The following is a 144,179-nucleotide window of genomic DNA, read 5'->3' as shown; positions in this document are numbered from 1 at the left end:
TCCTCTTCAGAGCCACCCTCAGGCCAATCTTGAGAATCCAACAAGTCACCTCAACCTGACCCAGGTGCTTAATGGTCTTAAAATGCTCCACTTTAAACCAGCCTGCATTAGTAAAAGAATGGGAAGGGGAAGAAGATTGGGAAAGCTAGAAAGAATGGGAGGGTGGCCATCCCAAGAGTCCTACCCAAATAGAGTATCTGAGCCTTTGTTACAAATCTAGAAGAGATCCTCCTTAACAAGTTGGGCTCCCTTCTTAGTTGTATCCCAAATACAAGAGGCTTTACCCACCAAAGGAAGACGTGGCACCTCATAGAAATCTACACCAGAAAAGTACTTATGGGAAAGAATCTTGGCCCAATCTTGATCTTGATTGTTACACCATCACTAGTATAATTTGGTAGCCAAGGCCATGGCAACAAGAGCCATTGAGTAGAGCCCTAGGCCACCCACATGTTTTAGCCTACACGCATTCTCCCACTTGACCAGGCTCCACTTCAAGGATAAAAGATTACCAGACCAAAGGAATTGTCGAGATAAAGCATCAAAGTCCCTCAAAAAATTAGAAGGGGAAACCTGAACACAACACCTATAAATAGGTAGAGATTGCACCACAATCTTTAATAGAACCACTCTCCCAAGAACAAAGGGACCCCAAGGTACATTAGAGGAATGGAGGCAATTTGGAACCTAAGAATTCTAGCAATCCTATTTTGAATAAGCTGAGTGTTAAAGAAATAAATAGAAGACTTATCATCATTAATTCTCTGACTTGATGCTTTCAAATAGGTATCCAAAGATTTCTTAATATTCACTACCTTGTTGATTCTAGCCATACCCATCAATTTGGTTTCATCCACAAACTGAACATGAGAATACAAAAAAAAGTCATTTTTCTAGCTCCAACCTTGGATAAGACCCTACTACACTTGAGCTTTTAGAAATCTGCCAAGACTCTCCTCCATGATAATGAACAAGGAGATATGGGGTCTCCTTGCTGAAGTCCCCAAGAGGCAGCAAACAAATTTGAAGGTTCCCCGTTAATAAGAACTGAGAAGGAGGACGAGATCACACAGATAAGAACCCAATCGACCCACTCCTCAATAAACCCAAAAGTCAAAAGGATTTTCTGTAAGAACTCCCAACTCACCCAATCATAAGCTTTTGCCATGTCCAATTTGATGAACATAGCTTTCTCCTTAGAAGTAGCCATACAGTGGACTACCTCTACTGCTATCACAACTCCACCCAAGATTTGTCTTCCATCAACAAAGCCACCCTCTTCAGTAAAGATCAAAGAACAAGGGAGTGGCTTGAGCCTCTCAACAATCAATTTGGTGATGATCTTGTACACAACATTATGTAATGCTATAGGCCTAAATTGATCCAGTCGATTAGCCCCTTCCTTCTTAGGAATGAGAGCCAAAAAGGTAGAGTTCAAAGACTTCAACATCTATTTATTCCTATATGATTCCTGGACCACATCTATTTATTCCTATATGATTGCTAGACCATGTTATATTAACCATATTCAAATATACCATTATTTTTAACTCATGCTCAGGTTGAAACTATGTCAACATCCTATTGATTTTGCACTGTTTGATACCATGTGTGAAGGATTTATTTTGCATCAAGGAAAACTATAGTTCAACAATACTATCATATATTTGATGTCCATTTAGATCTCCTATCATTGAAGTTGAATTTATTGATGTTGGTGAAGACATAAACCATGATCTATTTGGTTGATGATTCTTTGAATGAGGAAGAGATTGTCAAAATGTTAGGGAATGCCAGGTCCTTTCTGATTAATGATAGAATTCAATTTTTTTATAATAATATTGTTTCCAATTCCAAAATAAAATTCTCAAGTTAGATGTAATTATAGATTTGTATGTGTGAAATTGTGTGTTAGTAAATTGGTTAATTAAGGAGGTGGAATCGAAGGGAATCTAAATTTTAAAGACTAAACTAAAACCTTGGAAAAGACATTCAATAGACTATGGACTAAGTTTGGAAACTTTAACACATTAACATATTATTTCTACATTAAGGATAGTAGTTCTTATAGTTCCTTGATGAACATAGAAAGAACATAGGAAATGGATAAACATGTAAAATCAATGGTCAGTACATAGGTGTACTGATCTGAAAGAAAAATTGGTCAACCTAAATATGTAGATAGTAGAACCCTTGTATGCAAGATAAGAAAGATCTTGATTCAATCCATATACTTTATTTTGAATGTGATGGTAAAATTCTTTATGTATAAACCTTTTGCATATATTAACCCATGTTTGAGAGAGCTAAAACTTAAGAAATTTATGATATCTTATTTTCTTACTTTATCTATACATTAGTTAGAATTGTTACATAAAATTAGTTTTTCTTCACAACCTCTTCTAGAAGCATAATTATTTTCAACCATTTTGAAGAAAGATCATCTATAGACATGTGTACAATCTTAAACTATACTTAGATTTTTCTTTTATAAATGTTATCCTTAATAAATTTTTCTAGGTTTAATGCTATGTCAAGTATGAACGTTGTGACTGATTACCATAATTGTTATTCTTTTTTGTTTTTGAAAAATTGGAGATTACACACTCTGAGTTGAATGATATTACCACTAAATACAAATAGGTGAACTAGAATTGGTTTTCTAGATAATTGATGTAGTCCTGAGTGTTGATTGTTTCACTACCTTGTGGAAATGTGTAATGTGGCATATGGGAGGGTGCAGATGTTACATTTTGTCTCTCTTTTCAAATGTTGAGAAATTTAGTGTTTGGCCAAGCCATTTCTATATTGCATTTAAGTTGTTGTTCTAACATGTAGCATATGTGTGTGACTATATTCAACTTATCTTTCATGAGTAGATATGATATTATTAAAAGATATGTACATGTGGTTAGATGCGTTACAATTTTTCTTATGCTACATATGAGTAGATGTGTAGTGTTCTTTTCTTTTCCCTACCAAATTTTATGATGAGGCTAATAGGCACACGGTTGTATGTAGTATGTTTCATGGTTTCACTGTATCCATCCTATCCATCTTGTTCTAAGAAGCTAGGCTTCTTGTGCCAGGGTCAAAGCATTCTTCATGTCCTGAAGAATCCCAAGGGAATAAACACTTTGTGTTTGGTGAGGTAAAAGTTTCAATGGATAAAATAGTTTTAATGGATAATGAGGGAAGAAAGAAAACTATGACAAAGCAGCAATAAAGAGTTAATCGCATGATTGTGACTTTTAGTTTTGATGGATAAAAACAATTTTCAATGAGTATGTGTGAGTTGGATGAAAAAGAGTATGAGGTGGAAGTACAAAATATGAAAAAGTGAACATTTTTCCAGCTTTTTGAGGAATGTTATATTTTGAAATGTGCACTCTACTTCCAACTACCAAATATATGGAATGCAAACTTTAGTGGCACTAGTGAGAAACAACAAGATGGACATTCTTGAAGCACAGTTACAAGGAGCCTATGAGTAGTATACAAAACTAGGAGGCATTATGAGGAAGAAATGAAAAACACTTATGCCCTAGAGAAGAAAACCCTTAAACTAGACATTGAATTAGTAGCATTGAATAATACTATCAAATTTGCTACATAGTTTAAACACCAGGGCATCTAGACATACGACCAAGCATCTAAGATAGAAGGTACATTAGGTCAGGCCATGAAAGTTGATGAAGAAAATTTGGAATCAAGAAAGGAAATTAAAATTAGAACCATTAAGAACTTGATGGGCCACAAAATAAATACACTAAAACTTGTCTCTTAGAGTGTGTCACTGCTCTAAGGTAATTTCTCTATATTCTCCTATTTTTAGCACATGGGGCTGTTATACCCAGTTTTTTGATAGTCTTGTACTTGTGCTAGAACAAAAAAAAGACTTTCCCAACGCAATGATTACTGATGTTAGAAAAATGATCAATAAGGTAAAAGATCTTAATGGTTTCTTTGTTGGAAAATTGTAATTGATTCAAAATAAAATGAAAGCGATTGCCACAGGAACACCAAGTTTTGTGCCCACAATTTTAGAAAATGATGGAGGAGTTAAGGACTAGATAAAATGGTCAACCTATTTCGATAGTATTCTAAATCATCCTAGATTCCTAGCATATTGCAATGATGAGGAAATTATAGTAGTAGTTTATGATTTGATTTACACACTCTATAAGTTAGAAGTAGATATGTCAAAGATAACTATAGAGGTTAAGACAATAATAGATGCCAAATGGAAAAAATGCCTTAACAAATTAAATGTAGTTAGGGATGCCACTTGGCCTAATATAGACATAGATATACCCATCTGGGAGGTCATAATAGCCATAGAGGCCCTACCATCTGGGGAGAGTGATTTAGAAGTGTAACATGTTGTTAAAGATAGAAAATGTGAAATGAAAAAGAAAAGCCAAAGAAAGTGACAGGCAATTGGAATACAAATAGAAAAGTGTTGAAGATGTCTAAAGAAATTACCGTCTACCAAGTTTGTAACTACATCCCAAATTTTGATCAAAGTACAAAGAATTTTTGTAATGTAACAATATAAAATATCTTTGTATTTGTTTTTGAAAGAATTTTTGACATGTGTCCTTCCATCTTAAGCTTGTTGGAGTCCTTCCTATAAAAGGATTTCCAAGATGTGGAGTGAGGATCCAAAGCCTATATAATTTTAGTGTTTATGTTATTTTGTAGTCAGTCCAGTTAGTCTTTATGTAAATTGTGAGATGTATTCAACTATTCCATCTAGGAATACAAATGAATCTTGAATGACAGTTTTGTCATAGCTTGAGTTATTCTTGAGTTTATACTAGTAATGTATTGTTTTCAAAGAAGATTAATACAAATAAAGGTTATGCAATATTTGTGTCTCTGAATCTTGTCTCCATTTTCATACATCTATAATGTTTTGATTGAATGAACAAGGTTCTTTCATTTTAATGCAACTTGGATAGATTGTATATCTTTTCATTGATTTCTTTTAATTCAAGGAGTTGAGTAAATTCTTTCATGAATTGATAGGGTTTCTAGATGTATGGGAGGGATATCATAAGAATGAAATTTTGGTTTAAGTACTAATATAGTCAATTGCTAGGCAATTAATTAGTTCAAGTATTGTTGGTTATATTCTGTATAGAAATGGATGATGCATTGATCATTAGTTTAGATGCAAATTGATAAGTCCACGTGATTTCAAAAAGCACATCAAAATAAAATAAATATTTACTTTTCTACAGTGAAGAATTAAATTGCTGGTCATTACTTATTTGTAATAGTTTCCTTTTGAGTTATAATTAGCTATTATAATCAAGGAGTCATTACAAATCCCTGAAGAGTTTATGACATTTTTTTTTCTATTTCAGATAGATCTAAAGAAAAGAGAGTGAATGAATGAATTGTAATGAAGAATATCAAAATAATCACTCATTTCCATCCCTAAGGTGCACCTGCCTTGGTCCCGCAGAGCCTAAATTGTAGCGTGTCTCAAATGATTCTATTGAAGTTGGTCCAGATCTGAAGAAAATCCTACTGAAATATGGGATCTAGCTAGTCCTTAGGCTTGGTTTTGTCTTCTGCATCCTAGTATTAGTTCCTTTACAACTTGGTAGTTTTAAAACACCAACAAAAAGAATGAATTGATGTTCTCAAGCCATGGTATGTGATCAAGTCTATACAAGGCTTTGTTCAATTTTTACACATGGGTATCCTTACTATGTTTTATAATACCTTCTAATTATGTTTTTGTATACTTTCCCTTTTCATTCACCATTAAGGAATGTTGTGTTGACATCCAATTGATATATTTTCCATACCATTTTTGTTGTAATTCATATCATAACACATATAGAAGTATACCTAGGTCCAAGAGAGAATGTTTCTTCGTAGTCTATCCAAGGCTCTATTTAATTTTTATTGAGGGGTATCCTTACTATGTGCTATAATACATTCTAGTTATTTTGTTGTATACTTTTTCTTTTCACTTACCATTAAGGAATATTGTCTTGACATCCATTTGATAGATTTTCCATACCATTTTTGTTGTAATTGAGATAATAACACATATAGAAGTATACCCAGGCCCAAGAGAGATTTTTTCCTCATAGTATTTTTTATTTATATGAGAGTGTAGACACCTAAAAAAACCTTTAGAAAATAAAGTATTTTTATTTTCTAAAAAAATCCTGATGACATCATCATTTATTAATTAATTAATTATTTAATTAATTAATTTATTTTTATGCCATTAAATCCCTTTATCTTAATTAAAAATATTTAATTAAGAAATCCCTCCCAAAAATGTTTAAATCTTATTTAAACATTATTTCCTTATTTATTAATTATTTAATTAATAAATTGACCAAAAATCCCAAAATAAATAATTTATTTATTTTTTTCCCAAAAGTTGGTCAATTTCCTTAAGACCAATAACCTCTTCCAAAATCTTCTAATCCTTCTTTAATTTCGATTAAAGGCTAATCTCATCATTTCCTACCCCTAATCCTAATTCAAAATATTTAATCAAGATTAAATATTAATCCTCATGTTTATTAAAAATATTTTAATAAATATCTCCTCAACCCAAACCCTTGAAATAAATAAAACTTTATTTATTTCATAAAATCTTATCCTAGGAAGTTCTAGACTCTTCTAGAAAGTCTTCATCCTCATCCAAAGCCTAGACTCTTCTAGAAGATGTCTTTAACCCTAATCCTAATCCCCTCCTAACCTTGTCACATTCCCTAAACATGAGTTAAGACTTGCTAACTCAAGCCAAAGTTAACAAATATCTCCTCCTTCACCCACCCTCATTAATTGCAATCCACTTGCCATCCACTTGCCTAGTCCTAAGCCATCTCTAACCCTTCCTCTAATCATTTTTACAACCCTAAGCAAGCTTAAAACCTCCCTAAACCCTCAAATTCGAATTTCATGATATCTCTCACGAATATCTTCAACCAAAAAACTTTATAAAGCCCACAAAGTCATAAATGTTCTTACAAAGCACTTATGAAGGGTCTTTATGAAGATTTTATCCCTTGAGCCTCCTTTGTTGACTCATCCTTCTCCTTTCCTCCATCCTCTCACTATGTGACATGTGTCACTCTTTGATTGGTTGTAAGGAAGCACAATCCATGTGCTCTCCTCTCATGCAATCTAAGCCCTCCATGAGCTTTTTTCCATCCTTGCATCTTAGCCCTCAATCCCTCAAGCCTCTTGCCTATAAATTGGATCCTTCCCCTTTGCAAAATAACACAATCCATGAAGTAAAGTCATAATGCCATTTTGAGAAGCCATTTTACATCAAAACCATACACTCACACCCAAATTCCAACTCCATTTGAAGCCCTTTTTGAAGCATAAAGCTTGAGCATACATCCTATCTATTTAGACAAAGCTACTCAACAAGAGAGCTTCTCATTGAGAGAGCCCATTAATGGCTCATATTCTCAATTGAGAACTCATCTTAGTCTATCTTGAAGTTTATGAATTTTGTTTAGTTTGTAGAAGCTTTATTTAAATTTGGTTTCTATTAGCATACTAACATTGCTCATATACATTTTGGCACGCCCAGTGGGACCCCGCATGGGTCATCTTCATTAGCTCTTTTAGTCAAGTTTTGTATGTCATTTGCTGATTTTGGCTAATTTTACTTGTTTTTGTGATTGTTAGGATTGTATAAATTGATTTTTTAGGTCCACATGAGCATGAAGAAGACAAAGGAACTCATAATCTATCTCATAGTGTTTGCAGATTTTTCAAGCTTATAGGTTGACAAAGCACTTGGAATTCTTCTTCCTCTTCTTGTCTATATTCTTCTTATTCCATCTACTTCTTCTTCTTCTTTTTGTGGGAGATCTTGGCCATTTTTTTTTAAGGAAAAAAAATCATACACACTTCTTTTTAGTGCTTAAAATGAACCCCCAAATCATACTTAAATCCATTAAAAAATTAAAAATTTGCAAAAAAGAAAAAATCTTTTAACAAGTGAAACTAAACCAATCCAATCATTTGCATCCTTGCAACATCAAGGTTTTAGATGCATTCATGAAAAGTTAGGAACACTTCATTTTTGGGAATTTAAAAAGAACTTCAAGTTTCCATTTCAAAAGGTTCAAAATCAATACTAAGTGCACACTAAAATCTAAATCAAACTCAAAGCATCAATCAAGGATAAAATGAACCTCATTTGCAAATATTTTAAAGTTCTTTTAAAAATCTCATGAAAACTAAGAGTCCTAAATGGTTGCCAAAAATTGTCCCAAAGCTTTGTTATTTGTTCCAAATAAATGTCTTGTTGCAAAATCTTGAATTTTTCTTAGGTTTTTCATGCATCAAAACAATCTAGGAATATCATTTTTGGGCTTAAAATATGCAAACTAGAACACAAAATTTTGAATGAAAACCAAAGTCCAAAGAGTCATTTTCACTTTTGAGTCCAAAACAATCTTGAATGATGTAAGGTTAAAACAAAGCACTTCAAAGTTCTTAAAACAACACACAAAATCTCAATCTTGAATGCTCAAAGGAAAAAACTTGAATGTTTAATCACTTGTCTTTGAATGCATGTTGCTAAACACACTCTTGAATGCCATGGATTAAAATCAAATTTTCCTTGAATGCATGATTAAAACAAAAAATCCAATCTTGAATGCCAAGGATCAATTAACCATTGTAATATCAAACACTTCATTTGGAGCTTCTAAAATTGAACAAAACAAATCTCTTTTCCACATGCAATTTAGGTAAAGTTTGATTTTTGGACATTTAAGAGACTTTGTTAAGTTAAATACAAATTTGCAAAAATAAATTTGATTATTTCCTTGGACTCACCTCTTTTCTAATCACCCATCAATTGAACCATTGGTTGCAATCTCAGCGCCATTTATGGGGATGGGTCTACTTGAAAAAGGTGTTAAATGTTCCACAATCTAACTCACTCACTTGGTCTTTGAACGTTTTCTTTAACTTTATCAAAAAATTTAAATGACCAAAACTCTAGATTAAATCAATCACACTTCAAGTTTGGGCACTAAAATTGAACAACTATTGACGTGGAGGGCCTCCGGGCACGCGCTTGACAAATCGGGTCTCACACATCTTTGCTTTGGGCTTAAAACAAAATCACAACAACTCTTGAATGCTTTAAAGGAAATTAATTGATACTTGACATGGAGGGCCTCCGGGCACACGAGTTTAATTTTTTTTTGACCCTAACTCTTCTTCTTGTATTCATTTTTCGCTCGATTTTGCTTTGTTGGTGCATTTCAAAGTTGGAATTGAACATTGTCTATTAAACATGAGTGCTTGCAAAGTCTAGATCAGCACACATAAGAGTCAGTCGGTAAAAAGAACAAGCGTGTTTTTTAGCCCAAGGTCATCCAAGTCTTCTCTCCCCTTGTCTTCTTTCGAGGCCATCTTGGGTGCATAAAATTAGGATCCAAAACCTTGTTTCTTTTTAGGAGGCCTGCTTGAGGATTTTATCACCCCTTGGATGACCTCAACTCCAGCGTTTCGGTAGAGTATAAGAACCCGAAGGTGAATCAAAAGACACCTCTCTTGGAATCAAGATTTCATCACTCGGGCTAAGCCTCAAGGAACTTTATACCCTTGAGAAGTGAAAGAGGAGAAGTGGGTTACCACTCCTCTCGGCTGTCTGACATCTTTTTGGTTTCATCTACAGATTTGGGCCTCATGTACCTTGTGTATATTGAGGACTCCCTAGCTAAACCAAATTTCATCCTTGTAGAAAGCTTCCTAAGATGTTGGTGTGTTTGACGTGCTTGCTCAAAACTTTTGTCTGCTTGTTTGTTCATAGCTTTTGAATGAATGTTTTCCAATTTTGGTCGAAATCCTAGAAAAGCAGAAATCTCCCAGCTCAAGGCATACTTAGCATAGTCACTGCCTTATTAGAAAATCATCCAAGCTCCCCCGCTGCAACCGAATCTATCTAGTTATTTGCCTTAGAACAATCCAAAATCCAAAGTCCATCCAAATCATCCCCCCAGCCAGCTAGCAACCCAATCCAAAATCACACCCAAGCCTTTAGAGAGTTGTTGTCACTTTGCTAGATTTTGCTATCCAATCAATCCTACCAATCAACCAATCTCACCAAGGTTATCCCTCTGACAAAGAATTGTCTAGGGTAATCCAACTTTGTCACTTGTATCCCTCATCACCTTGAGCTAAAGGTTGGAATCCACAAGTAGTCAATCTCGTGTCATGCCCATAGGATCACTAGTCTATCCTTAAGTTGACACAATCACCACCAATCTTGCACATAGGAAAGCAAAACTCTCACTTTTTGATAGCATACCCTTGAAGTCTTCCACCCATAGGAAAGCCAAAAATCTCTAGCCAATCCTCCTTAGGTCTGTCATGCAACTTTGACTCTCCCTAGGAAATCTTTCATCAGCCAATCCAAAATCTGTGCTTAACCCAAATCCAACCACGAGCTTCCGTGTTCATCCATACGCAAGACCCCATCCCCATCAAACTCATCATCAAAGCATGAAGTACCAATCCTATCATGATGTGTTTGGTCGCATTGTCCTTGCTCCCACCACCTCCTATTCCAATGATGATGAAAATCTTGTTGACTGTGACGGATCTATTGAAAGCCTTAGAAACATTCCCCCAAGCATCCCCCAAAATCCAAGAGTTATTCCAAACTATCTAGTCATGCCATCTGATATTCCAGCTTCCCCTCCATCACCCCATCAACCAAGCTTCCAATCTTCCACCTCCATCACACTAGCTATTCCTGTCAATCCACCTCCACCTTCGACACACGAGTTTCCAAGGAATCTCCTAGAGGAAATACAAGAAAAGTTTCCTCCAACAGTCGATAAGCCATGCCATCTAATCCAACCATGTGAAGTAGTTAGTGATGAAGCTTCTCCATCTATAATATCACCTCCATCTCCCATAGCTATCAGCCCCATACCATCCATCAAATTGCTTAAAATCCTTCCACTTCCCGCAACCATCAAAATCCCACCACCTGTCAAATCCCTCCAAATCCTATCCACATTGCCTCCAAGCATTTCCCAAATCTCTCATAATGACCCTTATGCATCCATCTTCTACTCACCCATCTCCACTACTGAATCTCCCATTTATCCATTCGCTGCCTTTGAAGAATCCATCCCTTCACCTCCTATCGCACCATCCACTCCAAACCAATCCTATCAAGATCCTGCCCAAAAGCATGTTGACATCCCCCAAAGCATAAATCAAGATATCATTGTACCATGTCTTCCATCCATAATGCAGTCACAATCTCCTCCATCTCCAAAACCTCGAGCCATATCTCCTCCACTACAAGATATCTTGTCATCCCACCAGCTACATCAAGATCCTATCCTTCCATCTCCCCCGCTCCATGCTTCCATCTTACCACCTATCCAAGCTATTCCACCATCTATAATCTACCCTCTTGGTTCACTTACATTCATCCATGGTGGCCCTCTCTCAGCAGAAGAATTAAGAACAGTATCTCCCCATTGCAATACACCTAATAAATCACTTCTACCATTTTTTGCAAGCAAAAAGTTTCCTCAGCTTGTTCAAATGCTCAATCGATGGCATTATCAAGGTCAAGGTTTAGGACCACAAGAGCAAGGAATCAGAGAGCCTATTATTGCACAAAAAAATCTAGGATTTCATGATCCTGGATATGTATCCAAAGGCTCACCATCTAAAGGTGTTGGTACACCACACCCCCAAACCAAGCCTATCTCCAAGCCCACCATGCCAGCCTCCCATCACTCCTTCATGAAATCTTATGTCATCCCCCCTCCACCATCTTTGCAACCCAAAACAACCTACCATATTCCCCCTTCATCCGCTAAATCCATTTTGGGTCCCTATGTCCCAAAATCTACCATCCTCCATCCTCCTATCAGCCATCATAAAAATCCTATTCCATCCATTTCTATGCAAGATCAACAAAGGCACATATTAGGGCACATCATCCATCATCATCCCCCTACATGCTCTTTCATATCCTCTCCATCTCACAAAGCTTCTCCTAACCATCTTCCCAAAGCTTACCACAACAATGTGAATGCCAACTTCAAAATGCATAAAGCTAAAAATCCACATCCTAGGCAATCATATGTCTATTCTAAAAGACATACTCCAAAAAGGCAAAATCCAATCAAAGAATGCAAAACAATGCAAAAGCCTATGAAAAGAAAATCCAAAACCATGTGGATCCCCAAGAAAAAAGTTGAAACCCAATGCATAATGGCATCCACCATTGCTAATCCCCCATCTAGTGACTCATGTCCCCCATCTCCTAACTCCATCTTGGGTGCCTATATCCCCAAGCACGCTTTCAAAAATCCTCCATCATGCCCGCATCTACCATCTATCCCCTATATGCTCTTTTCACACCTGTTCCAACATGTGCCAATGTTGCTCTTGCAAGCATCCCCATCTCATGCTCCTTTCAAGCATTTTCATCCCTCCATCTCCTACCATCAATCCCTTCTAATCCGATCTATTGCATAAATCACACATCTGGTGTACCAACAACTAGCAACAAAATTGAACATTCCAACAGCCAGTGAAAAATCCCAAAAAAGCCAAAATAGCTGAAGAAAGCCAAAATCATTCCAGCTAAGTCCAAAGTCAAAAAGTCAAAAAAGAAAAGAAAAATAAAGCATCCACTGGTGAAAACTTGGCAACTCAAGCGCCTTGGACAAGTACCATGATGAAAACTTGGCAAGCAAGCGTCATGCGTAATCCTGCCATCCCCAGCTTAGCCTATCACCCTCATGCTTTTGGTCATCTCTTGACATCCAACTCCATCTTCCAATATATCCACCTATCCTCCATCCTCCAGCTTCCATCTCACACCATCCACTAATCTTATGCAGCTTCAACCAATCATCTCAGCTATCATCCATCTCCCTAGCCCCTTCAGCTTTTTCCATCCTAGCTTCAATCCTATCACATCCATCATAAGACCTCCTTCCGCATGTTATCCTCTGATTGGGGGCACTATATTCCTTGGAGATCTTGTCTTGTCCATCCTCCCTTGTCATTGGTATCTAGTTCTAGGCTATCCTCATGCAAACCCAATGTCATCTCTTTATATCCATCATAATCCTAGCTATCTACCATCCTATCCAGCCATCTCATCCTGCTCCTCTAGCTATCCTTGGTCACAAAATCTCTCATCATCATTGGATGCATCCTGCCAAATCCATATCTTTCGCTGTCACCCCACCCTTAGCTTTTGCATCTTGCACAACATCGAACCATCCTGCTATCCTATCATCCTGAGCTTTTGCCTACTTGTAACTATCTTGGTCCATTAGCTTGTACCATATCTTGATTAGCTCACTTGTAAATATCTTGGTTTGTCAGCTTGTACATCCTCTTTAGCTTAGTACCATTGCATCCATCCAACGTTCGTGTTAGTTCATCCTTGATCAGCATCTTGCACCCATCGCACATCTTGGTTAGCTATTCCAATGCATCCTTTAGCTAGATTTCCTATCACCAAAGTGTTATCTTTCTTAGTTCAGCTTGCCAGACACATCACTTATCCAAATCCACCAGCTTAGGTTCTCTCCGATAGGTCCTTGCAGGATATAGCTTTCCTCATGTTTGATCTTGGTCCGTTAGTACCTCGTCCTACCCATCTCGTTGGCAAACGGTTCTCTTTTGGATTTTCGCTTTCTTTTGATTTGGACTCTTCCCTATTGGGTCTTGAAATATCTTTTCCAAGAAATCTCCTTGTTCCCTCCTCAAGGTTGCCATGATCTTCCATATCATGGTATACTGTGAATGGGGCAATCAGAGCGTAAGGTCTTGATCATGTCTTTTGCTTGTTTTCTTTTTTGCTTGTGGGTTACCCAGTGTCATTTCCACACTACTTCCTCTGGGATTCATGTGTGATACTGGGGCAATCCTTGCATGTTTGTTTTGAGTCAGTTTGTCAGTCCTTTGGACAGTTGGTGAAAAGGCCTTGATGTTCTTGGTAACCTTGGCAATTAACCAACAATCCTATAGCAAATCTAGTGGTCAACTACATGGTGGTACTTCTCTTTGAAGTATCCCCCTAGCTCAAAAAGCTTCAATGGTTTTCCTTCATCTCCATTATCCCCCATCCATATCCAGCATCCGTCTCTCCTACCCCAACTTATGCATCAATATCTCTTTGAATCACTCCTCGCCTTTAGCTTTAGGGATCCACAATCCTAGTCTTAGGGATCCACCGATCCAAATCAATCCACCAAGCCTCATCTTTCGAGATCCACAATCCTAGTCCTAGGGATCTCCGAAACCCATCTTCCACCAATCTGACTCTTTGAAATCCTGTTGAATCATCTTTTTTAATCCCCTCATCCATCTCCCCATCCTGGATTCCTTTTATAGTGCTCCGCTCCTTCATCCTCTGCAATCCCTGAGATCTTAAGCTTGCTTCCTCTTGTGCCTCTGATTCTCCCTTTATCATTCTCCCGTAGTGAGAGTTTGAGCTAACCAAACCTCTTCTCTTAAGAAAACCTGAGTCTTCTTGCTCATCTCGGATTCTTGTACTTTTCAAGAATTCATCGAGCCTCGCTTTCTCTCCCCACCGCCTTCTTGACGGGGCATCTCACAGTCCATTCTCTCCTCTTCTACTCTAGTCTTGGGCATCTTATTTTCTTATCTTTGATGTCATGCCACTTGCAGCATCACATCAAAGAGAGGCAAAATGTAGACACCTTAAAAAACCTTTAGAAAATAAAGTATTTTTATTTTCTAAAAAATTCCTAATGACATCATCATTTATTAATTAATTAATTATTTAATTTATTTATTTATTTTTATGCCATTAAATCCCTTTATCTTAATTAAAAATATTTAATTAAGAAATCCCTCCCAAAAATGTTTAAATCTTATTTAAACATTATTTCCTTATTTATTAATTATTTAATTAATAAATTGACCAAAAATCCCAAAATAAATAATTTATTTATTTTTTTCCCAAAAGTTGGCCAATTTCCTTAAGACCAATTACCTCTTCCAAAATTTTCTAATCCTTCTTTAATTTCGATTAAAGGCTAATCTCATCATTTCCTACCCCTAATCCCAATTCAAAATATTTAATCAAGATTAAATATTAATCCTCATGTTTATTAAAAATATTTTAATAAATATCTCCTCAACCCAAACCCTTAAAATAAATAAAACTTTATTTATTTCATAAAATCTTATCCTAGGAAGTTCTAGACTCTTCTAGAAAGTCTTCATCCTCATCCAAAGCCTAGACTCTTCTAGAAGATGTCTTTAACCCTAATCCTAATCCCCTCCTAACCTTGTCACATTCCCTAAACATGGGGTAAGACTTGCTAACTCAAGCCAAAGTTAACAAATATCTCCTCCTTCACCCACCCTCACTAATTGCAATCCACTTGCCATCCACTTGCCTAGTCCTAAGCCATCTCTAACCCTTCCTCTAATCATTTTTACAACCCTAAGCAAGCTTAAAACCTCCCTAAACCCTCAAATTCGAATTTCATGGTATCTCTCACAAATATCTTCAACCACAAAACTTTATAAAGCCCACAAAGTCATAAATGTTCTTACAAAGCACTTATGAAGGGTCTTTATGAAGATTTTATCCCTTGAGCCTCCTTTGTTGACTCATCCTTCCCCTTTCCTCCATCCTCTCACCATGTGACATGTGTCACTCCTTGATTGGTTGTAAGGAAGCACAATCCATGTGCTCTCCTCTCATGCAATCTAAGCCCTCCATGAGCTTTTTCCCATCCTTGCATCTTAGCCCTCAATCCCTCAAGCCTCTTGCCTATAAATTGGATCCTTCCCCTTTGCAAAATAACACAATCCATGAAGTAAAGTCATAATGCCATTTTGAGAAGCCATTTTACATCAAAACCATACACTCACACCCAAATTCCAACTCCATTTGAAGCCCTTTTTGAAGCATAAAGCTTGAGCATACATCCTATCTATTTATACAAAGCTACTCAACAAGAGAGCTTCTCATTGAGAGAGCCCATTAATGGCTCATATTCTCAATTGAGAGCTCGTCTTAGTCTATCTTGAAGTTTATGAATTTTGTTTAGTTTGTAGAAGCTTTATTTAAATTTGGTTTCTATTAGCATACTAACATTGCTCATATACAGAGAGAACCCCTTTGCCAAAATCCCTTCTCTATATTTATTGATGTTACCATCTATAACATGGTTGATCATATAGATTTAGCGTGATCCAACCATTACCCTATATTTTCCCTTAGGTACTACCTCCTAGACATCATTTTTAATTTTTGAGTTATATTCCTCGATAAACATATTTCATTACACCTGATCCTAAGAGGCATCTTGATAGATTAAATACATGCTAACTACCAACTAATTAAATATTTTGCCACATGTTCATTAATCTTGGTTGGTTATTTTCTATCTATCACTCCTCCCAGGAGTTCCCTCAAACTCTTAGGTATCCCTATGTGTGTCTTGAGTCTCATAGTTTCTACTATCAATTACAAAGGAGGATATATAAATCTACTTATTCTCCTTAGGAATCTCTTACTATACTCATTTCTCTGCATTTTTTGAATTCTCACCTCCCAAGCTTGTTCTTGTACTACTAATTGTACTAGTGTTTTTTTTTCTGATAATTTGATTGAACTAACCTTAAAGATTATATTAGCTTCTCACTATGATAATCTATTAATATATCTTTAGAACTATAAATTTGACTAAAATCCTCCTAATCCATGGAATAAAAAACCAATATGCCTTTGAGGTTTAAATGTACCCTATAAAGTACCCCCTCTTTGGAGTCTTTCTAACTTGTTAAATGTATCTCGTGGAATATAACAATAATAAAAACTCTTAAATATCCTAAAGTGGCTAAAATTTTGACTCTTACATATGAAAACCTTATCTAGTGTCAAATTCTCTAGTACCTTATGTAAAACCCTATTCTATATGTCTAACACCATACTATACAAATTTTCCAATAAGTAATGTGGCATGTCCTTGTCATGTGTCATAGTCCTTACCAGTTCTAATAGAGAATGGGTCTTCTACTCTCTCTTCATGTCTTCTATAATATAGTACTTTTGGAAGTCTTTTCCTTTGTATTTTCCTCCATCATTCTCTTGAAGAACCTTTATCTTCCTTCTTGATGCAATCTCCACAAGATCTTTGAACTCTCTAAATTGACTAAAAAATGCATCCTTGATCCCTAAGAAGTATATCAATTTCTTCTTTGAGAAATCATCAATAAAATCAACAAAATAATTACATCCTCAAAGAAATGTTGTATGCATTGGTCCACATATATCTGAGTGTGCTAGGTCAAGAACACCCTTGGATCTGGTGTCATTCCTTGGAAAAGTAGTTTTCATAAACTTCTCTAAAACAAATTTTTTAATCCCTTACATTAATCATCATTTATTGTGCTCAACTCTAGAATACTTATCACTTTCTTGCAAATAAATTTAAATGCTAACTCCTATGTCATAGCTCTACATAGACACTAGGATTGAAACTTCTCATGAGTGCCTTAGGAGTATCAAACTTTGGTCTATAAAGATAACCACTCCTAACTCTAATAAATATAGGTGAGTTCTAATTCTTACCCTTATTTAAAACATGTAGTCCCTATAAAGAGTACATCATAAAATTTATCCAAATGAAAAACAAGGAAATATATTTCATACCTAAACTTGGACATGCAACATATCATGAAGAGGAATCATCTTTCCATTCTGCAACTAAAAAATAATAGTCCCTTTCCCAACTAGGTTGAATTTGGAAGGTTCTACATAGACATTTGGATTTGAGTTTCCTCCTCTTTATAACTAGAAAAGTAATCTCTAACTCATATCATTTAAAATGAAATCCTACTAACTATATACCAAAAACTCTATGTGATTGAGCTAATCATGCTAGCTATGAGTGTAAAATGTTCCTCTATTCTACTAGAGAGCTCATTTTTAACATTATCAGATTTCCACAATCCATTTGTAAATAATTGGTCTTCTGGATTTGATTGTGTGCACTTTTTTTACCATCAACATTTTAGATCATACTACATCATCCATCATCAGGATGAGAAAGTGCAGGAGTAGAGACATTGCAATATCTCTACTCCTGCACTTTCTCATCCTGATGATGGATCATGTAGTATGATCTGAAACATTGATGGTAAAAAAAGCGCACACAATCAAATCCAGAAGACCAATTATTTAGCTCATTTTTAGTTTTTGGAGCTTCTACTTGCTTCATTTCCTTCTTTTGTAGGTAGTCATTGACATATTGGCCAAAAGTCATGACAACCATAACAATTGATCTTGGAAGTATCCTTCTTATTCTTCTCACTTAAAGCATTTAATCCTTTGCTTCTACCCCTTCTTTGGTTTCAGTTTTCTAGATAGGGTAATGCTTTCCTATTCCACCTCACTTTTGTGATTCCTATTACTAGCTCTATTAAAAAAAAATAGTCTAAATTCTTCCTAAGTTAAATCACTCGATAGTCAATTCCAACTTGCTAAGGTTTCACATTCACTAAAATCTTGAAAAAAATCATCCCATTGCTTAATATATCTATCTAGGGTTATCCTTACTAGTTCACTATTAATTTTATTATGTTCAACAACCTTTGGGTCACTCTTGAAAAGTCTAAGATTAGTGAGATAATTTGTCACATGTTCTCCCTTGTTCATCCATGTACTCTTCAAATTTTCTCTGACAATCATTTTCTAGTTAGTGATAGAATTCAAGTGCAAACTTAGAATGTTGTACCACATCTTGTTTGTTGTATCTAGCTCATTGATATGTGGAACTATATGGTCCTTCACATCATCAAAGATTATCCTCCTTGCCTTCACATTATCTTTATTGTATCCTATTTGTTGTGTTGGGTCTATAGGTACAACTATAACACATGTCACATACTATTTGGTACCATTGTCCTTCATTAATATGTTTTTAGCTTTCCAAATACAAAAACAAGAGGCTTCCTCCTATATTTCAAGATCTCTTAAACTTGGAATTGACATACCAAAGGATAAAAGAAAATAATAATGATAAAGTGGCTAAAGTAGGTGTTATAAAGGCTTGATCTTATTTCCTTTTTCTATGATAAATCATTTCACCCCTCAACTTAGCTTCAATAATAGGTGAAAATTCTTTTGTGGTTATCCGTTGTCAATATCCTAGGTTGCATAGATTAGTTGACTTCTCAAAAGAAAATATTCAATAATAAAATAGTTACATATTTACAAATTATACAATGCGAAAGATTATGCAACATAATAAGATAATAAGCACAGTATTTTCCAACAAGTTGTCCCTTAAAAGACCCCAAACATATGACTAGTACTGCAAATGTGGATTGTATTAAAATTTTGAAAATAAAGAGATGTATAATTGGTTGCCTCTTACTAGTGTTTTCCAAATGGCCACTGGTGGCATTTTGTATTACTCACATTGGAAAACCAACAACCAAGAATAAGATAATAATACCCTAACCAACTAATAAATTGTTGTCACCCATTCTCATAATTTTAAAAACAAAATGTTTATTAAATAATAATAAACACTAAAAAAGAGAAAGGATCGATATTTTAAATTTTTAATATTTTAAAATATTATAAATATATTAAACTGAATCGTTATTTTAATTATCTCAAAAGGTGAATAAAAGGAAAGCCAATATGATATTTTTATTATTATAAATCATATGATATTTTGTTTTGATTAAGTAAAAATAGGTTTGAAAGGACCTAAAACCTTTTATAAAATAGCTAACAATAAGAGCAAAGAAGCCCATCATTAGCACCAAAAAACAAAATTAACTAAGACCATAAGCGTTAATACAAACAATAGGAAAAGACAACAATAAGACCGTTATAGGGTCTTTAGTACATCATAAGGCTAAGGATATTCATGTTAATCATAGAGGCCTTTAGATAAACCATTTCTTTGGCTTATATGGCCTCTATCTTCTTAGAGTTAGCCCTTGTATGTTTTCTAGGGTCGTGGTCCTCTTACAAGTCCTTTAAGCCTTGGACTCTCCCCTTTCCAGTTTGTCTAGTTGATTGTTAATTCTATCCACCATAGTCTTCAAGATGGAACAACTCTGATCAGCAAGTTTCTTAACTACTTTCTCAATGTTGACCACTATGTTATCCTTCATCTTCTATTCTATAGCTCTATTATTGGCTTCCAAGGGTGGAATTCTCTTCATAAGATTCTTAACCTCTTCCGCATTACCAATCACCTCAAAAAGTCTATAAAGATGTTGACCGAGAGTTCTCTTTCCTTTGGTGGTCCTTCTTAACTAATCAAACTATTTCCTAATGTGCTACATCTGCTCTTGCATTCTACTAATATCCCTTTTCATTAGACCCAGATAACCAATCATTCCCTTCCAATACCCTTGTTTCTCATAGGCCTTGTTATGAACTAGGTAATCCTTATCCCTTTCCATATTGTCTCTTTCCAGTATCCTCCTCCTTAATACCTTTGTCATTAGCCTTCCCTTGAGAAAGCACATTCTTACCTTTGCACTCAATCCTCTTGATCAGTGGTTCATCATTAGAGGGAATGTTTAAATAAATCTTCTTCCCCTTGTTTCTGGTATCAATGCCATAATTACCTATGGTTTTTTTTCCTTGTACCCTCCTTCGGCTTCTCTTTAGATTTTGTGTCCATCTTAGAATCCACCTCCTTAGTCTTCTTTTTCTTTGCAGACTAGCTTTTTCCTCTTCTTAACCTCCATCTCATCCCATATGACATTTTGTTGCTCCAAATTTAGTAGATCTATATTATAATAGAAAAAAATTATGAAAAAAAATAATTTGAATTCTTAATAATGAGAATAATATACAAATTATTATTTATATTTTAACAAAAAAAGTTAAAATATAAAAATTATTTGATTCTTGTAATAAATTAAATCATTAGCAACATATTGTTGATTGTTTTCTTTTCATTAAATCAGTCTAAACCATTACACATCAGATCATCTTCCTCTCTGATGTAGGGGCATCTAACAAGTGGAAATATTTCGAAGTTTCTAGTTTATGCATGGTTGAATTATATTGTAACATGGCTTCTAATCCATTTTAATAGTTTGGTTTTCTTAGTAGCTTAAGAGTCATAGATTTAATAAATAAAGTATTTGTATAATCCTGACCTCCATGATTCCTTATTAGTCTAGTTAGTATGTTATTAGATTACAAAATAGTTTGGATTCAGGGTTATAGATTAGTTACGACAATTAGTTTTGGGAAGTTATCGAGTCTCGGCAATTCTTTATCTCTGCAATAGAGAACCCAAGAATGGAAGAGGGGGAGTAGTAGGGTAGAGTAGGAGAATGGAATGGCCGAATGGTTTATTGTAACAAAGAATGAACCAAGATCAGGAATTCATTGTTGGTTCAAATTCTAAAATAGTTTGTTTTCAAGAGCCGTTACTTTTTTTTGATATCAAATTTGATATTGGTTAGTGGATGAATTTCTTGGCATGAATAGAATTGACTATAAAATAAATCATGTTCAATTACTTGAGATCCAATAGATGATCTCATATTTTAATATTATTTTGTGCTTATTCACCCTTTTGTTGTGCACTCTGCATCAGATTGGTATCAGAGCATAGCAAAAGGTTTGGGAAGAAGATCTAGGATTTGGAAGGTTGAAGGTCCCTTGTTGATTCTTGGAGTAGAACTATCCTCCGAGAGTGTTCTAAGGTGGTGGCTGGATATCTAATGAACCCTAGATTGGTTTGACAAGATGGTTTTGATGAGGAGTGAAAGAGAAATGATTAAGGCATGGAAGGAATACTTGTATGGCGATAAAAAGAAGAGAGAAGAAAGAGAAAGAAAGAAGAAGGAAGAAGAAGAAAGAAGGAAAGAAATAGAATGGATGAGGCAAGAGGAGTTGAGAAGCCTAAGAAGGGTTTTGGAAGAACATGAAGAAAAAAGTTACAAGAATCTTAGAGAAGAGTTAGATAAGAGTATTGCAAAGTGGGAGAGGATAGCATTGCTTTTGGAGCAAGTAGTAGATGAAGATGAAGTTGTTGATGAAGACAAGGATAGCAAATGAATACTGGTGTAGAGAGTGAGAGTGAACAACAGGAGGTTGTTGTTGAACCTTGTGAGGAAAAGGTTCTTGCAGATGAGGGAGAGCTTGTGATAGGTATGGTTGAAGAAATAATTTTCCTGGATGATGGAGACGTGGACAACAATGATCAAGAAGGAATGGACACAGTCCAAGGGTTACAGACTAAGGAGAGGACTGTTGGCATAGAGGATGTTGTATTTGTTGATCGTTGTGAAGCTCTAGAGCTATGTAAATGAGAAGAAGATCAGATTATGGATCAAGTTGATATGATGAGTTGGTATTTTTATAGAAGTGATGTGACAATGTCTAATATATTTGTTACAAGATTCAAAGGAGGTATTCACCATGACGATTGGAATCAGCATGCTATGGCAGGCAACATCAATTTAGTTTTTCTTATGGTGACAACATTTCTTTCATATAATTGGAGGACTCGGAAGAGTATCGCATCAATTCAATGGGACTTGAATTTTTCTGTCCTCGGGAGGGGCATCTGGCAAGTGGAAATATTTCAAAGTTTCTAGTTTATGCATGGTTGAATAATTTTGTAACATGGCTTCTAAGCCATTTTAATAGTTTGGTTTTCTTTGTAGCTTAAGAGTCATAGATTTAATAAATCAAGTATTTGTATAATCGTGAATTCCATGATTCCTTATTAGTCTAGTAACTATGTTATTAGATTACAAAACAGTTTGGAGTCAGAGTTATAGATTAGTTACAAGAATTAGTTTTGGGAAGTTATCGGGTCTTGGCAATTCTTTATCTCTACAATAGACATCCCGAGAATGGAAGAGGGGGAGTAGTAGGGTAGAGTTGGGGAGTAGTAGGGTAGAGTAGGAGAATGGAATGGCGGAATGGTTTATTGTAACAAAGAATGAACCAAGACCAAGAATTCATTATTGGTTTGAATTTTAAAATAGTTTGTTTTCAAGAGCTGTTACTTTGTTTTGATATCAAATTTGATATTGGTCAGTGGATGAATTTCTTGACATGAATAGAATTGACTGTAAAATGAATCATGTTCGATTACTTGAGAACCGATAGATGATCCCATATTTTAATATTATTTTGTGCTTATTCACCCTTCTGCTATGCACTCCGCATCACTCTCATAAATAAAACAACAACTTTTCTACAAGGTATGGCCTTGAACTATCATTACAAGAAGCTAGAGCAAAAGACCAAACCTACTATATAAGTTATGAGAATCTCATAACAAAAATTAGAAAAAGGATAAATGGGTTAAAACAAATACTAACCATCCTTGTAAGAGTGCTCTGTGTGACCAACAGAATATACACTTCATATTTATACTGTACTTATGGTTGACAGAATATACACTTCATCTTTATACTGTACTAATGGTTAATCATTCAGTTTGTGATTTAGCGTTTTCTGCCTCAAATTTCATGAAGGAAAAGGGACCATCCAGTCAATTTGTTCATATAATTAAAAAAATTGTTTGTCATACAAATCTGTTTGGTTCATTGCAATGATGGAATTAGAAATCAGACTGAATTTTAATAGCACCAATTGTCAAACTGTTGGCGTATGCTTACACATTTTGCTAACATATCTACCAGAGCAGCTCCGACTACAACATCTAACTTTGATTTCTATTCCAAAGCTCCCAACATTAATTAAAACAACTGCCAATAGGATAGATCACTTTGGAACATTTTAACCGGGCATGCTCGCCAAGGGCAGACCATTACCATAAAATGGATGAAATTCTCATATGATGTGAAAATTTTCGGTAACAGTTTGAAGAAATTTGCAGATTCTCTGTAGCTTCGCCACAATGCTAATTGCTTCCTAATTCATGTTCTGTTGCACCGTATGTTGAAATGGTAATTGGGTTGGAAGCGTAGGACACGGGTTGGATTTTTTTCACGAGAAATTTCAGAATAAACTTGTTGATTAATATCTAGAAGCTCATATTGCTCACTTTGGTATGACCGGGCTTATGTCACGCTGAACTCTTAAAAAGGCTTTGGCTTTACTACTTGGTATACAGCACCAGATATGGTTATTGCTTTCATAAATTCTAACGAGGTTTTACTGAATTATATAATACTATAAAAATAGGCACGTCCTTCGTCAAAGACTGGTGTGTCATAGAATCAATTTTAATCAAATTTATGAGATGGAGAGGTGATCTAGCTGAGCAAGTCTTACAATTTTTAGTTAAAGGTAGAGTTTAGAAATGTAATCAGGCGAAAGATTAGAAAATTAGAAAATGATATTGCATGTACAATTAGGTTAAAGAGTTTTTTAGGTGATGAGTTTTGATGGTTTGTATGTTTGTTTCATATGATAAAGATCGAAAATAAAAGATGTGTTTAAGATCATAAAGATCATAAACCAAGAAGAAAGAGAATATGAGTAGCAACCTGAATATTGATAGAAAAAGAGTACTCAGTGTAAGAATTTGATCTCTTTTGCTTATGTTTTTGGATTAGTAACTTCTTAGTATATGTCTTGTAGCCAATATAATATAACTTCCCTTTATATAATATATAATAAATCTTGAACTACACTAGATGACATTAATTTTTAGAGACTATATTATTAACCATTATTATATATAAGAGTCAATTGTGAAAGATTTTTGGATTGAAGTATAGTGATTACTTCTTTTACATTCTAAATGTCTTTTGCATTTTAAGACAAAAAAGTAATGAGTATATTATTGCAGTCAAAGGAAGAAAGAGAAGAGAAACCTTTCACACATTAGAAAGAAATGTGGCAATGCACGAGAGAAAAACTAATTTGGAGCATCCAAAAGAAAAATGATCTAAATGAAGAATCATTTTGAACATTAGGGATAAAAGTGTAGAGAAAAATAATTGTACTAGAAATGTCCTTGAAGAACAAAATATACTCTTTATGTAGTTAAAATGAAGTAATTAATTTGCTATCATGTGCTAGTGGTGAATATTTGCAAAGATAAAGTATCCTAGCTCTTCCCTTATGTTTCTAACATATAATTTTAAAAGTTTACCATTATAAAACCTAAAATATAGTATTTTAGGCCTCTTCACAATTACTCCCTCAATGATCCATTCATCTTCTTTTCGAGGACACCAAATGAAAATTGTCAAAATTTAATCTTTTAGAATAGGTAAATTAGTTTTTTATCTTGGTAAGTTTAGCATATGCCATGATTTGAAAAAATTTACATCATGTATATGAAATAAATCATTCCTTCAACATATTGCTGGATCCTATTGATTTGGAAAGGAGAAAACAAGTCCCTATTGTTGTCCAAATGAGACCAAAATTTCCTCTAGATTCCTATTCTTAAGACCCTCTATCAAGTGATTTAATGCTTTATCAACTGGTTCAGAAGCTTCACCTCTACTAATAGAGGCAACATCAATTATTTCTCATCATCTTATGAATAACCTTCATCACAATTGTCTTTGTTGTTCCTTGCAAGTATATGGGCTCCCCAAGATAAACCGCATGAAGGGTCTTTTATAATCTGGACCACATTGGAGAAAAACACCCAATATACACTTGCATCATGTACATGACAACATGCCCATAAATCATCACCAATTATTTTGAGTACAACTTTTTGTGCAAGTTCTTCCTTGAGGAAAAACAAACGACCAATCTACTCCTCTTTCTCTTCATCTAAGCATTTGCATGTAACACCTTCTGTGTTTTCACTTAAATCCATTTTTTGAATCAAATCCATCTTTGGATTATGTGCACCATAATGACCTGCATAATAAATAAATAGATAGACTATCTAAAATGTGTTAAAAATTAAGTTCCGACAATTTTCTATGATATATATTTAAAGATAAATACATTGAAAATGATTAAAATTGAAAAGATATAATATGAAAAGATAAAATATAGTACTAAAAAGTAAGTGAGAGCTCAACTTCATAGTTTTGAGGTACATGATTTGTGTAATATAATTTGGTGGTTTATGTGCAAGCTTGGAAGTTTAGTATATGGGATATGGAGCAAATTGATTTGCATAGTGGCATGAAATGTAATTATAGAAATTTTTAATGTGTATTACAAATATTTTTTATGAAATAGCTGATTGGTTGAATAATTTTAGAGGATACAGTAAATGTATGATAATAAAAATTGTAGATGTTTTACAATAATAATAAAATTGATAATTTTTAATGCATTTATTCAATATTCAATCTAAAAAATTCTTGATATGAAAGACATTATATTGGCTCTTCAAAATATGATTTTTAACATGTGCAAATTGAATATTTTTACATGTTAACAAATATAATTACTAATCCATTTAATATCACATATGTAAATTTGAATAATTAGAATATATTATAATCTAATTTATGTCAATACAATTATTAAAAGTCACTTGAACTAAAGTAAAATCAACTATAATCCTTAGGGCTGAGATAGTAGCAAAAATAAAATTATACTCAATGACTAATTATAAAATTTTGAACAAAGGGACAAAATTAAATATTTAGTTTTTATCATAAGGCAGAAATATAATATTCCTTACATTTAATATATCACACATCCTAATTCTAATCCTAGTACAAATCTTAAGAAAATATCCAACTCTAATATAAATAGGCTAATTATTTATATTATTTTATTATTATTTTCTATATTACAGTTTGCTTTATTTTATTTTATTGTATTAAATTATCTTATGTTTATAATTGATAAACTTTATTAAATCATTATGATTGATATTAATCTGATGAAGAATGGATTTGAACAAAAAGGCAGGGCAAATCATTATGGAAGTGTGTAAAAAAATAATAATAATATGGAAAACGTAGTAGGTTGTTTCGTCTTTTACTAGGGATTAGTATAAGGATTTACTTGGGACTAGCTCAGAGATTTGAACGCATGGAGTTTTGTATTTATATACACGCCATCACTGGAAGCCCGATTTCTCATCGAAATGAGAAATGTGACTGACTCATGGAAAACAGGAATTTTGACGCGGCCAGGCACGCTGAGGGATGTACCTGCGTTGGATGGAGGGAATCCCAATAAATTATATTAATAACCCTGTTCTTCCTGTCGCTCAGCCCATTTGAATCCAGGTTTCATCTTTTCAAATTGTGATTATATTTTTCTTTCCCCAATTTGTCAGAAAAGAAACTTCTTCCTGTGGCCCTAAAACTATTTCATGAAATGCCTCTGCGCAACACTGATTCAGGGAATGTAATAATTGCAGGGCTTGCACATAATGTGCTCTATGAGAAGGCCTTGAAGCGTTTCTGCCAAACCCAGAAACATTCACCACAATACCTCCTCTGTGTGCAAATATAGCATCTGTTGAACAGGATACATGTATTCACCAAGCGATAATCCGAAGTAAATTTTCGACTGATGTCATGGTCATGAATGCGGTTATAGACATGTATGCAAAGTGTGGAAATCTTTTTGACGGACTTCATCGTAGAAATCTGGTCTCACGGAGGATATGCCATGCATGGCTGTGGCAAGGAGGCCATTGATCCTTTTAAACAGTTGAAACTCTTTGGGGTGCACCCAAATCATGTTACCTTCCTTAATGAATCTGTGGCAAAGCATCGTTTTGGGTTTTACCCTAAATGCACAGAACCTTACGTGCTGCTCTCAAATACTTATGCTGTAGCTGGCAGATAGTATGAAATTGGAAAAATGAGCAGGTCGTAAAGTGCCGGATGGATTGTTCATTGCGTTTTTCGGACGAGGGGAGAAAATAGTTTCAAAATAGAGGTTTGACAATAGAGAAATATAGACCTGAAGATTTTTCATACAGCAGAGGATTTGAAAATAATATTAAAAATCCCAGAAAGCCACAACTCTGCGTACAGTCTTCTAGCATTTGTTATGGAATGAACCTACGCAGTTTAATAAATTCAACGAGCGGTTAACTGCTATTCATTTTCAGAATTCAATAGATTCACAAATATTTCGTGTTTAAATATTTTAGCTCGATAATACAATGTACTCAGTGATCGAGAAACAATAAGCTAACAAAATGTACTTCAGTTCTTGAGAAACAATAAGTGAAATAATATATGAGCATTTCTGCTGGGATCAAGTCCTAAAATAAAGGCTAAAGCTTTACCTACACAGTTAAATATCTTCATGCAGAAAGAATGAATTCGTGGGTATCATATAGCACAATGAAAAAACATCCATGCATGGATTGATTAACTGCTATACATCTTCATTTTGACATAGAATTCAACAGATTCACATATACTGAAATAAAATACTAAAACTAAATCAATACTCAAATGAATAGAAACACTAAATAAAATAAGAGACAGTGAGGGCTACACCTTTTACTCAAGGTTCTGCAATAAAATACTAAAACTAAGCCAATACCCAAGCGAATAGAACAGAAACACTAAATAAAATAAGAGACAGTGAGGGCCACACCTTTTACTCAAGGTTCTGGAATAAAATACTAAAACTAAGCCAATACCCAAGCGAACGGAAACACTAAAAAAAAGAAAGATGGTGAGGGCCACCCCTTTTACTCAAGGTTCCCTACAGAGAGCCGATAACGCTTTTACACTTTGCCACTGCTGTCTTCTATTTTGCTGCAGTGTTTTGATGTAGAGTAAAAGTCAGTTTAAGGAATTGAGAGTCAAAGTGAGTTGGTAGATTGAGTTTAAAGTCATCTAGTCATCAAGGTTTAGTTTTAGGTCTTTCTATTGATTACGGATTTTCTTTCTTGCATTAAAGAATTAAGGTAGGTTAATGGAATGGACTAAGTTTAAAGCCTATATGGTGTTTAGGGAGAAGAGTTAATGTCAATTTATGGATTGAAAAATGAAATTACTTAAGAAATTGATTGAGTTTGACACCTTTATAATGTTTTAATTTTTTAACTGAGTTTGACATGTTTATGATGTTTTAGTTTTTTATGCACATGTTTAAATTTTCAATAATAATATTGGTCGATCTATTTTTTCATAGAAACTAATTTTACATTTCTTCTTGACACCTTACAATATCAACACTATGGTTTTTTTGATGAATAGTCCTTTTCAATTAATAAAATTTACTAAGATTAAAATTCACAAAAAAGGGCCGAGGGATACAGGATCACCCCGCGAATGAGTTCAATCGACCGAAGCCGGAGCAAACAACATGGCCACAGCCAGCAACTATAAACTATTCATCAAAAAATAACATTTAGAATAACCTCATGCTGCCAAGGCAGTACCAACAGAGGGAGGAGGATCATCTTTATCATCAGTGGGATTATGAGGCGGACTAGGAACAGTCCAGCCGTCAGCAACATCTGTAGGATCTGGGGTAGTTGCAGTCTTCGTATCCTTCTTGTCTGGCCGCGGAGGAGAAATTGCCAAGGCCAGCCGGAGAAACTTGCCAGAGTGCACCCTTCCACGGGGAGGAGCCAGAGACAAGCCAGAAGCCCGCCCAGGGGGGGGAGCCAGGGACCAGCCAGAACCACCACGTGGTGGGGAAGCGGAGCAGCTCCTCCAACCGCCATGACCACCACTGGGAGAGCGATGGTAGGGACCCTGGGAGCGCAGCGTGTGCAAATGGCGGCCAGTGGATTGGCGTCTAGAACGACGACCGTGAGATGAGGAGGCATCAGCCGAGGCATCCAGAGGCACTCTGGCAATGGTACAAGGCGCATTGCCCTAGTGGTTTAACAATTCTTGTAAGTGGGCAACCTCCAAGGTAACTTTATTAGCTTGCACCTGTATCTGCATAATGACATTGTTACAAATGCATGCCTTAGTGTACATTGCAATGTTAACATCCAAAAAACTATGAGTGAATAGAACTGCATTCCTATCTTTCCATAGAGAAAAAAAAATTTCCATCTTGAAGGTATGCCAAATCTGGGAAAACTTTCGAGGAAATCTAGGGGAATCACCCAGTAGGATCATGTGCCATGAAAAAGGTTTGGCCTGAAAGGCTTGAAAAAATCATGGATGCATTGCCAATAATTCTGAGCACGTTTGTAAAACCAAAAAATATGCAAAAAGGACTCAGGTTGGCCACAGAAGGGGCATCTGGGATCAAGAACCCTAATGTGCTTGAGCCAAGGCCCCAGGGGAAGACCTTGGAAAGCAAGGCACCAAGCAAAGTGAGCAATCTTAGGTTCTGTAATGGCACTCCAAATGGTGTTGAACCGTTGTCTCCATTGAGAAAGCGAAGAATGCAAATGACACCGCTGATTGAGCATGTCCACTTGTTGGCATTATGATACATTTTTGTCATTAGTTACAACACTTATTGGATTCTGAATGCTTACCGAGCTCTCACCGGACATTCCTTTGTAAGCCAAGCTTTACCTAGTTCTCAATGTTTACCGAGTGATCGAGGTGAACAAAGAAGTCAGTGTTTACCGAGTGATCGAGGTGAACAAAGCAGCCAGTGTTTACCGAGTGTTCGAGGTAAAGAAAGGAATCATTTTTGACCGAGTGAAGATGTACTTAGTATTGACCGAGAACTTCGTGATAACCGAGCTCCTGAGGTTATCAAGGAAATTAATTTTACTGAGCTTAGACGGTTATCAAGGAAACTAATTATCACCGAGTCACAAGGTTCTATCGAGTGTTTCCTTTGATCACCGAGCTACAGTTCAGATAGAAGTGTTCACCGAGTGACATCTCTTCTACCGAGTCTCCAGTGGTTACCAAGTTCAGAACTACTCGAAGTGTTTAGTATGGACCGTGCCTTCACTTCTACGGAGTGCATGACGATGCCGAGTAACGCAGTGGACGCCGAGTATCAGAAGGACACCGAGTCAGTTCAGTGAACCCGAGTTTTTACCTTGGGCTGACTTTGTATAGAGATTTGCACTTTTTGTTTTGGCCGACCTTGCATGTATTGTTTATTTGGATGGTATATATATGCAATGTATTGTATCATTCAAATGTAATGGTAATGAATGAAAATGTGAAAGTGTGAAATAAATACATGTGTGCGAAAGTATGTGTGCTGAGTTGTGAAGGTATTCAGCAAGGTCAAGTTTTGGAGCAGAAAAGTTTTATCTATCACATCAAGGTGAATCAGAGCATAGCGGATCTTATCAGCAATGAGTTGTAATCAGATCCACTATTTCATTCTAACAGGTGAATCAGTTTTTTTAAATCCTTTAACAAGGTAGACTTAACAGTCTTTTGTAAATCTCCTAACAGAGTGCATACTTTATTGTATGTTTTTAAATCCTCTAACAAGGTGGATCTAGCAATCCTTTGTGCTCCTAACAGGGCAGATCACCAGAAGTGGTCATTGTAAGCCTTAACCGGCCAACTTCATACTGCAGTAACAAAGCTTTGTGGGTTTCATCCCCACCCCAGTTTTACTTTCTATTTGGAAGGTTTCTGGGTCACCAAATCTGTTTGTTCAAGTGTTGCAAATGATTTTGTTTCATGCTTACAGTAGGTTACTTGGATGAATGGTGAATATATCAGTATGCAGTTTTATTGTTTGAAATTTTAAAAGTTACTGATTCACCCCTCCCCTCTCAGTAACTTGTCATATCTTGAATATTTCCAACACCACTATCGGAAGGTGGGGTGAATGTCATCTGTATCCCATATTGGGCTTATAATTGGTAAATGGAGAGGCAGGAAACCACTTCCAATCATACCACCAAGGTCGAATAGAATGGCTTATAATCGAACACTATGGTTTTCAAAATTAGAATGGTATATAAATATATTGAAATTCTGAGGATGTTAATTTTTGTCATCCTATATTTGAATAGAAGATAATTTTAATGATCTTTTTAGCATACCTTTCTTTTAACCAAAATTTTCATCAATTTATTTATAAGAAAAATGTTATTGAATATTGCACATGAACAATTATAAGAAAATTCTACTTTTGTTTCATGAATGATCTCATGACCATTCTGGAAATTTTAAAATTGATTGGGGATATTTAATTCCTATTTGATCATCTATTAGTAATGTAGAATACAATTCTACTAAGTAATTAAAACAATTTCTTATATTAACTCTTTTCTAATAAAAATGAAGAATATTATTTGGCAAGATAAAATTTACTTACATAGTATACAATCACTAATATTTTATGTTTATTTAATAGTTATTTGTTTTCTCTATTCTTTTAAGTTTATATTCAATTTTCTTTTTAATCTTTGAATTTAAGTTTCATACTACTTTTGAAATTGTTACCAACTGATATTTAGTGATTCTTTTAATTTATTTTTATAATAAGTTTTACTTGGCTAGGTTGAGTACATACTACAATATTTTAAACAATGATGAAATATATTTTTTATACATTCATTGGATTGGCATTGAAGAAGATGAAAAAGATCTAGAAAACTCCATCTACATACCATTGTCATTTATTTTAATAGATACTATCAGTCCATACTAAAATATTCAAAATTTGAACTTGGAAGGCCCTATAATATGTGTTCCCTTAAATTTAGAGTGTCTCATCTAGACTGAACCAAAAACTAATAAAAATAGAATATCCACAAAACTCCTTTGAAAATCTTTTGATTTAAACAATTTTGAAAATTGTCTCATTCATGAAAATGTATCTGTCATCTCGATTTGTCACATTATATCCCAAATGTACAAGAAAAGGCCACTTCAAAAATATACGTCAAGATAATTTTGCAAAGTCTCAGTTGAATACCAAGCATAGAAATTATAGACACTGAACCTTGCACTCCAAACGTGCAACAAGAAGGCTGAATGGTAATGTAGAATATAAATAATTTCATGTCTTATTATTTGAAAAGATACCTTTAAATAATAAATATAAAAATATCTCTTGAGTTTAGCTTGGGAACTGCAAGATCTTTTGCAGATCTATAAGATTCCTCTCATCCCGGTTGAGGACTCCTTGGTGTGGAAACTCACACCGTTAGGGAGTTTACTATTAAGTTTTCTTAACTTGGCGGGTTGGTAGGGGAAGGGACACATACTGATTGGCAAAAATCTTGGTACCTTTGGATACTACCTAAAATAACCTTCTTTTGGTTGTCGGCTTTGCATGGGTCAATCCTCACTATTGACAACCTCCAATGCCAACTTGCCAACTGTTGCATTTTATGCCATGAAGATGCTAAATGCACCTACTTATCTGCTGTCCCTTTTCCATGGACATTTGGAGGGAGGTTATTGCTTTATGGGGAGTTAGTTGGTGTATGGATAATGAGTTGAGGCAATTTGCCCAATGGAAGGGCCTGACTACCCACCCTTATCTCAAAAAGCATTGGTCAATTCTCCCACCTTATGTCCTATTGAAAATATGGAAGAAGAGAAATAGTAAGATTTTAGGGAGAAAGCCACAACTAGCTTGGGGGTGGCCCAACAAGTTATCAGGCTACTAAAGGAATGCAATGGAATTTGGTGATGGAAACCCCCTCATCCCCCAAGTGAAATTGATAGGAACTAGGCTTTGGCTTAGGATGTGGGACTGATGATGGTATAATTTGACAATTACAAAATCCAAGTGAGAAAGGAGATGGTTTGGCACCCTCTACCCCCTAAGTCCTAGGTAAAGTTAAATTTCAATGGGTCAGCCATGATGGGTAGCACTACTATGTGGGTATCCTTCAGAATAACATGGAAAATTTGGTGGCTACTTATTTAGGTAACTACGGTGAAGGTTTGAATAATAAAGTTGAGGTGATTATGCTTCTCTAGACTTTAAGAATGGTGAGAACTTGGGGAGTCACTAAGCTGATTATAGAGGGGGATTCTATTCTAATCATCAAAACCATTAAGGGAGAGGGAAAATGTAATTGGTCAATTAAAATTATTATCAATGAAGTACAAAGGATGATGGGAGATTATCAAGATATCCATGTGGAACATATATGCCAGGAAGGAAATAGCATGGCGAATGACCTTGCCAATTTAGGACATGGTGTCATGCGGTTAGTGGAATGGGATGACACCAGTTTATTACCAACTCAAATGGTGATGCAAAGGGAGCATACCTTCAATAATGACACCTGAAATATCAAATTAGGTGGAAGGTCTCTTTGTCTACATGTCGCCATAGGAATGTGGCACTCAGGAAAGGGGTTTTTTGGCATGTTTGGATGCTGATTAACATTTATGTTCTAACTACCATAAACATTGATGACTATAGTAAAAGGATGTAGAGGGGGATTCGACAAGATTTAAAGGTCAATTTCATAATTATCATAAAGGTAGGTTGGTTAATTCCCATAATTGGTAATACTAGCGACGACCATTTGTGGATGGAAATGATTTGCCCACATGTGTTATTTTAGGAATTTTTGGATTTTTGGAAAACATTACGGATTCATGATGACTATGCAATGCCTTTTCACTTTCCCCATTGTGGCTTGGAATTTTATATTTTGGAACTCCAAAACCTAGTGCAAGGCTATGTTGTCAGAAGAGTTGGTTGTGGACCTGAGTGACAATATGGGCACTAGTGACCATATTGAATGAGTGGATGTGGAGAAGTGTATCAACAAAAATCGGCTAGTGATGGTCTACTTGTAGGAGGGGGTTATTTACCTTATATGGAGGGCATGGTTAAACACAACAAGGTCATCAATGCAGTTCTATCAAACTTGGAAGGATAGAAAAGTTATAGTTAATGGCACAAGTTTTGAGGTTTGTGAAGAAAATATTGTGAGAGCTGGGGATTTTCCATTGGATGGTAATAAAATGCTGAGGTGAGCTAAGGTCAATGAGGGGCAGAATTTGTAGAGATTCTTCAAATCCAAGGAGGAACCAACAAGATTGTGTGCTGGGTTAGCACAAGCTACTCTCCCTAGGCCTTGGGATACCATTTGCTATGTGATTATCAAATACAATACCTTGGAGGACCACTACTAGGTACTAGATATTATTATCATTTTCCTATCCTGAATCATTTCAAAAAATTTGACCTTATCTCCTTTTTGTTTCTGGTACTACATTTGTTAGACGATGAATCTTTAAGGTTAGAAGGAAACACGAGGAGGGGAAACCCTTCTACCTTATCCACCAAGGCCTAATGAATAAAATTTTCATCCAACACTTGGCTCAGAATGCCCCTCTCCTTCTCAACCCCCTAGCCTCTATCATCCCTTAGACCTCCCTCAATTCAAGCCCTGGCTCTTCTCTTGAGAGGCCCAAAGAAGTTCATGCCACTAAGGTCAAAATTAACCATGAGGTTAAAGTTAGCATTATTGAATCAAACTCAAATTTCCAGAAGGGAAAACAATGTTCTAGGAGAACCAACAAGCATCTCTAGATGGAGAAATTTAAGACCTCCCAAAGTGTGAATCTAGCTCTGGCTCCTCCGATAACTAGGAGAAACCTGCTAGAAAGAAAAGACACCACTAGGATATCAAACCTAGCCCTAGCTCTATCAGCCCTTCCCATGTCTTTGAAACCGTAGAAGCTACTTGAATCATAGTGAGGGGAAGACATCACTTCTCCTAGGAAGGCTAACCCTAAGGTTACTGGGAAGAAAAGAAAACATAGTCACACTAAGATGTAGTTGGAGAGGCTTGAGATGGCTATGAGGGACTTGGAAGATAACTATAACACTATATGCCATAGATTTGAAACCCTAGTGGAATTCTCTACTAATGTGATGCACTTTGCAACCACAACCCTCTACTTCCTATAGGCTAACAAAGAGGAACACAAGATGGGAAAGACTATTGAGACAACCTGATCCATTTATAGGTTCTTGGCCTCGACAAACTAGTGAAAGTGGAGGAGGAAGATGTGCTAGGGGAAGCTTCTAAGGAAAAGAGGAATGGTAACTAGGAGAAGGAGGAGAGCATCTAGCCTAGGTTCTATTATGTTTTTTTTTTTTTTTTTTATGATTATGGCTCTAAACTTTACACCTCACGAGATTTTTTGGACTATATCAATTAAGTGGACCAATAGAAATGATATTTTTAAATGTTGTTGGTTTATTATTCAGTTTCTTATGCATAGTAGTTTAAGGACTATGGTTAATGACAATTCGGATCTTAAAGTTTTATGGCTTTTGATGTTTAAAGTTTGTATAGGATAGAGTTCTAGGAGGTAAGCTATGGCTTTTCCTTAGCCTAGTTTGTACTTCAGGGTTAGCACCCTATCTTTTTGGCTGCTATCAACTAGTTCAAAAAATAAATATAAAAATATCATGTTAAATAAATGGTTGCACATTCAACAAACATGATGAAAACATAAAAATCCTCATGTTATTTAAAAGGTTCTCCTAGATTAAGGTAGTTCAACAAAAGAAGTTATTTGATTTAACTAAACATGGAGAAATTAATTTTAACAATAGAAATCCCTACACTCCTCTGGTAGAGGGAATGCATTTTATAAAGCCGTCTATTACATGCCCTAAGAAACAATCTAATATGAATTTGATAGCCCATTATAACAAATTCTAAAAATTGAAAAATTCATCAAATCCTTATTTTAATATATAAATATTGAATAAAGATGAATCTATGAGAATATGGGTCGAAGTATTGTTGAATGGAAGAAGATAAATTTAACCACATCATAGAGAAATGAGAAAATGTGTGTTATCTCTATTTTATCTAATCTATCATTTCCTATAGGAACCAAAATATTTCGTTAAGGTAGGGACCACCCCTCCTTTTGTCTCTCCAACTAGATGACAACCCCTTTGTCTAATGTAACTTTGGTGGTTTATGTACAAGCTTGGAAGTTTCATATATGGGGTATGAGACAAATTCATTTGCATAGTAGCATGAAATGTAATTATAGATATTTTTAATGTGTAGTATAAATATTTTTTTATGAAATAGTTGATTAGATGAATAATTTTAGAGGATAATGTAAACTTATGATAATAAAAATTGTAGATGTTTTACAATAATAATAAAATTGATAATTTTTAATGCATTTATTCAATATTTAATGTCAAAAAATTCTTGGTAGGAAAGAGATTATATTGGCTCTTCAAAATAGGATTTTTAACATGTGCAAATTTAATATTTTAACATGTTAACAAATATAATTACTAATCCATTTAATATCACTTAGGTAATTTTGAATAATTAGAATATATTATAATCTAATTTACGTAAATACAATTATTAAAAGTCACTTGAAATAAAGCAAAACCAACTATAATCCTTGGGGCCCACATAATAGCAACAACAAAATTATACTCAATGACTAAGTATTAAATTTTGAACAAAGAGAGAAAATTAAATATTTAGTTTTTAGCATGAAGGAGAAATATAAGATTGCTTACATTTTAATCCTAATATATCACACATCATAATTCTAATCTTATACAAATCTTAGGAAAATATCCAACTCTAATATAAATACATTGTGTGATTTTTGAGTCAAACTTATTGACCCATGGTTCATGAGTAGTGATTCAACATGAATCCACCTCTCATGAGAATAAATGGAACACTTAGCACTCATTGGATCTAGGTGATGCTCACAAGGGTGAAGCATCGGGACTTCCCGATAGGTCACCCATCTCAATACTACTCCAGCCTGAGCGCGCTTAACTACAGAGTTTTGCTCCATGGTTAAACCCAAAGCTCACAACCCCATTTGCAAAAATTTCACCAAGTGTTGTGCCTTATGAACCATTCATTAGAAAGCCCCTTAAGCTCATTAATTGATAAGTAGGAGATAATTTCCACAGCAAGTCAAATTGTGATATTGCTATCAGGATTTAACTGTGTGATTTTTGAGTCAAACTCATTGACCCATGTTTCATGAGTAGTGATTCAACATGAATCCATCTCTCATGAGAATAAATGGAGCACTTAGCACTCATTGGATCTAGGTGATGCTCACAGAAGTGAAGCATCGAGACTTCCTGGGAGGTTACGCAACCCAGTACTACTCCAACTTGAGCGCGCTTAACTATGGAATCTTGCTCCATGGTTAAACCCAAAGCTTGCAACCCCATTTGTAAAACCTTCACCAAGTGTTGTGCCTTATGAACCATTCATTAGAAATCCCCTTAGGCTCATCAATTGATAAGTAGGAGATAATTTCCATAGCAAGTGAAATTGTGATATTGCTATCAGGATTTAAATGTGTGATTTTTGAGTCAAACTCATTGACCCATGTTTCATGAGTAGTGATTCAACATGAATCCATCTCTCATAAGAATAAATGGAACACTTAGCACTCATTGGATCTAGGTGATGTTCATAGGGGTGAAGCATCGGGACTTCTCAGGAGGTCACCCATCCCATTACTACTCCAGCCTGAGCGCGCTTAACTATGGAGCTTTGCTCCATGATTAAACCCAAAGCTTGCAACCCCATTTGCAAAACCTTCACCAAGTATTCTGCCTTATGAACCATTCATTAGAAAGCCACTTAAGCTCATTTGCAAGACTAATTACTTATATTATTCTATTATTATTTTCTATATTACAGTTTTCTTTATTTTATTTTATTCTATTAAATTATCTTATGTTTAAAATTGATAAATTTTATTAAATCATTATGATTAATATTAATCTGATGAAGAATGGATTTGAACAAAAAGGAAGGGTAAATCATTATGGCAAAAGTGTAAAATAATAATAATAATATGGAAAATGTAGTAGGTTGTTTTGTCTTTTACTTGGGATTAGTTGAAGGATTTACTTGGGACTTGCTCAGAGATTTGAACGGATGGATTTTTGTATTTATATACACGCCATCATTGGAAGCTCGTTTTCTCATCGAAATGAGAAATGTCACTCATGGAAATCAGGAATTTTGACGCGGCCAGGCACGCTGAGGGATGTATCTGCGTTGGATGGAGGGAATCCCAATAAATTATATTAATAACCTTGTTCTTCCTGTCGCTCAGCCCATTTGAATCCATCTTTCATCTTTGCGAATCGTGATTATATTTAAATAAAGAATGAATTCGTGGGTATCATATAGCACAATGAAAAAACATCCATGCATGGATTGAGTAACTGGTATACATTTTCATTTTTAGATAGAATTAAACAGATTCACACATACTGAAATAAAACACTAAAATTAAGCGAATACTCAAGTGAACAGAAACACTAAATAAAATAAGAGACAGTGAGGGCTACACCTTTTACTCAGGGTTCCCAACAGAGAGTCAATAACACTTTTACACTTTCTCACTGCTGTCTTCTATTTTACTAGCTGTAGTGTTTTGATGTAGAGTAAATGTCATTTAAGGAATTGAGAGTCAAAGTGAGTTGGTAGATTCAGTTTTGTAGAGTAAATGTCATTTAAGAAATTGACAGTCAAAATGAGTTGGTAGATTGAGTTTAAAGTCATTTAGTAATTAGGGTTTAGTTTTAGGTCTCTCTATTGATTAAAGATTTTCTTTCTTGCATTAAAGAATTAAGGTTGGTTAATGGAATGTATCGAGTTTAAAGTCTATATGTTGTTTAGGGTTTCTTAATTTGAGAAGAGTTAATGTCAATTTATGGATTGAAAAATGAAATTATCCTTGGTTCTTAACCAAAAAGACTACTGAAAAAGCTGACCTCCACAAAAATAAATAAATAAATGAAATTACTTAGGAAATTGATTGAGTTTGACATCTTTATGATGTTTCAATTTTTATGCACAGGTTTAAATTTTCAATAATAATAATATTTGTTTATCTATTTTTCATAGAAACTAATTTTACATGTCTTCTTGAGACTTTCCAATATCCACACTATCATTTTTCAAAATATTCCCAGATTGCTTACTGAGATGTTTCGAAATCTCACACATTTTTAAAAAAATTTGCAAGTTCAAATCACTATGAAAGTTGACTCACAAATGAGATGAAGAATGATTACTTCTGGAAGTTGCATATCGATAACATTCAGACCTTTAATCACACCATAAATCTTCTCAGCAAGGAAATTAAAAGGAATAATCATGGTACTACCAGAGAAATGATATATATGCTTAAACAGATTTAGGATTAGAAAACCATTGTCTAAATGGAAGGTCCTATGGGCTAGATAGCTTGGGTTGATACCTTTGAAGATGTGCTCAACTAGTGCTATTCTTTCATAGTCTATTTTTAATAGCTGGTTCTGTTCTCTAGACTATTATCTGATGTGAGGCTAGGCCTCTTGTAAATCTATTTTGATACTCTGTGACTCTTTTTGTAATTTTTGAAATCCTTATACTTATTATAATGGTATATAAATATATTAAAATTTCAAGGATGTTAATTTTTTTGTTCTATATTTGAATAGAAGACAATTTTAATGATATTTTTAACATACCTTTCTTGTAACCAAAATTTTCATCATTTTATTTATAAGAAAAATGTTATTGAATATTGCACATTAACAATTATAAGAAAATTCGACTTTTGTTTCATGGATGATCTCATGACCATTCTAGAAAATTTCAAATTGATTGGGGGTAGTCAATTCCTATTTGGTCATCTATTGGTAATGTAGAATACAATTCTACTAAGTAATTAAAACAATCTCCTATATTAACTATTTTCTAATAAAAATTCATGAAGAATATTATTTAGTAAGATAAAATTTATTTACATAGTATACTATCACTAATATTTTGTGTTTATTTAATAGTTATTTGTTTTTTCTATTCTTTTAAGTTTATATTCAATTAAATTTTTTTAGTCTTTGAATTTAATTTTCATACTACTTTTGAAATTGTTATCAACCAATCTTTAGTGACTCTTTTAATTTAATTTTATAATAAGTTTTACATGGCTAGATTGAGTACATACTACAATATTTTAAACAATGATGGAATATCTTTTTTATACATTCATTGGATTAACATCAAAGAAGATGAAAAAGATCTAGAAAACTCCTTTTACATACCCTTGTCATATATTTTAATAAATAATATCAGTCCATACTAAAATATTTAAAATTTACACTGGAAGGCTCTGAAAAATCTATTTTCTTAAATTTAGAGTGTCTCATCTAGACTAAATGAAAAACCAATAAAAATAGAATATCCACAACACCCCTTTGGAAATATTTTGATTTAACCAATTTTGAAAATTCTCTCATTCATGAAAATGTATCTCCCATCTCAATTTTTATGGCTCTATAAAAGTAGTCACATTAGATCCCAAATGTATCTCTCATCTAAATTTATGTGGCTCTATAAAAGTAGTCACATTAGATCCCAAATGTATCTCCCATCTCAATTTCTATGGCTCTATAAAAGCAGTCACATTAGATCCCAAATGTAGGAGAAAATGCCACTTGAAAAATATACGTCAAAGTAATTTTGCAATCTCTCATTTGAAGAGAAAGCATATAAATTATAGAGACTAAACCTGGCACTCCTAATATGCAACAAGAAGGCTGAATGATAATGTAGAAGAGAAAAAAAAAAGTCTTATTATTTGAAAAGATACCTCTAGATAATAAATATAAAAATATCATATTAAAAAAATGGTTGTGCATTCAACAAACATGATAAAAACATAAAAATCCCCATGGTGTTTAAAAGGCTCTCTTAGATTAGGTTAGTCCAAAAAAAGAAGTTATTTGATTTAACTAAATATGGAGAAAACAATTTTAACAATAGAAATCCTTACCCTCCTCTGGTAGAGGGAAAGCATTTTATAAAGCCATCTATTACATGCCCTAAGAAACAATCTAATATGAATTTGAAAGCCCATTATAAAAAATTCTAAAAATTGGAAAAGCCATCAAATCCTTATTTTAATACATAAATACTAAATAAAAATGAATCTATGAGGATGTGGATTGAAGTAGTGTTGAAGGGAAAAAGAGAAATTTAACCCCATCATAGAGAAATGAGAAAATGTGTGTTATCTCTATTTTATCTAACCTAGCATTTCCTATATGAACCAAAAATATTTCATTAGGGTAGGAACCACCCTTCTATTGGAATTACAATAGGAAAGATAAACTTCTGAGAGGGGGGTGGGAGGGTGAATCAGTAGTTTAAACTTGGACCCATAAAACTTTCACCACACATCCATCTCATGCATTCAATGAGTAAACTAAAATAATATGTAAAGTGTGTACATCTAAATCATGTAAAATATAAGCATTCACTCACATATAACACTAGATATGATTACCTATAAAACCTCCAATGAGAAGGTAAAACTAGGGTGGGAATGACAACCACAAATTTTCACTACTGCAGTAATAAAGTGTATTTAATGAAGGTTACAATGTTTTGACCATGAAACATGATCTACATTGTGAAAGGCTAAAGGCTTACAAAGATTATTAGGTCTTACACTATTAGACGATTTCAACACCTTGTTAGAAGTGTGCTTGCTTAAAGAAATTTAACTTACAATTAAGTAAGCACCCTATTAAAGGATTTCACATAGGGTGTTAGGATTGCTTTGTTAAGATATTTTGATTGAAATCACCTATTACAATGTCTCAACATTGATCTTGCAATTAGCACTTGATTTCCTAATAACAGATTACCTCTACACTAATGTATTCTCAATCCTCCTTGATCAAATGTCTCCTTGTTGTATTCTTTTCTATTCTTCTATTCTACTCTAACTAATTCGATAATGTAGTCTCAAATCATTACTCCTTAGCCACCATGAATGTTCTATTCTTACATGAAAACTTCTCTATGTTATCCTTCATACACCTTACACACACAAATTAGAGAGTTTAGGGTTTGTCCTCCTTAAGATGACTTTTGTGACTTAGGGCTAGGTATGAATCTATGATTGAGATTCATCCATTTTGTAGCTTAAACCTTCCTATTTCTTGATTAGCTACATGTAACTGCATAGGGAATCTAACTTGAGATTCATCCTTATCTCCAAGATATCATAATTCAATCTTAAGTTGACTCAAAAATGGTTTACATAGTTATTCATTCCATTACAAACAAATATGTCAAAACTGTGTCACTCGACATTTGAAGTCTCTGATGCTTAGCATATACTATTCTCTATGATGTGACTTAGCATCTGTATTACTCGACATGCCCTGCTTGCGTGGCTCTTGTGTCACTCAGCATACACTGTCTGCTTGGCACTTGAGTGACTCGACATATGAGTGACTTGACACTCACTATGGACTCAATATGCTATATAATATACATATTGTGCTCACTATGTACTACTTGTTTGACATGAACTAAGTAAATAACTTAAGTGTGTTGACACTCACTTGTCAAAACCAATCTAAGATCAACAATCTCACCCTTTGACATGAGTGTTAAAAACACTTGACTATACATTACTATCCTTAATCTCATGAGAATAACTTATTTCTAGCTAGGCTTATATACAAAGCTTCAAAATTTCAAAAAATTTCAATAACTTGGATACCTCAAAATCTGATAACTCCCTCTAAGTTGATATGTCTGTTCTATATCCAAAATTCTATACTCCTGCTAAGTGAATATCCTTAGCTTATTTTTTCTTTATTCTATCCTTTTTTTACCTTCTCCCATTTTTCTTATCTCCCCCTTTGCTTATTCTCCCCATTTCTCACTGTCCTTATATATCCCCAAAAATTTGTATTCTCTTATTCTCCCCCAAAATATATATCTCCTCATTCTTTTGATGCTTATGTCAATGGGCTATATACTTATTGTGTGTTTGTCCAAAAACAATTTATGGACATCTAGGAGCTACATCCTAGTTCTCACATGTTGCATCCAAAGACTTCATTTAGATGGCCAGCTTAGCAACAAGGTGGACTAGACCATCGAGTGTAGATAGATTTTGGTCTTTCTTCATTAAGGCTTCAGCATAGCGTAGTTCCTTGTGCAAAATTTCCATATGAGGAGTCAAAGCGGTCTAGATGCTAATCAATTTGGCCCTTATATTGGCCTCATCTACTGACAATGTAGCTAATTGACTCTAGGCTTGAAGTGATGCCCTGAAGTGCTTCTCAGTTTGAGCTGGTGTCATTGGCAGTTTTGCACCTAATGAACTTATATGACTTTCCAAACTCAGAATGTGACTTTTAGTCTCTTGGGTGAAGAGTGTTAGCTTACACAATTTAGTGTGCAATGAGATAATATTCTCAAGTACCTTCTTTACATCCTCAACATTAGTTTCCAATGCAACTTGTGTTAGTGCTATGTCACCTGATATCTTTTCATTGACTTTACTCTAAAATTTCTTTTCTAACCATTCTAGTAATTTTGCATTTGTATCTAGGTCAGCATCACTCACCTTTTCCACTATTTTTTTCAGTTATTCAATTAGTGGCTTGGTCTCGTCTAGAGTTGGTATACTAAATGCATCTAAAAAGATGTCTTTAATAACTAGTAGTGCTTTCTTCTTCTTGTGCTCCCTTCTAGGCTTTTCTTGATGCTTTTTCCTTGCTAGACCTTCTTGCAATATGCCCATTTGTTCTATGGTTTGTATCATAATCATACTTGGGAAAAATTAGTTCTTCATCAAGGCTTGCATCTCCATATTAGATGACTTCTTCAACCTTTCATGAACTCAATATCGACATTGAGATCTATAATGGGGTTGCATCTGTGCTCAGCTTCTAAAAAGTATGACTTAAAGGAGTGCCATATACTGGTAAGGTTACCAAGGCTTGAATAGTTGTTTGTTCCTTCATTTGTCATGTCATATTTCTCTCTTTAGGCTTTCCCTAATTTTCCACAATGACTTGTGATGCACCTTGATCTTGTGTTGTAGGTTCAGATTATATTATCTATCATGTTCTACTTGGTGTTTCTATTATGGCCCGGGCTTCCACTATATTCTTTGCAATTGTATCAACCTTGTCTAATGTAGCTTCAAGTTCTGTGTCCAAAGGTTGTACATGAGTTACTAGAGGGGGCATTGAACGTGGTTCTTGTGTATTCACCTTCTCCCTTTTAGTATCAATCACTATCTTCTGTAGCTCAACCATATTGAGTAGTACAAGATTATCACAAAGTTTTGCATATAGTATGGACTGATCTAATATCTTCATGAGATCTTCCTCTATAAGGGGATTGATTTTCTAAGCTATGACACCATAAACATCCTTAACAATGATTGTTTCACTATTTACACTAGTTACATGTTGAGGGCTAATGCTTGGCAATTGCGTGTTTTGCACACTCTGATCTTCGTGTTTCTCTTCCTAAGTTGTTTCCTTGTCATCTATTTTCATTTATGTTCCTCCCTTAATAGTTTTATCATGATCATCTTCTTTATCATCCTTCACTTCAATGGGTTCTTCTTCACCTTCCTTGACTGTAGTCAACCCATAACTGAGCTTCCACATCTATGTGGACTTCTTAACTACATCTTCAATATTGTTTTGTAAAATGATGAAGGCTTTGTATTTAGGTGTAAACCTAATTGCATATTTCTTCATAATTTTTGCAATATGTGCCTTAGTTAGTTCAGGCATCACTTTTGATAGAGATGTTTCTCTAATTTATCTTTCCAAGTTTAGACAATAGTGCCATTTTTGCTCAACTCTGTCATATAAATTCTTATGCATTGAGTTGGTAAGCTCTAGTGGGGTAGTTTTGAATTTTTACATCATGGCATATATGGCCTCCTCCACTTAATTTTTCTCCACTTTACCAAGATTATCAAGATCTACATGAGAAAATCCTAATAGATCTGCACTATTCTTAACATTTTCACAAAGATTTTGAAGATCTAATAAAGGATCATGACTCACCACTTTGAATTGTTTATTTCTTGATCTCATAATGGTTTTGGCAAGTGTGTTTCAACACACTTAAGTTATTTACTTAGTTCATGCCAAACCAATAGTGCATGCTAAGCACAACATGTAAATAATAGACCATGCCAAGTCATAGTGAGCGTTGAGCCACTCATGTGCTGAGTCACTCAAGTATCAAGCAAATATTATATCCTAAGTGACATAGGAGTTGAGTAAACAATGGATTCCAAGTGGTATAGATGTTGCATCATAGCAAAAATATTAGTGTATGCCAAGCATCAAAGACTTCAAATACCGAGTAAGATAGTTTTGACATATTTGTTTCTAAAGGAACAAACAACTATGTAAACCATTTTTGAGCCAACTTAAGATTGAATTTTGATATTTTGGAGATAAGGATGAATCTCTAATTGGATTCCCTATGTAATTACATACAACCAATTAGAAAATAGGAAGGATTAAGTGAAAAATGGATGAATCTCAGCCATAGATTCATACCTAACCCTAAGTCCCTATAGTTTTCTTAAGGAGGAAAAACCCTAAAATTTCAAACAGTGTGTCACCGTGTAAGAGTGTTGAAGGTGTTGTACAAATAGAGCATTCATGGTGGATTAGAAGTTATGAAGTGAAACTGAATTACAGAATTAGTTAGAGCAGAATAGAGGATAGAGAAAAGGATACAACAAAGAGAGATCTAATCAAGAAGGATCAAGAAGACATTGCTTAGAGGTGATTTGTTATCAAGCAATCAAGTGCTAACTATAGGATCTATACTAAGACATTCTAATAGGCGATTTCAGTCAAAATCTCAGAGTAATCCTAATAGGCTATATGAAATCCTTTAACAAGGTTCTTACTTAGTTGTAGGTTAAAGTCCTTTAACAAAGCACATTTCTAACAAGGTGAGACCTTAGAGTCTTTGTAAGCCTTTAAGAGGGAAAACCTTTCACAGGGTAGATCATGTTTCATGGTCAAAACATTGTAACCTTCATTGGATACCCTTTATTACTACAGTAGTGAAGATTTTTGGGTGTCATCCCCACCCCAATTTTACCTTCTCACTTGGAGGGTTTTTGGGTAATCATATCTAGTGCCATATGTTTGCGATTACTTATTTTTGTTTACATGATTTAGATGTATATGGTTTCTATATTATTCATTGAATGTATGAGATGGATGTGTGGTGAAAGTTTTATGGGTCCAAGGTTAAACTACTGATTCACCCTCCCACCCCGCCCTCTAAAGTTTACCTTTCCTATTATAATTCTAACAAGTAGTATTAGAGCTTTGTTCTTTGAAAGAAAAACTTTTCAGTTTTGAGGAAAGATCTTGAAATGGAAGTCTACAAATTGGGAAATATTATTGAGAATCGGGGAATTGAGATACAACTCATTCTACATCAATTGGATGAAGCAAGAGAAGAGGTAAAGAAGTCCTTGAAGAGAAGGAAATAAATTCCATTTTATGATTTTTTTTTAGGTGATTTCAAGACTAGGATATTTGGTTCTAATGTTTTTACTAGCCTCTAGAAGGCTTGGACTTAGTTAAGGATACTCTTACTAGTTAGAGATATTGTTGGCTTTTCCTCATCTTATGTTGTCAGATATTGATCAATTTGGTGGGGCTTGTACCTAAATGAAAAACCTTTTGTACTTACACAAAGTTTCTCAACAAAACACTAGAATGTGTTGGGACTTTCATTAATTAGTGACTCACTGATTGATAATTAGATGGGTACTTGGGATGAACTTAGAGCTAGATATGGTATCCCATAGAGTTGTAGAAAAACATATATATTAATTTGCAAGGCACTTCATACATGTAACTTCTCCAAGGCCATTGACTTAGACAATTTTTTCAAGCAATTGTTATGGAAAGATGGAACAATGTTTAATGAAGTAATAGTTAAGTAGTCATCTACAATGCATGTGTCTAATCTTGAATTTTTTCAAATAGAGATCCAAGGGTGGATTTTGTGCTCTCCATTTTCTAAATGGTCTTTATTTTTCTACTACTTGTGTTAGTCAAAAGTGGAACCCAAAAAAGTTTTCTTTGAATGGGTTTTGCTCCTCAAAAACTTACTTTAGGACCTAATTTGGAGTCTTTAGGTCTTACCTCTGGCTATTGTAAAGTCTGTGATGTAGTTGAGTCTTACGAACATGTTTTCTTTCAATGTGATTTTTTATGTTATGATATGGTCAATCTTTTTGGCCAATCCTATTGTATAAAACTCAAAGCTAGGTCTTTCCTCGAGTGAAATTTTAGTAGTATATGTCAAAGCTTTTGACTCTAAGATTAATTATTTTTGGTTAGTTTTTTCATATGAAATTTTATGGTTCCTTTGGAAAGTGAGAAATGAAGAGGTTTTTTAGTAGAAGGATAGAGGACTTGCTAAGTTTAGTCATAAACTCACACATTTTTTCATTATGTCTCAAGTTTTGCTCTCTTTGGAAATCCCTATGGTTCAATTTATGACACTAGTTAGGGATAGTATCTTACTTATCTATAAAGCCGAGGTCAAGGCCTTCAAATACCTTGATCCCTTCAAGGATATGTTGGACCTGAATGACATTATAAAACAAATTGAAAGAATGATGGAGGATCTACAAATTTCCACTATCACCTATCAATCTTCTTCACATGTTTCTACTAGTGAAAAGGTTCAGTTGGAAAATGATTTTTTTCTAGTAGGATGGAATGATGAATTGTTTGATGTAGCTTTTCTACAAGCTTTGGATTCTAATGATGGATGAGGCCCAAATATAAATCAATAGTTTGTTTAAGTTTTCTAGTCAACAATATGTACAACTTTTTGTTAGCACTAATATCTCAGCATTATGTAAATATTTTTGGATATTTAGTTTAAATCTGACAATGTTTTGATACATATTAAAGTGATACAAATGGGCTTACTACCCTGTAATTCATGTTTAGTGGTGGGTTAAGTGCACCAAGTTGTATTGCCAAAAGGGGGCTATAAATGGACACCTTTTTTCTAAAATCAACAATTTCTAAACTTCAACAATAATTTGAAGATAGTTACACTCAAAATTCTAGGATATGACCAAAAAAAATAGTAGTCCTTTGAATCTAGTTTCTAAACTACTAAAATTATTTCAAAATGGTTTAGGTTTAGGTCCTCAAAAAAGGGGTCCATAGAAAGCGGCACTATTTTTTTAAGAAAAAATATAACATAGTAAAAACTATGCCCCCCCTAAAATTTTAACTTTTTTTTTTGAAATTCTTTAATCACTTTGGTCAAAAGTTACATAACACTATACAACTTATCCCAATTTTTTCAAGTAATTTTATAATGTGTATTTTTTTAAAGAATTTTTTAATTGGACACATCCCAAAAATGGGAAACATCTATGTGCTCCTGCTAGAAATGATTGAAAACTAATCTAAAATCAAAACTTCTTTTTTTCAAAGTGTGTAGAATGGAGTCTAGTTTCTAAAAAACTAAGTTGTTTCAAAATTTGATGAACGAGCAAAAATCTACAGCCTAATTACTAAATGTTGGTTTTTGACAAAAAATGGACATACATTCAAAAGAAAATATAGTTGAAAGGGTTGAAATAGTTCAATTAAAAAATAATATGGTTATATAGCTAACATAGAGCCCTACAATGTCATGTAACCTAATTTTATCGATGCTCAACCATAAGGAAACTTGAAGGAGAGCACATAAGAAAAATTAATCATTTTTTTATATGTTTGCAGAAAAACACATCTTAGACTAGTATAGAAACTTCAAAACATTGGATTGGATCCCCAAGGAAAAACCAAGCCTTAGGCTTGATAGAATGCAAAGTTTTAAATAGCATGCGTGCACTGTAGCGTGCACACACTAGCTAAAGCCTTTTTAGATTTGGGTCTTAATAGCGCATGCATGCTTTAGTGCATATACGCTTTAGTGTACATGCACTCTTAAGATCTAAATTTCAATAGAGAGAGTAGGGGATGGGAGAGGGGAGAGAGTAGCCCAAGAAAGAGAGAGTAGGGGATGGGAGAGAGAGAGAGAGAGTAAGCAGTGGGAGAGGTAAAGGGAGAGAGAGGGGGGATGGGAGTGTGTATAAGAGAGAGTAGGGGATGGGAGAGAGTGTGAGTGTGAGAGCGAGTAGGGGGTGGTAGAGAGAGGGTAGAGGATGGGAGAGAGAGTAGGGAGGGAAAGAGAGTAAGAGAGAGAGTAGGCGATGGGAGAGGGAGAGCAAGAGAGAGAGGGGGGATGGGATTATGAGAGAGAGAGAGAGAGTAGGGTATGGGAGAGGAGAGAGATAAGGGGGATGGGAGTGTGAGTGTGAAAGAGAGAGAGAGTAGCCCAAGAGAGAGTAGGGGATGGGGGAGAGAGTAGGCAGTGTGAGAGGTAGTGGGAGAAGGAGAGAGAGGGGGATGGGAGTGTGTGTAAGAGAGAGTAGGGGATGGGAGAGAGTGTGAGAGTGTGAGAGAGAGTAGGGGGTGATAGAGAGAGTATAGGATTGGAGAGAGAGATTGAGAGTAGGGGATGGCAGGGGGAGAGAGAGAGAGAGAGAGAGAGAGAGAGAGAGAGAGAGAGAGAGAGAGTAAGTAGTGGGAGAGGGAGAGAGAGATAGAGAGAGAGAGAGGATGGGAGTGTGAGAGAGAAAGAGAAAGGGATGGGAGAGGAGAGAGAGAGAAAGAGAGGAGGGATGGGAGTGTGTGTGTGTGTGTGAAAGAGAGAGAGTAGGGGATGGGAGAAGGGAGAGAGACTAGCCCAAGAGAGAGAGTAGGTGGTGAGAGAGGGAGTGGGCGAGGGAGAGAGAGGGGGGATAAGAGTGTGTGTAAGAGAGAGAGTAGGGGATGGGATAGAGTGTGAGAGTGAGAGAGAGAGTGAAGGGTGGCCGAGAGAGAGTATGGGATGGTAGGGAGAGAGAGAGTAGGGGAGGGGAGAGAAAGAGTAGAGAGGGATAGAGAGAGTGAGAGAGAGAGTAGGCATTGGGAGAGGGAGTAGGAGAGGGAGAGAAGGAGGGATGAGAGTGTGTGTGTGAGAGATCTAGAGAGTAGGGAATGAGAGAGGAGAGAGAGGGGGATGGGAGTGTGTGTCTTTGTGTGTGAAAGAGAGAGTAGGGGATGGGAGAGGGGAGAGAGTAGCCTGAGAGAGAGAGAGAGGGGGGGATGAGAGAGAGAGTGTGTGAGAGAGAGTAGGCAGTGGGAGAGGGAGAGGGAGGATGGGAGTGTGTGTAAGAGAGAGAGAGTAGGGGATGGGAGAGTGTGTGAGAGTGTGAGAGAGATATATAGAGTAGGCAATGAGAGAGGGAGTGGGAGAGGGAGAGCGACAAAGAGAGAGGAGGACGATGTGAGTGAGAGAGAGAGAGTATAGGGGATTAGAGAGAAGAGAGAGAGAGGGGGTGAGTGTGTGTGTGTTTGAAAGAGAGAGAATACAAGATGGGAGAGGGGAGAGAGATAGAGTAGCCTAAGAGAGATTAGGGGATGCGAGAGAGAGAGTAGGGGGTGGGAGATGGAGTGGGAGAGGGAGTGTGTGTGTGTGAGAGAGAGAGAGAGAGAGAGATTAGGGGATGGGAGAGAGTGTGAGAGTGTGAGAGAGAGTAGGGGGTGGCAAAGAGAGAGTATGGGATAAGAGAGAGAGTGAGAGTAGGGGATGGCATAGAGAGAGTAGAGAGGGAGAGAGTGAGAGTGAGAGACAGAGAGAGTAGGGAATGGGAGAGAGAGAGTGAGAGAGAGTAGGTGGTGGGAGAGGGAGTGGGAGATAGAGAGCGAGTGAGAGGGAGAGTAGGTAGTGAGAGGAATGGGAGAGGGAGAGTGAGAGAGAGAGTAGGGGATGGGCGAGAGAGAGAGAGAGAGAGAGAGAGAGAGAGAGAGTAGGCAGTCAGAGAGGGAGTGGGAGAGGAGAGAGAGAGTATTGGATGGGAGAGAGAGTGGGGAATGGGAGAGGGAGTGGGAGAGGGAGAGGGAGAGAGAGAGGGGGGATTGGAGTGTGTGTTTGTTTTTGTGTGTGTGTGTGTGTGTGACTCTGAGAGAGAGAGAGAGAGAGAGAGAGAGAGAGAGAGAGAGAGAGAGATTAGGGGATGGGAGAGAGAGGTTGAGAGAAAGAGTAGGCAGTGAGAGAAGGAATGGAAGAGGGAGACCAAGAGAGAGGGGGGATGGGAGTGTGTGTCTGTGAGAGAGAGAATAGGGGATGGGAGAGGAGAGAGAGAGTAGGGGATGGGAGAGAGAGAGGGAGAGAGAGAGTATTTGGAGGGACAGGGAGTGGGAGAGAGAGTGAGAGAGAGAGTAGGGGCTGGGAGAGAGAGTATCCAATGGGAGAGGGAGTAGGATAGTGAGATAGATAGAGAGACTAGGTAGTGGGAGAGGGAGAGAAAGAGAGAGTTGGGGATGGGAGAGAGAATTAGAGAGTAGGCAATGGGAGAGGGAGAGCGAGAGAGAGTAGGGTATGGGAGAAAGAGAGTGAGAGAGAGTAGGTGGTAGGAGAGGGAGTGGGAGACAGAGAGCAAGAGAGCGGGGGAATGGGAGTGTGTGTAAGAGAGAGAGAGAGTAGGGGATGAGAGAGAGTGAGATAGAGAGATTAGGTAGTGGGAGAGGGAGTGGGAGAGGAGAGAAAGAGAGAGAGGGGGATGGGAGTGCATGTAAGAGAGAGAGTAGGGGATGGGAGAGAGAGTGAGAGAGTAGGTGGTGAGTGGGAGAGGGAGAGCGAGAGAGGGGGGATGGTAGTGTGTGTCTATGAGAGAGAGATAGTAAGAGAGAGAGCAATGGATGGGAGAGAGAGTGAGAGAGAGTAGGCAATGGGAGAGGGAGAGAGAGAGTAGGGGATGGGAGAGAGAGTGAGAGAGAGTAGGTAGTGGGAGAGGGACAATGAGAGAGAGAGAGTAGGGGATGGGAGAGAGAGAGTGAGATAGAGTAAGTGGTGGGAGATGGAGTGTGAGTGGGAGATAGATAGAGAGAGTATCCTAAGAGAGAGAGAGAGTAGGGGATGGGAGAGGAGAGAGATAAGAAGAGAGTATGGGATGGGAGAGGAGAGAGAGTGAGAGAGAATAGGGGATGTGAGAGAGAGAGAGAGAGTAGGTGGTGTCAGAGGGAGTGGGAAAGGGAGATAGATAGAGAGAGTAGCCTGAGAGAGGGTAGGGGATGAGAGAGGAGAGAGAGATCAAGAGAGAGTAGGGGATGGGAGACCATAGAGAGAGAGATAGAGTAGGGAGAGAGAGTAGGAGATGGGGATGGTTGTATAGGAGAGATAATTTTTGACATAGTGCATATGCACTTTATAGTGCCTACATGCTATAGTGCATATGCACAATATGAAAACACCAAAAATGGTCATAATGAAAGTTTGGGTCCTTGTTGATCCATATTCTACTTTTTGTCTATTTTGTATTCTATTATTCTAAAAGAAAACACAGATTTCAAGCTATTAGAAGTTAGCAAAAACTATTTAAAGGATTTTTGAACATTCTTTCATTCTATTTTCATATTTGAAACTAGCAAACACAAAATTCAATCATTGGATACACTATTTGAAGTCTTTTTGAATATTCTTTCTATAGAAAATGTTAGTGTAGTCCTTTTTAAATATTCTTTGTTATTATATAGAGACAAATTTGATTATAATTTGACATTTTGTTTAATATATAGTGAATTCATTGAAATTTTTATGTTTGAATGAATTATTATTTGGAAATGGTTAGAAATTTGACAAGTTGTTTAATATATATTGTGTATTTATTAAAATAATTGTAATTTTTATATGTATTTGAATGATTTGTAATTTACAAATTTTAAGTAATTTAGATGTTTGAATAATTTGACATATAGAAATCATCATCGTGCTAAGGAAGAAACCCAAAACTCAAACAATGATAGAGAGGTAGAGAGATTTGGCAATCAAAAGAGATAAAATGAAACTACCACATAAACAAAGAAAATTGCAAAGCAATAATGAAGGATTGACTTTCGCAGAGGAACAAGAACCACCAATACAAAGAAACAAAGAGGAAGAATTGGAAAGACAAAGGGAACAAATGAGACTATTATGCTTAAGAAGACAATTGAATTGTGAAGCTACACCATCTTCCAATGTTGGAGTCATATCACACATCTCATGTTGAAGAGATGCTAATTTATAGATCTGACGATGTACACACTCCATCATGTCATGTTGAGGGCACAACATCAACATATGAATAGGTGATATTCCATCTTTTGCATCTTATTGCCGAGGCACATCATCTTTGGTTTAAGGTACACAAAGCACTCAACCTTGTGTGATGTTCAAAATGTTGAGGGAATGGAAGAGATTATAACACCTTCTAAAATTCTTTTTAGAAGACCAAAACATTTTATTGATATTAATACTAGCATTTTGAAATCAACGCTTGACAAGATTAGCAAGATTCTAAGGCTAAGAACAATGGATGATTCAAATGAAAAAAGAATTGTAAAGAATCTAATGAGTGCTTATGACAAAGTGGGTTCTAAATCACAGACCAAAGATAGTAATATCATAAGACAAGTACTTACATTGACAATAGTAAGTACCCAAATGAAGAAAGCTCGACTCATGATAGAGATAAGAAAAATATTGTAAATTGGTAGAGATACTCTAAGGAGAGCCATGCTAAGGTGTGAGAGATTGGAAGAACCAATAAAAAATGAGTTATGGACATTTAGTGGTAGACTACCGTGAAAGGATAAAGAAACTAATGAAGCTTTGAAATCATTGATTGAAGATTTCTAGACAAATAAAACACATGTTTCCCCTAATCAAAGAGATTTTGTAAGGAGGATTGGTAGCCAAAATCGTGACCTACATGTGAAACATTTTTTGAACTCAACTGAGACAAAATTTTTTGCAAAATTTATCTACATGTATCCTCAAATTGAAATAAGTCAGTTTTTTTGAGATTGGTAAACCTTTTTATGTGAAGATAAATCACACATGCACAACTTATTGTTTTAGGATACATATTGAATTTTCTAACAATTTTGATATTTTTATGCATATATGTGTATTTTTGCATTTTAAGTTTGTTTTGTAGGATTGTGACATGAATGAGCCACCTAGATCTTCAGGGGAATTTATATCCAATATTTTATGTGAAATAGGGTATGGCCAACAATTTTACAAGACATCATGCTTGGATGGTACATGCTTATTTTGTGGTTCTTTGCAAGTTTTATCATCTTGTGAACATATGGATAGTACACATGCAATTGGAAATGAAATAGTAGATTATGGAAAACGCAAGATAGTGACATATGCTCTAAAAGATGGGAAATAGGGTCAATGATGTGTTTTAGTCATTTAAAAGATTATGTTGTATGAGTTCATGAATTTTTTTGTGAAAATATTATTTACGAGTATGCAAGGCATACACATAGAGCTTGATGGCTAGATTTGCAATTCAAATTGTGCAAGGATACATTTCCACTAGATACCATTGTTTCAGTTGCAAAATTCACAAAGAACTACACATGACAACCACAAAATGAGGTGCAAGTAAAGTAATATACTTCTCAATAGGTTTCCATATTTGTTCACATAACATTCATGCATTCACCTACAAGTACAGAGGATGACAAGAAGATTTTGAGGGAGTACAATTTTTACATCAGCAATGATCAATCACATTCTATGGAGTTTGTACATGTTGTTTTCAACTATTTTTATGGAGATTTGGCTAAAAGGGGCATACCATATTGTTAGCACATTATTTGGTCAAACAATTGTGCATCTCAATTCAAGAATGCATACATGTTCTATTGATTGAGTAGGATCCACAAGTTGTCTAGAATTCAATATATGTCGAGTTTCACAGAGGTTGATCATGGAAAGGGAGAGCATGATGGTGTAGGTGCATGCATAAAAATATTCTTAGCTTGTGTGCAAATAAAGTACAAAGATGGACCAATATTGAAAGATGCAAAATCCATCATCCAGTAGTGTAACACTACAATAGGTCTAAGTAAGGAAGCTGAGTCTATGGTTCATAGATTTTTTTAGTTGATAGATAATACTAACATTGTACCATATGAGGATTGTTGCACACTAACAAGATCAAGTGAGTTACACTCTTTTAGAAGCTCTGATTCAAGTTCATGGAGTATCCACACACAAAAAATGGCATGCTATTGTCCATCATGTGCAGAGGAAAATTCGGATGAGTGTGAGTCGATTGAATGGGTGGGAAAATGGGATATATGGGTTTTGGACCAAATTGATACCTATCATCCCCCACAAGCACTCAAAATGGTAGAGATAGATTTATCCATTGACTTTGACCGCTTTTCTGATCTAGTGCAACCTTTTAAAATATACATACATACATACATACATGTGTGTTTGTGTGTGTGTGTGTGTGTGTGTGTGTGTATGTATGTATATATATGTATGTATATATATATATGAATGTATATATATGTATGTATATATATATATGTATGTGTGTATATATATATATATATATGTATGTATATATATATATATATATGTATATATATATATATATATATATATATATATCTTTGTAATTTTAATATGTAACTTTATAACTTTTACCTAATCATTTTTTGAATTAATGACTGCATTTTGTACATTTATTACTACAGGCCATGTTTTTGTTATTACTGCACCTGAAGACAATGAAGAAGGGACAAATTATTATTTGTGTCATTGTTTCCATGCCAAAATTTTTTTGGATCACTTGGTTATAGATGGTGAAGGTTTAGAGTACCATATTGATGTAGTGGTTGTAACTAGCACATGGCTTAGATGATATTCTATGAAGAACCCTAACTTGTGGTTATTTGAGGATTGGAAAATAGAGAGAAAGATTCTTCATTATTCGAACCTTGTTGTCACATAAAATGTACACTTGATAAAATATGGCAAAAAACCACATAATAATATTGGTTGAAAAGTTCAAGAGTCAGACCACAAGGCAATACTTGAGACATTAAAATGTAGAGCAGATCTAGTTGGTTCATTAGATTGAATAGAGAGAGAGGGAGAGAGAGGGAGAGAGAGGGAGAGAGAGAGAGAGAGAGAGAGAGAGAGAGTGGTATAGGGGCACCTTAAATCATAGGGCCCTCACCTTTTTATTTTTATTGTGTTATAATCCAAGTGAGCCTTGTAAGTAGAATAAGGGTCATTGGACCTAGATGTGGTAGTTAGGGTATTGGATGTCATTTAATGTCCTTAGAAGAGTCACTATTTTGGCCTAAAAATCAAGGCATACATTTCCATAGGGAAATGAGTAACCTAAGGGATGATTAATTACCTTAGGGAGGGGTCTATAGAATGGAATTACTAAGGGATAGCCTAAATAACAAGTTAGAAGTGTTAAGAAGAGCAAGCAAGAAGAATTACAAGAGTTGTTATATTGCAATTTTCAAGAAATTTTGGATTTGACTTTTCAAAATTGAAGAAGGCTGATGAAAACTATAAGGATGAAGGGGAAATACCTAGGAGGAGATATAAAGCCTTTCTAAACCCTAAAATGAGAGAAGTTAATATCATTGTGTACGGTCAGCATGCTATAGCATAATATTTGAAGGCAAAATTACTGAGTTTTTGAGTTTTAAGGAATTTTTGACATTTTTTTTGTAGATCGTACTAGTTTCCATGGTAGATTAGGTTGTTTAGAAAAATTTTGTTTTAGGAAGTTTGGTTTGATTGTCTTTCTTTTCATAGTTGCTCAAAAAGTTGCTTGACAACTTTTGAGCAACTTCATAAAAAGTTGTTAAAATTTGAAAAACTCTTCCCCAAATAGCTACTTGGTTCAAACCAACATTTCAACATTTGGGGACAACCTATATTATCCCTTATAGATGGGTGATAGGTATGTTTTACTTATTTTGGCAATAAATCAATAAAATAACCTATTTTCTTGCAAAATTCTATGCTTTAGAGTGTTGTATGGATTGGTACAAATGTTGAGACATGTGCCAATGATCCCAGGAGTTAGAGGGGTGAGGTACCCTTCATTTTCACTTGGTTTCATGTTTTGATTTTTTGTATTTTGCAAGTTATTCAAGTTTTGCTGAAGGTGCCTAGAAATAAACATTAAACCAAGGGTTTCACCTAGGGCCTTGTTGTTTTGGCACTTTCCTCCATGGGAATTCGATGATTCTTGGTGGAATGTAGGCCCTATCAATGTACTTCATAATTTTGTAGGTTTTATAGATTGCCAAGGAAGGAATGAATTTTTCCATCATACCCTAAATGTATGTCTCCATACATGCACCATTCAACATCTCACCATAGTCAATATAACTTTTTCTCTAGAGTGATCCAACGTTTGTAACTTTGGATTTGGACTTTTTCACATGTACCTATATGTTCCAATAATATCTTTATAGATTGGCATGTGTGAAAGGGTACCTATAGTGTAGCTACAACCTAATTAGGCCTATCAACACTTTCCAAATGTTGTTACAACAGTGGCTTCTAGTCTCTTCCAGCTTGTGAGGTTTACATATGTTTTGTATGTCCTAAAAGGGTGTTTTAATCTTACTTCAAACTATGTCTTCATGTGGGGTTCTTCCATATTATGTTCAATTTATATTTTGAAGGGCTATTAGCCTTTTCAATGGCAATTTTTTGTAATTGTGTATCAGTGTTATTTGGACACAAGAGAATCACTTTATCTATTGTAAGGTGTTTTTTTATTGCATTCCATGGTCATTTTTCTCTTTTCATTCATGTTTATTAGGCTTTTGAAGAATCCTTATGTTTTGGTGCTTTTGAACATAGGCAAGCCTAGTGATTAGGTTTCCTGCCTTGTTTGGGTTGTGATAACCTATGATAAGTTCATTATTGATGCTTGTGATAAGTGTGCCAATGCTAAACCCTCTTTTTGGGAAATTTGAAGGATTCCAACCTTGTCTAATTGCCTAATGGCTTTCCTTTTAGAAGCTTCCATCATGCACTACTGCATCACAACCTATCCTAAGTTAACTATCTAGGATCCTTAAGTGCCTTCTTTGATGTGTCTAGAATGGGTGCTCTTGCACTAGTCATCTACTTCATTGGGACATGCTTCAGAACTAACAATCTCCATTTAAAGTCAAGTCTCCATTTAAAGGTCTCAATGAGCTTTTTTTTGTTCTGTTAAGATCATTAATATGTTTTGATGAGAACTTTGAGGGATCATGCCTAGCTTGAGTATCCTGGCTTCCCAAGTCTTGTAAATGCAAGGCCATTGATGAATAGGCATTTCCATTGAAACATTTGCAGTGCTAGAATGAAGTGCATGATCAGATTATTTTCCTACTAATGAGCCAATTTGAGGCTTCACTTCACATTTCTCCATGGCCAATTCTATAGCACTTGTTACTTCTCTATCTAAAAATTTTGTGTCTGTGTACATGTACACTCTTTCCCAATAGCAGTAGGTTTTGTCTCTTCATCCTAAGTAACTAGAATACCATGGATGGCACTAAGATAACCATTTTCTTCTAAAATTTCCTTTTCTCTTAGATTAATCTCTCTATTAAGCAAGTTTTCTATATCTACCTTTGTATATTTAATAGATGTAGCTTTAATTCCTCTGTATATATTCCTCTATATATTAAGCTTTCCTTCATAGGAATGGGAAGGCATGGAGATTGAGACAATTATTGGTCACTATATTAAAAAGTAGTTCTTGGCCATGCCATTGATGAGAATCATTTCAATCTTATTTTCAGAATCGGTACCTCATTTTTCTTGAAAGAATAATATATATTATTTTCAGTGTCTTTGAAATATCTGTAGCTAGTAGCCAATTTCTTTTTCATTTCCTTTCAATATTCATGGGAAACTATGGTATTTGGTTACCTAATAGGACCTAAGAATCTTAACTAGGGTCCTAAAATAGTCCTAGATGGACCTATTTGACCTAAATATGTAAAGAGCAAAACTTGCTCAAAAGTTGCAATGTTGCTCAAAAGGTTGCTTGAGCAAATTTTGGAAGTTTTAACTATCCATGCTTGAGTATATGAGCATGGGAAACATATTTTCAAAGGTAAGAAGGTTTCCAATCATATTTGCATTTTTAAGCAACTTTTGCAATTTTGCACAAAAAGTGCAACTTTTGCAAAGTTCACTAGATTTCACTTCTAGGAGTTGGAAAAGGTTCCAAACTATTAAAAACAAATAAAAACACCTAATAATAGGCTACCTTTACCAAAATCTCAAAAAGACCCAACTTTTCCTAATTAGCAACTTTTGCTCATATCTTGCACAAAGTGGCCTAGGCATACATATCTTGCTCATATCTCTCTCACCATTCATCATGGGATTTAACTATTTATTCCATTAGCTCTAGGTGGCTAGGAAAACCCTAACCCCAATCTCAGGCTATCCTATTGAATGATTGAATGTTCTTAGGCATGCTGAACTGAAACATCCCTAAGAGTAACTAAAAGCCATAGGGTACTGATCTTTGATGGTTTGTAACTCAAAGCTCGTGCGAGGTAAAGATGTGATTCTAGGTGCTATAGAACCATTTTATAGAGAGCTACAATAATCTCTCTCACTTTATGGAGATCTTATTCCATTTTGATTTTACAACCCCATCTTGGGTGATGCTAAAACTTGTAGTGTTGGCTAGTGCAAAGTTGCCAACTATCAAATCTCTCTCACCATTCATCATAGAATCAAACTATCTATTCTATTCACTCTAGGTGATTGAGTAAACCCTAGCCCCAAGGTTTTACCATCATGTTGAGCTCTTGAGCATTCTCGGGCACACCAAACCAAAATGTCCCTAAGAGTCACTAAATGCCATAGGGTAGTGATCTTTGACAGGTCATATATCAGAGCTTATGCAAGGTATGGATTCAATTCTAGGTGTTATCAGACCATGTTGCAAAGACCTACAATAACCTCTCTGACTTTTTGGATATCATATTTCATTTTAATTTTGAGACCCCATCTCGGGTGATGCTAAAACTTGTAGTGTTGGTGAGTACAAAGTTGCCAATTATTGAATCTCCCTCACCATTCATTGTTGAATCAAATTGTCTATTCCATTAGCTCTATGTGGCAAGGTAAACACTAGCCCCAAGCTCATCCCATCCCATTGAGTGCTCAAACATTCTCAGGCATGGTGAACTGAAACATCTATAAGAGTGACTAAATGATATAGGGTAGCGATCTTTTATGGGGCATATCTTGGAGATCATGTGAGGTATGGATGTGATTCTAAGTACTATAGGACCATCTCTCACTTTTTGGAGATCTTATTCCATTTTGATTTTGCGACCCCATCTCGGGTGTTGCAGAAACTTGTAGTGTTGGCCAGTACAAAGTTCCCTACTAACAAATTTCTCTCCCCATTCATCATGGGATCAACTATCTATTCTGTTAGCTCTGGGTGGCTAGGTAAACCCTAGCCCCAAGCCTATCCCATCTAGTTGAGCACTCAAACATTCTCAAGCACACCAAACCAAAACATCCCTAGGAGTCACTAAATTCTATAGGGTAGAAATATTTGATGGGGCATATCTCAAAGAGCTTGTGTGAGGTATGGATGTGATTCTAGGTTCTATAGGACTATGTTGTGGAGATTTACATTAAACTATCTCACTTTTTGGAGATCTTATTAAATTTTTATTTTGTGACCCCATCTCGAGAGATGCTAAAACTTGTAATTTTGGCCAGTACAAAGTTCCCAATTATTGAATCTCCGAGGTCATGGTTCATCATGGGATCAAACTATTTATTCCATTAGCTCCAAGTGGCTAGGTAAACCCTAGGTCCAAGCGTGTCCCATCCTATATAAAAATCGATCATTCTTGGGCATGCTGAACCGAAACGTCCCAAGAGTCAATAAATGTCATAGGGAAGAAATCTTTGATAGGGCGTATCTCAAAGATCGTGCAAGGTATAGATGTAATTCTAAGTGCTTTAGGGCTATTTTTTTGAGACCTACAATAACCTCTCTCACTTTTTGAATGTTTTATTCTATTTTGATTTTGTGACCCCATCTCGAGTGATGCTGAAACTTGCCATGTTGGCTAGTACAAAGTTGCTAACTACCAAATCTCCCTCACAATTCATCATGGGATCAAACTACCTATTCCATTATGTCCAAGTGGCCAAATAAACCCTATCCCCAAGCTCATCCTCTCTTGTTGATTGCTCAAATGTTCTTAGGAATATTGAACCAAAATGTCACTAAGAGTCACTAAATGCCATAGGAAAGTGATCTTTAATGGGGCATATCTTGGAGCTTGTGAGAGGTATCAATGCAATTCTATGTTCTATAGGACTATTCTTTAGAGACTACAATAACCTCTCTTTTTTTTTGGAGATCTTATTCCATTTTGATTTTGAGACTCCATTTCAGGTGATGTTAAAACTTGTAGTGTTGGCTAGTACAAATTTTCCAACTGCCGAATCTCCCTCACCATTCATCATGGGATGAAACTATCTATTATGTTAGATCTGGGTGACTAAGTAAAAAATAGCCCCAAGCTTGTCCCATCTTGTTGATCACTCGAACGTTCTCAGGCACACTAAATAGAAACATCCCTAAGAGTCACTAAATGCCATACAAAAACGATCTTTGATGACACATATATCTCAGTGCTCATGTGAGGTATAGATGCAATTCTAGATGTTGTAGGACCATGTTGTAGAGACCTACAATAGCCTCTCTCATTTTTTGAAGATCTTATTCCATTTTAATTTTGCAACCTCATCTCAGGTGATGCTGGAACTTGTAGTGTTGGCTAATATAAAGTTGCCAATTCTTGAATCTCCCTCACCATTCATCGTGGGATCAAACTATCTATCCCATTAGCTCCAAGTAGTTTGGTAGACCCTAGCCCCAAGCTCTTCCCATCTCATTGAGTGCTTGAGAATTCTCAAGCACATCAAACTAAAATGTCTCTAAAAGTCACTAAATTCCATCAGGTAGTGATCATTCGCAGGGCATATCTGAGAGCTCATGTGAGGTATGGATGCAATTTTGAGTACTATAGGACTATTTTGTGGAGACCTATAATAACCTCTCTTTCTTTTTGGAGATCTTATTACATTTTGATTTTGCAACGCCATCTTGTGTGATGCTGAAACTTGCAGTGTTGGCCAATGAAAAGTTACCAATTGTCAAATCTCCCTTACCATTCATTCTGAGATCAAACTATTTGTTATGTTAAATTCAAGTGGTAGGGCTTGTCCCATCCTATTGAGTACTCAAACTTTCTCAGGCACATTGAACCCAAACTTCCCTAAGAGTCACTAAATGCCATATGGGAGCAATCTTTGATAGGGCATATCTCAGAGCTTGTGTGAGATATGGATGAAATTCTAGGTACTGTAGAACCATGTTGTGGAGACCAATAATAACTTCTTTCACTTTTTGGAGATCTTATTCTATTTTGATTTTGTGATGTCATCACAAGTGATGCTAAAACTTGAAGTGTTGGCCAATACAAAGTTGCCAACTATTGAATCTCTCTCACCATTCATTGTGGGATCAAAACATCTATTCCATTAGCTTTGGGTGGTTGACCAAACCCTAGCCTCAATCTCGTCTTGTCCTATTGAGCACTCAAACCTTCTCAGGCATGCTGAATTGAAACATCCCTAAGAGTCACTAAATGCCATAGGGTAGAAATATTTGATTGGGCATATCTTAAAGCTCATGCTAGGTATGGATGAAATTTAAGGTGCTATAGGGAAATTTTGTGGAGACCTACAATAACCTATCTCACTTTTTTAATATTTTATTCCATTTTGATTTTATGACCCCATCTCAAGTGATGCTGAAACTTGTAGTGTTGGCCAATACAAAGTTGCCAACTGTCGAATTTCACTCACCATTTGTCGTGGGATCAAACTATCTATTTTGTTAGCTCTAGGTGGCTAGGTAAACTCTAGCCCCAAGATTTTCCCATCCCATTGAGCACTTGAACATTCTCAGGCATGCCGAACTAAAACATCCCTAAGAGTCACTAAATGCCATAGGGCAAAGATCTTTGATGGGGCATATCTCAGAGCCTGTGTAAGGTATGGTTGTGATTTTGGTTGTTTTAGGGCTGTGCTATATAGACCTACAATAACTTCTCTCACTTTTTGGAGATCTTATTCCATTTTGATTTTGTGATGCCATCTCAGGTGATGCTAAAACTTGTAGTGTTGGTTAGTACAAAGTTGTCAACTACCAAATCTCTTTCACCTTACATCGTGAGATTGAGCTGTCTAAACTAATAGCTCTAGGTGGTTGGGTAAACACTAGCTCCAAGCTCCTTCCATCATGTTGAGCACATTAACATTCTCAAGTATACCAAACCGAATTGTCACTAAGAGTCACTAAATGCCATAGGGAAACGATCTTTGATAAGGCATATCTTTGAGCTTGTGTGAGGTATGGATATGGTTTTAGGTGATATAGGACCATGTTGTGGGGACCTACAATAACCACTCCCTATTTTTAGAGATCTTATTCCATTTTGATTTTGTGACATCGTCTCGAGTGATGTTGAAACTTGTAGTATTGGCTAGTACAAAGTTGTCAACTATTGAATCTCCCTCACCATTCATCATGGGATCAAACCATCTTTTCTATTAGCTCTAGGTGGCCAAGTAAACACTAGCTCCAAGTTCCTCCCATCCTATTAACTGCTTAAATGTTCTCAGGCATGCCAAACCAAATCATCCCTAAGAGTCACTAAATGCCATAGGGTAGCAATCTTTGATAGGGCATATCTTAGAGCTCGTGTAAGGTATAGATGTGATTATGGGTGATATAGGACCATGTTGTGGAGTCCTATAATAACCTCTCTCACTTTTCAGAGATCTTATTCCCTTTTGATTTTACGACCCCATCTTGGGTGATGCTAAAACTTGTAGTGTTGGCCAATACAAAGTTGCCAACTGTCATATTTCCCACATCGTTCATCATGAGATCGAATTATCTATTTTTTTAGCTCTGAGTGGCTGGGTAAACTCTAGCCCCAAGTTTATCTCATTCGGTTGAGCACTTGAACATTCTCGGGCATGCCAACCCAAAACATCCCTAAGAGTCACTAAATGCCATATAGTAGCAATCTTTGATGGGGCATATCTTGGATTTCATGTAAGGTATGGATGTAATTCTAGGTGCTATAGGATTATGTTTTGGAGATTTAAAATAACCTATCTCACATTTTGGAGATCTTATTCCATTTTTTATTTTGTGACCTTGTCTCGGGTGATGTTGAAACTTGTAGTGTTGGCCAGTACAGAGTTGCCAACTGCAAAATCTCCCTCACAGATCATCATGGGGTCAAACTATCTATTCTATTAGCTCCAAGTGGCTAGGTAAACTGTAGCTCCAAGCTTGTCCCATCCTGTTGAGCACTCAAACATTCTTGGGCATGCTAAACAAAAATGTCCCTAAGAGTCTCTAAATGCCATAGGGAAGTGATCTTTGATGGGGCATATCTTGGAGCTTGTGTGAGGTATCAATGTGATTATAGGTGCTATAGAACCATGCTTTAGAGACTAAAATAATTTCTCTTTCTTTTGGAGATCTTATTCCATTTTTTATTTTGTGACTTCATCTCAGGTGATGCTGAAACTTATAGTGTTGGCCAGTACAAAATTTCCAACTGCCAAATCTTCGTCACCATTCATCATGGGATCAAACTATCTATTCTATTTGCTTTTGTTGGCTAGGTAAACTCAAGCCCTAAGCTTTTTCCATCTTGCTGATCACTCAAACATTCTTGGGCATGCTAAACAAATCATCCCTAAGAGTCACTAAATGCCATAGGGCAGCAATCTTTGATAGCGCATATATTTTAGTGCTTGTGTGAGGTATGGATGTGATTTTAGGTGCTATAGGACCATGTTGCAAAGACCTACAATAAAATCTCTCACTTTTTGGAGATCTTATTCCATTTTAATTTTGTAACCCCATCTTAGGTGATGTTGAAACTTGTAGTGTTGGCCAATATAAAGTTGCCAAATGTTGAATCTCCATCACTATTCATTGTGGTATCAAACTATTTATTCCATTAGCTCCAGGTATCTAGGTACACCCTATCCCAAAGATCTTCCCATCCCATTGAGTGCTTGAAGATTCTTGCACACACCAAACTGAAACATCCCTAAGAAACACTAAATGCCATAGGGCAATAGTGTTTGATAGGGCATATCTCAGAGCTCATGTGAGACATGGATGCAATTCCAAGTGCTATCAAACTATGTTTTGGAGACCTACAATAACCTCTCTTTATTTTTGGATATCTTATTCCATTTTGATTTTGCAACCCCATCACCAGTGATGCTGAAACTTGTAGTCGTAGCCAATGCAAAGTTACCAATTGCCAAATTTCCCTCACTATTCATCATGGGATTGAGCTATCTATTATGTTAGCTTCAAGTGGTAGGGCTCATCCCATCTCATTGAGTGCTCAAATGTTCTCAAGCATGGCAACCTAAAACGTCCCTTAGAGTCACTAAATGTCATATGGGAGCAATCCTTGACATGGCATATCTTAGAGCTCATGCTAGGTATGGATACAATTTAGGGTGCTATAGGACCACATGGTGGTGACCTACAACAACCTCTCTCACTTTTTGGATATTTTGTTCCATTTTAATTATACGACCCCATCTTAGGTGATGCTAAAACTTATAGTGTTGGCCAATACAAAGCCAACTATTGAATCTCCCTCACCATTTTTCATGTGATAAAACTATCTATTTTTTAAGCTCTAGGTGGCTGGGTAAACCCTAGCCCCAAGCTTATTCGATCCCATTGAGCACTCAAACATTCTCAGGCACACCAAACTAAAACATCCCTAAGAGTCAATAAATGCGATAGGGTAACGATCTTTGAAAAGGCATATCTCAGAGCTTGTGAAAGGTATGGTTGTGATTCTAGTTGTAAGATTTTTCTATGGAGACCTACAATAACCTCTATCAAATTTTGGAGATTTTATTCCATCTTTATTCTGCGATGCCATCTCGGGTGATGCTAAAACTTGTAGTGTTGGCTAGTACAAAGTTGTCAACTACCAAATCTCTTTCACCTCTCATCATGAGATAAAACTATCTATTCTAATAGCTTTAGATGGTTAGGTAAACACTAGCCCCAAGCTACTCCAACCTTGTTGAGCACTTGAACATTCTCAAGTATGCCAAATTGAATTGTCACTAAGAGTCACTAGATGCCATAGGGCAACGATCTTTGATGGGGCATATATCAAATCTTGTGCAAAGTATGGATATGATTTTAGGTGATATAGTACCATGTTGTGGAGATCTACAATAACCTCTCCCTCTTTTTGAAGATCTTATTCCATTTTGATTTTGTGACACTATCTCGAGTGATGCTAAAACTTGTAGTGTTGGCCAGTACAAACTTTTCAACTATTGAATCTCGCTCACCATTTTTTGTGGGATCAAAATTTATCAGAGCCCGTGTCTCAACACTAGGAACCTAAAACTATTACACTTTTGAAACTTCAAACTAACCATTAAATTATGTACGATGGATCTTGTTACTCGAAGCAACCACCGAGGTAGAGGTCGTAGGGTGAGAGGTGGTAGAGTGGGATAGGAGAATGGTCCAACACCACCTAACCCAAATCAGGATATTATTGATGCACTTCAGTCATTGATTGGTGTAGGTCAGCAGAGGAAGCACCTATAGTGAAGCCAAGTCAACAAATTCTAGTAGTGGAAGTAGAGGGACCTGGAGGAGTTGGCCCCAAAGGCAGAGAGGGGAATAGGATTCCCCCATCGAGGTAGTTAGAGGGACAAGGTGAGCACGAGGGAGAGTCAATACACCAGAGAGGACCCCCACTTGACAGACCTCCTAGGCATGTAGGAGATGATATCAAGGAATTGATTTGACTTGGGCCACCATTATTTACCAATTCCACTGAGGGGATAGTAGTAGAGGCATGGTTGTAGAGCCTACATATGTGCTTTGGATTACATCCTTATGGGAGTAATCTAAAGGCATGTCTAGTAGTCCATCAGCTGATAGGAGATGCCTCCAATTGGTGGCATTAGGAGGAGACCATAAGAGGAGTGAGGATGGATTCCCTCACATGGGAATCATTCTTGGAGAGATTCCAAGAGAGGTATTTGTCAGAGCACTTCAGACAGAGGTAGATAGAGGAGTTTCATTCTCTTTATCAGAGGGGTCTTATAATAGCTCAGTACGAGAGCAAATTTCTCGAGCTCCTTCCTTATGTTGAATATATGAAAGACAAGAAATTGCGAGTTCATCACTTCATTATGGGACTAAATTTCTCACTTCAAGGTCTAGTCTGTATGGCCTTCCCTACCACCTTCAAACAGTTAGTGGAGATAACACTAGTTGCAGAGGATGCTCGAGGTAGACAGGAATCATGGGATCGATCTCAGAACTGAAACTCTACCCAACAGAAACCCCCTTGGAAAGGGAATCAAAACTATACACCAGGGTCCTCTAAGGGCCAATAGTCTTAGTAGCAGTAGGAACACTTACAGGGTTACCAAGGCTCCAAGCCCAAGCAGTGGCAGTCACAACAAGATCAAAAAGTACATACCCCATAGCCATAGTCAATACGAACTCAGCAGTCTTCCAAGGGTGGATACAGTGGGTCTAGCAGGTCAGGAGGCCCATAGCAATTTGGATCATAGGATGCACGATCTTATACCTGAGGACCATGCTACACTTTTTGTGGCATGGGTTATATAGGTAGAGAGTGTTTGCAGGGACAGTCATCTAGTGGTCAGAGAGGGGCTTTTTTAGAGCCGATAGTTGGAGACATGGGCAGGTCCCACAAAGTTTTTGTAGTAGTTGATAACCATTGGATGGAGCATCAACCTATAGTTATTGAGGCTATAGGTGGAGTTGGCTGACCAATTAGCGTTGGAGCCTATCTGTATTATTGCCTGATAGATCCTAGCTCATTGTCATGATGAGGTCAGAGCTTCATGGGAGGATGCAGTACGGATGCAATCTCAATACCCTTATCTTTTGATGAACTCCAGGAGGAATTTCATGCCTAGTGGGGGAGGATATGAGGCCTCACCTTGATCCTTCATAGCCTTAGTTGTTACATTATTATTTTGATACTCATGACTCGAGATGTCGAGACACGACCTAATGATTTTTGCATATTATATTATTTCATGTTGTGTCATGTTACTTTTAGATAATTGAGTTTGTTATTTGATGCTTGATGAACATGTATGTTGGAGAAGTAAGTAAATGCATGATTTAACACTTTGATTTCAAAATAATAATGATTAAGAATATGAGTAAGATGAGAGAAACCCTAATTTATTTGAAAGATGTATGTTTTAATTTATGTGATTTCCTGATACGTATATACATATGTTCATTTGATTTTATGGGACTACTGATGTGTGCAATGAGTGTGCAAGATATTTTAGCCGAGAAACCCGATAGAGGAACATAACTATTCCCTATGTTCCATTTGTGGAAACCTTGTTTTTCATAACTTAATTTTATTATGAGATGTATAAATGTATCTTTCTGTGATCAGTAAATGTTAATGCTCGTAGCTGTGTTCTTAGTGTCACTTGACACTCGTGAATTTTCATATGCATTCTAGCAAGCTAGTTAGGGTTATTTGTGTAACCTTTGGACCTAAGTCAGATTCAGTTAGTGTCTTATTCGCTAATTTTTCTTAATCAAGTTTATTCACCCCTAATCCAGATTAGTGCTTAATCTATATTTTTAGAGTTGTTAGATGGTCCTAAATATATCCTAGCTTTTGTTGGTTCCAAATCTATTCCTAAAGTTTTAAAACATGAAATTTTTATACCCAAGGGGTATGGGTATGGGTTGGGGGCATTTTCCACCCCCTAAGCCCCTTTTGTTGACTTTTGAGGTCACTCAAAAGGTCTATTTTTTCTTTTGTGCTAAAATTGCAAGTTGTTACCATGAGTTGGATAACCACAACTCCACTTAGAGGTTAACCTTGGGTTGGGTTGAGTTAGAAACTTCTAGATTTGTAGGTGAGTGGGGAAGTTATTGCCCTTTTTGGTGGTTGAGTTTGGATATTATTTAGAGGGCCTTCTTGGAGTAGTTTTGGTTGTTACCCAATCTCTACTTTTAGATAGAAGTCTTGGAAGATTGAAGGCAAAGAAGGAAAAGCTCTACTCAAATTGTTCATTTACCATTACCTCTTTGTGAAGGTAGGAGTTCATCATCTCCCTTGTTTACACTTATATGTTTGTTTCATGCTTAAATGCTATGGTGTTGTTATTTGGATGCTTGTATATATGTTGGGTATGTTGGGAAGGATTGCAACCATGTTTCTTGAATTCTTTTCTTTCATGTTTATGTTGAATTTTTGGAGTTTTCTTGTATGGGTGTTTTGGTATTACTCACCCTTGGATAGGGCATAAGTGACCAATTTCGGGAAAGGTCTTTTAGTTGGACTACAACTACTGTAGAGTCTCTTCTTAGGAAGAGAAGAGGGAGAGAGGGTAGGGTGTTATGGGCCCCTACCTATTAACACAAACCTCGTATGATTTTGGCATGTTAAAATGGAAAAATGAAAGTTCTTGAATATAGCCCTGATTGGGCATCTATTTCGGTGTTGTGTCTAACTCCTCCTGTTGGAAGAATCCACCTTTCCCTAGTTTTGATTCATTGTGAATCCTATTGTGAAAACCTAGTATGAATATGCATGTTTGATTTTGTCTCTTGGTCATGCTTGTTGACACCTAATCAGAGTCTGTTCCCTCCACGATCTTAGCAATGTGTTGCAGAAAATGATATTGATCCCTTGATAAGGGACTTGAAGGAAATTTATTTGATTGTTGAAAATTTGGGATTGAAATCCTATGTAGTTTGTATTTCAAAACTTTGTTGTAATGGCAATGACGTCGTGTTTTCTTCCTGGTTCTTTCCTGGCTGAGCCTTTGAATCAGGTTTGCTAATAAAATGGTGATTGAGTATTATTGCTTCTCATGAGATTTTTGGTATCTTTCGTTATATGATGCATATCAGAAATAAGATGAAAAGATGATGATGTTATAGGAAAAATTCAATTTTCATATATGTTGAGACGAAAATTATGTAATGAACATAGATTCTTTTTTTTCGCGATTATTGAAAACAAAATCAACCTCTTGTAAATTGTAGTATGACGAAAGAATTAAATGACTGATCTTGAGTATAATTGTGTGAAACTTCAATTTAAGAATTAGTGCAAATTAAATTAAAAATTTAGTCCTTGGATGAACCTAGTTTGGATATGATTAATTGACTGTTAGACTTGTCAATAAACCATTATATTTGAATATATGTTGAGATACATGCTTCTTACCCCTCTAGTTGTCCTTTAAATTATTGAAATTGGATTCAAATATGATCACTAGAAAGTTGAAAATTAAAATCATGTAATTTTGGTTTCTTAGAACCTTTAAAAATAAATTTAAAAAAAAAACATGCACCTACAGGATGTTGTATTTTGTATGGGAAGAAATTAATTATTCCCCTTTTGAATAGAGAATCTTCTAAGATTCTCTAATTATACGTGTTAGCTTAATAAATTTCTTCAACTTAAAAAATAGAAGGAAGAATAAAACATAATAAATAAATCAAAACAAGACTAGATATTTATATCTATCTCTTTTCATCCTATCCTAGTTCTTAGCACCCTTTTTGGACGCAAGCTTATTGAACTAGAAGAGAAAATTTTAAAAAACCAAGTATTGAATTTGATTGGGATTGCTCCCCTATGTACCCCCATGTCCTTGAATAACATGTCTTTGGGATTAGTTGTGGTAGGAGGGTAAAGGTTTTAAAACACTTTTTTTCTCCTTACCTTTTTAATCTCCCATCCTTGCATTTTTTCTTGCCTAGCAAGTCTATCTTGGAAGACAACACCTTGTACTTTTCCCATACTTCATTTCCATAGTCAACCACTTGGGAGGATGTGCTGATGATTCTTTGTCTTTTGGAGGTTTCATTTTTTATATTTAAACATGCCTTGTTTAAAACTTGGAGCGCCCAAGTTGGACTGCTCACACAGGGCAAGGTGGGGAATAGACTGACATGAGTACAATCTGGGACAGTGTGTAACTCAGGGTAGCGCTTGAGTTTAGTAGAGGGATGTTTGATGGGGTTGGGAGTTAAGGGATATGATAGGTGTGTAGGGTTAAGGGTAGTTAGTAGGTGGTTAGTATAGGTTAGTACTGATGTTAGAAAAGTTTAGTTTAGTAATAGTTCTAAATTAAAGTTTTTAGTATTTTAGTTTCTTTTTAAAATTTTATTAAGTTTTACATTAAAGTTAATTAATAAATGGTTTAGTATTAGATTTAGTTTAGATTAGTTTAATTTTTTTTTTCTTAGTTGTTAATTAATTTAGTTTAAGTTTAGTAAGATTTAGTTTAATGCAATTTAGATTAGTATTAGTTAAGTTAGTTATTAATTAATATGTTTTTTGTTAAATACTCATATATGTTAGCTATTAGTATTTTTGTTTATTTATCATTGTTGTCACATAGGTTTGCACCCTTTTCCAAGGCCTATCCACGAGGAAAACCTAGTGAAACATGGAAACAACCTCCAAGCTGTGGGACTTGAACTGCGAGGTTGAGTCTCCGAAGAAGGCCGGCTTCCTCTTACTATTAGGGTGCACCTAACTACTCTTCAAAAGGAAAAGGGAGAAAGAGAGCATGAAAGAAAATCTACCTAGTTCTAATCTAAGGATGTGATGCACCAAAATAGAGTGTTCGAACCAATCTCTGCCCATACATGCACTACTGAACCAGAATGAAACTAAGGATATACACATCCAGACTTGCTGTAATCAAATAACCACATACAAATTAGAAAACCAAGATGAATGAAACAATAAAGAAGTTCACTTATATATCATTCACAAGCCAATAGAGATACAATCATGCAGATTACAGATTTTCACAAAACAATGGCACAGGCAAAGAATTCTTGCACTTTAATACCAATGGCTAAAGGAGATAAGTGGAGAATTAGATAGTTTAGAGGCATAGGGGAATTTACACTAGAATTGCAGAGCTATAGCAGAGGAAAATTAGAGAGAAGGTCCCCCCTCACAAAAACTACAAAATCTACCTCTATAGTTCAGGCATAACTGAGATCTTTTCCTGCTGAAATGACTTCGCAGCTACCTGCCATTAAGTCCTGCAGAGGATAATCATGGGGATCTGAAGAAAATCTGATCTTTTTTTGCAAAAGAGGTGTTCTGAGAGGATGAAAAATCATGCCATCGATGCTCGGACTAGGTAGATGGATCGATTGAGACAGTGGAGTGTTCCTCTTTATTTTGCATTCATTTTGAGTAGGTCAGGATTGATCATGAAGATCAAATCGCACAACAAAATAGATTACCTTCATTTTTGGTTCATGAATTAGTAGGGTTAGTGAGTCAAACCAGGCTCACAAGCCAACTAGGTCATGCATGCCAATCATTTCTTTTTGTTCTGCTGCCTAGGAAGTCTTCTGAGGCTGACCTCCTTTTATTAAACTAACCGCGCCACCCTTCAAACTGTTATCATTAACTATAATGATCACACTAACTGCCAATCGTTAACCTTGGCCGAGCCAGCAAGACATGTGTTAACAAGGTGCTAGGTCACCATGGTATCCACTATGTAGCTTCCAATGGTGAGATAGTGCCATCTATTGATCTTCCTAAAATTGGACGATCATTAAGACTCGTCGTACCACTATATTGTTCTTACCCGGGGCCCAACATACCTGGCACCACCTCAGCAACTGCATCACACTCAAATGACACCTAGAAATACCTGACAGACGTACCTTGGTGAGACCTAGCCTCACTGATCCACGTGGCGAAAGGGCACTATGTTGCTATGGTAAAGATTGCACAACATAACCATAGTGAGATGGGACCTTCCATCGATCTAACTTAATCTGACGATCGTGAAGACTCGTCATACTTCGCACTTTGCTTCTCCACTTTTGGGTTAGTAAAATGCTATCAGCACACCTAGTATCACCCCTAAGGTTTACGAGATAACATAGCTCCACCTGACATGTGTCACTGAGGTGTTGTTTCACTATGGTAAAGATCGCACAACTTCACCATAGCGAGATAGCACCGGTTGTTGATCTAAACTGATCTGACCATGAGCAAGATGGACCATCCCCCTTAGTGCATCAATGAATAGGAACTGGCCACATACCAACTGGCTGATGAATTCTCACTGACATCTGACAGAGCACATTTGAGACTCATTGAACACATGGTAGAAGGGCGCTATGTCGCCATCATATTCATTGTGCAACTTTCAAAAGTGACATAGTGCCAACCATCAATCTACGTTGATCCAAGGGTGAAGAAAGCTATGTGAAACATCAGAAGATAGTGGGTCCAATCTTGTTGACGTCAAGGTTCACTGAGTTGGTGATGCATTAGAACTTCAATGTGACCACCCCTCCATGTCACCCACGGTTCCACCATGTCTTTGATCGGCCGGGCGCTATGTCGCTATCAAAAAACTCATGAGTTTTTTGATGGCGACATGGCACCCCACCGGTATCTCTTTTCTTCGGCCCATGAAACTGACCACCCACCGTGAAACTTTTCTAACCCACCAAAGAACCTTGGATGACCTGCAAACTGGACTCACTGGACACGCATCGATAGGGTGCTATGTTGCCATCATATTCACCGTGCAACTTTCGATGGTGAGATAGCGCCAACCGTCGATCTCCTCAGATTTGACAATGGAGAACCTACGGGCAACAGAAACCATGCTATAAGGCTTGATCGCTTAGGCATTAAAATAATATTAACTTTAGGAATTATTCGTTGAACGGGCTAGACGTTTGAAATTTGAAACTTGGTAGAGCAAAAAAATGATAACATTTTTGGCAACTCATAGGGGACACAAGCCTGCTATGTGTATGACTAGTGGCCTCATGTATCCATTGGGCTATGGAGTCAAAAAAAATGGGTCTATGCATACTATGAAACCCTAACCCTACCTATGGGAGATTAAAACATGAACACCCTAAAACTCTACAACTACAATTGCAACTGAAACAAAACTTCCTCTACAAACTTAAACACCTCAAAATCTGCTACCTCACAGGAAGACGGTTGTGCCCGCGCACTTCTTGAAAAGCAAGAAACAACAGAAAGAAACTAAACTACCTATATACAAGAACTTGACCCTCATCAAAAGCAAGCTTTGAGATAAATCCCATTGACTGGAATGGGCAAAACCTCACAATTTGGCTTGCTCAGCTAGAATGCATTAGCCAGTTTGTAACTAGTAATTAGATAGGGGCCACTCCATAACACATCAAATTTGGAATGTCTTCCTAGTTTTGCTCTATTTGCATCCCACTTTAGAACTAAATCTCCTTCTCTGAAGGTTCTGACCCTAGCCTTCTTATCAAAATTTTTCTTCATCTACTTCTGATGTATCTCTAGGGTTTGCATAGCTTTATTTCTCTTCTCTTCTAGTTCAATTAGCTCTGCCATTCTTACTAACATGGTACTATCTTCAATCAATTCTAGCTGATGGGCCAACTCCAAGGATGGGAATTCCAATGAAATTGGGAGTTTGGCCTCCCTACCATATACCAACACAAAAGGTGTATTCCCAATAGATCTCTTGGGTCTTATCCTATTAGCCCATAGAGCAGTTCTTAATTTCTTATGCTAGGCCCTCTGATTGTCCTCTATTGTCCTCTTCATGATTCTAATCAGATTCTTGTTGGAAGACTCAGCCAAACCATTACCCTGGGGATAGTAATTTGATGATGTGCTCAGGTAGATATTGTGGTTCATTGCCCATGCACAAATCTGCGTCCCAACAAAAGACTTAGCATTGTCTGAGATGATAGTAGAAGGAGCTCAACAACTGATGGTTCTATGGCATCCTTCAAGGCAATTGCCTCTGTCCACCTAGTGAAATAATTAGTAGCAGCCAAAATCCATTTATGACCTACACTAGATGGAGGATTAATGGGGCCTATAAAATCCAACCCCCACTGAGTAGAGGGTTGATCCACCTGAATAGGATGAAGGGGGAGAGTTGCAAGCCTTTGTTTGCCTAAGAAGAAAGAACACTTCTTACACTTTCTCACATATCTATAACAATCGTGAAACAAGGATGGCTAGTAATAACTAGCCCTCATGATATTCATGGTAGTTGTTCTTGTAGAGAAATTACCACCATCAGGGCCATCATGAAGCTCCTTAATCATCCTCTCAGCCTGATCCTCTTCAATGCATCTCAACAGGGTCCCATTAAAATCCCTCCTGAATAGGATACCATCAATGACAACATAGGGAATGGACTATAGTCTATATTGTCTTCTTTTAGCTCTGTCCAATCCCTAAGGGTATCCATTCCTTGATAAGAAGCTTTTCATATCATTTATCCAGGTCCTTGGACCATTAACATTTCCTTCCTCCTGCTACTCTGTTAATACCATAGTAGCCTCTTCATCAGAATCCTGACCTGATAACATTTCTTTGCACAACCCTTTTTCTCTTACCAGCTTGGTAATCTAAATATCAACATCATACTCCATTACCTTAGTGATCCATCCATCTCTCTTTTCACTGATATCTTTGCTTAACAGGAAGTCTTTTACACTAGCATGGGGCACCAACAAATGGATCCTATTGTGGGATAAGAGGTGCTTGAATTTCTTCAAGGCTCTGATGACCACAAGGGCCTACTTCTCAACAAAGTTGTACTTACTTTCATATTCCTTAAGCCCTTCACTGAAGAAAGCTATGGGCTACTCCTCATCCTTGTCATTTGTTTGAGTCAAGACAATAGAGATACTTGACTCACCACCTAAAGTGTAGAGGATGAAATCTTTCTCAAAATTTGGGTTCATGAGAGTAGGGGCTAAGGCTATGGCTGCCTTGATCTCTTCAAAACTCTCCTTCCTTTCCTTGGTCCATGAGAAGACCATACCTTTCGTAAGCATAGCTGTAAGAGGTTTTACCATGGTAGCAAGATTAGGAATAAACCTTCTTACAAAATTTATCCTACCAAGGAAACTTTGCAGCCCCTTCTTGTGTTTAGGAATAGGAAGGGCAAGTATTGCCTTTGTTCTTTCCGGATCAATGGTCAGCCCATCCTTAGATACAATGTGTCCCTATAGTTTTCCTTGGCTGGGTTAAGGGAGACCAAAAACTCTCTACATCTTAGAAATACCTGTCTTAGATGATCAAAATGATCTTCTACATTTTTTGAATATACAGTTATATCATCAAGGTATACTAAGACAAACTTGTCAATTAATTTTTTTAAGTCCATCTCCATTGCCTTTTGAAATGTGGCACTTGCATTTGTTAGCCCAAATGGCATCTTGCAATAAGCAGAGGTGCCCCATTTAGTAGTAAATGTTATCTTATGTCTGTCAGATTCTTTAACCAGCACTTGATTATAACCAAAGAATCCATCAAGAAAAGAGAATCTCCTTGAACCACTAACCTCACACAGAATCTGCTCCATGGAAGGGAGAGGATGGTGATCTTTAAGGGAAGCCTGATTAAGATCCCTAAAGTCCACACACAGTCTGATTTCTCCATTCTTCTTCCTAACAGGGACTAGGTTGGCTACCCATGATGAGTGCTTGATGGGAAAAATTATATTAGCCTCAATCAACTTGGATAGCTCCTTTCTCATTAGAGGTTCAATCTTAGGATTCACTGGCCTCTATTTTTGCCTTACCGGTTTGGCCTTATCAATTAAATCTATGGTATGTTGAAACAAACTAGGGTCAAACTCTTTTAAGTCATTATATGTCCAAGCAAATAAATCATTAAATTCTTGACATAGATGAATGAATTTTTCTTGCTCAGTTTTAGAACATACCTTTCTCATATTCAGAGATTTTCCATCAGCAATTGTAACTGGGGCATGATCATCCTTTTCTGCAGCTAGATTCATTCCTTTGCCTCTTGTTTGATCATCTACATTAAAGATACTCTCCAAGGTAATGAGACCCTTGGGAAACTTGTTAGAACTAAGATGAATGATCTGATCACCATACTGATCTTACAGTCTTGACTAGTTTCTATCTAAGAATTCCACTTCATTCTGCAAGAAACTCACAATTTTCTCATTAGAATCAAACACCTGCTAATGAGTGTTGTTGTCAGGGATGGCAGGCCTCACTACCACCTTTATTTGTTGCTTCTTCTTCTCCTCAAGATTCCCTGGTACATCATAAGATGCACCTATTGCTGCAAGTCTATCATCATGTTTATTTTCTTTCCTAGGAATGCTTTGAATATTAAATGCATTGAAGCCCTCAAGCAAATCCCAGACTCCGTGTTTGTAAAACTTGAGAAGGCCATTTTTGGTGATGTTCTGGTTTCTCACCTGATTGACTACCAACTCACTATCTCCATATACTTTCAAGGCTTGAATCCCTCTCTTTTGGGCAAGTAGGAGGGCTTGAATCAAGGATTCATGCTCGGCCACATTATTGGTGCAACTAAATTGGAGCCTAAAGGAGAAGTAGTATCTTATTTGTGTAGGAGAGAGCAACATAATACTAGCCCCTGATCCATTTCTATTCCTTGAGCCACCAAAGTACATACTCCATGTTCCATTTATATCATCATTAGTCCCAACAAGATCAAGAACTTGAGCATTTTTCTCTATTATGCAATATGAACTAAGGCCTGTCTCAAGAGTCTCTGACATAGGCTCAAACTGATATGCGTTTGCCCACTCGTCCAAGAAGGAATCAGGAATCTCCGCTATGGAAGTGGTAGGCTCATTTACTGTGTCATTTTTGTTCATTTCTAAAATGGAACAATTCATATTGATGAAGTTGGGGGTGTAGGATTTAGTGTGGTGAAGGGCTTGAGGTTCTGCTTTGATTGAAGCATTGGCTCCATATCTAGTCTTAAAAGACATATATGACCAATCAGCGGATATGAATCCACCAATTTGAGTAGTGAAGTCTCTTGAAATATAGATAGCAAAGTGGGGCTTAACTTCAACAACAGATATGTCTTGAATCATAGTGCAACCAGGGCATGCATGTAGGGCCATCTCCACATTCCTAAGGATACCTACAGTTTTGACAGTACTACCATCCAACTATAACATGTCCCTAACAATGGGCTCATACTTCATTCCTAAAGCATCAGCAACACACCTAGGCATCACTGAGCTACTAGCCCCTGAATCTATCATGCAATTGTGGACTAATTTGCCCCTATAATCAGAGAAACATAGAATGGAGGAGGTTTAACCTTTTTATTTGTCTCCACATCCCCTTTGGGTTGTACTAGACTTGTGGCACTCTCCATGGTAGATGGCTGATCCTTGGGTTCAATCTTCTATAATTCTTGCTACAGCATCCTCTTCTGCATTGGTATGGTAGCAAAATCATCCCACATAGAAATGTTCACATTTGTCTTCTTCATTTTCTCTACCACGCTAAATGGTGCATTAGGAACTTTGGTAGAAACTTTGGGAGCTACACTTATAATGGGTTGAGATGGGGCAACATAAGGATCACTTGCATCTTTCCTTCTAGAATCTTGCCTTTGCTGCTACGTAGTACTTGTTCATTCATTTTCTGCTTGCTCATGAGATGCTGCATTTGAAGTTGAGGCCTAATTAGGAGGAGGAGGGACAACATCTTCCATAGCTCTTTTTTTTCTTCTAGTGTTATGAGCGATGGAATCCTGGTTTACATTACAATGCTCCCCAATCTGATGATTCATGAAAGAGCAATCATCGTGCCCTTGAATATATGAGGCCTCCTTGGGATGATCCTCCTTGTATGAGTGCTTTACTATAGGTTCTTGGACAGTTAGGGCCAAATAAGATTCTACCTTCTAGCACATGCAATAGGCATAAGAATAGTTGTAGGAAGGATAGAAATCTTGATCTTGGGCCAAGTTATTTATAGGGACTATAGCTCTGTTCTAATTTGAGCTTGAAGCAGAAGCATGACTATTTTGCCTACCCTGATCAAAAGAGCTATTCCACTAATTAGGAGGCCTACCACCATTTGGAGCTTGATATTGCAATTGGGGAGGCTTGCCACCTTGAGCTTGGTGCCTCTCTAAGGCCACCACCTTGTTACTCATTTTTTGTATCATAGAAAAACTATCCTCTAATCTCTTTCCTTGGTCTTTCAACTCCTTCCCCTACTCTTGCAACTTTTTATCTAGGGTCTTCTCTCTCTTATCTGTATTCAACACTAGACCTTGGAGCTTCTCTTTGATTTCATCTATCCCATTTGAGGATGTGGGAGCTTGAGGCATAGGAGGAAGGGCTTGTGATGTAGAAGTTGTAGGAAGAGGGGCCATTGCTGGTTGGTGGTTGGGAAAATCAGGAAAGAAAGGCATAGGAGGCCTTGGAGCCAACTTTCTTCCTTGTATTAGGATGTTCTCAGCTTTTATGGCTATCTCATAGGTATTAGGCAAGGTATCTCCTCCCATAGTTTGGAGTGTAGTGGCAATATCAGTGTTAAAAGCTCTAAGGTAATGCAAGAAGGCATTACCGTGGGTAGGTTTCACTGTAGTAGGTATTCTATCCCATGTCTTTTGAAATCTATAGTTAAAATCAGTCATACACTCATGGGGGGCTCTTTTAATAGTAGTGAACTACTCTAAAAGTGACAGATAGTCACTTCTATCCTCAAAATGTTTGCATAATCCTACTTCTAGTCCATCTCAATCAGTTATAGAACCATGAGCTAAGCCTCTATACCACTATAATGCTTTTCCTTTTAAAGATGAGGCTAGAAGTCTGACATCAACATCATCCTCTGTAATACCATGAATATTACAAACATTTTCTACTTCTTGGATATGCTCTAAAGGGGAGATGGAAGTTTCACCAGTAAAATCAGGTATACTTTTGAGTGCAGATACTAGTATATCATGTCTTTGGGCTAACAATAAAGGAATTCCACCATTAAAGGTGGAAAAAGCATGAACTCTTTGTTGTGCCATGTAAATAAGTGTTCTATTGATGAGTTTTGATGGCAATCTAGGCTAAGTTCAAACAACAGGAGGAGTAGAGACAGATCTTACAGGTATATCGACTATTATTACACCCCTAACTGGTGATAATAAAATTCTAGTCCTCCTTCTTCTAGGATTTGAAAGAGAAAGCTCTTGATATTGAAATTTACCTCTAGAAGATGCCCTTGTTTTAGCTCTGGGCATAAGAATAGTTGCAACTTTGGCCTGGAACCAGGTTTGTTGAAGCTCAGAGTCACCAAGTACTTTGAAGAATCAGCCTCTTGAAGGCTTAAACATCAAAGCCAGTACTATCTCTTTAGTATTAATCTTGAAACTCTTTCTTCTTTGACACCAGTAGACTTTAAATCTTTAATAGGTGAGTCCCATCGGACATGCCAAAAATTGTTGTCACTTAGGTTTGCACCCTTATCCAAGGCCTATGTGCGAGGATAACCTAGTGAAACATGGAAACAACCTCCAAGCTGTGGGACTTGAACTACGAGGTTGAGTCTCCAGAGAAGGCCGGCTTCCTCTTATTATCAGGGTGCACCTAACTACTCTTGAAAAGGAAAAGGGAGAAGGAGAGCACGAAAGCAAATCTACCTAGTTCTAATCTAAGGAGGTGATGCACCAAAATAGAGTGTTCGGACCAATCTCTGCCCATACATGCGCTACTGAATCAGAATGAAACTAAGGATATACACATCCAGACTTTCTTTAATCAAATAACCACATACAGATTAGAAAACCAAGATGAATGACACAAGGAAGAAGTTCACTTATATATCATTCACAAGCTAGCAGAGATACAGTCATGGAGATTACAGATTTCCACAAAATAATGGCACAAGCAAAGAATTCTTGAACTTTAATATCAATGGCTAAAGGAGATAAGTGGAGAATTAGACAGTTCAGAGGCATAGGGGAATTTACACTAGAATTGCAGAGCAAAAGCAGAGGAAAATCAGAGAGAAGGTCCCCCCTCACAAAAACTACAAAATCTTCCTTTATCGTTCAGGCATAACTGAGATCTTTTCCTGCTAAAATGATATCGTAGCTACCTGCCATTAAGTCCCATGAAGGATAATCATGGGGATCGGAAGAAAATTTGATCTTTTTTTTGCAAAAAAGGTGTTCTGAGAGGATATAAAATGGTGTCATCGATGCTCTAACCAGGTAGATGGATCGACTAAGACAGTCAAGTGTTCCTCTTCATTTCGCATTCATTTCGGGTAGGTCAGGATTGATCATGAAGATTAGATCACACAATAGAATAGATCACCTTCATTTTTGCTTCATGAATCAGCAGGGTTCATTAGTCAAACCAAGCTTACAAGCCAACTGGGCCACGTAGGCCAATTGCTTCTTTTCATTCTACCACCTGGGAAGTCTTTTGCGGTTGACCTCCTTTTATTAAACTAACCGCGCCACCCTTGAAACTGTTATCATTAACTGTAATGATCAGACTAACTGCCAGCCGTTAACCTTGGCCAAGCCAGCAAGACACGTGTCAACAAAGCGCTATGTCACCATGGTATCCACCATGTAGCTTTCGATGGTGAGATAGAACCATCCGTTGATTTGCCTAAAATCAGACAATCATGAAGACTCATCATACCACTATACTGTTCTTACCCCGGGCTCGACATACCTAGCACCACGTCAACAACTGCATCACACTTGAATAACACCTGGCAATACTTGAAAAATGTAGCTTGGTGAGACCTAGCCCTGCAGATGCACATGGCGAAAGGGCATTATGTCGCTATGGTAAAGATCGTGCAACTTCACCATAGCAAGATGGCACCTTTCATCGATCTGACTTAATTTGACGATCGTAAAGACTCGTCATACTTTGCACTTTGCTTCTCTGTTTCTGGGCCTGCAAAACATTGTTAGCACACCTGGCATCACCCTTGAGGTTTACGAGATAACATAGCTCCACCTGACATGTGTCACTGAGGCACTGTGTCGCTATGGTAAAGATAATGCAACTTCACCATAGCGAGATAAAGCCGATCATTAATCTTAACCGATCTGACTACGAGCAAGATGGACCATCCCCCTTAGTACATCAATGAATAGGAACTGACCACGTACCAACTGACTGATGAATCCTCGTTGACATTTGATGGAGCACATCTGAGACTCACCGAACACATGGCAGAAAGGCACTATGTCACCATCATATTCGTTGTGCAACTTTCAAAAGTGACATAGCGCCAATTGTTGATCTGCGTCGATCCAAGGGTGAAGAAAGTTGTGTAAAACATCAGAAGATGGTGGGTCCAACCCTGCTGATGTCAAGGTCCACCGAGCTGGTCATGCGTCGAAGCTTCAATGTGACCACCCCTCCACATCACCCACGGTTCCACCATGTCTTTGACCAGCCGGGCGCTATGTCGCTATCGAAAAACTCATGATTTTTTCGATGGCGACATGGCACCCCACCGGCATTTCTTGTCTTCGGCCCGTGAAACTGACCACCCACCGTGAAACTTTTTTACCTGCCAAAGAACCTTGGATGGCCTGCAAACTGGACCCATAGGACGCGTGTCGACAGGGTGCTATGTCGCCATCATATTCACCATGAAACTTTCGATGGCGAGATAGCGCCAACCGTCGATCTCCTCAGATCTGACGATGGAGAACCTGCAGGCCGCAGAAACCATGCTATAAGGCTTGATCTCTTAGGCATTAAAATAATATGAACTCTGAGAATTAGCCGTTGAACGGGCTGGATGTTTGAAATTTGAAACTTGGTGGGGCAAAAAAATGATAACAATTATCTTGTTTAGTTTGTTAATATATGTTTTAAATTTTAGTGGTAGTTTTAATTATGGATTAGATTTAATTTATTGGTAACTTAAATAATACGTTTAGGTTTTCATATATTTTTAGTTTAATGTTATAGTTATGTTAGTTTAACTTATTAAAAAATTTAAGTTAGTTATAAATTATGTCTAGTTTAGAAGTTATGATAGTAAGATTTATTTAGCTTTTATTTATTTTATTAAGTGTATTTAGTTAAGTTTTATGTTCAATGTATATGTTTTATTTAAAATAGATTATAGTTTTAACAAAATTGTTATTAGAATAAAGTTTTAGTTATACTTAAGAGTTTTGATGAGTAAATAAATTTATATGTTTTTCCTTAATTTTAGTTAGTAATTATTATAAATTTAAAATGTTAGTAAATTTAATGATTTAATTCCTCCTCAGGACTATAACTAAGAAAGTTTAAATTACTATCTAGTATTAATTGAAAGTGTATAGATTGTAAATTCTTTTGAAAATTAGTAGAAATTTTATGAATTTTTTTAGAGTGATAGTAAACTAGCAAGTGTCTTGGTTATTAGGTTAGTAAATGTTAGACTATTGAATAATGTTGATTAGTTTTTCTTTATTCATTTAGTCAAATTTTAAATGGTTTTTCAATAATTTTAAATACAATGTGGTATAAGAAATTAATTAACAAAACAAATGTCATTATTAAATTAATAACGAGAGTTTGAATTTAATGTATTATTCCTCCTCAAAATTTTGAACTTAAGATGAAATGTAGACGACCTATACTTTAACTGTGGACATAAACATATCAATTTAGTGAATTTTAATTATTAAATCAATTTTAAAAAAAAATTGTGTGTGTTTTTTCCCTCGTATTTTCGAGCATGACAAAATTTCTATTCTATTAGCTCTAGGTAGCCAAGTAAACACTAGCCCCAAGCTCCTCCCATCCCGTTGAGTGATCAAACATTCTGGGGCATGCCAAACTAAATTGTCCCTAAGAGTCACTAAATGGCATAGGGAAGCAATCTTTGATGGGGTATATTTCAGAGCTCGTGTGAGGTATAGATATGATTCATGGTGTTATAGGACCATGTTGTGGAGACCTATAATGATCTCTCTCACTTTTTGGATATCTTATTCCATTTTGATTTTGTGATGCCATCTCAGGTGTTGCTTAAACTTGTAGTGTTGGCCTGTACAAAGTTGCCAACTATCAAATCTCTCTCACCTTTCATTGTGGGATCAAACTATCTATTTTTTTAGCTCAAGGTTTCTAGGTAAACACTAGCCCCAAGCTTCTCCCATCCTATTGAGCACTCAAATGTTCTTGGGCATGCCAAATGAAATTGTCCCTAAGAGTCACTAAATGTGATAGGGTAGTTGACTATTGCAACTAGATATGTCATCTCATCCAATGATGGAGACTTGTGATAGAAGGTAAAGGGGTGATCATACATCTCATTTTGAAAAAGTTATTTTTTTATGGTAATAAGGTAATCCTTGTTTGTAAGGTCAAGGAACTTGAGGTCACCTATAAAACCAAGTTGCCTTAGTCCTAATGATTTTTTTTTCTTTTATTATTTTTGTTAATAAGTTGAGTTAATAAGTGTTTTCAGAGTCATTACACCTTATATAGGTCCTATGTGTTACCAAAAATCACTTGGTTAAGTTCTAGGAAGAGTTAGTGCAAAGTTGCATTTTGCAAAAAAAGCTGCTTACAACTTTTTGGTAATTTTAGCAATTTTTTGGAAAACCTTGATATTAACCTTGTAACCAATCAAAAAAATTGTTAATTGGTTGGAATGGATGTCAAATTATGAAAATACCCTCTATGAATTTAGAGGAGGCATAAGGTGTTGGTGATTATTAATTTTTTTTTATATGGCAAGGAATCACTATTGATGTTAAACTTGTATATAGAATCATTGAGTTATTGTCAAATATCATTACTTCTTGTTTGGAACAGAAAACTTGTACTTTGTCAGAATGAAACACCACTTTAGCTACATGTTATCACTAAATGGAGTTAGTGGAAAATCTCAAAGATCTTCCTAGTTGTCTTAATAGCCATTTCATGGGTTTCAAACATAATCATCTCCATTTATGAAGAGTTGTCCAAAAATTAGCAAATTACATGTTGTTGCAAAGAAGATATAGTCATAGGATCTTGGAAGATTGCTTTCACTCATACGATGTTGGAAGATTGTTTTCACTCACAGGATGTGGAAGATTCTCTTGGAAGGATGGAATAGATGACAAACTAAAGTTTGTGAGATAATTATTAGGTGTTCCTTGAAGTGTCTAAGATGTTAGTTTGAAGCAAGAAGTTGATTATGATCTATTTCTCAAATTTTCTCATTTTTCCCTTATTGCTTCCCAAGTCTTGAACAAGGAAAGTGATCAAGTAGTTTTGTGAAGTTGGATAGAATTTTGTTCAATGTTGTAACCAAGTTGGAAAGATTATTTAGGAAGGTGGGAAAGGTGGTTTTCCTTAAAAGTGTTCTTATTGGGAATCCACTAGCTTTTGGGTGAGCACTCTACATTATTTTGGATGCAATTTACATTAAAATAAAATACATGAAATGTACTTAAAATGTAAACAAGAAAAACAAGATATATATTATGATAATCAATAATGTCATACATGAATGAACATATAATATATTATGATAATGAATAATATCATACATGAATGAACATATAATATATTATGACAACCAATAATGTCATACAGGAATGAACATATAATATATTATGATAACCAATAATGTCATACATGAACAAACACATAATATATTATGATAACCAGTAATGCCATACTTTAACAAACATATAATATATTATGATAACCAATAGTATCACACATGAACAAACATATCATATATTAACCAATAATGTCATAAGTCTAATAATTTCATGTCATAAGTCTAATAATGTCATGCATCAAATATATGTCAAACATCAAATATAAAATGTTATATATACATCAAATATATATCGAATATGTCAAATGACATAAAATCTAACATATATGTCCACTAACGCATATACATGTGTGTCTATCAACTATATCTTCTCCTTCCCACTAGGGGAAGGAAAAAAATCCCTAGAAGTCTTTGGTCATTGTGTGGAGGGAGATAATGGGGATGATGGGGTCTTCCTCACATACTTGCTCATCCTCTTGTTTAGGCTCTTCTTTACCTTGGGCTGATACAAACAAAGTAGATATGAATCAATAATTATTATACATTGAAATCAAATATATGTACACATAAAATTAATTATTTTCTTGCTACCATCAAATAGTCACTCTATACATCCACCCTAAAGGCTCGCAGATAATCAAGTGTAATAAGGCCCTACAAAAATTCAATCAATATAATCACTTATAAATAACATTAGAAATTTTGATACTAACTATTATAAACAACTAAAACCAAGAAAAAATTTTCATACCTCGATCAATCAATTTGAACTAGCCATCACTGAAGCAATTCCACAATTGATGGACTCGTGAAGATGAGGAGGAGTCTTAGACATCAAAAGTTGCATGTCATCTAATACAATTTACATTTAATATGAAACATGAAAAAAATATAATGAAATGAATTAAATTAACATGAAACAAATGTACCTCTATGAAATTTGTATCATGCTTAGGCTCAAAGTCCCTTGTGAATGTCGATGGTCCAGTAGAGAACTGATGCACATGCATAATTTTTTTTTTTGTCAATCCTTCATATGATTACTTAATAAATATATGTATTAATTTAAATGATTAAATTGATTCATAACCCTTGACTCATTGATAGGATAAAAAATGGGGCCAAGGAATCTGTACTAGGGCTAGCAACACTCTTACCCTAAATTTTGAACAATGTCAATACATGCTAATTAATTAGTCATTCACTATATATATGAAATGGGATCAAATTAGTTTATTACAATCATAATTTACTTATGTGTCAATGCCAAATGTGTCATTCAGGAACTCATTAGTGACTAGCTCATCATCCATACTGTCTCTAGCATGACTGCCAAATGTGTATAAGGATCCACATGATGTGCACATATGACTGTGATGCACAAAAGGCTCCTTTTGAACTAATAGACTGGTCCAATGAATGAGGGTCTATGTCAAAGCATTGATAGTCCCTAGAGTGTTGTCCTCTATATTTTTCTTCACAATTGAAGGAATAATTACATGCTCACCCTATAGCTTGACAATAGGTGCCCTAACTACATTAGGGTCACATCGTCGACCTCTCAAATGATGACCCCCAACCTCTACCCTAAGATTCTAATATATCAAAATAATTGAGGATCTCTCCAAGTACAAATTCAAAATACAATTTCTTTGAGAAATACTTTGGAACTTCATGAGTATTGTAGGGAGGGGCATCAAAAACCATCCACCATCTATCCCAAAAGTTAGTTTTAATACCATCGTGTATGCATCAATGGATGGGGAACCTTTTAGTTGTATGTTTAATTGTATCTTGTTCTCCTGGCTTTTTAAACAATGCACAAATGCTACCTTTTTCTATTTCATTTTTTTTTTTACATATGATATCTTCTTTGTTCATCCCTCTTGACACTCCAAATATCTAACTGACCACTAATGGAAGCTACATGGGTCATAATGGACTCGAGGGAGGATGCCAATTGTGCTCTTATCAGATTGGTTCTTCCACAAGTTTTCAACATACCAATGAGTGTTTTTAATTCATTTTTCCCTCTCTATATTTCATTCATTATGTTATCTTGGGTGCCAAGAGGAGGTCTTCCAATTGGTGCAGATTGTAGAATTTCTTGCTCTTGTTATGGAGGGTTTTGATATTCATCTTGTGGAGGGTTTTTATTTGGGTCTTGTGGAGGTTTTTCATTTTGATTTTTTTGATCCTACTAGGGATTTGGTGGTTCATTATTTAAATAAATTTAAAGAAAAAAATTGCAATCTAAATAAATAAACAAATTTAAAGAAAACTTGAAAAAACTTACAAAATAATATAAATACTTACAAAACAATGCAAAAAAGCATAGAACAATGCAAAAACAAGAGTAGAAAATATAAAATGTGATCTCAATCTTGATCTTTGAAGGTGAGGGGGCATTTTGAGGAGGCGGGTGACAAATTTCTTCATTTTTTTCAATTTGCATGCTCGCTATTGAGGAGAAATGCAAAACCCAAATAGAATAAAATGGGCCACTAATTTGTAGCATGTTGAGTTTCTAGGATTTGCTACAAATGTAGTGGCATTTCCTTGTAATCAAATATATGTTTTCCACATGCAACATCCTCTCATTTATATTGAGCATAGGTAAATGAATAGACATGTCTATTCAATAAATAGATAATTAATAATAAAAACTTTATTATATTATATTATATATATATACACACACACATATATATCAAATAATAAGCTTATATCTCACATAATATAATATCTCATATATAATTATATGAATAACCATAAAGTTATCTGACAGAAGCTACAAAACATTAACACTCCCTCTTAACAAGAGAGGATAAACACAAGACAAATATTACATCATTGGTAATATCTCAGAAGTTTTCCACCATTAATATCACATACAATATCAAGAGTATTGATCTCCAAAATATCAACATATGATATTCATAAATTACTCAAACTTACGGTAAGATATCACATTTGATATCAAGAGTCTTGATCTCCCAAAATATTTCCATCTAATATTCATCAAGTACTCAAAAACAAGGTTTGATATTAGATTTGATATCAAGAGTAGTGGCCTCTTAGAATATTAATGGTATTCACCACTTACTCAAAATTGTTTAGATATCACATGTGATATCAAGAGTATTGGCCTCCTAGATTATCAATGATATTCACCACTTACTCAAAACATTTTTAGATACCACATTTGATATCAAGAGTATTGGCCTCCTAGAATATCAATGATATTCACCAAGTACTCTAAGAGTAATGGTCTCCCAAAATGTTGAGATGCAAGACATTCACCATTTACTCAATTTATTTCATCTCATTATACAAGTTGATTGTAAAATTGGCACCTTACAACAACTTCTCCCAATACAAGTGATTATCATTTGGAAGTCATCACTTCCTCATGATGCGCACAGGGGACAGGCCCATAAAAATCAATTGATCAAGAGGTATGAATCAAAGTCCTCTTGACTGCAACAACTTATTGATCTCTAGAGAAACCATCTCAAAATGGTTTTCTCCCTCTCAATCAATAAGACCAAGTTCACCAAGGTTAAATAAATAACATCCTCAATCTTCTCCCTCTCTTTCAAGATTTCATCAAATGAATTGTTATTCTCCCTCTAAATCTCAATCTCCCTTTTCCTGCAACAACATTCTTGAAGGAAAGGATTAAGGAAAATAGCCCGTATAGAAATATGAATAAGAGAGAAACTACTATAATTCTCAAGGACAATAATTCTACGTAATAAGATCATTTCAATAAAATATAGACTTAACTTAAATCTATATTTTTAAAATATTATTTTCTTGTTAAAGAAACGTATAATAATCTATGGTGACAATTTTAATAAAATAAATCTGACTTCATGTTTAATCACCATAAATTAATATCATATTATTCATTGATTTAATAATGTAGAAGAAACTTTAATATATATTTATATTCACCTTTCTCTATATCAATCAAGAATATTTCATATTCATCATATTATACATAGAAATGCAAAACTTATTTGAAATGAAATAATACATACAAATGTATACTTAACTTACCCCACAAGAAATATGTTAGACCAATTCCACCTTACTTCATTCTACCACCTTATATTTATCTATTGGCCCCTCTAGTCCTTAACACTTTATTATTTATTCTCCCATGTTTAATACCATTCACATAGATCCTTGCAAAGATTGGCAGATTTTAAAGCTCATAGGCCTTCCCTAGTCTACACAACTCTTCATATAATTTTTATAATCCTCTTATTATTCAAGACATATAAGTGTATAGAACTCAAGAGTCAGACTGAGAGCACTGCCAACCTCATTATAATACTAGATTTCAAGGACAACCTTCTGCCCACAGCAAAAATTCATCACTTGTGCAGCTGCCTCTAATACATGCTTTCATGAAACGCAAACCTTAATGCTCTTCATAATACCCAACACGTAAAAAATTGTATTTGATATATTAATATCCCATTTGAAACAATGCATTGTCCTTCAAATGGTTATTCATTTTCTCTTACTTCCTCGGTGCTTATCCTTTGCAGCTTGTGTCTTAATAAAAATGACCAATCAACGTAGCGATCCTCCAAAGATTATTAATTTCTTGTAGCATTTAACAACCTTCTAAATGACCAAGCTGGGGCTTGACTCCAAGAATAACAACTTGGCATTCCTCGATAAGCTTGGCATTGGAAGGGAGAATGGTAACACTAAAAGAAGAGAAAGCTTCGTGACAAGGAAGGTGAGTGTGGGTAGTACGCATGCGTGAGGAGGGAAAGGTGTCCACATTGTGCAGCCCTCACGTGATGGCCTCTGCCATCTTTCCTGCTCCAAGGAATACAATCTTCATTTCCAATTCAGCCATCTCTGCTTTTGTTCTAGCTTCTATTTTGATATAAAAAATTGAACACATACAATTTTCGTTGACTTCATTGTTTGAAACGTGTTTGCCTACTATATCTTCAATAACTTGTCTTATAAGTCTCGCCCGGTGCCTCTCTATTCTTTCTTCCATACAACTATCCAATTGGTGTCCAAAATCATCATACCGCTGCCATCCAGTTCTATTTATAAAAAAAAAGTAAATCTGATATGCAAAGTTATCACCATCATTCTGTGGGTCTTCTTCATAGGCAATAATCGTTCTAGTCAAGTCAGTTTGCAAGTCCCACATGCAAATCATTACCCTCTCCAATGAATCAATGAAGTCATTAAGATCTTCTTCTCCTTGCTGTGCCATTTTCTTATTAATCTCTGGATATGCAATAATTAAATAGTTGAATGACCTATTGATAACTTTTATTTTCAATCTACTCTTTGATACATTTACAATTGGCTCTAATACCATGTTGAGTTTCTAGGATCTACTACAAATGTAATGACATTGCCTTGTAATCACGTATATGTTTTCCATATGCAACATCCTCTCATTTATATTTAGCACTGGTAAATGAATAGACATGTCTATTTAATAAATAGATAATTAATAATAAAAACTTAATTATATTATATATATATATATATATATATATATATATATATATATATATATATATATATATATATATATATATATATATATATATATATATATATATATATATATATATATATATATATATATATATATATATATCAAATAATAAGCTTATATCTCACATAATATAATATTTCATATATGATTATAAGAATAACCATAAAGTTATTTGACAAAAGCTACCAAACATTCACATAACTCATTTATAAAATTGTTTATTCTTCACTTTGGAAAATTACAAAAAAAAAAAAAAAAAACTTTATGCGTCATGTTTTTGGTACCACAACTTGGTGCACATACCCAATGATATGGTAGTCTTAGATGTTTGATATTTTGATAGCTTATGCTAAATAGTTCATGGTGAGCCTGATTTAATCAATTTTACTCTATTCTAATTTAAAAGAAGAAAGTTAAGAGAGATCTTGATTTAATAAATAAAATCAAAGCTTATACATATAGTAATATTTCAAAATGTGTGTGTGTGTGTGTGTGTGTGTGTGTGTGTGTGTGTGTGAGAGAGAGAGAGAGAGAGAGAGAGAGAGCTTTCACACTTTTTTATATATTTATCAACATGCTTATCTCAAATATTCTTTGTAGGGATGATGTCTCCATAACTCACCCCTCAAAAAGTTGTTTTCTTGGGCATTCTTTTCCATCAAGAAAGAAAGAAATATTAAATTTTTTTGATAATTGATATTAGTGAGTTAGCCTCTCCTTATTCACTAGTAGGAACTAATTAAGTCTCCTAATTCTAATACCCATTTATGGAGCTCAAAAAAATTAAACTAAATTTTTATACTAATTACTACTTAGCATTACATAGTACTTGTCCATTGATTTTACTTTACCATATTCGTCATATCACTAAACTAAGGTTTAATTGCCTTACAAACTAAGTCTTTGTACCCATTTAATGATTTGATGTTGTAACAAATTCATTTTATATTATTTATTTTATTAGAATTTGATAATTAAATATGGTTTTATCAACATTTATTCAAGCCACGAAGTTTTCCATTAACTTCAAAGAGCTTCTAGTGGTACCTTCCTCTAGTCGTTAACTCAATATTAATAGTTTCTTAGAAACCTTATCTTTCCTCTTCTAATGCTTATCCATGAAGTTTCAAAGATAGTCTTTTTACTTATCAATTACATTTCTAAGAAGCAAATAATTATAAATATGAGATTAATAAATAGTGAATGTACATACATGTGTGAAGGACAACAACTCTTGTGGGTATTTTTAATCTATATTTTAGCAAAAAGTAGAATATTTTGTATTCTATTATAGAATTATAGTAGTAGTTTATTATTTATTATTTCTTTTTTGGGTAGTAATTTTCTAAATGAAAGATAGTTTGTAGGTAGTCCTGAAATGTTACAAATCTTGTTTGAAAACATTAGTATTAGTTTATTACTTAAATTTCATTTTAAGATTTCCTTTAATAGGAGTTTGTTCCAAATTTCAAATATAAAGCAAGAAGATAACTTGCACACTCCATCTCTATCATATTATTGTCTCCATTTAATTTGATTCCATTGTGTGTAAATTAAGAAAAATGTTTGCAATACTTGTCTATTCACAATCTATTCTATAGTAGCTCTAAAGAAGGAAGAAGAAATAGAATTCATAGTAGAAGAAATGTTGAATGTTATTATAGTCATAAGTTTAGCTAGTATACCAGTGAATTCTAGAAGAATGAAGAAGATTAGTCAAATTAAAATACTAATATATCTTATGTGAGTGTGGGAGAAGGAAATGACTCCACAAGCTTCATCATGTGCAATATTGGAAAATAAGGAAATGACGTAGTTTGGCATTTAGACAAGAGTTTTAGTAACCACATGAGTGATAATGAAATTCTTTTTTCTTTTATTAATAAAAATTATGAATAAGAAAATATTTTTGTGAATGGTTCATCTTCAAAAAAAATTAAACCTTCTAGAGGTATTAGACAAGGTGACCCAATTTCACCTATCCTTTTTGCTATTATTGTTGAATCTCTAGGGAGACTTGTAGGTTATTTTGTTGAAACTAGTAGCATAAAGGGTCTTAATCCCTCCTCTTGGCCTAAAGTTTTTTCTCATAAGAAATTTTTTCATGACACTATCTTGATGGGTAGATCAACAATAAAAGTTGCTAGAATTTTTAGGGAAGTGCTCACTACTTATACTAAAGCCTCTAGTCAACTTATTAACTAGTCTAAGAGCTCTAGTTTTATCATGAGTACCCCTATTCATAGGAAATTTGAGATTGCTATTATTCTTGTTTGAAATATTGGAGCTTTCCCTGATATGTACCTTTGTCTTCCCTTGGGTATGAAGGTGGATGACTCCTTTTGGAACAAATTAATTGACAAATTTAATGATAAACTTCTAGGATTGAAAGGAGATCTTTTAAGCCAAGCTGGTAAGTTCCAAATCCATAAAGATACTCTACAAAATCTTCATATCTATTCCCTAAGACTTTTCTCTATATTGGCAAAAATTGTCGACGCTATTCAAAAGATCCAGAGAAAATTTATTTGGATGACGACTCAAAAGAAGAACAGGTTTGATTTGGTCAAATGGAAAGATGTCTATAAATTGAAGAATTGTGGTGGGTTTGGGCTAAGAACTATATGTCTAACTAATGAAGATCTTCTTCCTAAATAAACATGGAGAGTGTTTGAGTTAGACAAAGAATGGAGTAGTATTCTTAAAGATAGATATCTTTCAAATTTTAATAATTTGAAATTTTTCTTAGATTCTGAAGAGATACTTAATGCCTCAGTTATTTGGAAAAATATTCAAAAGAGTAGAAATCAAGAAAAAATTGGTAGTGGTCTAAAGATTGATTTTTGGGATGATCAATTTGGTTGATGGAGAAACCAATGAAGGATTATGCTAACCTTTCTATTTATCAAAATACTTGTGTTTTCAGTTTTGGGAGAAAAGTGGCCAACTACTGAAGGAATGATACCTAGGTGAACTTGAACTGTATTAGTTAGGATCTAAATCTAATATGAAATAATATTAATCAATGGTTAATAAAAGAGAATGTGGAGGACGGGCTTATCTAGAAACTTAGCCCAAATGGTAACTATAGTGTGAATTTTTCCTGTAAGGAGAGTTTTAAAAATGAGAGAAAACCCTTTTGGGCTAAGGCTTGGGTCAAAGACCTTACTCCAAAAATAAATACCTTTTACTTGCTCTTTCCTCCAGATAAAATATTCACTACTGATAATCTCATATAGAAGGGAATGATAATTCCTAATAGATGTTACTTCTGTCAATAAGAGACAAAAAAGTGTTAATCATCTTGTGTTGAAATCTCAATATATGAAGGAAATTTGGAATTTGATCCTTGCTAAAATGGACCTTTCATTGGCCTTTCCTAAGTCCATTCAAGAGTTTTTCTGAGCAATGGCAAAGCCCTGTGAACAACTCAACATTTCAAAAGCTTTGGAATTGCATAGCCCGCCAAATGATTTGGCACACCTGGAAAGAGAGAAACAACAAATTTTCAAGGATAAGCATAGTAAGGCTAAAGATAATGTGGAAATAATTGTTTTTCATTAATGAAAATATTCATATTTGTAATTATGGAAACAACAATTGTAAGGTGAGAAATAAGGAAAACCTTGAGAGTTGGGAGATTTATAAGTTCAAGAAAGACTCCAATAAAAATAGGGAAGATGTGATCTGGACTTCTCTCCCCCATGGCTGGGTCAAATCTAACTTTGATGACATTGCCAAAGGGAACCCAAGTATTGCTAGTTGTGGTGGTATTTCAATAAATAAGTATGGAAGCTATCTTTGTGCAATTGCTATGCCTTTAGTTACTCAAACTAGTCATTGTTCAGAAGCAATGCAATATCTCAGTATTATCAGTATGGCAAGGGAAACTAGTTGTAGTCATATTTGGCTTGTCAAATATTCTAAAAATATAATTAACTATGTAAAAGGGTAGAAAAATCCTAGTATTATGATTGGTCATGTTATAAACTACATTAAAACTAAAATCCAAACTTTTGAAGAAATCTATGTTTCTCATGAATTTATAGATTCAAATAAAGTTGCTCATGGACTAGCTAATTTGGCCATGAGGAGTAATGATATTATAAAGTGGAAAGGAATGGAAAACATGGAGGATGAGCTGATTAATATGATTAATCATGACAAATTAAACTCCCAAGAAGGAGTCATTATTAATCATAATGAAGGAAATAATTAATTATTTATTTAACAATAGTACTTTGTTCACAAGGAACACCACTGGGTTTTGGGATTGTGTGGGGTTCAAGACTCATTTGGATTATAAAGAGGATTGTATAAGTAAAGTGGAGTGTATGAAAAGTCTACCGCTACAAGGGCTTAATATCCACAGAATGAAGCAAATCATGGGGATTGATCTAAAGTTTTGTAGCTAGAGGATTGTCGGTGGAAGGAGCATAAAAGTACATGGAGAATTTTAAAGAAAGGTGGTTTTGTGAAGTTTTTGGAAAATTTCAATGGTATGAACAAGGAGATTACTCATAAATTTGTGAAGACATGAGAGAATAGTAAGATAATTTTGCATAACCAAAGGGTTATTATCAACATTTCCCTGATTTCTAAAGTTAGTGGGTTGTCTAATTCTAGATTTTTTTGAAGATATTAAATATGCGAAGGAATCCCTTAATAGATTCCCAACTAAGAAAAATGAAAAGGGTCTTCTATACAAATGTGTTCTCATTTCTTAGAAATCAACCAGATTAAGAAGAAATAGTGTAGTGTTGTACAATTATGGAGTATATCACTCTTGATGGTAGGTTCACAAGAGTTTGTAACTACCACTTTTTTTTCTTAATCACTTTAGAAATAAGGTTAAAGTATTTTTTCCTTTCTATTTTTACAATTCTCTAGTTAGGGGCCTTGAAAAGCATTGAAAGAACCCATCTAACCTTATTCTTCATGAGGGTTTAATGTAATTGATTGTTGAGTATTGTGAGAAGCACAAAATTGGGGACTTGCTAGAGACTAAAAACCAAGAGAAGTCCAAAGAGAATTCATGTAGGAAAAGGAAGAGGGAGGTGAAATAGGACAAGAAAAGTAGGTTTTTCATCTTAGACCTAAAGGACTCCTCAGATGGCTCTACTAATTTGGATAAGGAACTTAAGAAGAAGAAAAAATTTATAGTTTCTAAATTAGAAGAGACTACTTCATCTACTTATACTGATAGTTTGGAAGATAATTCTACCTCCTTGGAGACTGAGGACCAAGATATTGAGAAAAATGGTAGTTCTAAAGGGGGGGAGGTTAGCGCTCCTGATAATGATGATCGAGCCAATTTTGAGGAAAGGGAAAAGACTAACATAGAAGATGAATGTGGGGAAGGTAATGAAGATATCGCACTCCACAAGGATAAAGATGAAGAAAAGTTGGAGAAAAAGATGATAAAATTGCAAAGTGTAATGTTGATTTCAACAATGGGTATGGTGTGGAAGACAAGGAGATTCTAGGGGAAGATAATTTTGCTAGTGATGAGATTGAACAGGACTATACTAAGGAAGCTAAGGGGTTGTCTCCCAAGTCTCAAGAGAATTAAAATTGTAGACAATCCACCAATTTGGAAGCCATTTCAATGAGATCCCTATATGATATTAGTGATAATAGGGTGGATTGTAATACTAATATTGAACATAGCACTATCAAAACCCAAGTTACTACACCATTAGACTAGTCCCAAACTATCAATAAGGATAAAGAAATGGTTAACTTGAAGATTCTTGAAATTTCTCAAGCTAGATATTCTAATTCCCTTCAGTTTGACAATTGTCTTGTTAATCAAATTTAGTTGATTAAGATAGAAATGAAGGATGCTAGAAAGTAAATTGGTTATAAGAAGAATATTGATTTGAGTATTCTATTTAAGGAAATGGAGAACAATATCAAGAATTTGACTAAGAGGATAAAGAAGAAGGAAATTTTTTATTGTTATCATTTTTCTCCATAATCATGACCAACTAAAGGTGTCTAGGATGAACCATGCAGATATTTATGAAATTCTTAATAAACAAAAGGTTATTGATTCGAATAAGGATGAAAAAGAGACAGAAAAAATCATGGGTCCTAGCAAGAGAACAAGAGCTAATATGAGAAAGAAGATGGAGGACACCAAAGTGGAAGGGAAAAAATTAGACTCCATCCTTTAGACTTTGTAGAAGCTAAAAGATCTAGAAAATCAAACTGAGCATCTTGTCTTGGACTTGGTCTAGTTTCCTAGTTTTTTATGTTTTGGTCATTTTTTATTTTCGTGTCTTTGTTGGATTGTTTTACTATTGTCTCTTCTATTGATGATGTAGCATAGTTTCTTTTTGTTAGTTGTCTTCTTTTTTTTTTTCCATGGTAAATGCTTCATGACTAGCTTTCTCATGTGTATCTACCCTTCAGAGGATTTTGTTGTAAAGGGTTTTAGGCCCCTTCAAAACCTATTTTTTCCTTTAATCCAAAACAATTAGAATTTAGAAATTAAGATAGTGAATAATGGTACAATTTATTTTATATGAAACATATTTTTTATGATATGTACAAAGAAATGTGAGAAGAAGAAGGTTTAAAATGCATATTTTTATCCTAATATAGAGCACAATCTAATGATTATTGGACAACTTCTTTGGATTGGATATAAAGTGCTATGATAAAATGATAACCAAATAATTTACAAGAAAGATGGGTGTGAAAAAGCTATTGTAGTAGTCCAAATGACAATGAAGATAATCTTCTCTTCTCAAACTATTGTTTCACCTACCAAGATAGTATGTGTATTAGTACAAAAGTAATCATCTTCAAGAAGCCTAGTTGAGGACCCTTCTAAGCAATGCCATTTTAGGTATGGACATCTTGGCTATACTAGTCTAAATTTTCTATCCAACGAAAGAATAGTATATTGTTCAAAAGTATTGTAGAGTCTAATAAGAGTAAGAAACAAAGGTTTTTATTTAATTCTAGTAACTCTAGAAGGGAAATATCACCATTATATTTTGTGCATACTAAGTTGGTTAGACATTTACAAGTTACTTGCATATGAGTGACTATAGATTTTATCACCTTCATTAATGATTTCATCTATAGGACATTAGTGTATTCTGTGAAATATAAATATAGTGTTTTTTATTTTTATTTTTTTTTTAATGCCAAAGCTAAAAATATGAGTAGACATTATGTTAAAGTAATAAGGTTAGATAGAGGAGGAGAGTCTAACTTGAATATTTTGGTACAGTTTTGCAGGAAAAATGGTATAATGAATGACATAACATATTCCTAATGTTCATATTTTTTATTTGTTGTTTTGAAAAAAAAAATAGATTAACTACTAACAACCTTTGTAAAAGAGTTTTTTTCTACCCAATAGGTACAACATGAGTGGAGAGAAATTTGATTATATCTTTCATAGTTTCCTAAAGTTTAATTACTTTCTCAGACTTTGGACGCTCCTTCTGTAGTGATTGAAGGTAAAGTGAGCATTCCCTAATTCCATATAGGATTATTTTTGCCAATGGAGAATTTCAATTCAACATAAAGGGTTTAACATTATTTCAAACCTTGTGGCTCCTCACATGATAAGGATCTCACAAAAATGAGCACAACAACTATATCTTCCAATACTAGAGTATTTAACCAAACATTATAGGACAAATGATCTTTAGGAATATAAATATAGGAATTTAGAACAAGCCTATCTTCAAAACCAAGATCCTCAAAATGAGGAAACTAAAAAATTTAGAAGTTGGCAAAGTCTTAAGATTACAGAAAAGGGTAAAAGGAAAATTTCTACAACCTAGCTTAGACTTCTCCTCCCCAGGACCACTTTGAAGTGATATTTGATGTTTTGGAAAGATTAAATTGAAGTAGAGATAGATGTGCTTGAATAATCAAACATTAATTAGGAAATAGTATTGGAGTTGTCATAGTCCTCCTAGGAATTCAAACTAATTATGTAGAAAAGGATATGACTATGATCCATGTGATTCATCTAGCTTGTAAGGAGTTAGGATGTGGTAAAATATCATTGGAAAGGGATTCAAGTAATGTGGTTAAGTGTATCAAAGGGGAAAGAAAATCTTCCCTTTCCATTAACCATATTATCGATAAAATCTATACAAAATAAAGTTTTAGGAATTTCCACATTACACACAACTATCAGGAATGAATAATGTGGCTCATAAATTGAACAAATGAGGATAATAACTAATGAAATTATAAAGTGGAGTGGTACAACTAACATAAGAAATTATTTTATCAATGCTACCAATATTGAAAAGATAAACATTAGAGTAACCATCATTCTAAATCATGATGGGAATGATAGATATGGGGAATTTTCTAATAAAAATGGTACCTTTCTCTACATAGTCCATCTCATCTCAATTGTAACTGTTATGACCTCCCAAGCTTTATGGGTTTGTTTCGCTAGATATAATTTGTATAGTTTTGTAACTATAAACATAAACCATATTGTCTTTGATAAAATTAGGGGAGATCTTAACTATGTGAATCTAAGTACTTTTTCAAATAAAAGAAGAATAAGAATTCATTGAAAAAATAAAAATAAAGAAAGAAACACTACCTACTCTAAGAAGATGCATGGATAAGAAAATGATATTAATCAAGCCTTTTAGGGCAGTCAAACAATGGGACCATTACTCTATATGGAAGAAATGTTGACATGATGGTGGAATTGACTGAGAATGTTACAACGATGTCAAAAATAGGTATGAGTTATTTGAACATGTGAATGTTTCTAAGAATTTTATTAAAATGTTTCCTAAGAAAAAGAAAGAGTCATCTAAATTTTTGAAAGGGAAAACAAGTTTCTATGAGTAGAAACAAATCATACCCATTTGGGCAAAGATCTTAATGGCTATAAAAGTGTCCATAATGTTGAATGGTAGATTTTTTTTTTTAAATTACTTTTACTTTGTGTTCTTAAACAAAATTTGGTATAGGATTAGAGTGTCCTTTCCTTTTCATCTTCATTTTGAAGAAGGGTACTAAGGATTCCTCAAAACCCATCTTTCATGAGGGTTCAATTCTACTTATTCATGATTATTGTGAAAATAATAATATGAAAAAGAAGATTAATACCAAGGAATTGAAGAAAGATTCTAAAATTTATATCTAAGACCAAAAAGAAGGGACTTGTCTGAACCACTTTTCTAAAAGTAAGAAAAAGAGGAATTTGAATCAAAGATCCTTAGTTAGGAATGAGGAGAAATAATGTAAGGAGGAGGAAGAAAGACATGATTTATTGAATGACTTGTTTTAGATTCTTAATATGAGGAAAAAAAATACAAAAAATTGTGGTAAAAGAAAGTAGAAAAGATCTAATGATGAGAAAAGAACAATGAATGACAATTCTTAGGAAAGCATAGAGTCCGAGGAGCTAAAAAGAAAGAGGAGAAAGATAAGGACTTAGAGGATTCTAATAAAAAGAAGGATAATTATGAACAGGTGGTTACATCCATCCTATACAATTTTGAGGGAAATATGAGAGGAGGGAATCAAGGAAAATAATCATACTGCTACAAAAAAGAACAAAACCTTCAACATATTACTAGTGAGGAAAATAAAGAAGAAAAAAAACCCTTAGATAATATAGGGGGCTCACATATTCCTCTACATGGGATTAATGAGAGTTATCTAAATCCATCCCCTTGTAATGCTAAGGATAATGGTATGAAAGAAACATATGTTAAAATGGATTCTAAGCACTTTAATGACATGAGAGATAATAGTATGGGGATTTTTCAAATAGATAAATCTAGGTATACATACTCGGATAGGATCGATAAATTGATGGTTGATGAGATCAACAATATTAATGTTGGTCAGCAAGAGATCTTGAATAAGATGAATAATATTAATGATAAAAGAAGAAATAGAAGGGAGGATAATGTCACAAGGAACATTTCTAAGGAAGAATTTTCAAGAAAGCCTAATGTGGTTATCAAGACCAAACCTTGTAATATGAATGACAATATTAGAGGGATAAAGCCAAGATTCAACATATCCTCCCACATATAAATGAAGGAATTATGGCTTCTTAGGCTAACCTTAAAGGTCAGCATAATCTAGTAGAGAGATAGAAAGAGTTATTGGTCGTCAATGTCAAGAATGAATATGGTACTTTGACTAGTTTGACTACTTCTTTCAAAAATCATACAAGATAGGGCCTAAGGAAGAAACAATATCTAGAAAAAAAGGAGTATATGAAGGAGAAGATTGATATCAAATAATATTTCCAAAGACTTTAGTATTTGGAGAAGGAAATAGAGATTATTCTCATTGAATATCACTAGTTTGATTTAGGTTTTCCTTACGATGGGATTATGTGTTGGTATGTCTATGTTTTTTGCCTTTGTTATTTGCTTAGTTTTCTCATTGTTATATTTTTATTATATTTCACTTTGTTACGTATTCTTTCAGTAACTATTGCATTTAATTATTTATTAAAAATATATCTAGCTTGAGATTATAAAAGGTTTTGAGGGCCTTTCAAAAGCTATTTTTTGATTAATTAAAAATATTCACTCATTCTACACAAAAGGTGGAGGGATTGAAAGAAAGAATAGAACTATTACTGAGATAGAAAGGATTATGATGAAAGAAAAAGGTCTCCTAATGGAGTATTGGGGAGAGGTTATAGAAACAAGAGTCTAATTGATAACTAGAATTCCTACAAAAGAAGAATATAACAAGATTCCTCTCAAGGCACAGGCAAGGAAAATATTTGTCATGGAACACTTTAGAGTGTTTTTTGGTGTAGAATCTAAGGTGTGAAATTTATTGGTGTAGCATCTAAGGTGTATATATTGTATAAGCATGTGATCGAGAGTTAAGAAGATCATCATTTCAAGAGACCTTGATTTCTTTATAAGAATAATTAATCTGATGTCTTAGTGGACACATATTCAAGGACTTGAAATAAAGTATACATTATTGATGAAGATGATTATTTTGATGATCATGGAGATGAAGAAGCCACAAATACTATTAGTTCTCACAATTTCCATACAAATCCTTATTTAAATATTATAGAAGTGTACAAAACTATATATATATATATATATATATATATATATATATATATATATATATATATATATATATATATATATATATATATATATATATATATATATATATGGCTCCTAATAGCTCCTAACTACTCTAGCAATAGTGAAAATTTTCATCCTACTGTCGCCTCCATATTAGCATTAAAGACTAAAATTATAAGGGAAATATACCAAGATGAAAGGTATGATGATGAGAACATTATCTTTGCATTACTTTATCACATGGATGGGTAAAAGTACAAAGCTATGTCACATTTTAGGCTAAATTATTAGAATGGTTGATTTGGGTATTTGTATCCAAAAATCATTTTTCCTAAAATATATGATCTAGATAAACTAATTCTAGCTAAGTTATAAATGGTCTCACACTTTTCCAATTGGAAATATCTACTAAAAGTGTGTTTTATACTAGTTTGTATCCAATTACCCAAGAGATAAAATTATTTTAGAAAATTGGTGTTTGAATAATTCTTACTCTTTTTTATGATTTTTTTTAGTAAAATATAAACACCATTTTATAGATCTCAAAGTCAATAATATTTTCTTTAGAGTTTAGTGTTTTAATTAGATATAGTATATTGCAATTAAAAAATTCTACAAGCAGCATTCAAAAAGATGTCAATTTTGAGAAAAAAAAAAAATATTAAATCATATCAAAAGAAATTAAAAGATATATGACATTCTAGAGGAGAGAATTTTTTTTTTGAATGTATAATTTTTCTTCTTGTTAGAATAGATTTGTTTTGAAAAATGTGGTTGGAGATGAAAACTATTGATTTCAAATTAGTTGAAATTTTAATCACTATAGAAGAGAAAATATAGGTCCAATGTCAATTTTTATTTTTGATTGTTCTAGCTATATCTATTATCTATCACAGTCTAAGTTCAAATGAAAATAACTTTATTTCCATATAGTTTTGTAGTGGGAACTAAACCCCTAATTTTTAGTATTTTTCAACAACTAAAAAATTGTCTATAAAAATAAGGAAAATATATCATTTTTTATTCCAAATAATTATTAAAAATTATAATCTTAAACTCCAACCATTTTGACACATTTCAATATTTTACTTCAATTTCAAATTCTAAATAATACTAGTAGTTTTATGTCATTGAAGATGAACAAATATACTTTTGTTAGCATTTTCCTTTACAAAAGGGTGATATAGGTTTGTGCTTTTACCTTGATATAATTTACTTCAAAGAAGTTGTAAAGAAGAGAAATGGTGTGATTTAGGAGCATCTTGGGTAGTTTAGCAATCTTCCATCACCAAAAATTGCATTTCCTCTCATTATTCATGTATGTTGTTTTAAGAATAGTCATTATTGTTCACTTTTTCTCTTTTTGTGTTGTTATATCCTTAATTTTTACCTATCATAGATCCTTTTCCAAAACTACCGTAATCTAATTCCATCATTTGTGAGAAATATCCATCTCTTTTCTAAAGGTATCTTAATTTCCTAATAGCACAAGTAATGTGCAAGTTTTACTTTGGTAAGATTTTTTTAAATGTCTTGGAATTCCACACACTTGAAAATATCTTCTTGGATCATATGTGGGCCTCTCATTGTCCCCACAATAGTTTATTTTCTTGTTTGAAAGGTTCTTGAATTCTCCTTTGGTGTGGGACCTACAATTTATAATAATTTGTCTAATAAGTTGACTTTTGGCCTTGCTGACTATATAACTGAAGATCTAGCATTAGAAAAAGTACAATGAAATTAGATAGAAGGAGATTCTAAGTTTTAACTTTATTATCTTGAGCTCTTAAGGTTTCTATTATTATTAGAATGTATATGGATGAAATGAGGTAGGGTTTATGCCTAACACATTGAATGATGATCATCTCATCAATAATGTATTGATATCTCTATAATTTCTTGTGGTTTCTCTAATTGGTTGGATTCCATGTTTAGTCTTAGTGAGGGTAGTTGGGACATAATCACTATCTCCTCTTGCCATGTGACATGTGGTATCAGAGTGAAGGTTTCTTTCTTGTGAAATTTTTGATCATGTAGAACAATGCATAAGATTAGTTATAGGGCGACAGAACTAGTTTTTGACCTATAACTTGTAGAAGTTTACCATACATTCAAGAACTCTTTTCAAAATGGTTTAAGGTAAATGAAATACATATGATTCTATTATAGACATATTGAGATAGATTTCCACTAGACTTTAAGCTATTTAAACCACCTAGAGAAGAGGAGTGAATCTTGAAGGTGTTAATGATCAACAAAAATTACTAGCACCAAATCCTTATCCTAAATTGTAACAATTTTAGGAGAGCCTTCTGATAGCTTTAAATAAATAAAATTTGAGACCTAATTTTTAACTTTCTACTTACACTAGAAGACACAATATAGATTCTTTAGTTAGTTAAATCTTTATGATTGAGAAATATTTTATTCATAGAAGTATTCCTAAGGATAGGAAGGAGAGGATAGAAGCTACAAAATTGAAATGATGTGCATCAATTTGGTGGGAATACATGCATACTAATAGATAGAGAAGAGGAAAAAAAAAGATCAAGTCTTCAGTAAAGATGGTTGGTAAGTTGAAAAAGATATTCATTTTGTTAATTATAAAGATAATCTAGTAAGAATAATGGAAAATTTTGAGACAAAAATATATGACTATGAAAGATTATATTGAATAATTTTATAAAATAGATATTAGATCTGGATATGTTGATGATGTAGTTGAGAAGGTTTCTATATAATTTAATGGTTTGAGGACTTCTACACAAGAAGAAATCTCTTTTATAAAGATGGAAACTATATTGGAATCTTATTTGTATGCTTTGAAGGTTGAAAAAAAGTTAGAAAAGAAATAAGATCATAGAGAGAGACATTGAACAAGATGTGGAAGATATGGAAAAGTAGAGGAGGATCTTATAGAGAAAGTAGAAGACTTGATAGCATATGTATCGATAAGGGAAAATATGAATGAAAATAAGACAATAGAAAGAGACAAAAATGTAACTATACACTAGAGGTAAATATATGGATTATTATATGAATAATAGTAATGCAAAAAGAGAAGATAAATCTTGGCTTAAAGGAATGTCTTTCAAGTGTGCTGAAGGACATAATGTCTTTGGATGTACCTATTTTGGTAGGAAAGTGAAATGTAGTAGAAAAAATATTTGATTCAGGAAGAATCTCTTAGTGCACCTAATAAATCCTAGAATGGAGAGAGCCTAATGATAAGAAGAATATTCTGAAATGAGAAGTTGGATAATGAACCCATTTTGAGGAAAAGTATTTTCAAGACTAAATGTAAGATTGAAGATAAATGTTGCAAGGTAATTATTGACAGTGACAATTCTAAAAATTTGACATCTAAAGAATTGGTAACTAAGTTGGAATTGTAGAGGTTGGAGCACCCTAAATATTATCACATTAATTAGATCAAGGAGGAACATAAGTTACTAGTAAGTGAATAATATCTTACAAAATTCAAGACTAGGAGTTACTTTGGTAAAGTTTTGTTTGATATTATGCCTATGGGTTATTTTTTATTAGGGCCAAAAATATTTTTTTACAAGGGACCCAAAACCCCAAAAGTTTTACAAAATAATTGAAAGCATTAAGTTTTGAAACAAAATAATGTTCTAACTAGTAGACACACATAAAACCACAACTAGCTTATTCTAGAAATAACTAGCACTAAGACCCAAATGGTCAAAACTAGATAACTACCTAGCTAAAGTGACAAAAAAAAAATGACACAAAGAAAAGTACCTTAGGAGAAATATTTGACCTTTTCTTTTAGGTCGTATTAAATCCCTCTAATCTACTTTATGTTCTTCTTTAGGTCACTTTTTCAATTTGAACATCCTTTTGTTTCTTTTTAACATCATTTTGGTTCTTTTTCATGTTGGAGTGCATCCATTTTCTAGTTCCTCTAGATCCTACAATAGGTTAATTTTTGTACCTTTATCCATGAAATTTAGAACCCTATTCAAGAAATCAACCAAAGATTCCAGTAAACCATAACATTTTGCAAGTACATCTTTTGTACACTTCTACATCTCGATCGTCTTATTTCTAGGATCTTCTAAGGTGTCCTAATTTCCATGGTCCTCTTTTATGTTTTGTTTTTGTCCACTCTTGATCTCCAATTCTTCAATTTTGTTCTCCAAAGCCTTGCATTTGAGATTTAGTCCTTCAATAGAGTGGAAGGATCATTTACCTAGTTGAAGGAATATAGAGAGATGGGTTTGGCAATCTCCAAGACTCCATAGGGCAAGTCAATAGGATATTATTTAATGTCATCTTCTATGAGTTTCACATTAGGCTCATCATCATCCACAATGTGGACCATAGGAATTCTATCCTTTATCAAATCCTTCTTCTCCTAGATTTCTTTATTAATTTTCTCAATTTAGCTTTCAAAACCTTGTGTCTCAACATGACAAATGGAAATGAACATGTCATAGTTGATAGACTTATCATATTTAACTAGTCTTATAGCTTCCCTTGGTTTGTCATCTTATCACTATTTATTTCTAATAATTAGACTCTATTTTCATGTTTACATGGTTAATTGGAGTACTCATATCACCACAATTGTTTTGAGAATCTTTACATGTTTTAGCTAAGGGGGTGAAAACATTATGCCCAAAAACTGGCAAAGATGAAGTCTCCAAATCTCATCCAAACAACCCTTCTACAAATTTAAAAATTTCTTCTTCCTCCTCATAAATTTCCATTTCCATCTTCGCATTTCCTTTCCCCATATTCTCCTTTTCCTCCCCTTCATTATCATTGTCCTCCTCATTTTCTAATAAAAGATTTAGTTTACCTTAGATATTTTATTTTTCTTGACAGCAATTATGTCAACCTTAATATCCCCCCAAAAAAAAATTTTATCCTTCCCCTTGTTCTCCCTTGACTCTAATTTTTTTACACTTACTTCCTTATAGATTCAATCTAGGACAAAATTTTTGACATAGGAATGAATCAATCTCATCAAAGCCTCATGCATCATGGGTTTATTAGGGTTAGACCTTAGCAAATTTATGCTCGGAGATAGAAAAAAAAGAAAATAAAAAGGGAAAATTTCCTTTTAATTATAACAAAAGTGGTTGAGTAAGACAAAATGATAAGTATGGGCCCTATCATACCTCCTATCTAGTTTAATATACTCTATTATGGTAGTAAGCACCTGATGCCAAGGACACTTAATCAAAGAAGTCACAAAAATACCTCCCCCACCTTTGATAAGATGACCATAAATTTCCTTATGGAATTTACTAACTTTTGATTAAGAGTACTTTAGGATAGAGAAGAAACACTTACCTTGAGCACTCAACCCAATAATTTTGACCATTACTATGATATCGAGCATCGGTTTCCTTCCCCCTAGGTCAACATCTTCATTATTCTAGCCATCAAGAAAAGATTCTATCACATCAAGTTTCACAAGTTTTTGGCATTCAATATATGGTGTGAGTCCTACCTCGACTAGTTTATCCCATGCCTCTTTTCCTTTTCTCCACCTTTCATAGTTATTGGGTTCACTGTTCCTTACTTTAACACCCATTCTCACAATTTGTAGAGCTAAAAGTTTAGAGATATTCACAAAAAAAAAGAAAAAGATGGAGCATTAATGAGATGAAAATGAAAAAAAAACCATACAATGTGTGAATTAATAATAACTACACTATTGTACCTCAAACTCAACTCACAATAACTACTCTTCATTTCCCAAAAATATTCCATTCTGTATAAGATTACATAAAATATTGCTGCTTTTGTTAAATATCTTTTCATAGTTAATAAGTGCCTTATATTCATGATTAATTAAATCCTTGTGGCTCCAAAAAGAGGAGGTTCTCTTAGTAGCTACAACATTAGAAAGTGAGTGAATAACTTTGTTTGCCTCTCTATATAGATGAGATATATAGACTATCTAGAATTTTCTTAGAAGGTCTTTAACTTCCTTTATCATATTTTCTATTTTCCATGAAGGAGAAACACATTTTGATATACAATAAAAAAATATTAAGGGAATCATCTTCAGTCCATAGTCCTTTAGGTTTAAAATCTATTCCCAAGTTAACCCCATTAAGAAGACCTATAACTTTGACCATGTGATTAGTTTGGGATCCTAACACAATAGCCATGTCTTTCTATAAATTACCATCTTCATCCCTTAATATTGCACCATATCTAGCCAGGTCTAGATTACCCTTAGAAGCTCCACAATAATTTATTTTGATCTAAACATGTGGGGATGGCCCCATCTTGCATTTTTCCTATTTCCTTTGATCTCATCCTCTCATTTCTTCCTTCGGTGACTATTTCCTCTTGCATTGAAATTTACCTTTTCTTTTTATACATGCAATTATAATTTTCAAAAATATTGTTTTGAATCCAATAAGCCATCATTTGGAAAGGTTTTTCTTTATCCCTGAAAACCCTATTGTTTTGCTCCTTCTAGAGGGACCATAAAACATGGGGGGGAAACATCTAAAGATTTTTGGCTACACTTCCTTTATAATATTTCCACAACTTCTAAAAATCAGCAAAATTTTTTGTCACAATCTCACATAGGCTCCAAGGCTTCAAAATTTCCATCTAAGTGTTCCATCCATAAGAGCAATCAATGAAGATGTAATCAACTGACTTTGACTAAGCTAGACAAAGAAAGCACCAGTTAGGAAAACACATACCTTGTTTACTAAGGTTAGCTAGAGTCAAGATGTTATCTTAGAGGGAAAGTCATTGGAATAATATTTTTTCTCCAAACATAGGTCCAAACCATAGGTGAACTATCTATCATAGGCACAACCCTAATGGCTGAAGAAATAGAGAAAACCCTTGAAGGGTCTCTAACCCAAATCAATGTATCATTGTGACCTATTCAAAGAATAAGAGCATCAAGATGGACTTGGATATAATTCATAATAAGATAAATGTCTCATATATATACCCACTAACCTTCTTTCTAATAGATAACCACTTTAACTCCAAAGTCTTGAAGACTTCTTTCCATAACAATATTATTATTCAATTATTCAGAAAGGGATTTTTCCATTAGCCAATAGTCTTTCTAAAATACAATGGTAAGGCCATCTCCCAATTTCTATCTTTCTCTTAGGCTAGCAATGGCTTTATCTTTTTGGATGACCTTCTTGAAGATAGAACCTGACATCATATTATCATTAGAAACAAAATTCTCCAAAGAGGGGAGATCTTTTAAGTATTTTATTTATGTTATACTATTTAAATATTTATTCTCTCCATAAATCCTCCATACTTATTTTCCATAAGGAATAATTTAATATTTTTCAAAGATATAAGACCAAGACCAACACTATTTTTAGGTCAATAAACCTTTTTGCAAGCAACAATGGCAAGACATTTATTTTCTTGAACCTTTGACAACAAAAAGTTTTTTTTGGATTCTTTCAATGAAAATTTAGAATTTACCCTAAATTTTAAACAAACTCAAAGAATACACAAGGAGGTTTTGGATAGTAGACTTGATATATTGAAGTTTACTAGCTTGACTTAGAGGCGATCCTTTCAATCTTGAGAGTTTCTTATTCAATTTGTCCACCAAAGAGGCCTAGAAGAATTAAGGGGGCTTTATATGTAGATGAGGACTAAGATATGTTATAATGAAAGAACCAATATAAAAATCCAAAATTTTGGTCATTTTCCTTCTCCTTTTGATAGGATTATTAGTGAAAAAGAATATAACTTTTCTCTTAGTTAATTAATTGGCTAGTAGGTGAGGTATATGAGTGAAGGAGGTTCTTAAACTCTTGAGCCTCCTTTAGTAAAGCCTCTCCCATTCTAATAGTATTGTCAGAAAAATTTTCATAAGAACACATCTAATCCTTAGAGGAGGTTTTCAAACACTTTATAAAACCTAAAGAAACACTAGATTTCCATAGATGGCCATGAGATCAAGCCAATAAAGATAAGAAAATTGTCAAAATTGGATTTACCTACTTTAATACCATAGAAGGCTTAAAAAAACTAGAAGAACCATTCAAAATAGCTGCTACTAAACAAGTCAAAATAAGTTAAAATGCAAGCTAAACAAAATGTTTGTAGAATCCAAATGACTTCAAAAATTTTAGCAGAAAATCCTAGTCCATGTTCTCATATGCCTTAGACAAATCTAGTTTAATAATGAAACTATGAGTATTGGAATAATCACTTGAATGGAAAACCTCATGCACCTTGACAATAGAATCTATTATTTCATGTCCTAGTACAAAACCATTTTTCTTTGGAGAAATTAGTGAAGAAATAAAAACCAAAGGACATGAAGTCAACACTAGAAGACTATATTAAAAAAAGTTGCAAAGACTTATAGGTCCAAAATCATAGACCAAGACAATAAAGGGCAAGTGCACCAAGTTGTAGTGCCAAAAAGATGACACCCTTCTTTTTCTAGTTTTGAAAAATGCATACGCACTATAACGCATGCTTTTAAAGACACAATTTTTTATAAATGGGCTGCAAACCCTAGATCATTTCATTTTAAGTTAATTTTGCAAGATTTCCTCCTCATAACACCTACTCGAGTTGAAGAAATTGAAGATTTTTGCCACCCACCTGCTCAAAATGTCTCCTTGTTGCCGAAGTTCAAGATCAAGATCACACCGTATGTTTTGTACCCTAGCTTTTGCATTGTTTTGTAGGTTTTTTCCAATTTTTCTTTAAATTTGTTTATTTATTTAGATTAGAATTGGTTTCTTATCAAGAAATGTGAATAATTAACTAGAAAATCTCCAACAAGATCAAAACTAAAACCGTCAACAAGATCAAATCCAAAACCCTCAACAAGATGAGAATCAGAACCCTCCACAACAAGAAAAAGAAATTCTACAACTTGCATCGATTGGAAGACCTCCTCCTAGCACACAGGACAACATAATAAATGAAAGAGAAAGAGGGAAAAATGAATTGCAAGCACTCATTGGTAGGTTGAAAGATTGTGGACAAACAAATCCAATGAGAGCATAATTGGCATCCTCCCTAGAGTCCATTATGAACCATGTATCTTCTGTTAGTGGTTAGTTAGATATTTGGCATGTTAAGAGGTAAGAACAAAAAAGATATACCAAAAGGTAGCATTTGTGCATTGTTTAGAAAGCCTGGTGAAAAAAATACTATTAGAGAGACAACTAAATGGTTCCATCCATTGGTGCATACACGATGGTATTAGAAATAATTTTTGGGATAAATGGTGGATGGTCTTTGATGCCCCTCCCTACAATAATCACAAGGTCCCAATGTATTTCTTAAGAAAATTGTATTGTGAATTTTTCCTTGGGGAGATCCTCAATTATTTTTATATATTAGAATCTCAGTGTAGAAGTGGTCGGTCATCATTTGAGAGGCCAAGGGTGCATCATGACCCTAATGTAGTTAGGGCACTTGTTGTCAAGCCACAAGGTAAGCATGTGATTATTCCTTCAGTTGTTAAGAAACATTTAAAGGCCAGAACTCTAGGGACTATTAATTCTTTGACGCAAACCCTTATTAATTGCACAAGTCCATTAGTTGAGGAGGAGCCTTCTATGCATTGCAGTCACATGTGCACATCATATGGATCCTTATGCACATTTGGCAGTCATGCTGGAGATAGTATGGATTATGGGCTAGTCACTGATCAGTTCCTAAATTAAACATTTGGCATTGACACATAGGTAAATTACAATTATAATAAACTAATTTGATCACATTTCATATGTATAATGAATGACTAATTAATTAGCATGTATTGACATTGTTCAAAATTTAGGGTCAAAGTGTTGGCAACCCTAGTAGAGATCACCTGGCCCCATTTTTTGTCCCATCAACAAGTCCAAAGGTATGTATCAATTTAATAATTTACATTAATACATATATTTATTAAGTAATCATATGAAGGATTGACAAAAAAAATTATCCATGTGCATTAGTTCTCTACTGGACCATCAACATTCCCTAGGGACTTTGAGCCTAGGCATGATACGAGCTATGTAGAGGTACATTTGTTTCATGTTAATTTAATTCATTTAATTATATTTATAATATTTTTCATGTTACATGTAATGTGTATTATATGACATGTAGCTCTTGACATCTGAGACTCCTCCTCATCTTCGATAGTCCATCAATCACATAGTGGTTGTAGCTATGGCTAGTTTAGAGCCATTGATTGAGGTATGAAAGAACTTTCTTGGTTTTATTTGTTGTTTATAATAGTTAGTATCAAAATTTATAATATTATTTATAAGTGATTATATTGATTGAATTGTTGTAGGGCCTTTTTACACTTGATCATCCACAAGCCTTTGAGGTGGATTTGCAGAGTGACCATATGATGGCGGTAAGAAAATAATTAATTTTGTGTGTACATATATTTGATTTCAATGTATAATAATTATTGATTCATATCTACTTTTTTTGTATCAGCTTGAGTTAGAGAAGAGCCTAAATAAGAGGATGAGCGAAGTGTATGAGGAAGACCCCATCATCCCCATCATCTCCCTCCACACAATGACCAAAGACCTGTAGAGATTTATTTCCTTCCCCTCATGGGAAGGAGAAGATATAGTTGAGAAACAAAAGTATAGGCATCAATGGACATATATGTTGGATTTTATGTCAGTGGACATATTTGATAAACATTTGATGTATATATGACATTTTATATTTGATGTATGACATATATTTGATGCATGAAATTATTAGACTTATGACATTATCGGTTAATATATGATATGTTTGTTCATGTACAACATAATTGGTTATCATAATATATTATGTGTTTGTTAATGTATCACATTATTGGTTATCATTTTATATTATATGTTTGTTCATGTATGACATTATTGGTTATCATAATATATTATATTTTTCTTCATGTATGACATTATTGGTTATCATAATATATTATATGTTTGTTCATGTATGACATTATTGGTTATCATAATATATTATGAGGTTGTGTGGGTACTTGTATCCACACCCCTGGTACTTGTACCCATGTACCCAAGTACCAGGTACACGTATCCCAAGTACTAGGTACTTGGTGGAGAGCATCATAGCTAAGGACATTTATTGAGATTTTTGATTTTTTTTTTGGGTTTTTTGTTTGTGTATCAACTCATTATTTATCAAGCTTAATTCAATACTTAATTAGTTCAAAAATTTGATGGAATATTGATTAACAATAAACTTTGTCACTATTCAAGCATAAGCTTATCATTTCCAATATGTCATTGTCATATGATTTATGATCTTTTTTATGTTTAATGTTTTATTTCTCTCTTATTTTTTTATCAAGCTTAACTCAATACCTAATCAATTTGAAACTTTGAAACAATATTGATCAGCAATAAACATTATCAGTGTTAAAGCCAAAAATTTATCATTCACAATATGTCATTTTCATATGATTTATGATCTTCTTTTTCATGTTTAAAGTCTTCCTTCTATGTTATGCATCTAAAAATTTATGATAAATTATTAATACAAACATATAACAAATCTGAAATTGAAAACAATACATTACATTTGCAAACTTTATTACTATTCTTGATTTGAAAAATCATTGTCATGACTCATAAATTTAGGTTTTTTATAAATATAAAAGTATAATTAAAAATAAAGTTTGACATACCCAAGTACCCCCCTCCCCTATATATAAAAAAATACTTGTACACATACCCTAAGTACCCCAAGTATCCCGGTCCCTATGCAACCTTGTATATTATATGTTTGTTCATTTATGACATTATTGGTTACCATAATATATATCTTTTTTTATTGTTTACATTTTAAGTACATTTCATGTATTTTGGTTTAATGTAAATTGCATCCAAAATGATGTAGAGTGCTCACACCAAAAGCTAGTGGATTCCTAGCAAGAACACTTTTAAGGAAAACTACCTTTCCCACCTTCATAAGTGTCTTCAAAGAATCTTTCTAATTTGTTTACAATATTGAAAAAATTTCTACCCAAAATTACAAAACTACTTCATCACTTTCCCTATTCAAGACTTGGGAAGCAATAAGGGAGAAATAAGAAAATTTGATAAATGGATCATAATCAACTTCTTGCTTCAAACTAACATCTTATCCACTTCAAGGAACACCTAATAACTATCTCACAAACTTCAGTCAGTCATCTATTCCATCCTTCGAATGGTGTAGGCTAGGATAGACTAGCTAGTTTATGCTTCTCATCCAACAATAGGATCTTGGTGTTTTCTCTACACCTATGTGGTCTATAGGATCTCTTTCTACTTATAACATCCCCTAACCTTTCCCAACCTCCTCACCATGTTAACTGATCCAAACTTGCAGCATCACTCTCTTACTCTTCTAGGAAAACTATCGCTCTAAAGGTTTTATAGGTTTACTAGGGTACCACGTCACTCCCTAGTCTGACCAAGGTTTCCATGATGTCCTAAGGTGTTATTAGAACACTTTTACTATTCTTGAATGTATAACAACAATGGGTTTGTACTTGATTTCAAGATTTCTTCACAAAAGGGCTACAAGGAGAGCCCCTAATTAGGCCCCCACATAGATTTCTAGGGCCAATAGATCCTTTGTCTTAGAGTTTCAACACCTCTACCCTTAAAAAAAATTGATACATAGGATCCATGCTCAAGTATTTTTAGGGTCTCAAGGTGCCTACAGGCCATACAACAAAACTAGCAAAATTGAGGGTTTGGTAGGGTTATCTTGGCTGCCTACTATCCCCACTTTCAAGATACCTTCCACATTTCATCAAGACTCCTATTCCATAAGTTAGAACCTCCTTGTACCCCTTTTCAATCTCTCAGAAGGTAAAGTCATCATTCCTCAAGATTTGCTCTCGAGAGCTCCTTCTTTGCTGACAGTTCCTAGGCAAGCATTGCCTATCTCGTCTAGAGCTTGGTCAAAGAATTCTTTGCAGTCACTTTTAGGGCCCTTGCTTGCATAATATAATACATTAGGGTCTATCACCTTGAAATATAGAAAATCATGCAATTTCCATGGTGGAGACAAGACTTATAGCCCTTTCATGATATACAACTCCAAAACTAGCAGCAGACCTGTATCTTTGAAGAAATTTACAAAACCTTTCAAAACTTGGTCACAAACTATAATTAATGCATGGAAAATTGAAAAAAAAACAATAGGAAAACTACAAAATGCAACAAAATGATAATATCCATATTATTTTCCTCCAAACAAGATTAAAACCTAGTAAAATCTGTGCTAAAACAGTCGCAGTCTATTGCATACATTCCAACAATACAGATTCGTACAAGAAATGAGTTGTCAACCCTTTATTAGGGTTCCTCCAAGAATAAATAGATTTCTCCTTATGTTAGAGATAGGTTTTAGTGCTTTCTCATATCTTCTTTACAAATTAGATCTTTTAGCAACAATAGGAAAATGTTGCTCAACAACTTTTAAAAATTGCAAGTAATTTTGGGGCAATTTTTATTGCTCAAGTATTCCTATTTTGACTCACATTTCAAGACCATGCTATGCCTTCCCAAAAAATCCTTCAGAGTGAAAATTTCACTATCTTGTTTTACCTAAGAATCCCCAAACTCATAATAACATCCATTCCATAAGGTGGTAGATTTACATAACATTGCCTTGTTCATGCACTTTGATCTTCTAAACAAGTAGTCCACCTTGAAAGGTTCTTTTAATGCACACCCATGCCTAAAATGCAATCAAAACTCCTAAATTAACCTTCCCCCAACAAAGAGCTAAGAAGGATACCAACCCAAAGTCAACGTACCATTTTCAAGAGAGACCAAAGAGGAAACTTTAAGACCTATCCTAGCTTGGACACACAAGCATGAGGTAAATGCCCTAATTGTATTCACATACTTCTTTAGAGAAGTTCATCACACCAAAAATGATATGGTGGGAGCCTTGAAATGGTTCTCTTGCACCACCTTCCAAGAGATTCTTCAACATCTTATTAGTGAAAACAATCTTGAACATCCTATGACTATATTTTCTTTGTAATAACATGTAATTTGTTTATTTTCAGACAACTCTTCACAAAGGGAAGTGGTTATGTTTCAAACCCATGAATGACTATTAAGACAACCAAAAAGATCATTAACATCTTCCACTAACATGATTTAGTGATAACATGTAGCTATATAAGGTGTAATGACTCTCAAAACACTTATTGAGTCAACTTATTAACAAAAACAACAAAAAAAGGAAAATCATTAGGACTAAGGCAATTTGGGTTTATAGTTGACCTCAAGTTCCTTGACCTTACAAATAAGGATTACCTTATTACAATAAAAAAATATCATGTTCAAAATGATGTGTATGATCACCCCTTTACCTTCTATGATGAGTCTCCATCATTGGATGAGATGACATATCCAGTTGACACAGTCAAAGATCGCTACCCTATGGCATTTAGTGACTCTTAGGGATGATTTGATTCGATGTGCCTGAGAACAGTTGAGTGCTCAATGGGATAGGACTATCTTGTGGCTAATATTTTCCTAGCCAATTGAAGCTAATGTAATAGATAGTTCAATTCCATGACAAACGGTGAGAGAGATTTGGTTGTTGGCAACTTTTTACTAGCCAACACTACAAGTTTCAACATCACCCAAGATGGCAGTACAAAATTAAAATGGAGTAAGATCACCAAAAGTGAGATTGGTTATTGTAGGTCTTTGCAACATAATCCAATAGCACCTAGAATTGCATACATACCCCACATGAGCTCTGAGATATGCCTCATCAAATATTATTGTCCTATGGCATTTAGTTACCCTTAGGGACATTTTAGTTTGGCATGCTCAAGAATGTTTGAGTGCTCAACAAGATGGGATGAGCTTGGGGCTATGGTTTATGTGGCAACCTAGAGCTAATGGAATCAAAAATTTGATGCCATGATGAATAGTGAGGGAGATTTAGTAGTTGGAAACTTTGTAGTAGCCAACACTATGAGTTTCAGCATCACTCAAGATGACATCAAAAAATCAAAATAGGAGTAAAATCTCTAGAAACTAAGACAGATTATTGCAGGTCTCTACAAAACTATCCTATAGCACCTAGAATCACATCCATACCTCGTAGGAGCTCCAAGATATGCCTTGTTAAAGATCATTTCCCTATGGAATTTAGTGACCCTTAAGGACATTTCTGTTCGGTGTGCCTCAGAATGTTCAAGCACTCAATGGGATAGGAAAAACTTGGGCCAAGGGTTTACCTAGCCACCTGAAGCTAACAAAATGGACATTTCAATCCATTGAAAAATGGTGAAGGAGATTTGGTAGTTGGCAACGTCATAATGGACAACACTATGAGTTTCAATATCACCCGAGATGGTGTCACAAAATCAAAATGGAGTAAGATCTCAAAAATGTGAGAGAGGTTATTGTAGGTCTCTGAAACATGGTCCTATAGCACCTAGAACAACATCCATACCTCGCACAAGCTCTAAAATATGCCCCATTAAAGATCATTGGCCTATGGCATTTAGTGACCTTTAGGGACATTTTGGTTAGGCATGCCCGACAATGTTCAAGTGCTCAACAAGATAGGATGAGCTTGGGGCCTGGGTTTACCTATCTTCCTAGAGCTAATGGAATAGATAGTTTGATACCATGATGAATGGTGAGAAAGATTTGGAAATTGGAAACTTTGTATTGGCCAACACTATGAGTTTTAGCATCACTCGAGATGGCGTCACAAAATCAAAATAGAGTAAGATATCCAAAAAGTGAGAGAATTTATTGTAGACCTAAACAAAAAGGTCTTATAGCCCCTAGAATTACATCCATACCTGACATGAGCCTTGAGATATGCCCTATCAAATATCACTACCCTATGGGATTTAGTGACCCTTAGGGATGTTTCAATTCTGCATGCTTGAGAATGTTTGAGTGGTCAATAGGATGGGACAAGCTTGGGGCAAGAGTTTACCCAACCACCCAAAGCTAATAGAATAGACAATTCTATCCTATGATGAACAGTGAGAGATATTTGATAGTTGGAAACTCTATATTAACCAACACTGTGCGTTTTAACATCACCCAAGATGGCATCATAAAATAAAAATATAGTAAGATCTCCAAAAAGTGAGAGAGGTTATTTTAGGTCTCTACCACATGGTCCTATAGCACCTAGAATCACATCCATACGTAGCATGAGCTCTAAGATATGTCCCATCAAAGATGACTACCCTACGACATTTAGTGACCCTTAGGGATGTTTCGGTTTGGCATGCCCAAGAAAGTTCAAGTGCTCGATAGAACTAGATGATCTTAGGGTTAGGGTTTACTTGGCCACTTGGAGCTAAGGAAATAGATAGTTTGATCCCACATTAAACAGTGAAGGAGATTTGGCAGTTGGAAACTATGTACTTGCCAACACTATGAGTTTTAGCATCACCTGAGATGGCATCGCAAAATCAAAATGGAGTAATATCTCCAAAATGTGAGAGAGGTTATTTTAGGTCTCCACAACATGGTCCTATAGAACCTAAAATCACATCCATACCTCACACGAGCTTTGAGATATGCCTTGCAAAGATCGCTACCCTATGGCATTTAGTAACCCTTAGGGACATTTCAGTTTGGCATGCTCAAGAATGTTTGAGCACTCAACAGGATGGGATGAGCTTGGGGCTAGGGTTTACCTAGCCACCTAGAGGTAAGAGAATAGATATTTTTATCCCACGATGAATGGTGACAAAGATATGAGCAAGATATGTATGCATAGGCCACTTTGTGCAAGATATGAGCAAAAGTTGCTCATTAGGCCAAATTGATTTTGTTTGAGTTTTTGGTCAAGATAGCCTAGGATTAGGTGTTTTTAGTTGTTTTCAATAGTTTGGAACCTTTTCCAAGTCCTAAAAGTGAAATCTAGTAAACTTTGCATTAGTTGCACTTTTTTTGCAAAATTGCAAAAGTTGTAAAAGTTTCTTAAAAATGCAAAGCTAATTTGAAACTATCTAACCTTTAAAAAAATATTTCCCATGCTCATATACTTGAGCATGGATAGTTATAGCTTCCCAAACTTCCATTTGTAACTTTTTTGCAAAAATTGCAAAAGTTGCTCAAGCAACTTTTTGAGCAGCATTGCAACTCTACAATTACAGGATTTGGGAAGCTAGGATACTCAATTTGGGCATGATCCCTCAAATTTCTCATCAAAATATATTATTGATATTAACAAAACAAAAAAAATCTCATTTCCACCTTTAAATAGAAACTTTAGCTTAAATGGAGATTGTCCGTTCACAAACATGTCCAAATCAAGTAGATGATTGATTTACAAAGAAACCAATAGGAAAAAAGGTTGTGCAAATGAACTCAATTCTTAGGAAAGTTTGGAAATACTAAAATAACTTATTTCCAAATGCTTTTCCCTTCACCAATTTCTAAGCTCTTGCCATTCACAAATCAACACGTTATAAGAGGTCAAATCCATGGTACTTGACCTAGGGCTTGATTGGAAAAATCACAAAACACATCCTCTAGTCTTGAAACCCTAGAATCTTAAAAAGGACCCTACTAACTACCATTTCAAAAGTAGATATGAAATTTCAACCAAGGAAATTGCAATTAGAGGCCCATTTTTGCTATCCACACCAAAATGTTGTCCTAAAAACCTAGTCTCACTAAAAATGCAATAACTTGAGTTAGAAAACACATAGAACAATGAAACCAGAAGAAAAAGAAAGATGATTCAAATATCTATCTCAAAAATCCATCATATTTGGCCTAAAATTTTGTACATTTTGTTCATCATGAAAACAATGGTAAAAATGACTTGAAAACTAAATTTCTTTCTTTGCAACGTCTTCCAATCTATATTTTAATGCTCTGCAGACCTCACAAATGAGGTGTATATATATCCTATGCATATTTTAATGGTTAGAACCAATATCTTAATAGTTATAACCCTTTTCCCAAAAAGTTGCAAATTTGAGCAACTTTTACAACTTTAAACAATTCAACTTTTCTCAAAAAGTGCAATTTTTACATTTTTCACTTGATTCCACTTCTAGGACTTGGAAAATGTTCTAACATACCTAAAACCAACTAAAAAAACTCAATCCTAGGATTTCTTGACCAAAAATATTAAAAATCTCAAATTTACCTAATGACCAACTTTTGCTTATAAATTTCATAAAATGCCTTAAGCATACAAAATGGTGTCTTTCTTTGACAACCATGGACTTCTCATCCAGGGGTTGTTTATTCTAGCCTAAGTAGGTAAGAAAAATATAAAAACCAAAATATAAACCAAGTGCCTTGGTTCTCTATGCCAATAACATTCCCCCAAACATGAATGAAAAGAGAACAATGGCAATGGACATAGTGATATTGGTGAAATGTGGCAATAAAACTCTTTGTGTTTGGAAGTTTGCAACAAATGGAATCCAATACCCATAATAAAAAACCTATGCCCAATTTGAAGTTTTCATTTATTTAGACAAAGTGTTGTAGATAGTCATTGTCACATTATTTCTAATGCAGAGCTTACATCCTTCTTTCACTGAAAGCTTCATAAGTGCCTAGTAGCACCCAAACCACTATAAGATGCCAATCAGGCTTACCAGCCTTTACCTAATGCTAACCACTATCTCTCTAAGTGGACTCAACTTTTCTAAGGTCTTTCCCCTTCTCTAGGGCTCTTACCAAACTTGGGTCAATTATATGTTTTAGGGACATTAGCCCTCAACTAGGCCAACTAAGGCAAAATGTGAAGTTTGGTTTCCAAACTCCAAACATAGGCTAGGATCAACATCACTAGGCTCATACAACAAAGATTCATGAAATTTTAGGGTTCTAACACCCCCAAAAGACCAAATTCCCAAAATCAGGTCTAGAAATCTCTAATAGGTCAATTTTTAGTTTTCTATGGCTAACTTCCAAAATTTCCAAATGAGATATCAAACAAACCACATTTTTAAATACCATTTACTAGATTCTTTAAGACTCCAAAATATCTTAAGTTGAACCTAACCTAGCATGTCCTAACTCCCACTTGGTTCATAGACCTAATAGGCCTAATTAGGATGGCTTTCCAAAGCAAGTATTAGGATATGGGTTCATAAAACTAGTACAACTACATAGAACTCTTCCTCTCCATTCCACATCTCCATTTCACCCTTTTCCTAGGTTAGATCAATTGGTTTGGAAGTCTAATCACCACTTATACAAATCTAGGTTAAATACATAGGGATGTTCAGCCTAGGGCCGGGTGGTAAAAATATGAAACCTTCTCCTCCAAGCTTGAAACTCTACCATATCAAATTACACTCCCCTAACTTTCATCCCTCCAAGTGGCATTAAATTCCAACAGTGGGATTGCAAGTTAGAGGCACATGTTTGCCAAAACCCTCAAATTCAACCCCAAACAAGCAACTTGAACAAAAAATACAATAAATTGAACAAATGGAAAGATAAATCCTTCAAACCAAAATAAAATGAAGCCTAGTTCTTTAGGCTATCCAACCATGTGAATTGATCCATTCGCCCAATGTGTACATTTTCGTACAACATAGAAAAATAGTGAAAATGGTAGAAAATCAGAGTTTTATTAATGCAAATGTTTAGCAGTTTGTACCATCATGTTGTCCTCTCAATGTACAACATATTTAAAAATTTCCTCTATTTCTTCAATGGTCATAACCATATTTCAAATGGTTATGCCAATGTACAACCAGTTTTGCAACCATATTGCAAAGTTCTAAGCATTTTTGCAATTTTGCTTGACAATTTTTGCAATTTTTGACAATTTTTGACAACTAACTTCCTATAGACCTACTGCTTGACCAAATGACCCTAACGACCATTAAAACATTTTAAAGATCACAAAAATCTTATTTTCATTTAAAAACCACAAAATTTGCTTATTTTTGACCCATTGGTACAATTTGGCATTCTGGCTTATAATAGCATCTAGAGCCCAATTGACCTTACATTTTGGTCTTATTAAAACATTCTTATTAATGTTCAAAATCCAAAACTAGGACCACTATCCATTTACCTTGATGCCCTGCACTAGTTTCCTTCAAGCAAAATGATGTAACCATCCCCTTTCTATTCTAACTGTGACTTGGGGTTGGATTATTAACATGTATCATATGTAATTATTCATAGTAATGCAAAGAACAATTAGAGGATGTAGATGATCATCCAACTAGACAAGTTTGGAGTGCTTGGGTGCATGAAAATGCATTAAATTTAATGCCATATGTATAGAAACGAGAGATCTTCCTAAAGGAGGCCATGGTTTTATGTAAAATAGTCAAATTAATCATCATAAACATGGTGTAGGATCAACTAATAGGTCCTTGAAGTGATTTCTTGGTCAGATTTGAAGAGGCCCTAGTTTTTGGCCTTGTTTGGTGAGGGTTTCATAAAAGCACATATCAAGAGTTGATGGGTTCAATCCAATTGAAGAATCCTAACTTTAGGATCACATTAAGATACTTCACCAAGTTTTATGGTTAGGGGATAATTATTCCATATAGTTCCTTTGTAAATGGAGGAGTTTTTATGATTAAAAAGTGGCCCATAGTGTAATAGCAGAGACGTGGTGCAAAACAAACATACCTCATCTTTTGATATGTTATGGAGAAGAGAAATGGGTATCCTAATATTTAATTTATTTTCTTGACATTATCAAAAAATGTGCAAAAAAATGTAAGAGGATAGCATTTGAGGGCTAATTGGGGCTTGTAGGCCTAGTAGGCTGGGATGATTGGTTTACCTTAGAGATAGGATCGTAGTATTTGGTAAACTAGTTACTTGGGGTGTATTAGGGTATTAAAAACCATTATAATACTAAGAAGTCTTTGAATAAGTCATTTACCTGATTTGGGAAACTTAAGCCTTAAGGTTGCATTCATAAACCTTTGGGAAAACACATTGTTCAGAGTATTTTCATATAGAACTTAGAAGGGCCCGTCTTTCTCTGCATCACTTTTCCTAAAAGTGTCTACAAAGAACATATGTAATCATACCCTAAAGACTTGATTTAAAGTGTAGAAGAGATACAATATGTAATTGGGTCCTAGAGCAACATTACAAGTTGTAAGTTCAATACATGTTGATATGTAGTCAAGTCTCAAATACTTAACTATGATTGTGTTAAGAGGGTGATATGCAATTAGGTCTTCAAGAATAGATTGTAGGGATGCAAGACTTAACCCAATGACATATGAAGATGCTTAAAGAGCTTGCAATCAATTCCTAGAGACTTGATTACAATGCATGCCTATCAACATAGAAGGATGGACCACTTAGGCATGAGAAAACTTGCAATCAAGTTTGTGAGACCCAATTGAATTTTGTTAATGCATTTAACTTATGACTTGTAATTGATGTCAAGGACCTTGACTACATATGAGAACTAAGACAAACTATTCACATGTTGAGATTCAAATATCGACCTATACACTAGTAACTATGAGGGTAATGAAAGGGCATTCAAAGACATAAAAAAATGGCCTAAGTGATGCAAGTGGTAGGGTACTAACAAGGTAGATTGGGAGAGTACAACCTAATGAGGTTTGACAGCCCAAACAAGGCTCAAGACCCCACACTTGCAACTTGACAACAAATATTTCTTAATACAAGAAACCTACACCAAACATGGAACTAAGAACTCAAACTCAAAAAATGATGTTCTTACATCAGAATAGGCATATCAACTAGAATTAAAGACCCCAAATTGAGAAAAGGACACAATTCCTTCATTAACCTCTTGGATTCCTAGTAGCCCAAGGAATGAGACTTAGGTATACAACTTGTACACTTAGCATGAAAATAAATGACTAACACCAAGATTACTTCCTATTTATAATGTACTATTAGATTCCAACATGGAGAGATCCCATTAGCAAGAAAATTGTCAAAACCAGTGGGGACAACATTTAGACACAAGGGCTAATTAGGTGACATTTACAAAGGAGGTACCATTTAAACACATGGTAAAAACATGACACCAATTGGAGATGTTGAGGAATGATCCAAATATTTTTATTACCAAGTTATAGACCATAATATGGAGTTTTAAGGCCTCAAAATGCTGGGACAATAGGTTTGTGTATTGATGTATACAAGGTATATGCATCTAGGGCATCATGTTTCTTCCTTCTCCCTACATCTTATCACCTAAAACCAAAAGAATCTTAAAGTTCATTAAAAATTCAATGATTCCACTGAAGACCATAATTTTCCTATGGTGGAATCTCACATTATATCTTGATTTCAATAAAAACCCTTGAAACCCTTGAATTTTGGGTTATCAACACTAAAATAGGAATAACTTGAGTTCTACCGAATTTGAAGACCTCAAACCAATTTCATTAGAATGGTGATTCAAATATCTATCCAACCATACCAAGAATAAATCACTAGGCTATATGATGGTCTTCCTCAACTAATCCAATTGTGACCATTGGAGGAAAGATTAAAAGCATTTTTGCTTAGCTATGCAAAAAGTTGCAAAGTTGTATAGCAACTTTTGCACTTTTAATGCATTTTTCACATTTTAGTGCCTAAAAAGAATTTTAACCATTAAAATGAGTCTATATTGACCCAAGATAACTACTAGACCCTATATTATAAGTATATGCATTCAAATTATATAAATTGTGTCCTTGTGACCTCATTCAGCAATGAGTTCATAATATACCCAAATTCCTAATGGGCCACACAAAAGGGTTAAAGGTGAATCTAAGAGGCCCAAACACCCTTATTTCATCATTCCATGTGAGAGTGCTCCTACACCACTAAGAGACATGAGCCACAATGCAAATGGATTTTTGTGTAGATTTATACTTAATTCTTACCAAGAAAAATTCAAGAGCAACATATTGAAAGGTTATGTTAAAATGTTGATGATGACCTTCAATCTACCTTTGAACACTTTTAAAGAAATTCATATCTCAATATACTTTGTTATGTAAGATGAAAAAATATGTGCATTTTTCAATTCACTTGCTTAATATGTTCTTTACTCTTTTCTATCCCTACCTATATAATTCAAACTTCTACTACATGCAAAATATTTTCTAACACTTCCAACTTGTTAAATGGGTTATCCCTTAGCAATTCCATGCTGGAACCCTTCCCAAAGCTAAAGACTTATCCCTTAAGCTTTGCATTGCCTTGCGGTAAGGTATACCTTGACTTTTAGTCCAATTACTGACTCTTCCAAATACATTGTGACTTCCTACACCCTAGCTATCACACCTAGGTCTAATGACCGTTATTGATGCAGAGCACACAACCTACTTTTTCCACTTGTTTCTTAAACCTCTAAGGGTACCCAAACCCACTTTAGGATGATGTCTTGGTTACCAGCCTTTTCCAAATGATGACATTTACTTATTCAAGTGGACTCCACTCTCCTAAGGTCCTTCCCTTTTCCTTGGGCTCTTGGAAAACTTGGATCAAAATATGGCTTTAGGGACACTTGCCCTCAAGTAGACCAATTAAGGAAAAACAAGTGAAAAGGTTTCAAGACTTCAAACTTAAACTTGATTCAGCATTTCTAAGACTAAATCACTAGGATTCATGCACTTTCAAGGCCCCCACACCTTGAAAGGATCAATATGCCTAACTTAGGCCTAGAAATCATAGTAGGTCAAAATTTAGTTTTCCTTGGAAAACTTCCAAAATTTCCAAAGGACAAGGCCAACTTATCACCTTTTCAAATACCTTTTACCTCTTTCTTTAAGACCCCAAAGAATCAAGGGCTAACTCCATTCTAGCATACCCGAACTCTACTTTAGTCTACAGACCTAATAGGCCTAATTAGGCTAGGTTTCCAAAGCAAGTGCTTGAACATATGTTCATAGAATCAACTCAACCCCATGAAACTCTTCCTCTACTTCCTATAGCTCCACTTAATCCTTCACCTACATTTAGACAATCAATTTGGAAGCCTAAATGCTACTTCTTCTTCAATTCTTGGCTGAACACATAGGGATGTTCAGCATAGGGTCGACTAGTAAAAATATCAAACCAATTCCTCTAGGTATGAAACTCTACCATATCAGAGTACACTCCCCTAACTTGCATCCCACAAAGAGGCATTAAATTCTTACCATGGGTTTGCAAGTTAGAGGCACATGTTTGCCAAAACCCTTGAATTCAAGCCCAAATAAGGAACCTTCACAAAAACTGCAATAACTTAAGCAAATGAAAAGATATAACCTTCAAGCCAAATGTAAATGAGACCTAGTTCATCAAGCTATCCAACCATGATAGTTTATCTCCTTCACCAATCTATACATACTTGTACAACTTAGAAAAATAGAGAAAAAGGCATCAAATCAAAGTTTTATTCACGTAAATCTTCACCAATCTGTACAACTATGTTGTCCTATCCATGTTTAGATTTTTAAAAATGTATTCCTTGCCTCCAATGGCCATAACCATCATTCAAATGGTTATGCCAACATTCAACTTCCTTTTCAATTATTTAACAAAAAAAGCTGTCATTTTGCATTTTTTTGCATGACAACATTGACATTTTTGCTTTAATAACCTCCTAGACACCTAAATCTTTGCCCAAAGACCCCAAGGCATTTAAATCTATCTAAAGACCTAAAAACTCCTTATTGCATTAAAAATAACTCAAATTCCTCAAATTTGACATTTGGTTCAATTTTGTATCTTGGCTTATAATGACACCAAGGATCCAATTGACCACACTTTCTCTCTCTCCCTCTCTCCCTATTCAATCTAATAAATCAAATGGATCTGCTCTACATTTTAATATCTCAAGTATTGCCTCGTGGTGTGACTCACAAACTTTTCATAGAGTTTTATTATATGGTTTTTCGCCATATTTTATCAAGTGGACATTTGATGCAACAACAAGGTTCAAATAATGAAAAATCTTCCTCTCTATTTGCCAATCCTCAAAAAACCACAAGTTAGGGTTCTTCATAGAATATCCTCTAAGCCATGTGCCGGTTACAACCACAGCACCAATATGGTACTCTAAACCTTCACCATCTATAATTGAGTGATCTAATTTTTGTTTGGCTTGGACACAATGACACAAATAATAAATTTTCCCTTCTTCATTGCCTTTACGTGCAATAATAGAAAAAACATGACCTATAGTGACAAATGTACGAAATGCAGCCATTAATTCAAAAAATACTTAACTAGAAGTTATAAAGTTACATATTGAAATTACAAAGATATATATATATATATATATATATATATATATATATATATATATATATCTGTGTGTGTGTGTGTGTGTGTGTGTGTGTGTGTGTGTGTGTGTGTGTGTGTGTGTGTGTGTGTGTGTATATGTATACATATATATATGTATATGTATACATATATATATGTATATGTATACATATATATGTATATGTATACATATACATATCTGTATATGTATACATATCTATATATGTATATGTATATATATAGGTGTACATATACATATATATGTGTACATATACATATATATATGTATGTATATATGTATATGTATATGTACACATATATATACATATACATATATATACATATACAAATTTATATACACACACACACACACACACACACACATATATATATATATATATATTACCAAGTTACACTAGATCAAACAAGTAGTCAAAGTCAATAGATGAATCCATCTCTACCATTTTCAGTGCTTATGGGGGATGATAGGTGTCAATTGGGTCCAAAATCCATATATCCCATTTTTCCAGCCATTCAATTGACTCACAATCATCCAAATTTTCCTCTGCACATGATGGACAATAGCATGCCATTTTTCATGTGTGGATACTCCATGAACCTACATCAAAGCTTCTAAAAGAGTGCAACTCACTTGATCCTGTTAGTGTGCAACAATACTAATATGGTGCAATGTTAATGTTACATATTAAAATTACAAAGATAGATATGTGTGTGTGTGTGTGTGTGTGTGTGTGTGTGTACATATATACATATACATGTATACATATACATATACATATATATATGTATATATACATATATATATACATATACATATACATATACATATACATATATATGTATATTACCAAGTTACGCTAGATCAAACAAGTGGTCAAAGTCAATAAATGAATTCATCTCTACTATTTCCAGTGCTTATGGGGGATGATAGGTGTCAATTGGGTCCAAAACTCGTATATCCCATTTGTCCACCCATTCAATTGACTCACAATCATCCAAATTTTCTTCTACACATGATGGACAATAGCATGCCATTTTTCATGTGTGGATACTCCATGAACCTAAATCAAAGCTTCTAAAAGAGTGCAACTCACTTGATCCTATTAGTGTGCAACAATCCTCATATGGTGCAATGTTAATATTATCTATCAACCAAAAAAATCTATGAACCATAGACTCACCCTCCTTTCCTGGACCCATTTTAGTTTTACACTACTGGACAATGGATTTTGCATCTATCAATATTGATCCATATTTGTACTTTAGCTCTTCACAAGCTAAGGATCTTTTGATACATGCACTTGCACCATTATGCTCTCCCTTTTCATGACCAGCCTCTATGAAATTTCACATGAATTGAATTCTAGACAACCTATGCATCATGCTCAACCAATAGAACATTTGTGCATTATTGAATTGAGATGTGCAATTGTCTAACGAAATAATGTGTTGATGATATGGTATACCCCTGTTAGCCAAATCTCCATAAAATAGTTGAAAACAACCATGTACAAATTTTGTAGAATGTGATCAATCATTACTAATGTAAAAATGGTACTCCCTCAAAATATTCCTCTCCACCTCTATGCTTTTAGGTGAATGCATGAATATAATGTGAACAAATATGGAAACTTGTTAAGAAGTATAATACTTTTCTTGCACCTCATTTTGTCATTGTAGTGTGTAGTTCTTTGCAAAGTCTACAACCAAAACAATGGTATCTAGTAGAAATGTATCCTTGCACAACTTGAATTGCAAATCTATCCATCAAGGTCTATGTGTATGCCTTGCATACTTGTAAATAATCTTTTCATAAAATTTTTTCATGAACTCATACACTGGAATATTTTCAATGACTAATCACATCTTTTACCCTATTTCCCATCTTTTAGCGCATATGTCACTATTTTAAATTTTCTATAATCTACTATTTCATTTCCAATTGCATGTGTACTATCCATATGTTCACAAGTTTATAAAAGTTGCAAAGAACCAAAAAATAAGCATGTACCATCCAAGCATGATGTCTTGTAAAATTGTTGGCCACCCCCTATTTCACATAAAATGTTGGATATGAATTCCCTTGAAGATCTTGGTGGCTCATTCATGTCACAATCCTATAAAAAAAACTTAGAATGCAAGAACACACATATATGCCTAAAAATATAAAAATGGTTAGAAAATTCAATATGTATCCTACAACAACAAGTTGTGTGTGTGATTTGTCTTCAGATAAAAAGTTTTACCCATCTCAAAAAATCTTTGGCTTATTCAAATTTGAGGATATATACTAATAAATTTTGCAAAAAATTGTGTTTGAGTTGAGTCAAAAAAATGTTTCACATGTGGATCATGAATTTGGCTACAAGTCCTCCCTCTTACAACATCTCTTTGACTATGGGAAACATGTATGTTATTTTTTCAAAAATATTGAATCAATGATTTCAGGCCTCACTAATTTCTTTATCCTTTCATGGTAGTCTACCGCTAAATGTCCATAACTCATTTTTTGTTTGATCTTCCAATCTCTCACACTTTAGCATGGCTCTCCTTAGAGTACCCCTACCAATTTTCAATATTTTTCTTGTCTTTCTCATGAGTCAAGTATTCTTCATTTGGGTACTTACTATTTCAATGTAAGTACTTGTCTTGTGATATTACTATCGTCGGTGCATGATTTAGAAACCACTTCTTCATAAGCACTCATTAGATTCTTTACAATGCTTTTTCCATTTGAATTGTCCATCATTCTTAGCCCAAGAATCTTCATGTTAGGCCTTAATTTCAAATTCCTTATTATTTCAACAAATAATTGGCATTGACCTGTAATATTTAATTCCTCAAAGAATAATCTCCACATATGATTAACTTTTCTTTGACAAGTATGCTTGCTAATATAGTCAAGCATTGATTTAAAAAATTTAGTTTCAATATCAATCAAATATTTTGGTCTTCTAAAATGAATTCTAGAAGGTGTTATAATCTCTTCCATTCCGTCAACATTTTGAACCTCAACATAAGGTTGAGTTTTTTGTGTACTTTGAACCGAAGATGATGTGCCTTGGCAATAAGATGCAAAAGATGGAATATCACCTAGTTGTTTTTATGATGTTGTGCATTCAACATGACATGATAGAGTGTGTGCATCATCGGATCTACAAATTAGAATCTCTTCAACATGAGAGGATGCTATGACTCAAACATTGGAAGATGGTGTAGCTTCACAATTCAATTATCTTATTCATTCTCTTTGTCCCACTAATTCTTCCTCTTTGTTTCTTTGTATCAGTGGTTCTTGTTCCTCTTCAAGATTCAAATTCTTCATTATTTCTTTGCAATTATCTTTGTTTACATAGTAGTTTATTTTTTTCTCTTTTAATTGCCAAACTTTCTTCCCTCTCTTCCTTTGTTTGAGTTTTTGGTTTCTTCCTTGGCATGATGATGATTTCTATATGTCAAATGATTCAAACATCTGAGTTCCTTACAATTTTTAAATTGCAAATCATTCAAATACATATAAAAATTACAATTATTTCAATGAATACACAATATATATCAAACAACTCCCCAAATTTCTAACCATTTCCAAATGAAAATTCATTCAAACATACAAATTTCAATAAATTCATTATATATTAAACAACATGTCAAATTATAATCAAATTTGTCTCTATATATCAACAAACAATATTTAAAAAGGACTACACTAACTTTTTCTATAGAAAGAGTATTCAAAAAGCCTTCAAATAGCATATCTAATGATTGAATTTGGTGTTTGGTAACTTCACAATTCTTCAAATAGAGTTTGCTAACTTCCAACAGCTTGAAACCCATGTTTTCTAATAGAACAACAGAATGCACAGCTGATAAAAAGTAGAATATGGATTAGTAGGGACCCAAACTTGCTTTATGATAATTTTTTGGTGATTTCACATAGTGCGTCACTATAGCATGTACGCACTATGTGAAAATAAATCTCTCCCTAGCCTACCATCCCCCATCCCCTACTCTCTCTCTCCTCTCCTATCCCCTACACTATCTCACTCTCTCTCCTCTCCCATCCCCTATTCTCTCCCTCACTCTCCCTCTCCTACTCCCTCTCCCATCATCTACTCTCTCACTCTCTCTCTCCCATCCCCTACTCTCTCACTCTCTCTCCTCTCCCATCCCTACTCTCTCTTTCTCTCCCTCTCCCACTACCTACTCTCTCTCTCACATCCCCTACTCTCTCTCCCCTCTCCCATCCCCTACTATGTCTCCCTACTCTCTCCCTTCTCTCATCCCCTACTCTCTCTCACACTCTCCCTACTCTCTCTCTCCTCTCCCATCCCCTACTCTTCTCACTCTCTCTCCTCTCCCATCCCCTGCTCTCTCTCACTCTCCCTCTCCTACTCTTCTTTCCCACTGCCTACTCTCTCACACTCTCTCTTCCATCCCCTACTCTATCTCACTCTCTCTCCTCTCCCATCCCCTGCTCTCTCTCACTCTCTCTCTCCTCTCCCATCCCATACTCTCTCTCTTTCTCTCACTCTCCTACTCCCTCTCCCACCACCTACTCTCTCTTTCCCATCCCCTTCTCTCTCTTGGGTCACTCTTACTCTCTCCCCCTCTCCCATCCCCTACTACCTTTCTCATTTACACACTCTCATCCTCCTCCTCTCTCTCTCTTGCTCTCCCTCTCCCACTCCCTCTCCCACTGCCTACTCTCTCTCTCTCTCATCCCCTACCCTCACTCTCTCTCCCATCCTATTCTCTCTCTCTGCCACCCCCTACTCTCTCTCACACACTCTCACACTCTCTCCTTTACACACACTCCCATCCCCCTCTCTCTCTCCCTCTCCCACTCCCTCTCCCACCACCTAATCTCTTTCCCATCCTCTACTTCTCTCTCTCTAAGGCTACTCTCTCTCCTCTCCCATCCCCTACTCTCTCTCTTTCACACACACACACACACTCCTGTCCCCCCTCTCTCTCTCCTCTCCCATCCCCTACTCTCTAGATCTCTCACAAAAACTCCCATCCTCCCCTCTCTCTCCCTCTGCCACTCCCTCTGTCATTGCATACTATCTCTCACTCTCCCACTCCCTCTCCCATTGCCTACTCTCTCTTACTCTCTCCCATCCCCTTCTCTCTCTCTCTCTCTCTCTCTCTCTCTCTCTCTCTCTCTCTCTCTCTCTCTCTCTCTCTCTCCCACACACACACAAACACACACACACACACACATCCTCTACTCTCTAGATCTCTCACACACTCCCATCCCCCCTCTCTCTCCCTCTCCCTCTCCCTCTCCCTCTCCCATCCCCTACTCTCTCTCTTTCAAAGACACACACTCTCATCTCTCTCTCTCTCTCTCTCTCTCTCTCTCTCTCTCTCCCCCATCCCCTACTCTCTTGATCTCTCACACACACTCCCATCCCCCCTCTCTCTCCCTCTCCCACTCCCTCTCCCATCCCCTACTCTCTCTCTTTCAAAGACACACACTCCCATCCCTCTCTCTCTCTCTCTCTCTCTCTCACACACACACACACACACACACACACACACACATCCCCTACTCTCTAGATCTCTCACACACATTCCCATCCCCCCTCTCTCTCCCTCTCTCACTCCCTCTCCCACCACCTATACTCTCTTTCACTCTCTCTCTCTCCCATCCCCCTCTCTCTCTCCCTCTCCACTCCCTCTCCCACCACATAATCTCTCTCTCTCGAACTACTCTCTTTTAGGCTGCTCTCTCTCTCTTCTCCCATCCCCTACCCTCTCTCTTTCACACACACACACACACACACACACACACACACACTCCCATCCTCCTCCTGCTCCTCCTCCTCTCTCTCTCTCTCTCTCTCTCTCTCTCTCTCTCTCTTGCATGCGCGCTCCCTCTCCCACTCCATCTCCCACTACATACTCTCTCTCGCCCATCCCCTACTCTCAACCTATCTCTCCCATCCCATACTCTCTCTGCAATACCTACTCTCTCTCTCACTTACTCTCTCTCCCATCCTCTACTCTCTCCCCTCTCTCATCCCCTACTTTCTCTCTCTTCCACACCTACTCTCTCTCTCACTCCCACACTCTCTCTCATGCCCTACTCTCTCTTAGACACACACACTCCCATCCTCATCTCTCTCTCTCCCTCTCTTGCTCTCTCTCCCACTGCTTACTCTCTCTCTTTCATCCCCTACTCTCAATCTCTCTCTCATCCCATACTCTCTCTGTGCCACCCCTACTCTCTCGCACACTTCCTCTCTCTCCCATCCTATACTCTCTCTACCACCCCTACTCTCTCACTCACACTTCCTCTTTCTCCCATCTAATACTCTCTCTACCACCTCTACTCTCTCTCACTTCCTCTCTCTCCCATCTCCTACTCTCTCTTTGCCCTCTCCCATCCCCCCCCCCCCTCTCTCTCTCTCTCTCTCTCTCTCTCTAGCACACACAAACCCATCCCCCCTCTCCTCTCTCTCACACTCTAACTCTACATCTATCCTTCCCTCACTATGCACTATTTAGGTCTCAATAGTATGTGCACACTAAAGTGTGCATGCATTATTAAGAGTTAAATTTAAAAATATTTAAATAGTGTGTGCATGCTATAGGGTGCACATGCTATTCAAAGCTTTGCATTCTACCAAGCCTAAGGTTTGGTTTTGCCTTGGGGATCCAACCCAAAGGTCTGTAGTCTATAAATTAGTCTGAGATGTGTTTTGCTGCAAATATACAAAAAATAACTAATTTTTCTTGTGTGCTTTCCTTCAAGTTTACTCATGGTTGAGCATTGATAAAATCATGTTACATGACATTTTAGGTCTTTGTGTTAGCTATATAACCATATAATTTATTTTTTGTTTGAACTATTTCAAGCCTTTCATCTATAATTTCTTTTGAATGTATGTTAATTTTTTGTCAAAAACCAACATGTACTAATTGGGTTGTAGATTTTAGCTCGTTCATCGAATTTTGCAACTTAGTTTTTTAGAAACTAGACTCCATTCTACACACTTGAAAAAAAAAAAAAGAAGTTTTAATTTTAGATTAGTTTTCAATCATTTTTAGGGGGAGCACACAGATATTTCATGTTTTTGGGATGTGTCTAATTAAAAAATTCATTAAAAAAAAGGACACATTATAAAATTACCAAAAAAATATGGGATAAACTACATAGTGTTAGGTAACTTTTGACTAGAGCAATTAAAGAATTTCAAAACAAGAATTTAAAATTTTAGGGGGGCCACACTTTGTACTGTGTTATATTTTTTTATAATAAATAGTACCACTTTATGTGGGCCTCATTTTTGAGGACTTAAAACTAAACTATTTTGAAAAAAAGATTAGTAGTTTAGAAACTAGATTCAAAGGACTACTACTATTGTTTTTGTCATATCTTAAAATTTTGATTGTAACTATCTTTAAATTCTTGTTGAAGTTCAAAAATTGTTGATTTTTGAAAAAAGGTGTCCACTTGTACCCACTTTTTGTCACCACAACTTGGTGCACTTACCCTAAAGGTAGAGTTGATTTCCTTAAGAATGAGTCTAGAACCAAATAATTCATTGACCACATTATAGAGATCCTTTCCTATAATATCCTCCAAAATCTAGAAAATAACATCAACAACACATCAGATTCCTAGAGATTTGTTCCATTGCAAGAACAAAATTTTTGAAAATAATTGGATAATTGTGTATTGTCTTTGATGTTACACAAAATGTCATATCATTGCTAGTCAATTAAAGTTGAGCTCACTGGGGTGATAAAGATAGTTTCCTATGTCTATCGAGCATTCTTGTGTATGCCAAGTTCAAAAGTCAATGTCTACTGAGTTCACTCAGGAGACAAAGGAAAGTTGGAAGGAAACAAGTATTAACCAAGCTCACTTGGTTACTAAAGAGAATCAGAGAAGGTAGTGTCTACCGAGTTCGCTCAGGAGACAGAACAAGTTGGCATCAGAACCAGTGTTAACTGAGCTCACTTTTTAAATGAAGGAAAATCTTTTTTGGTTAGTGTCTACCAAGTAGGGTTGGCTAATGAAAGATTTTATTTTTTTGGCATATTAAGTTAATTGATTTGTTTGTTAGTTCTAGCCAAGTGAGGAGATGAATATTAAGTATTCTAAGTTGTATTTAAGACAACTCGACAATGTGTAAGATATAAATATAAGGTTGAGTTGAGGATTTAATGTGTAGAAGACAACATAATATTTGAAGGATAAGAAAAATATCCTTGTGGAGATACAAAGATACATTTGATTAGAAAGGATTAAGCATTGAAGCTGGAATTGAGATCTATAATCAACAATTCAGTTGCATAGGAAATTAAGTCATATCAAATGTCATTATTTTTTAATTATTGTAGTGGTGATCTAAATATCTTAATAGGGTTGGCTTAACAACTATTTGTAAAACCTCTAACAAGGTGGCATTTCTACATGAAGTGTCTAGAGACCTATAATTAATAAATATATCTTATCTTATCTTATCTTATAACAAGGCTACTCCTAACAAGGTGATTAAATCTTTTTAATAGGTTCACACCTAATAGTGTATTTTGTGACCTTTAATAGGGTTGGATCCTAAGAAGGCTCACTTTAGGAGAGTAAAAATAGTAACAAGTTGCAATTGGTGGTTTTTCTCAAATTGGGTTTCCATGTTAAATCTCAGTGTTGTGTTCATGCTATTTCTTTTATGTGCATGAAAATAAGTTAAGTTTAAGATTAATCATAGTTAATCACACTAAGATCAGTATATTTAGTTAAATTACTAAGTTATAGTTGATTCTCAATGCTTGTTGACTTGCAATTTTTTCTTGTGTTAATTGAGTGCCTGTGTGTTTGCCTAGTAACAACATAATGTTGGAAATATAAGAGGAGTAACTAAGAGGAGAGGGGTGAATCAATTACTAATAAATTAAACCCCATATCCCTTAGATGTCTGTATAAAATAAAGTTTGAAAACTGAATACTATTGATGCTCAACAAAGACACATAAAATATTGTAACTCAATAAATACTGATTAAGAAAATATTTAAAAGTTATCTATGATTACCCTTACTTTAACTTAGTTGCAACATATAAAAGAAAATAACATGAACACATTTGACACTAGGATTTAAAGTGGAAACCCAATTTGGAAAAAACCACCAATTGCAACTAGTTATTGTTTTCACTATTCTGAATTGAGCCCTGTTAGGAGCCAACCCTATTAAACATTATAAAACACACTGCTAGGTGTGACCCTATTAAAGTATTTAATCACCATGTTAGGAGTGGCCTTGTTAGAGGTCTTTTAGACAATTCAACAGAGCTACCACCTTTTTAGAGGATTTATAAATAGATATTAAGTCAACTCTGTTAAGAAATTTAGATCAATGCTACAATGGTTAGAGAGTAACAATGAGATGACCTAATTCAAATGCAACTAAATTGCTAATTATAAATCTCTATTCTAGCTTGTACTTTATCCATCCTGATCGAATATAGCTTTTCTGCTCCACAAGAATACTCTTATCCTTCAAATTTGCTTCCTCCCTTCATCATTAAACCTTCAATTCATTACATCTTCACTTTATTGCTCTATTTGAATTCACAACTTGACCTTATACTTATATCTTTCATATCGTCAAGTAAGCTCTTATATAACATAGAATAACTAATATTCATCACCTCAGTTAGCTAGAGGGAATAGATAAATCAATTAAGCTTAATGTGCCAAAAAAAGAAAATTCTTTGTTAGCCAACCCAGCTCAGTAGACACTAACTTAGAAACTATTTCCTCTGTTAACCAATAGAAGCTCGGTTAACACTACAAACTTGTAAAGATCCTTTGGCAACTAAGTGAGCTTGGTTAACATTGGTTCCATCCAACTTTTCTTCATTGATCAAGTGAACTCGGTTAACACTCATCTTCTATAGAGTTTCCTTCGATGCCCAAGTGAGCTCAGTAGAAATTTCCTTCTGAATTAGGAAAATATAGGAGCGCTTGGTAGACACCGAAAACTATCTTCACTGCCGTGTGAGCTTAGCATATACTGATTGATAATGATATGAAATTTGTGTTACACCAAAGATAATACACAATTAGTTAATTATATCCAATGATTTCCCTCTTTGGCATTGATGGCAACACTACATGTCATAACACAATGAAATTTTGGATTTATTCTTGAGAACTCCCTCTATCAGTATGAGATCTTCCTTTTACTAGATTCCCCCTCTGTCTGCAACAACTTCTTCCAAGTTCATTCATAGAACTTTCCCCCTCTTACAGAAAACTTCTCCTTCTTTTGAATGGAAAAAATTTCTATGGGATATGATAGTAAACTTCTCCCTCTTTGACAACACATGCAAAAGACAACAACTCTACTAATATCAATGTACTTTAAGTACCAATTCATTTGCAATATTCCCTTGTCCATTCTACACCAATTGATTGATCTTCAACTAACTCTTGTTGATGCATCACTAAACTTCATTTAGTGAACTTCAGATAGGGTAATGACCCCTAGCTTACCTCTTAGATATAGAAATACATCCTTAGATAATGGATTGGTGAATATGTCTGTAATCTATTCTTTTGTATTAACATATTCCAATCTAACTTCTTTATCCTGCATCAACTCTCTTAAGAAGTGATATTTTTTAGCAATGTGCTTTGTTTTGGTGTGCATCACTAGATTCTTTGATATATTGATTGCACTAGAGTTATCACAGTATATGACTATTGGATCCTTGATCTCTATCTTCATTCCTTCCAACAATTGTTTGAACTAAACAATGTTAGAACAATTAACTCCTACTACCACATATTCTGCCTTTGGTGTGGATTGAGAGATGCAATTTTATTTCGTTCTTGTCCAAGACACCAGTCTCATACCAAGAAAAAATGCTCCACCACTAGTGTTTTTTCTATAATCAAAACTTCTTGCCCAATGAGCATTAGTTAATACCTTCAAGTCCAAATTCCCTCCAAGTTTCTACCATAAGCCATGGTCTTTAGTACCTTTTAGATATCTCATGATTCTCTTGATTTCCATCATGTGATTTTCTCTAAAAAAAATTCAAAATCTTGCGACCATTCCAAATACTAGAGCAATATAAGGCCTTGTATATACTACATATTGCAATTTTCCAATCATTGATTTGTATGTGGTCTGATCTACTTCTTTGAAATCATCATTCTTGGAAAGCTTATGTCCAATATACATAGGGGTTCTAACTACTCTTGAATCTTCCATTCCAAACTTCTTTAATATCTCCTTGACATATTTAGATTGAGTGATGCAGATACCATTTTTGTTTTATTCTATTTGCAACCCAACAAAGAATTTCATCACACCAAACATGGACATCTCAAATTGTTTACTCTTTTTTTTTTTAAATGCTTTGCAAAAGTCATCATTTCTTGTAAATAGAGTATCATCAACAAATATTTCTGCTAGCACAATCTTCTTGTCTGGTGCTTCTTTGATATATAGTATATTATCATTTATTCTTTGAAAGCCAGTCTGTATAGGTAATTATGAAGTATTTCATACTAAGCTCTAGGAGCTTGCTTGATACCATATAATACTTTTTTTAACCTAAAAACCATGTCTCTTTTACTAGGATCTACAAAAAATTTTGGTTATTTAATGTAGACTTCCTCATCAAGAATTCCATTCAAGAATGTAGATTTAACATCCATTTGATATACCTTAAATCTTATGTGTGTTGCATATTCTAGTAAAGTTCTAACACCTTCAAATCTTGCAATAGGAGCTAAAGTCTCACCATAATTAATACCTTCTTCTTAAGAATAGCCTTTACATACCAGTCTTGCCCTATTTCTAGAAACTTTTCCATCTTCATTCAGCTTATTTTTGAATACCCACTTTGTGCCAATTACATTCTTATCTTTGGGTCTAAGAACAAGACTCCAACTTTTCTTCTTTTCTATCTATTTTAGCTCTTCAATCATTGCTTCAATCCAACTTTCATTTTTCAGAGCATCTTTAACATTTCTATGTTCAAATTCAGCAAGTAAACATGTACCATTTGATTTGCTTCTTGTCATTATTTCATTAGATTTGTCTCTAATGATCTGATCAGGTGCATGATGCCTTTTGAAATATCTTGCTAACATAGGTTCTTTGGGTTTTTAATGATTTCCACTATCTTCATCACAAACTTAAGTATCAAGCTTGGGTCCCACTACTTGTGACTCAAGCCCATCAGACTTGGTTTGAACTAGCTCAATAGCCTCTAATTGTTGTATCACCTAATCTAGTAGTGTAAAATGAATACTAATCTAATAAAAAAAGTATTAATAGAACTAAATAGTTAACACTTAAGATAGGACCAAGGTTATCACCACAAAAGGAAGCAAACCAAGAATGGTGGGCTCCTTATGGTATAACCCATGATGAAGTGGATATTTCCCTGATGGATGGAGATGTGAGCTCACAGTGTGCTCAAGCTTCCAAAGGATGGGGGTTTTTACCAAGTGTGTGTATGGATGAGGGTTTCATTTATAAGCCAAAGGGTAGAGAAATGGATGGTCAAGATGCAAGGATAGAAGAATGGTGAGGGAGGGTTAAGATGCATTCAAAGGGGAGCATATGGATTGTGCTTTTTTGGAGCCAATAGGGAAGTGACACATGTTACAAGGTGATTGGATGGAGGGAAGGGCAAGAGGAATAGTCAACAAAGGAGGCTCAAGAGATAAGAGCTCAATAAATGTTCATAAATTCTTGTATAAGAGCCATAAATGCTTGTGTAAGAGGGTGAGGATGAGATTGTTGACTTTGGCTTGAGTTAGCAAGTCTTAACCCTTACATAAAGTTGTGAACATGTTAAGGAGGGAGATTAGGATTAGCTTAGAAAGGGGGTTAGGAGGCAAGCAGCTTAGCTTTGATGGGATGAGTTAGTTTGGTGGGTAAGTGAGGTTGGTATGGGTGAATGGGTTGGATTAGAGATGAAGGTAGGTTTCAGAATGTTTTAAGAGTTTAGATATATTATTAAATGATTTATTTAATAAAATTGGGATATGGGATTAAATTAAATAGATTTGAGAATTTGTTTCATTTAATAGAGGAATAGGGATTTAATTTATAATTTCATTTTGGGTTATCATTTGATTTTATCAATTGGACTATAGTTAATTAAATTAATTAATTACCTAGGGGATGATGATTAATTAATTAAATAATAAATATTTAATAAATAATGTCCTAGGAGATGACTAAACATGACTGCTTATTTGTGTAATCAGATTTAGGTGTCTACATTTTGCCCCTCTTTGGCATAGTGTTGGAACAACATTATTTCAAAGAAATTCGAATATAAACAATGTGAAGAAGACTTTTTAAAGTGAAATGGTTGCCCCAATTTTTAGTGGAAGATGAGAGAATGGACTTCGTGATGCCCCCTCAAGAAGGTGGTGAGGAAGGAAAATGATGCACGATGACTCCTTAAAAAAAATATATAGTAACCTGAGGGTGGCAAGAGGACATGGAATGGCTAAAAGAAGGAAAATAAATAGTAAACAACAAGGAGAAATAAGGAGGGGGAGAAAAGGAGGTTGTTGGATGAGTCATAGAGGAAGATAGGGCCTCTTAGGGGGGCCTATAAGGGGCTATTAGGGGCCTATAAAGGTTTATTTGCACTCAGATGGATGAGGAGATATTGTTGCTAAGAGCTTTGATTAGGACAAGATGATGGTTGTGATTGGATGACTTGAGCATCGATCAGGCACAATGCAATGAGTATGAGTGTGATAAACACCAGATTATTTGGTAGGGTTGAAAGCCTTTCTTGTATTTTATATTTTTGAACAGTTTATAGTGTTCCCTCAAAAGGGAAAATGTGATCCCACAAACATGGTTCTGATGAGACTAGTTGTGGGATCAACAGGATCATGATCCTACAAGAATGGCTAGGGGAAGGGTAAGAAAAGGCTTGAAAATCGTATTTCATGAGATTGTGAATTTGGGGTAGAAATTTTATGCAAGATCCCACTAGGAAAAATGCAAATATGGTTGTAGGAACGTGATCCTTTGTCAGGGATTAGGTCAACGTAAGAACATGATACAGTTTATTCAGGAGGGGAAGTAGCAAACATGATCTTGAGAGAACATTAGTCTGTAGGATTACTAGGTTGAGCCTACATGGGAATGCACTAGCGAGAATGTGGGTCAAATGAGCTAAGAGGTCAAAAGATAAAGAGAAATCCCATGGGAACATATTTTTGTGGGATTGTGAGTTTTATAGGATTGTGGGAACGCATTTGTAGGAACACAATTTTTGAGGGAAAAGGTCAGACACAAAGGGGGGATTGGATAAAGGGGTGGGGCGTTTGATTTAGAGTGATGTAATGAAAATAGTACAACAAAAACTGATGTGTGACTGGTTTATGTGTAGTGGTCTTTAGATGTGTTGGTGTCATGCGAGTGGGGGTCGATCATACTACATGCCAGAGAGCAGCTTACACTAGAAAACTAGGTGAGGGTAGATGCCACTAGCCTAGGATATCTGGCAAGGTTTCCCTATACATGCACCTATATGGCCATGGTGATAGGACTACATGAGTAATGGCACAACAAGACAGGCACATTTCACTTACCTACAGGGGTGATGATGGTGAATTTGGAGGATGTATATAGGATTTTCAAACTATTAGTGCAGGGGATGCTACTGATTGCATAGAGGCAGATGACACTAGAGGTGGTGATATAGGGACTTGAAGGGCCAAGGATTCCACTTTGGATCCGGTGAGGGTAATTTGCACTAGATAAGCACTTGGACTGAGTGGTTGTAGAGAGGTAGATCTATTTTTATGTGTATGGGTTAGAATCAAGGTACATTGCCCGAGATATAGGTGGGACATGAGTTACCTTTGCACTGATACTAGTTATCATGCAGATAGTGGATGTAGGAGTCCTAGTAGCTTGGGAATCATTCATGTTGGTAGAGTTATATTGGGATTTACACCAAATTGTGTATTAGGGGGTTAGATGGTAGGGGAGGAGTATAGGGTTCCCCACTTTATTACAAGTATGGGCATGGGAGCACATTGTAGCATTCAAGCTGATCGAATAAAGGGACAAGCAAGAAGATGAGCTAGTGACATAAAACTAGGGGAGCATTTGACCTACCATTACACAAAGGATGTGGACTACTCACAAGTACAAGTGGATGAGATCAAGGTTGTGATATAGAGACCATACATGGGTCTAGGTTTCTAGGCAAAGGAGGGACAATATTTTCCCTATACAATATCACCATGCTTTATTTTTGGGTGGTGGGAGTACATTGTAGAGTAGTACATATTGGATAGGGCCTTGTGGCAGTTTGGATGGGTCCAGGTGGCTTCAGATGAACGAAACTAGTACCTGTGAGTGACTTGAGAGCCAGTGACCATGTATAGGCCAGACTATAGAAGGAGAGGTTACTCCTGGCCTAGCAAGAGTTAGAGCCATGATAGTGGGATTGGTTTAGAGGGGCTATAGATGCTAGTTCCACATAGGAGTGCTAAGATTGGTTTTAGCAGTCAAGATTGGTAGGTCAAGCATAGGTGACCAGGGTGCCAATAGTGGTAGAGAGTTAGCCTGAGTAGCCAAGCAGGGTAGATATGTAGCAAGATGGCTGCACTAGTGAGCAGAGGCCTTAGTACAGGAGGAGGGGCCAACACAACAAAGGTGGAGGGTAGGGAGGTAGGAGGAGAGAGGGGTACACTAGGAGAGAGGAGAAAAGAGAGGGGCAGAGCTAGGGAGAGGAGAGGAGACCACATCGAGATGAGGAGTAGAGGCCACAGAGGCTAGTATGCAAAGGAGATGGGGGTGGCTCATCATCAAGGGGAGGGGATGATGAATGGGTGGCCTGAGATGTGTAAGTGTAGACCCATGATGCCACTAGCTACCTGCTACATGACATGCAGTAGGAGATATATCAGTGCTAGATAGAGTGGGATCAACTGTGAGAGGAGAGTGATGTGGCACAAGTGCAGGTAAATAGGGCAAGGATAGAGGTTGGGTGGATGGAGAGGAGATTAGATGTGGTGAGCCTAGAGATGTAGGTATTACAATTGAGGGTGGATGTCCTCCAACAGGAGCAAGATAGGCTAGTGGTGGAGGTGGCAACCTTGAGAGTGCAGGTGGTAGTCGGTGGAGGGATGGAGGAGCTGAGGAGATTATAGGGAGAGGTGGAGGAGTTAAGAGACAGTAAAATTTTACCCAAGGAGGTACCATGCAGTGGTCCCAATAGACTAGAT

The sequence above is a fragment of the Cupressus sempervirens genome, chromosome 5, assembly GCF_028749045.1.
Source record: "Cupressus sempervirens isolate cs-2001-9-10 chromosome 5, ASM2874904v1, whole genome shotgun sequence".
In the NCBI taxonomy this organism is placed as follows: domain Eukaryota; kingdom Viridiplantae; phylum Streptophyta; class Pinopsida; order Cupressales; family Cupressaceae; genus Cupressus; species Cupressus sempervirens.
This window is presented reverse-complemented; position numbering follows the sequence as displayed.